This window comes from Perna viridis, chromosome 6 (assembly GCF_037379345.1).
Source record: "Perna viridis isolate PV_CMFRI_1.1 ecotype Kerala chromosome 6, ASM3737934v1, whole genome shotgun sequence".
Lineage (NCBI taxonomy): Eukaryota > Metazoa > Mollusca > Bivalvia > Mytilida > Mytilidae > Perna > Perna viridis.
The window spans coordinates 24,988,819-25,112,410 of NC_142450.1; the positions used below are offsets into that span (position 1 = coordinate 24,988,819).

At 32.2% G+C, this 123,592-nt stretch overlaps 5 protein-coding genes and 1 long non-coding RNA gene across 26 annotated transcripts; 4 read left to right on the forward strand and 2 right to left on the reverse strand.

Moving 5' to 3' along the window:
- Positions 1-3,278: 3,278 nt before the first annotated feature.
- Positions 3,279-22,546, reverse strand: LOC148614223 (periodic tryptophan protein 1 homolog). Its single transcript, XM_088588157.1, has 15 exons — positions 22,413-22,546; positions 18,645-18,694; positions 16,299-16,459; positions 15,663-15,745; positions 15,243-15,339; positions 14,555-14,662; positions 13,404-13,552; positions 13,052-13,119; positions 12,268-12,364; positions 10,571-10,632; positions 9,454-9,565; positions 7,789-7,879; positions 6,292-6,413; positions 4,264-4,369; positions 3,279-3,517 (listed from the first exon to the last, which is right to left on the reverse strand). Exons 1-15 carry the CDS (start codon positions 22,473-22,475, stop codon positions 3,312-3,314), a joined length of 1,575 nt encoding a protein of 524 aa, XP_088444283.1. The 5' UTR covers positions 22,476-22,546; the 3' UTR covers positions 3,279-3,311.
- Positions 22,547-23,437: 891 nt separating this feature from the next.
- LOC148614224 (uncharacterized) lies at positions 23,438-25,390 on the forward strand. Of its 2 annotated transcripts, none has more exons than XR_015923596.1 (3): positions 23,438-23,528; positions 24,690-24,735; positions 25,252-25,390. It is a non-coding gene; the product is annotated as an uncharacterized LOC148614224 (long non-coding RNA). The 2 variants fall into 2 exon arrangements; XR_015923595.1 differs by having other exon boundaries at positions 23,465-23,549.
- Positions 25,391-33,040: 7,650 nt separating this feature from the next.
- LOC148614225 (eukaryotic translation initiation factor 3 subunit H-like) lies at positions 33,041-41,783 on the reverse strand. The gene is made up of 6 exons (XM_088588159.1): positions 41,679-41,783; positions 36,930-37,086; positions 36,448-36,615; positions 35,091-35,340; positions 34,509-34,644; positions 33,041-33,363 (listed from the first exon to the last, which is right to left on the reverse strand). Exons 1-6 carry the CDS (start codon positions 41,733-41,735, stop codon positions 33,142-33,144), a joined length of 990 nt encoding a protein of 329 aa, XP_088444285.1. The 5' UTR covers positions 41,736-41,783; the 3' UTR covers positions 33,041-33,141.
- Positions 41,784-44,209: 2,426 nt separating this feature from the next.
- Positions 44,210-54,290, forward strand: LOC148614226 (uncharacterized). 3 transcript variants are annotated; one of them, XM_088588162.1, is made up of 3 exons: positions 44,216-44,316; positions 50,293-51,197; positions 52,622-54,290. In XM_088588162.1, exons 2-3 carry the CDS (start codon positions 50,383-50,385, stop codon positions 52,641-52,643), a joined length of 837 nt encoding a protein of 278 aa, XP_088444288.1. In that variant the 5' UTR covers positions 44,216-44,316; positions 50,293-50,382; the 3' UTR covers positions 52,644-54,290. The 3 variants fall into 3 exon arrangements, with proteins under 3 accessions (XP_088444287.1, XP_088444288.1, XP_088444286.1); XM_088588161.1 differs by having other exon boundaries at positions 44,210-44,243; positions 50,293-54,290; XM_088588160.1 differs by having other exon boundaries at positions 50,293-54,290.
- A 3,990-nt stretch (positions 54,291-58,280) lies between these two features.
- Positions 58,281-88,889, forward strand: LOC148614227 (adenylate kinase 9-like). Of its 18 annotated transcripts, none has more exons than XM_088588164.1 (42): positions 58,281-58,374; positions 60,025-60,174; positions 60,665-60,785; positions 61,118-61,267; positions 61,562-61,674; positions 62,082-62,189; positions 62,645-62,713; positions 63,083-63,211; positions 64,047-64,121; positions 64,919-65,160; positions 65,462-65,642; positions 65,893-66,052; positions 67,177-67,218; positions 68,816-68,842; positions 69,883-69,963; positions 71,161-71,473; positions 71,732-71,959; positions 72,380-72,400; positions 73,215-73,336; positions 74,105-74,122; positions 76,021-76,101; positions 76,594-76,644; positions 77,422-77,471; positions 77,916-77,951; positions 78,419-78,596; positions 78,867-78,988; positions 79,328-79,546; positions 79,880-80,076; positions 80,249-80,467; positions 80,710-80,929; positions 81,297-81,365; positions 81,617-81,847; positions 82,126-82,344; positions 82,651-82,864; positions 83,162-83,363; positions 83,698-83,844; positions 84,646-84,863; positions 85,179-85,337; positions 85,640-85,841; positions 86,034-86,132; positions 86,473-86,690; positions 87,832-88,889. In XM_088588164.1, the coding sequence occupies exons 1-42, from the start codon at positions 58,357-58,359 to the stop codon at positions 88,041-88,043; spliced, it is 5,931 nt and encodes a 1,976-aa protein (XP_088444290.1). In that variant the 5' UTR covers positions 58,281-58,356; the 3' UTR covers positions 88,044-88,889. The 18 variants fall into 18 exon arrangements, with proteins under 18 accessions (XP_088444290.1, XP_088444301.1, XP_088444289.1 ...); XM_088588163.1 differs by lacking the exon at positions 67,177-67,218 and adding an exon at positions 67,398-67,451 and having other exon boundaries at positions 58,282-58,374; XM_088588175.1 differs by lacking the exon at positions 69,883-69,963.
- Positions 88,890-107,896: 19,007 nt separating this feature from the next.
- On the forward strand, positions 107,897-111,803 carry LOC148614228 (uncharacterized). The gene is made up of 2 exons (XM_088588183.1): positions 107,897-108,366; positions 109,011-111,803. The coding sequence occupies exon 2, from the start codon at positions 109,027-109,029 to the stop codon at positions 110,716-110,718; it is 1,692 nt and encodes a 563-aa protein (XP_088444309.1). The 5' UTR covers positions 107,897-108,366; positions 109,011-109,026; the 3' UTR covers positions 110,719-111,803.
- Positions 111,804-123,592: the final 11,789 nt, after the last annotated feature.

Here is a 123,592-nt window from a genome sequence, read left to right on the forward strand (position 1 = left end):
AATTTTTTAATTGACAATATTTTCGATTTGATACTTAATACCGAGAGATTGTTGGTATACTTATTGGTACTAGTTATGCTCCTTTCATAGTCGATTTGTGTCCTTACTGTTACGAATCACTGTTCATGGCTTAACTCTTTTAAAATCCTTCTAAACATGATATGTTGCATGAATCAAATAATACTTTCAGATATTTTGATGCTGTTTTGGCCGTAAATAATCCTTACTTCAAAAATGTCTTTCCAAATTACTAGTATTTCAATTTTTTTAACCTCATTTTTCGCAAATGGTTATATTTGACCGACCCCTAAATGCTTCACTTTTTTCTGCATTTCACAACATCAAATTATGCCTATTTAGAACTTGACGTTCCTATTCTAAATTCAGTCCACTGAAAATGTAGTGACCGATTATTTCTGATGATGGAAGTTTAGTTAAGTAACTGCGAGTATGCTTTAAATGGATATCTTATTTTGTCTATATGGTATATGTTGAGGTATTCCATGGTGTGAATTTGATGGATTGTAGTGGTTCATTTTTTTGACCTTACATTAAAGTGGGGCATTAAGGCCTTTTAAAACTAGCTTAACCCCACAGTAGATTTCATGCGCTTATCTGCAGTCAGGAGATATTGGTCATTAGTGTGTCTTTACATCGTTATATTAATTTTTAGTTTTATTTTGAAGAATTGTCATCTTCTGATACTATGAATTTTGTTTATGTTGATACCTTTCAGAACTTACTTAAAAGTGTCTTCACACTTGTTAACGACCTTTTCATGATATAAGAAAGTATTTACTTCGCTGGTGTATTTGTTGCATTTCACATGTACCTGTTCTTTTTTTTTAAATTATCTTCTTCTGGATACATTAATGCGATGCACATTTATCAGAACTCTCTATTTCGTGTTTTTAGCGAATTTAGCGAATTTGTTATAGACTAAAAATAACAAAACATTAAATGTTCACCGAGGTTAATAAGACTGTGGTATTTCAATTCACAACAAAAAGGGGCGCCATTTGATTTTGAAAGGGAGTTTGGCAGTTTTGGTCAGGGAAGATTACCAATCTTTCAATTGTTTTACGACTAATTTATTTATTTTCATTATGTCCTAGAGTAATCAAGGTAACCAAGATTCTAGCGCAAATCAAAGCAATTGTAATCCAGGGACAAAGACCAGACGTGGAAAACAAACATCTGTAACAAATAACTTAAAGTAACTAAAATAATACATACAAAGAAACAAAAGTAAATGAGCAACTCGGACTCCACTAAAAACTGGAAGCATGGACCAGGTGCACCGGTAGGATAAGCGTCCTCTGCTTTTCTAGAAACACCTGCCGATTTGCTCATAAAAAGTCAAGTTCGGGGTAGACAAAAGGGGAAACGAAAACTATGACACGATGAACAAGTCAGTTTCCATGGTGCTGATGGATACACCGTAACGTTCCACGAGTTCATGATGACGACCTTACAACTTCTGTAGTGATGACTTCAACCTTGTAGCAACATAACCCTGTTCCAGAAGCCTAACTGTAAGAATTCTAGCGCGATACAAAAAGTCTACGTAGTTACGGCAAGCTCTGGCATAACGTATGAATTGTGATACGAAAATTCCATACGCAAGTGCTGAAGAAATGTTGCCACAGATGACGGGAAAGTTGACAATTCTGAATGAAAAGTCATCACGTTTGTCGTAAAGTTTGGTCAATAGTTTTCCTTTACCATCGATCTCTAAGTGTAGGTCAAGACATGAGGCTGACTTCAGTGTCTGTAGTATCTTTTACCTCAAGTTCTTTGGGGTAGATGCGATGTATCAAATCCCCGAAACTAGGATTATTTAACGATAACACGTCATCTATATAGCGAAAACTGAGATTAAAGGATCTAGCTAAACGATGTTCTTTCTTTCGGATCAGATCAGCTATAAAGTCAGCCTCATAAGAGTGAAGGAATAGGTCAGCAAGTAGAGGAGCAAAATTTGTAGGTTTTAATGCTATTATATTCTGATAATAATCTTGAATTGAGGGTTCCCAAAAGATCTTTCGAATTTTCAGGATCCTCGTTAAATTAATACCACTACGGGAGTAACAGGTGTTATGGTAAGACTGGAAACCCTCTTTGACAGCCGTGTGTTTAGAAGTTAAATGTTTTGAAAGAGGTTTGGTGGTACATTTTGCAGAGCAAGCTATATAACATTGTTTGTATGGATTCTTGTGGAGTTTAGGAATCCACAACATAGACGGTAAATCACAATCATCGTCTTTGGGTAGAGCGACCAAAAGAGGATAGCACAGATTCGTTTTTCCACTATCTCTTCTTTGGAGAGTGTTGTGGCAGTATAGGTTTTATCACTGCTTATATATACTACCTCTACCTGATAATAAACATTGGATTCGATACGTTTTGCAGACAAAAAAATGTTGTTTTGGGCTTTGTCTGCTGGTATCACAACATATTTGTCATGTATAGTAGCACATGTTTTTGCCACATCATTCTGGAATATGGAGACGAGAATTTTTTACTGTTTTCTACATGGAAGCCAAAAAGTATTTCCAAATTTTTCCAGGCCAAGATATTAATTTACAAAAATTGACACAGTCCCATTCCATACCGAATGAAAATGAACATCCACATAACAACCACATCATATAGTATGCTTCTGAATGGGAGTTAAGGGTCCAGGAAAAGACTTACAAGCCCTCCTAAAGGACACTGCTTATAGTTGCTACTAGACATTTTATCTTACTGTTGCCAAGCAACTAAAAAATATCACATAACCTAACAGGTATTTTCTTACAGGTCAAGGACAAACTAATTTTCCCTAGCTAAACACCAAATTTGCGAAAAATTCTTAGCAACAATCAATATATCAAATGGGAACCAACACAGTTTCATGGCCTGAAGAATAGAGTTCATAAGTCAAAATTATACCTATATTATGTAGCAACCAGCCATTTGTGACACAAAACTCCATAGCAACCATGGTTAAGTCAAATGAAGTTCACCACAGATGTTATTTTACACAGCACTTAGACATTGAAGTCACTATCACCCTCAGCAACAATGGTTACAGTACATGAATAGGCAACCAATATAGCTTCATGTTGGTACTGGGTAAAAGGCCAATGGGGTAAAGTCATACCAATGGATTTCATTATTTATCAAGGTAACCTGCAAAAGACCTTCAAAATGTTTTTTTTCCAATACTGACTTTTTCAATCTCTGTGGTTTCCATTGTGGGCAACCCTTTGCCCTAAAAAAGATATTCAAACCAGTAATGATAACAACATCTTTCATTGCACAAAAATTCATTCAGTTTGTTTTGGTTTCTTCTTCTTTTTCTTTTTCTTCTTTTTCTTCTGAGTGTCATTTTGTGTATTGTTTATAGATAGTTCTCCCATGACCATTTCTACGTCCTCTGCATCCTCATCTAGGATCACCTGTTCATCTTTAATGTCATCAGTACCCTCCATTGTTACACCAGGTGGAGCCCGAGAAGAGAAATGTTTTCTGACTGAAAACAAACCAACAGGTTATTAGGTAACATGATAAAACAAATATAGAGTGCATTATAGAAGTACAGAAACATTTTATTTAAACCCGACTGAATTATGGTTTTAAAGTTATAATATATCAAGAGGTTGTCAATTTTACAGCAAAGCAGATTTTCCAACAAAGCCACATATTTTGCTATAAAAAGGTCCAAAACTCAAAATCTATCATTCTGAAAAATATGGAAATCGAACTAGATCTTTCTTATGTTTCAGGTAATAACATATCTGAGTTTAAAAATATTTTGTTTAAGGTTGTTTTTGCCCTGTAACAAGGCATGTAACACACTCCAAATGGCCATTCTGACTCACCACTCTATTCTTAATATTCTAAATGTTATGACAAGAATCTGGCTTCATCAGTATTACAGTGCATACAGTGATAATGTTCAGGGAATAGAGTTGGTCTTGTCTTGACTGAATGACTATCACTAGAACTTCACTGGACAATTGAGAAAGAACTATAAGCTTCCTATCAAAATCTATAAAGTTTAAATCACCTTGACAATTGTCATTCGTTATGTGATAAGTAGTTAACCCATGAAAGACCAAGCATGTCGCCTAGCATCATCATAGTATGTGCTATAAAGTTTTTTTTGTGATTTGCCCAGGATCAATCAAATAACTGCCAATAATAAAGATAAGTTACCAACTAATACACCATTGAAATATTCCCGACATTTAAAATTATATTTGTAACTTATATTACCTGCAGCACTCTCTCTGATATCCCAGACCTTGGTTAGACCATTGTCTCCACCCAAAGCAAATACAAACGGAGCTTCTGGACAACACTCACAGCAGTATAATGTACCCTGAAACAAATGAAGTATAAACGTGACAACAAAGTGTGACAACTTCATAATCTTTTTACCTAGATGCTTAGAACATGTACCCTACTGTGCAATGAATTTTTGGTGTCTTTACTCGGCCGTTTTAATTCATTAACTATCCAAGAATTAATTATTATTCATTGTCTAACATCTTCTAAGCAGTGAAAGTAAAACTGAGGTAGGTTGGAAAACATTAAACAGACAATTACTCCAATAATACATACAGAGTAACAAAAGTAAATGACAACTCGGACTCCACTTAAAACTGAAAGCATGGACCAGGTGCACAAATAGGGTAACAAGACTTCAAATAACCTGACAGAGTAAGCATTTTTGAAAAAACACATTCGAAATCAATTAAAAAGGCCAACAAAAAGAAATTATCAAAATTACATTTCAGCATGACATCTACACTGGCACTGATAAAAGCAGAGACAATTTCAAGGATGTATAACCATATTTATATCAACTTCAATCACTTAACCACGATCACCTGTTAAAATTCATTAATTTTGAGATAAGGCCACCTCAAAAAACAATCTTGTTTCACAGGCCTAGCCTTGTCTCTTCCTAGGCTGCTCATTATCAATTTTATTGCTATTTCAGTAAAATAAAAACCATCGGCCCTCCCCTTTTTCCTAGCAATGAACAATCTAAAAGAACCCTCATCACTTTTTGGGAAAAATAAAAAAAAAATGAAATGTCATGAAAAATTGCCCAAGAATCAAGATATTAACTTTGAATGGCCTAAGACCATATTGGATAAAACTGTTTCTGAATGTTATTATTAGCTTGGGTAAACTAACATTTCCATGTTCCTATCCAGCACCAGTAATAGTTTATTCTCCTGTATGACCCGACCCACCAATAAAAATGGTTTTGAATGTAAATTTATATTGCTATCAATCTACAAGTATTTTAGAATCAGAAATGCATTAACACTTTATCTATAGATCAGATACAGTCACTGACAGTATGTAATATAACACTTTAGCTCCATCTACTTTCTCACCTGTACAAGAATTTCTTGTCTAACTTAGCATCATTATTGGGGCCAACAGTGTGGTAGAACAGTAATTAAATAACCATGCCATAAGTAAAAATAAAAATGTGTATTATTGCATTATAAAGTCAATAACAGTGTTTTGACTAGAAATAATAATTATTGACTAATGTTTGAATATTGGCGTATATATCATCAAAACTGCCAATACAATACAATATACAAAAGTGCGGCAATACAGGACATAGCCTTCAAGTAAAGAAATTAGCCGGCCAATACTGCTTTTATCCGTCCAATACGTCGTGTTGGACTGGTTAAAATCCATATTGGCCAAGGGTACCCCTGGTGTCGGTTTCACAAAATATCGTGTGAAATTGATCGTAAATCATTACGTCACAATGCTATTTTAGTTTAAGACGTCATTACTTACGATCAATTTTACAATTACGACTTTTCGTGAAACTGACACCTGGAGTCTGTTGTTCAACTAGTCACTGAAAATATCATGCAATTAATTTTAATGAGTCATTAAAACTTAATTGCGTGATTAGTGAATCAAATGATTAAATTTGTTGTTCAACTTGATTTAATCATTGCATTTGCTAATCTTTATATTAAATTCTAATTGCATGATCAAAATGCAAACTGCATCCCATAATTGGCTGAGTTATTGTTCCTCGGCTAGAAATATTGGACCAGCTACACTTTGGACCAATAACTAAGCCAATATGGGAAACCTCACGCAATAATACTATATTATCTACAAATTTGGCACACACTGAAAAATAAAAAAAACAAACAGGCAAGTCTCAAATTTTACCCAATTCTAAGCCTCATCTATATATTGTTTTAATTTCAAGTCAATACATTGTTACTCTCTGTATAAACTTGATTGAGTTACCATTTTCATGTCCCTATCCAGCACCAGTGACGGTTTATTCTCCTGAATATCCCATACTTTGAAATGTTTATCTGATGATGTTGTCACTATTAATCCTGGAACTTTACTACTCTGTGATAATGCTGAAATAACAAATACGTTCACTGATACCAATAGTTTTTGCATGAAAAGAGTAGAAAGAAATTATAAAATTCATTGCATCAATACTATTATTTTTTGCACTTAGCATTTTTTGGTGGAACTGAAGAGTTCTTTACATAAAAATATTGACACAATACAAACATGAAGTTGCATGCATTGTCATGCTTGCGAAACTCCCACTTGTACAGAAATTTATATCAGACAGCACCCAAATCACTTGCAACATATGTCTCATGTCTAAATAAAGCAACATACCAAATTTGAAACCAATTCATCAATTGGGAGCCAAAATGATTGAAAAATCATACTTCTGACACATTACCAGTTGTTTAGCAGATTTTTATTAAGAACATGTAATATGCAATGCTTCAAGAGAATGAATCAGAAAATATTTAAATTTCTTGATGCTGAAGACTATACTACAAAATATTACGAAAAAACTTTAAACTTGAAATAAATGAATTTAAGAAAAACATGTTATTTTGATAAGTAGAAGCGTACATTTTGTTTGAATTGCCATAGTAAATAGAAATTAACATGTGGTTTTTCATATAACCAGTGTTCTTAAGAGATAAAAATTATATAAAATGCACTGTAGATTTCAAAATTAAGGGAGATAACTCTATAAATAACACTCAAATACAACAGAATCTATTGAATTTTCAATGTTGATTATCTCCTAAGAACAGGCAGATTTGAATGAATAATTACACATTTCATAATAAAGACCCATAAAACAACTTAATTACAAAAATAAAAATATGTAGCATTTTTTGGGGTGTATCACATTTTTCAGATTCTTACAAAGACAGCTACTTAAATATAATCCCCTATAAAGATTATATATTGATAATGTGCTAACTGAAAATATAAGTTCATACAGTGATGAAAGTCTTCCCTAAAAAAGATAATTAACACTTCAAAACAGGCTTTTGGATACATGCATTTGAATATTTAAGGGACGACCATTTGATTCTGAGGGGGCAGACATGATAGAGTCAGTTAATGAATTAATTATATTTTCAGAGAAAATTAATTATGTTGAGTTCACAATCTTTCCTTTTCTGAGAATTTAGGTAATCTATCATTCATTCATTTCAGTTCTTTATAGTTATTAAAAAAAAAAAAAAAACACATGAAATCAATTATATGCTGTTTTTTTTTTTTTTAAATAAGTCAGTGAGACAACAAAAAGGCGTATGCAGTATCTAGACCTGAGGTCAGAAAATTTATACATTTTCTAGGAGATGTAGGCAAGAACTTTTTCCAAGCTAGAATATTTATTTTCATAAATTGCCAGCCCCCAACCCACTCAGAATCAAATGGTTGTCCCCTATAGTCCCATGTGATACGTACCTGTAACAGCTTCATCATGTGCCGACAATGTAAATATTGGTTTCTCATTCCGTGAATCGACATAATATACCACTCCTTTATCTGTTGAAGCCTGCAAATGAGAAAAAAAATTTTCTGTTTGATCAAGCTACAGTTGGGGCGAGTATGAATAGAACATTAATTTCTGACCTTGATTGTCATATGTAAGATCCTCAAGAATTCAATTTTTGTTGATATTAAAGTTTTATTCATTAAGATTTAAACAAGATTCAGCACATCAATTAACTCAAAACATTCTATTTATATTAGAGTCAAACATAATTCAGTATTGGGGTAGGGTCTAAAATGTGTAACCCGTAACTGTACCCGTACCATCTTTTCCACTTACCCAAATAATGTTTTGCTAAAATATTTATTCTTGCGGTATGTTAAGGACTGAAAATTGCATGAGATGCGAAAAAGTCCATTTCAATTCATTTCTCATCAAGAAAATGATGTACATTTTTCTGATATTTCTTGTTTGATTAATTTTTTTAAGTCAGAAGTCTAAAATGTGTAACCGGAAGTTACTATTTATTGACTATTTCTCACTATTCTGTCCGATTTCAACCTTTTTCTGAAATCGTTAAGAGGTCAAATCTTCACCTTACGACTTTGGATAAAGTTTTGAAAGATTTTATATTGTTTTAAAAAAGAAGTGATTGAGTTTGATTTCCGCACCGTACCAAGCGTCAATCCCCATACCAGCAAAACATAGATACGATCTTAACCAGAATGAAATACAAATCTCATAAACAGAGTCTGATGCAATTTTAATTTATTGTCAATGAAAATTTTGATAATATTATAATGTTCTAATGTCGAATACACACTGAATTAGCAAAGATAACAAAAAATACCGGACTTTTTGGGTACAGGAATTTCTGGTTACACATTTTAGGCCTTTTGAAAACAGAAAATCAAATAAATCAACTTTTTTGACAAACATTTTACAAATGAAGTATTCGAGCCTAAACGTCATGCCATTTTGCAAATGTGTACCAACTTTCAGCTGGAAATAACAAGTAATAATGAAGAAATTGTCAAAATAGTATTTGGGTATGGGGAAAAGTTGGTACAGGTACGTGTATGGGTTACACATTTTAGACCATACCAAGTATTGGCGCTTTGACCCTTATAAGGACCAATCCAGAAGTTGGGCCAAGAACTAAAAATCTTAACACTTGCTTAGAATAAGCATATTGAAGAACCTGAATAATTCATTTGTCCATACAGTCAAAATTCAATTCTCCACCTAATTTGGTACCAGATTGAAAATGGAGCCAAAAATCTAAATTGGTAATGCACAATAAGACTCAACATATCAAATTTAAATTAAATCCCTTTAAAACTGTTTAAGAATTAAGCATTTTATATGAAGTTTTAGAAAATACTTTTGTATAAAAATAGTATGTATGGATCTATTCAAAAATTTAAACCTGGGACAAAATTATTGATGGAGGCATGAAAGGAAAACCCTTAAATTGTAAGAAAAGAGATGGTGTAAATATCAGCATGGAAATATATAACAGGTGAACAATAATTAATATCAAAACTTTTAAAAGCTATAGATAATACCTAAAGGATGGTAAAGCAAGGTAACATATGAAACAAAAAATATCACAGTCAATAAGAAAACAAACTTACAAAGAAATTAAATGGATTGAAAGCATCCCATAATACTTTCTCCACTTCTCCACCAAGGTCATAACTCTTATAGGAATTATTAGGGTTCCGACAATCATATACTTTTACTGTCCTGTGAAAAGAACACAAATGCATTATTGTCTGGCTACACATGATTACAAGCTTTATGATACCTGTTAACCTTTTAAATGCACAAAGAGGGAGATCTCCTTCTTTTCAGATTTTCTAAGAGGGAGATTTAGCGTGGCAACCTTTTTCACAGAATAAAAGAATAATTTTCATAGAAATCCAAGTACAAAGATAAGACACAGATATAAAATTTATGATCTATTATAAGGTTTCTAAATAAAATTTGAGTAATTAGTGCAACGATTTATTATTTTATAATTGTTTCTCTGTGATTATTATGTTACATAAACATTGGATTTATATCAATCCAATAAGCCATTTAGAACAGAATTTATGCAATATTTCTGCTGAGAGGGAGATTTGTGGGTGAGGGGGTATTGGTGAAAGAGGGAGATTTGTGTCTCCCCTGTGGGATACTTTCTAAAGAAAAAGATTGACCCAAAAAGAGGAAGTCTCCCTCATAAATAGGGAGGGTTGACAGGTATGGTTAAATATGTTTCTAATGGCTGGTATCAGATCAGTCAGTTGCAGACAATCCAATGGACCCAAGGAGCTTAAATAAGCTTGTTAGCAAATTTTATTGATATTTTAAGTAAGATGTATAATGTACCATCTAAAAGTTTGATTTTTTCAATAAAATATGTTTAAACTAAGCAATAGGACCCAAATGTTATGTTTTTATATTTAACAAGTAACTACCATTATAAAATCATTGTCAAGAAGTGTCGGCCCTTTGAGATTTACACTTTTTTTCGTGGTTTATAAGTGTAAATTTCCGCAAGCCAGATATTTCCTATAACCAGTTTAAAAATTAGAAACATTCCTTAAAAAATATATTAAACAGTATTAAAACAAACACACAATGAAGGCACAACCTCCTTCTTATTATTCATTATGTGACCTTTACAGTTTTACGAGTTACACTTAGGTTCCTCCTCCTTAACTTGTCATCATAAATCAAACCATTTAATATGAAAGAGATACATACTGGTCAAAGGATCCTGACAGGAGAGTCTGTTGTTCAAATGGATGCCACTTCACACATTGAGCCTAAAAACAAGAAGGAAGTAGAATTACAATGGTTATAATTTAAATAACGATATCCAACTCCACTACATACACATATATTTCATATAACTTATTTTCCATTCAATATTTCTGTAAACTTTTTAATTTGCAGTGTATTAATTTTTGTTTTTTCACAGTGGCCAGTAATGTGTGAAAAATAGTACCTGCGATATGGATTTTTACAATATTTAATGGAAATTTTTTTAACCATTAAGAATAGGCTATGATAAAAATTTTGTCTATTGAAAAATAACATAAATTTTCTGTGTGCATATTGTTTATTTATCATGGCCATTTCTTATAAATTAATTTGAAAACATATTTTTATCTTTAAACATGAGAAAAGTAGCTCTGAATTTAACTGAATAAGGGCATGTCAATATTTTTTTATCCATAGAGATACAACAAAATTATTTTAACCAATCAGATTAGAGTATTTACTACAAATTAATTCATTTAAATTTGAAACTTGCGAATGTATTCACATGACAAATTCAGCATAAATTAACATCTACAAAAATGAATAAAGATATAAAGATGGATGGACATCCTGTTCACTTTACACAATGCCATTTTTTAAAGTTGACTTACAATAGATAGATTACTAGTACTTCATTAAACCATAATATGCTGAGATGATTTTAGGAGGAACAACAGGTAAGCAGAAATTGGCTAAGTCAGAAGTACAATGTATATTAATAAAAAAAATAAAGAATCATTATGGTTAAATTCAGATTACAAAAAATGGAAATCCACCAAAAAGCGAAAGAAAATAATTCCTGTGTGTACTGTGTTAACCCCAATCTGGTGGTCAAAATGTTAAGTTTGAGCAAAATTGATGGACATATTTTGTTTCTATACACAAAGCCTACACATTCATCTCTTAAATATCAATGAAAATTATCATGACTGTAAATGCTAAACTACTTAAGGAATGAACGAATGACAAGTGTCATCAGTCGCCATTATTGCTTTTGTTAAATCTGGTTCCCATGCAAAGGTGAAATTCTTGGTTATTGGTGCATTTAGTTATGATTTGACTTAAGTCAGGAATGCCTGCTACATCAGACCATTGATAAGTTTTGTCTATTTTATTGTAAGTTGACAATCGCTATTGAAATATGAACTTAATTTGGAAGGCATATAAGGATTTTGATAGGGATCGACGAACTTATAAAAAGAATATTATACCATATATGGAATGTTGAGCTAATTTGAACATGTTAGTAAACATGTCCTGACCTGACCTTGATGACACATGATCCACACACGCAGGCCCCTGTTCTTCATTACAAAGATTATCAGAATGAGATATACACTGGAAAGATGTTAAACCAGTATACATAAGTCACCTGGTTTGTGAGTAAGACTCCCAAGTTATATTCTAAAATCATGCCTAACTTGTTGACCACAACATCTTGTGGTTGAGTATGGAATATTCCACATGATTAAAAAAATTTACCAGGTCTTTCCAAATGCCCAACACACATGGAATGGAATGAGTAAAATATTGAAATACCTCAGGGTACTTTGTTAAACACATTGAATAAAAAAAAGATAAATATCAAGAGCAGGCTTGGACTTCTGTGTATCTAAGAATAATAGCCATTTCTTTACCTTTTCTGTGTGTTGTGTAATGGAGGTTACAATTTGGCCTTGATTAAGATCCCATAATGCAACAGTAAAGTCTGCAGAGGCACTGGCTAAAACATTCCTGCAAGTCATGAAACATATGTCTATAGGCACTATGGAATAAAGGAAATGGGCAAATAATAAGCATGTTGGGTTTTTTATATAAAAAAAAAATAGCATGTTTGGGTGTTTTCCATGTTTTCAGGGTATAGAATAAGGTAATAGAACATTAGTTATAGTTAACCATAGTTCAAAGTTCATTGGAGTGTTAGTGTTTGTACCAGAGACTCTGTAACTTATCTAAAATCAGTTTTCTGTGAGTCAAATTTCAATTCAATATTTTGCTTGTACAATTTCTTTTATAATTATCATTTAGATTTAAGCCTTTGAAATTCAAGTACATGTAAAATATTTGTATTTAACAATTTAAATGGATTTTATTCTAATCATTTCACAAAACCAAATGAAGAGACTAATCCTAATAGAGACTGCTGTATAGCCTCCACTCTTAAATATTTATAGTGGGGTTTTGACAACTCTCCAATTAGCTATACAGTAAAACCTGACTAAGTAGAACCAAACTTGGAATAATCAGAACTGTTCTCTAAACCAGACCATATTTAAAGTCTTTAATATCAGATTAAATGTATTTAGAACCTCAGTAAAGGGCATGCCAGACTGAACTGAACTAAATCTAATGTCCAAAAAGTGTTTAGTTAAGTCAATTTTCACTGTATATTGAATAATACCAGTAGGACCATGTACCAACCTGATGGTAGAATTCCAAGACAAATCTAAAACAGCATCTGTATGGCCCATGTGTCCATCATCACTTGCCTGAATATATACATCATTATAAGTTATGGAAATATGATAAGAAACAAAATATTCTTTTCCAGTAAATCAATCAGTATAATTGTCATTTAAAAAGAAATTTGCTAACTGGAAATAAGATTTTATAAATGAATAATGCAAAATCTAAATAGTTCAAATTTTTCTACTTTCATATATTGCACTCTAATTTTTTTATTATGACAACAATAAAGGAAATACAAAAACTCTTGTTATTTCCATGTTTAATAGATATTTTTTCACTCTCGGCAATGCCTTTAAAAAAGTACCGCTTGACTTTTCTTCTTTTTCTTCTTGGTTTTATCTTTCTTTTTCTTTTTCTTCTCTCCAAGTATAGTTACAGGTTCTAAACAGTCAACTACATCCAGATCCCATATCTCTATGTAGGGTTCCATGGTACCAACAGCTAAAAAGCTACCTAAGAATTCATATATATATGAAACACTTTCAGTGTAAAGATTAAACATGAACACAAACGAAGACTGATGTACTATAAATGTCTTTTAGCAATTAAAATGAGCAAGATGAATAAATTACAGATTATGTCTGCGATCAAATGTTTGAAATGTCAATGATAAATTACACAATTTTCTTTATATCAACATGTAGCAATGTCTTAAGTTATTTCTATTTCACTAAATCCATAGAGGCTAAGGTCATAAAGGTCAATTAAGAGACCAACTCTTAAGGTTGAATAAGCACTACACTTCAGCATGAAATGAATCCCATCTTCTACCACTCCAGAGTTGCATACTTTACAATAGTGTCCATCAGCTCGAATACTGCAATAGCATCCAGTTTCAATTTCCAATGTGAAATAAATATGATTTTTAAAAGGAAAACAGGAAAGAGGGAAGTGGAAATTTGAAAAATAAAAAATCCTCTAAAAAGGAGAAGAAAATCATCCTAGATAATAAATTTAAATAGGAATTAGGAAAAAAGCAGTAAAAGCCATAATGGTTGATTCTACACTGTCATGGTAAGAGAAGATAAATATAGCAATAAAATGCTTCTTGGTTAAGAAAGAGCCCTATCCACTATATTAAGTATCAGTCTTTGTAAATATCAGACAGGAGTCTAAATATGTGTAAAAAACAATAAATTTGTTACACTTACAGATCACAAAATCAGTCTTAATTTGTCATTAGTTGTTGCTCTTACGAGATAGAAAATAATAAGATTATATATGAAATTGGCAGCTTGCACTTCTTGATTTTCAACGTAAGATTTGCTTTCTTGAATATAGTGACATAAAAGTATGACCTATATGGACCAAATAAAAAAAACATTGTTTGTAGGGTTTTCTGCACATTGTATCAACTCTACCATTTTACAGTGTATGAATTTTATGTTGGTTGGTACTTAAGTGTTCTAAATTAGACCTTCATTAACTCTACTAATCAAAGAATCTATATATTACCTGGTTTCTCCTCAGCAACATCAAAGTTCATCCATTCCACAGCCAATGGAAAAGAGCTTAACATGATGTCATGGTGGACATATAAGTTGGAGTTGTCTTCATTGTATACTGTAAAATTAAACAATGAATTTGCTGAAATGGATGATGGCCAAAAGAGCCCTGAAAATTGTATTCTATGCTGAAAATAAAACCATTTCATTTCAAGATTTTCCAAAAAATTTTCAGTTTTCAGCATGCATGGAGAGTCAGTAAGATTTTATATTCAAGAGAAGCTACTAGCATACATATTCGGCTCAAAATTCTTTTTCAATATATCAAGGTTGATTTTACAAGGTCAACAAACAAAGCAGAAATTGGCAAAATGGATGTAAATATACAATAAAAATAAAGAATCGTAATAGTAAAATCTGGATTTGAAATAGCGGATTAAATCATCTCTGCAATACATGTAATAATGTGTGCCATATACATTGCTTTAGAATTACAAAATATTTCTGCTTAATATGATAAAGTTTAGCATGACAATAAAATTTCCCACAGCAAAATTCAACCTGCAAAATTGAATTATAACTTTCACAATCCAGTGGATATTGGAAATGGGACATCTAGAGCCTTGTAGACGTCCTTCAAAATTTTTCAGAATTTTTTTTTATTAAACAACTAAACTCGGAACAAAGATATGTCTCACCATATACATCCAAACCACAGATTTCCTTGTCCACTTTGCCAAAAACAACCAAGTTGTCTGTAGCTGTGATTTCAAAATCTTCTTCATCACTATCTATCTATAAAATGTACAGGTGTTCAAAATATAAGAAACTGAATGTATTAACATATATATATTTGAACTAATGACTTTGGTTTTTAATCTCATTCAAATTTATGGGCCAATAACTGGCAAATTATATTTTAAAAGTACATACATGCTAATATTTCTAACTTTTTGCTGAATTTCGATTTTATACACTTAAAGTTTCTAAAGAAATCAAGACCTTAAAAAAAAAATATTTTTCAGAATGAATTTGAAGTTGTGATTAAAACAAATTAAGAAAACTATGAAAGGAAAAATTCTACACAAATTACATATTTAAAGATTTGACTCCTTTACCTCTCCTTTGGAAGAAATGTATGGATCATCTTCTTGTGTGGCAAAACAAGCTATGTTTCCTATACCAGATAATGCTGCTGAGTCTAAAAAACAAACAATTCTGTGAACAAATGAGACAATAATTATACATATAATAACACTATAATGACAATATGCAAAAAAGCAGCTGCACTTAAGCATCTGATATAAACCATAACTCTCCACATTTATTTGGTGTTCTAAGTACAATAACTCTGAAACACCAATCATTCCACTAAAAAAAAACATTTTTAAAATTCCTTCAAAGCATTATTGAATTGTAATAAAACATGCAAACAGACAGATGGACAGCAGTATATTATAAATAATCTGGAAAATGGTTAAGCAGATAAAATGAGACATGAACATTCAATTTGGAATTTAGTCAGAATTGCAATCATAAAATGATATGCAAAAAATTTAATTACATTCTTTATCCTGTAACAGTGATATAAAGGATATGCCAAATATTTTCCAGTAACAGTGATTTTATTAATGTTACAAGTAATATCTGGTCTTTATATGTGTTTGAAAAGTGCCTTGTTACTACTTAAAAATTTTTTAATTTGAAAGTTTTATTTACAGCTAATTAAAACTTATGATTAAATTGCATTTTACCATCTTCATCATCATAATCATCTAACCCATATTTGGCCACTATATCATCATCTTCTAAATCCATATCCATTTCATCATCATGTGATCGTTTCTTACTAGTCTTCTTATTTGGTTTACTTGGTTTTTCATCTTCATCATCGTCTAATAAATCATCTAAATCACTTTAGAGAAAAAAAAATGAAGTTGGTGAGCGTTCAATAAACATGATGGCTTACTGTAGCACTATAAATGAAATACTAGTATATGCTCTTTAGCTCTCTTTCAAGGAAATTCCTTATTTCTTACTGTACATGTACATGTGTATATGCCTGTATTACAATAACTCTAGGTGTTTCACTTGATAATATCTAAGTACAAAGGCATCTGGTCCAGTACATGTTTACAGTACAATATCAAGGGTACAAAATTAGAAAATACAAGCAGAGACCATATTTTTGTTTAATATTTTATATATGTTCAGCTAGATTTTACCCAAAAGTTTGGTAGCCCAGCTCAAAGTCTAGGAGCCATGGGCTACCGGGTGACTGCTAATTTATATTTCAGCTATATGGACAAGTACAATATTATATGTCTTGTAACCTACTTATAATACAGTAAATACAAAAATATGAGTAAATAAGTTGCCTCAAAATACATGTACATTGCTGGGAATCAGTAATTAAGTAGCACTCCACATAAGAACATGCAAAATGTGATTCATGGTTGGAAAGCCTACATATTTTTATTTTTGTTTGAAATATCATAGTAAACTTAAAGTAACATTTGGTTTTTCATATAATCCATGTTCATAGGAGATAAAAATTATATAGAATGCACTGTAGATTTCAAAATTAAGGGAGATAACTCTGTAAATGACACTCAAATACAATAGAATCTACTGGATTTTCAATGTTGATTATCTCCTAAGAGCATGCAGACATGAATGAATAATTACACATTTTACAATATAGACCCATAAAACAACTTAATTACAAAAATAAAAATATGTAGTCTTTTTTGGGGTGTATCACATTTTTCAGATTTTGCCTGATTCTTATAAAGACAGCTACTTAAGTAGTGAGTTGTGTTTTGTAATGTATAATTTTTTTTAGCATGCAAAATCGAAAAAAATAGACAAGATGTTTTTCAACCATGGTACAGTTTTATATCAAACTTCTGGTTAATGATTACAAAAAAGCTCTCAAGTGTGGTAAATCAAACTTTTTTATTTCTTAATTAATCTACATGTTTCTGTTTAAAAAAAAATGTAATGAAATTCTATAATGTGAAATTCTATACATGTATACTTAATTTTTTTCAGTTCAATTTCAGTCATCATTTTAATTTTTAATTTATTAAAAAAATCCTTTAAACAGGAAGCTGAAAAAAAATCACAAACCAATTTTAGCCTACCAAACTTTATGGGAAGATAATTAAGTTTTAGAAAATTTTATTTACATGATAACATGTCAACTAAAGAAACTTTATTCTTAACTGAATAAGAACAAAATGTGTTATGCAATTTGTATAAAACCAGTTAAAGTTAGTACTATGCAACTAGTAACTTGATTCATGTAATACACTGTATGTGCAGATGTAATGGTCTGTTCATTTATATTGGTGCATGTTTTAAGTGTCTGTCTCTGTAAGAATCAGGCAGTGGGTGATACATGTAGATGATATAAAAAAACACTCCTTTGAAATTGTAATTTGAGTATTTGCACCATCAGAATCAAGAAAATAGGAGATTTGCCATATCATGCTGGACCATTGAGTTACAATTTCATTGGATTGCATGGAAAACGAACATTTCAAGGGCAGATAACTCTGTCAAAAAAACCTCATTTTTCTAACAATCTATTGAAAAATTTCTGAGCAAATCCAGTGATGCAGACCTTGAACAAATGATGTACAAATGTAGTTTTCAAACAGAAAAAACATTTTTGGTGAAATTATACTGTAAGATCAGTGGGTTTCTGACATGCATGCTTCTGATTTTTCCCATTTTGCCTGATTCTTACAAATACTTACACTTAATTTGCTAATAAAAATCCTTGTGTTTTGTATACATGTATTTCTTACTAAATCAGAAATCTGTTTAATGGATAATTGGATTGATATTGCAATTATATAAAATTAACTTCCAGCATCATCATTTCAAAATTGTTATGCAAATGGTTACTGATTTGTCTAACAAATTGTCAAAAAAGTCAAATAAGGCCACTGAAAGCAACCAGATCCTTATAACCCAAAAAATAAGCCAAACTGAATTTTCAACATGTAATACAAAACTTACTTAAAAGCATAATGGCAGCAGTAATAATTTCATCTTAAACCTAAATACTAGATGTAATTATGGGTACATACTCTCTTGTTTCTTCAATTATTCTTCTCAGATCTTCCTTATCAAGTTGGATCTAAAAAAGGAAAGACCTTCAATTAGCATTTATCAGCTAAGTAGACAACCACTTGATCACTATTAGCTCAGAAAAAGTCTTAATCATATTTCCCATTCATACAATGCTGTGCATAGCAAAGCTATAATTCTAGCACACATATCAACCTTTTATAATTGCCAACTTCAACTAGTGTCTTATCATTACATTTTTTGTATGTGGTTCAACATACTCAGAGTGAACACAACCAGGTATGGCCTGTACTTGTCAATTATGGGGTCAAACTATGGAAACAATTTCTTAAGTATCTGAGGGAGGAAAGGCGTTTAAATTAATTTAAAAATTGGATTAAATGGGAGAGAGTGCTTATGCACCACCTGCAAATAGTTACGCTGGTCCAACTGACAAATGCAACATGACGTGTTCTTTTTATAGCTTTTGCTGGAATATCTTTTAGGTTTCTATGTAGTGCCTTCTTTATCTTTATTTGTAGTGGTTTTGTTTTAAGAAAATATTTCTTCATTACATAAATACATGTATCTTTAAAATTTCACTAAAAATATACAGGTAGCTAATATGGGTAAAACACCTCATCATTAGGGACAATTTGTAAGTTGTTGAAAGACATTTGTTTTCTCCACAATATGTTCTCTTTTCATTGTCATAATTACACATTGGAAAAAAGTATGTGTTCCATTCACGTTTGCTTCAATCACTTTGGGAATTTCTCTTGTAGGTGAATTTGTTGACATTTCACTGATTTTTACATTCAATTGATGAATTTTTAGATTCCCGTACACATGTAGTCAAATTAGAAATTAATTACATGTACAAGCACAGAGACTTGAAATCTTATCAATAAATGCTACATATGAAGAACAAAATATGTGTTCGTTATCAGGGCATTGTTTTTATAAATGAAAGCACTTGTAAGACATACATGTACATTCATGCATATGTTAATCCTTAACAAAACAATAGGTCTTACGTGAACATACGTCTTACGTAAGCTTCATGAAACAATGCCCTGAAGGAACGTTTCTTGTATCATGAACCTGTAGATTAGAGCTTCAAAACAGCAGTTATTGATAGGGACAAAGTGTCAACAATGACCTTAAAGTGTAGGGGTCTGAAACATTGTTCTGTTAGAAATGACGTTTATAATTTGGAAATGATTTTTATAATTTTCATGAGGGGCAAAGAGGGGATTGTAGGAAGTCTCACATTCATTTGCGCATGTAATCAAACTGGTTAAGACATTATCAATAACACCATGCCACTGAATCATCAACAAAGTCATTCATGAGTAGAGTACAAATAACTCCAATCTGATTAAGATTCAAGTGTGTTAAGCACCTGTGAAATGAGTACCAGGAATACAATGTTCCTGAAATTTTGCAGCTGTGGTACTGCAAGACATGGTCTTCTGTCGCTGTCTTGCTTACTTTAGGTATGAAATTGGGTACTTAACTGTGTGTACATGCTATCACACGATTATTTCACACCATATATATGTAAATATGATGGCTGAATTTCAAACATTAAAAGGTTTATGTTGAAAGCTAGAAATACAGCTTGAAAAATGTCTCTAAATATTGAAATTTCATCAGTATGAAGGGACTAATTTCTTATTGTTCCAGTTTTTTTTTATTAAGTCTTGATTTGAAACAGTTGATTAATGTGGCATATATTGTATTCCTATATAAACTATTCCACTGGTCAAAGATGCTCATCGAAAATGTATGGAGAAGATGCATCTTTTCTTAGCAAGTTTTAAGGAATGTTCTCTAGTATCATTGTTGCATAAAGAGAATACATGTAGATGTTACCAAGTCATATCTGTCACATCTATATCCTATAATTGGAAGCCCTGACTTTTTAAATCTATCCTCATTATTAAACCTTTTGACTAATTTTGTTGCATGATGTCGAACATTTTCAAATTTATGAATATCCTGTTTTAAAGGATCTCCTGATCACACCAAGAACTGTTTGAGCTTTTGTAATACTTATATTGATATGATTACAATACCTCAGATTTGGTTCAGAGGTCCTTCTCCTTAAAAGTGGCCTTTACTTTTTAACATATTAGTCATTACCATCAGGGGTTTCATTAATTGTTCAGGTAGGAGGTACTTTACAGAAAGTAGGAGGTACCAAATAAATTCGGCAAGGGGTCTGGAGGACGTTTAAGGCCCTCACTGGGCCAAGGGCAATGCCTTGGTGGGGGCCAAGGGGGGTGGATTTAATTTTTACTTGAAAATATGGGATTAAGTCTGCAATATCTGCTTCAGTTTTCTTTAAAATATATGAATTTGAAATCAAGATATATGATGAATCATAACTGACTTAGTCTCAAAACCCTAAAATCCAGGAGCTCCCCATGATTCCCACCAGATCCATTTCTAGACTAATGCTGATAAACTTTGTTGACTGTTTAATACTATGCCATTTTATATGAAATTTTGATAAATGTCATATTTTGTTCCTAGGCTTTTATTCACTTGTTACAAATTTGAATACTAACACATGCAAATAAAAGCATAGGAACAAAACTAAACATTAATTAAATGAAATTCCATAACATGTGGTGGTTCCTAGTGCTGATTATTTTCATAATAAAACTTTGTATTTGTTTATTGCCTAATTATTACTGTGACATGTAGAGCAATTGCATTGTTGCATTGTGAAATGTTGGTCTAAAAATCATAGTCTGATAAGAAATTCTTTGCTTCTGACAAAGATCAAGGCTGGCAGTTTTAGTCTGGTTGACTTTAAGACGAACAGAATTGTTTAAACATTACAATGTATTTATTTTCTATTATTATCTATAGCAGTGTTGAATCTTGGATCCAATATTTTTTTTTATCAACTTGTGAGGAAAGTTCAGCCATGTTCTTTTCAAACTTAGGGTTGCCAGAACATTTTTACCAAAACTCCCCGTCCCCGCCGAATCGAATGGTCGTCCCTTAAATCATATTCTCTAAAACATGTTGTCAACACTAAAAATTCCTGCACTCATCTGCAAAAATCACAACAAATATCAGGAAAATGATGGGTATAGGCAATTCAAAATATGAACGGCATTTTTTTGACACATTTTCATAGAATCATCATGTGACTGTGTTTAGCTTTTTGTTCTGCACAAAATAATCGGTGATTGCTTAGTCATCACATGTTTCTATAAATTGACACTACATTAAATCATCGTAGGTTAAAGCGCTTTACCAATTACATTCCGACACGGACCTCGATGAAGACACCAATTATATAAACAATAATAAACTAAAGATTACGATTTTGGAGCCATACCCGTAACCTACAGATGGAACGATCTTAGATATCTATTTACTACATTTTTCCTTATAATTTTTTTGCTTTTTATTCTGCCAGTACCTGATGCTACCATAGCCAAGTTCCGGGTACTGGCTCTTCATGAAATTGAAAGCACTGTACTATCAGTGTATTGTTGTTATTACCAAAATGTATCACTTAGCATTTGTTTGTGTTAAATGAAAGCTTCCATTTATTTGACCAGTCACAGAGTTTGTCTAAATCCTTATGAAGGTTATCATGGAGAATATCACTTGCTACTGTTTAGAAATTTTGGTCTAGGACCGTCACTGCGTCAGCAAAAATCTGAGTAAGTTATGCATTATTTTTTCAATAGAATTCTAGTCTCTCCAAATCAAATACGTAACTATTCAGTGTCTACTTCTCTAATTAACTAATTGCTTACTCTATCTGGTTTTGCTTTGGACACTCCTCGTGGAATCCACGAAACACATGGTACCATAGTCATTTTGAAATTTTAAGGGTGCATTTAATATCGGGGAGTGTATTGGGATATATCCTAGATATAGTGTCAACTCGTATCTTATTAATTTTATACCATTTAATTTACGACCCAGAGGTAATAGAAATAGTGGAAAGGACACGGTTTTCCTTTTACGTAAGTGTGCATTACCCAAAATAGATACGATCTCCTGGTATGTTCTGATTTTACTGTTAATTAACATGTTTCTTAAACTCCAGACACTTCCCTGTTTTTCCATTACTCTTCCGGTACGTTTTAGATCCCCTTTGATTCTGTTATGCAAAAAACTAAGGACACTGTTGGTTAAAAATCTGATTAAAATGTTAACGCGATAAGGTTGTTCGATTTAAATGTACAAATATTAGGAAGTTTTTGTTTTCAGATACTCAAACATAATAATGGATATACTGCAGGCACACGTACTAGGGTATACAAAATCCGTTTAGATGTGCCCCTGTTGGCGAAACAATTTTATTAACTATTTCAGAAGTTAAAACAGTTTTTATTTTAAATGTTTAATTCATTCCTAGAATGGTTCAATGTGTCCTGCTAGGCTAGCTAAAATGTTGATTGGCGTCTGTTGTTTGTTTTAATGCTGTATCTGCAGTGTTCTGCTTACACCTTGTGTTGAAATATGTGTAATTGTGCTTTAATGATTATATGCTTTCTTAGGGAATATTACACGGTGTAAACGATAACAGTTGACAGATTCAGTTAAAAAAAAGCGTGGATGGTTTTCTACTTATGTAGTCTAGGTTTCTTGGACTAATAGGAAAATAACAAGCGCACATTCCTAGTTTGTTCAAATGGTCCTGATGAGGGGTTACTACTTCAAACACGTGTACATCATACCAGAATTTGTAATATTAATATGAGCGTCATTTTTGTATTTTTAATATGTAAACGTACTAATGATCATATGATTTTACAAACTCACGAGTTTTTACAATCTTTCGGTTATACTAAATAGATGTGTAATTTACGACCCAGAGATAATAGAAATAGTGGAAAGGACACGGTTTTCCTTTTACGCTCTAGGTAGACCGTCCTATCATATATGTAAGGTTTCTCTCTTGATGTGGTCTATGGTTATCTATATTAGATATAATTCTTGTTTAAACATTCAATTTACATGTAGTATAAAATGAAAGTTTTAGTTGTAGTTCAATGTGTTTTTCAACGTCACCATACTTGATTGTCCGTATATCATTTTACTTTTGATTTGTATTGAATTTGAAATAATATATAAAAATGATTTGAATACTTATCTGCGGTTATTTTTAAAGATAGAAATCAAATTAATCATGAAAATGACTCACTCGATCCACTAGCTATGTATAGGGTATGTAAGTCTCGTCATGTGACCCCGTGATTTCACGAGATTGGGTCCTAGTCTGCCATTCGAAAGCATGGAAACTTGTCATTTAGAGAGCGTTGAGTTCGGTGTTGATAGCAAAACATCTTTTTGTGTAAATAATACCGATAAAAAATACCAATTATCTATTTCTACACGATAAAGGTATTAAGAAGAATATAAAATAGAAGATATTGCATTGTTATACAGAAATTCGAGTACCCGGAAGTAAACAATAAAATGCAGATCGGTCCTCCGTTTCAATACGTTCTACGTCGTAAATTCCGGTAAAGAAAATGAAACTAGAACGAGACTTACATACCCTATTGCCATTTTACAGTTCGGATAAAGGAGGAAGGTATTCAAACTAATGTTTCTTTAAAATGTTTTTACCATTCTTCATTATAAGTGGCGCAATTGAATACAATAATTATTGGCACAAATGAGTCTGGTGTCAGGTAGTGGCAGAAAAGGACGCCAAAACGCTGCACAGGATATTTCACATATTGGATACTCATCTCGTAGTAGATCACATTTAAGGTGTCATCACATTAACAAAAAATAAATTGTAACTAAAAATATTTGAGTCATTTTCACTGACAACGGTAGTTAATCGTTAAGAACAAGTGTTTCCAACTTGATAAAAATAAAAAAAGCTAGAATTGGAAGCTTTATTAATTTTCAGGTATATATAAGCAACAAATGTAGACATGACATTTGAATAGTTACCTTTACATTTAAGAGGCAGATAATGTTTACATATTTTCAACATAGATAATATACAATAATACAGTCATGCAAACGAATGCTTATCCTGCTTAATGGATCCTTGTTTATCTATATAGTAAATGAAGATGCTTACAAGAACAAAATAATTTAAAAAGATTGCAGGTAAGTATAATTATAATTTATAAGTTTAAGTTATTGCTTGACTTAATCTTCTTTATACACTAACATGTCTTCTTCAGTCATCTTTTGTATTGTGAATGGGACATGTTTCCATTGTTTAATATGAGGTATTATTTTATCTTCAGCAACGTCGTATATTTTGATCCGCTTTTGAGATAAAAAAATAAATTCTGAATCTTCGTATTTGTTAATACTGCTCCACTTATTTCCGCAATCTCCAAAAGCTTGATGGGTCTTACTTATACGATTAGATATTTCCGGCTCCGTTAACTCTTCTTTTTTAATACTTTTCAAAATCAATTTATCTATCACAACATGGTGACAGTCGTTCAAAATCCGTAGTTTATGGTCGAAACATTTACTTTTGAACATCGCATGCAACTGACTTGGAACTTAGCAGCATACTTCGCTGAGCTTAATCTACTCATTTTTTTCTCTCAACGTAATTGCTCTGACTCATAGATGTTTTTTGTCTTTTTCTTTGATTTTATCTTGTAGCAAATCCTCTGGAATACTTTCTACTTCATCTATGACTTTATTCATCAAAGCGATTCTGGCAGAGTTACTGAGCTCTCTTTTCAACTCATCCTCTGTAACGATGGAGATCACTTTGCCGCCAGCTTTACGAACTCTACCTGTGGTAAAAAAATAAAAGGTTTATAATCATCAGCAATACAATGTTCGATTTAAAAAGAATACGCTCTTTAGTATAGTTAATTTTATTAGTTTTAGTCTTGATGAATTATCTTTTTATTCATCTCCTTGTTTTCCGGACACATATATTATACCTTCAGTTGGATATGATTCTTTAATTGCTTTACTGAAAAACCCCCACCTTCCTCCCCAAAAACATATACCTATAACTTGATGCTGGACAATTTCACTGAGGTTCAGTCTGTATTTAATAGTGAGACTGCATTCTGGTATGTTGATTCCTTCAATAGCTACAGCTGTTGCAACGAGACATTTATGATAACCGTCTCTGAAACGTGCCATGATTCTCCGTTGTTTTTCTTTAGAAAGTCCTGCTGACAAAAAAAAAGAAGGGCGAATGTTTCCATTAAATAACTTCATATTGTTCTGACTTTACATGATCAGAAAGAAAGAATATCGTTTGGCTAGATCCTTTAATCTCAGTTTCCGCTATATAGATGACGTATTATCTTTAAACAATCCTAATTTCGGGGATTTGATACATCGCATCTACCCAAAGGAACTTGAGAGAAAGGATACTACAGACACTGTGAAGTCAGCCTCATATCTTGACCTACACTTAGAAATCGATGATAAAGGAAAACTATTGACCAAACTTTACGACAAACGTGATGACTTTTCATTCAGAATTGTCAACTTTCCTTTCATCTGTGGCAACATCCCTTCGGCTCCTGCGTATGGAGTGTTCATATCACAACTCATACGTTATGCCAGAGCTTACCGAAACTATGCAGACTTTTTGTATCGCGCTGGAACTCTAACAAATAGGCTTCTGGAACAGAGTTATGTTGCTACAAGATTGAAGTCATCACTACAGAAGTTTTATGGTCGTCATCATGAAGTCATCCACGATCGTTATGGTGTATCCATCAGCACCATGAAAACTTATTTACTCAACGGGTCATAGTTTTCCTTTCCTCGTTTGTCTACCCCGGACTTGACTTGTTATAAGCAACTGGGAAAAAGCTTACCCTTCCGGTGCACCTGGTCCATGCTCCTAGTTTTTAGTGGAGTCCGAGTTGGTTGCTCATTTACTTTTGTTACTTTGTATGTATGATTTTAGTTACTTTATGTTCTTTGTTGTGTATGTCTGTTTTCCACGTCTGGTCTTTGTCCCTGGAATACATTCTTTTGATTACCGCTATAACCTTGGTTATCTAGGCAGTTGAATGCCCATCATGCAGATATACACATTCAAGTCTCAATCTTATATAACCATCAGGTTCATTAAATTGTAAAAGAATATACAAATGTAATACAGTTGTAAAATGTAATGTTCAATATATAGTAGCACCCTTTTTCATGTTTCTTTTCTCTTTTCATATACAACATTCAACTTTTAATTATAAATTAGTATCGTAATCTCATCAAAGTTTCTCCTATGAAGCTAAAAAACTAGAATAAAACCGTTTCCAATATAGTCCATATGTTCGTATATTGGCACATTCGGGGAAGACGAACGATGACACGAGAACAAATCGGTTCTCATTGTGCATGCAAATGAATACACCAAAATAATCTACGAGTTCATAATGACGACAATAAATCTTCTGTAGTTACGATCTTTGTCTTGAAGCAACATAACGCTGTTCCAGAAGACTGAAATCGGGCACGGTTAAAAAAAAAACTTCATACGCATGTGCTGATCATGAAGGGATATTGCTACATATGAAAGGAAAGTTGACATTATGATATGAGAAGTCATAGCGTTTGTCGAATAGTTTTGTCATCAGTATCACTTTTCCATCGATCTCTAAGTGTAAGTCAAGATATGAGGCTGACTTCGTAATGTTTTTAATCTCAATTCCAAAGATGGGGTAATTGTAATTGTAATCGTTAATCAGCTGTAATTGATTACATTCTTCAAGTAATCATTCTAATCATTAATTATCCAAAAATCTAATTACAAGTAATTTAATTTAATCATTTAATTTTCAAAATATCCTGTAACTTTATGATTACATTATGATTACAATGGAAATATTAAAGCCTCAAGTGGTACCTATGGGTATTGCATTATGTCAACAACAACAAAAATTAAAATGATTGTTAATTATTCAATGTTTTTTTTTGGAAATTTTTCATTTGTTTTTTTTTTCATTTTTTTTTTGAAGATAAATGTTAATCGAATACCAACAAGTAAAATAAAATTAATTATTTCAATGAAAACAATGTTTGTAATAGCTATCAAAAGATCCTATAGAATTGTTTTAATGAATTCATTAAGAAGTACAAAAGTAAAACCCAAGGTATTATGGCTATTTTTTACATTCAAAGATTGGTGGTTGATGTTCTGCTATACTTTAAAAAAATAATATTACCTGTTAAATCCAAAGTATTTAATGTCGTATAAAAAGTACTAATAACATAAACAAAATGTTCCAAACTTTTCAAATAAATCATAGTTATTTGCAAATTCGTCGTAATAAGATGTAATCTTGATTACTTGCCAATGTAATCAATAACTTAATCAATTACTTTTAGAAATGCTGTAATCATTAATTAAATTTGATAATACATTTCACAAAGTAATTTTAATTTAATCAATTACATTGAAAGTAATCGGATCCATCTCTGTTCAGTTCCTTTTGGGTAGATGCGATGTATAAAGTCCTTGAAATTAGGATTGGTGAAGAAAATACGTAATCTATATAGCGAAAACAGATTAAAGGAACTGGCTCATAGGAGTAAAGGAATGTGTTCGCGAGTATCAAAGCACCCATTTGTTCCCATTGAAATGTCCACCGTGTGTTGAAAAACACATCAGCTAGACTGGACAAATATGTTGTCGATAAAAAAATCCAGCATCCTAACAATATCTTTTTCGGTATATTTAGAAGACGAGAACGATATATAATGCGTGTGAGTCGGGATATCAAATAAGTATGCGGATAGTTTTACATATATAAAGATTGATTTATTGTTTATTGGGGTTTAACGCCCGAGCAGCAATATTTCAGCTATATTCAGGCGATGAACATAAAGTGGATGATAAAATGAACATGAAATGATGGTGAAATTAAAAATGGGATGGGACACAAGGATAATGGGGTCGAAAAATTTTGATTGCTACTGGAAATGGGGACAGGTGGGTAGGGTCGGGCAATTAAGCCTCCTGTGGCGGAGCCCTATGATTCCTACTCCTGGAGAATACCGCAGTAGGGTTCTTTAACGCGCGAGGAACGTGGCATCTTTCCCAACACGGTGCACCACTATGGTTTACGGTCAGATTTTCCGTACTATAGCCTGACAACCCCAGTATGTAACACGCCAGGGGTACCCCATTCCACTACCTGGGGCACAAAACCCAGCCGCTCCGTGGGCAGAGCACCCTAGTCCCCGGCTAGGGTTCTGAGCACTATTTAGTCGCCTTTTACGACAAGCTTAGCGCTGATACAGGCCTATTCTTTTTACACCCGGACCTGCACGGGGCACATATATAAAGAGAAAAACATTGCGTCGACTGAAAAGCTTTTGGATAAGGTCTTGGAGACACAAAACTTTGAAGTGTGTGTAGCTTGATTTACGTAAGAGGAACGATTTGATCTCCTCAAAATCTGAACCCTCATTACTTTGGAGTAAGGAACTTGTTACAGTAAGAAAATAGTCAGTACTACCAAGTACATAGGAAGAGAGTCTCAATAAGTTCAACAGATTTGAAAAAAAGGCCATTGATGCTTTTAGAAACTAACGATGCAGCAGCGGACTTAACACAGGTAGGGGTTATCTTCCCTATGGAAGAAACTTTTACTACTAAACAAACCAAGAAAGGTCGAGGTACCAAATGCAGGGAATGAAAGAAAAACAGCAATTATGGAAATAGGAAGAGAATGGAGAAAAAGAATGAAAACTGAAAACATTTTTTTTCTGTCATTGCTGAAATGTCAATAATTTGTGGAATACCTGAAAATGTTTTTCAACCTGAACAAACAGTTCAGTTTTACAACCATGTGTTCGTTTCAAAGCACATATATCACAACTCGAGATATCATTTTTTAACGTCGTAAATTCTCTTCCATGGAAGTTTCCACAGGTTTATGTATGGTTCCAAAAACACTAATTAACAGCAGGATAGTAGCGATTAACGTGACCCTTCAAACAGCAATTAAAACGTTGCAGTACCAAGCCATATTAATTTACGTAGTTGAGACACAATAATAACACTTCCCGAAATAAATGGTCGAGGAATCTTTGATACAGTTGTAAAGCAGATGGTAGCAACAAACCCCGGCGACTCTTTTGTTCTTACATTTGATGGAAATTGGAGTCTGCATGGTTTGGCTAATGACATGTATTTCTTTGGTTATGATGAAGACAATACAAACAATACCAAAATGATAAAATATAGACAATAGCCAACAGGAAGGTCCCAGTAACCAATGACAATATCAAGGAATAAACCGGAAATTTCGAATCCACCGCAATACTCCTGACATGGTCCATTTCTGATAGAAATTGTGGGTAAAACCAGATTTTATGGCGCTCTAAACCCACAGCTTTAATTACAGTTAATTATTTGCGGTATATTTCAACACAAACATGCAGTATTAAAAAAGGAAAATGAATACTATTAGAATCAAGTAAATCAATCCAAGAAGACACTTCAAAATAGTAAGATACAAATAAAAACAACATAAAACTAGTGTGTTGATGTTGAAATCCATCATCTACGATCTGTTTGTCAGATACAGAATAATTCTAAGATCAGGATTTCGGCAATAATTTTTGGCAGCGAATAAGACGTATTTTTATAACCTTGGTCCAAAAAGTCTGTGGGCGCAATACGAAGTAAGAGTAGTCACTACCAGTTCTGACATACCTTAACAACTGAGAAATATAATCACCATATGTAGAAGAATCTAGTATTTATGTACAACATATTTTCCAGTGTCGTGGACGCGTTTTTCAACAAACGGTTGGCGTTCAAATGGGAAAAAGTTGTGTTCCTCTCCTTGTTGACCTATTCCTGCACTCTTATTATGCTGACTTTATTGCTGATCTTATCCAAAAGAAAGAACATCGTTTAGCTAGATCATTTAATATAAGTTTCCGCTATACAGATAACGTATAATTCATCGTTAAACAATCCTAGTCTCGGGTATTTGATACATCGCATCTACCCAAAAGAACTTGAGATAAAGGCTACTACATACACAGTCAGCCTCATATCTTGGCCTACAGTTAGAGATCGATCGTAAAGGAAAACTATTGACCAAACTTTACGACAAATGTGATGACTTTTCATTCAGAATTGTCAACTTTTATTTTATCTGTGGCAACGTCCCTTTAGCATCTGTGTATGGAATTTTCATATCATATCTCATACATTATGCCAGAGCTTTTTGCATCGAGCTAGACATCTTACAGTTAGGATTCTGGAACAATGTTATGCTGCTACAAGATGGAAGTCATCAATTCAGAAATTTTATGGTCGTCATCATGAAACTCGTGGACCGTTACGATGTATCCAGTTTTCCTTTCCTCTTTGACTTTTTTTATGAGCAACTCGGCGGATGTTTCTGAAAAGCAGCGGACGCTTACTCTACAGGTGAACCTGGTCCATGCTCCAGTTTTTAGTGGAGTCCGAGTTGCTCATTTACTTGTTACTTTGTATGTTTTATTTTTGTTACTTTATGTCCTTTGTCGTGTTTGTCAGTTTTCCATATGATAATATTGTATTCGAATTAAGCAGTTATTATGTTCTTTGTCGTGTTTGTCTGTTTTCCATATTGTAATATTGTGATCGAATTAATCTGTACATATATTGTTATCAATGGCAATAAATTTACAATGTTACAGAGAAATGTTATCAGCCATGTCCATGGTTTGTTATGCATGAAGTGTAAATTAAACGTTTATCTATGACGTAAGTGTTTATTCTGATTAAAACACTCATTGGTCGGTCTCATATAGTGTAATACACAGACATACGACTCGGGCGAGTATAGTATTACTTAAACATTCTATAGCATTGTTAATTTATAAGACCGAAAACCTTCGTAATTAGAAAGAGTCTGAGTAAATACCAAAAATATAATAACGTGCGTCGAAAATCGCAGATTTAACAAATGCGAGTTAAATTTGTAAGCGTTCTTGGCACGAGCAATTAAATTTTGATCATTATTTATATATAATTACGATATCCAATTAATTATCCTGTATCTATTTTCCCCATAATTCATTGCTAGTTCAACATATTTTGTAATGTTTTAATCGATAATACGAGACAGTCTGAGTAAAATACACGATCTGACATACGAGGGTAGCGTTATTAAAGATTAAATTTTAATTAGATTGGGCGTGAGAGAGTCTTACAATAAATTTCACAATGTTAAATTATCGATTGTTTTGCACATGGAACACTGCTTTCTATATAATATTTTTCCGACGCAATCTGTATAGTTTCGCTTTTTACCATCTGACCTTAAAGACGCTCTTCCATGGAAACGCAAGTCACCTGATCAAAATTATATTTCCCTATTGGTCAAATACTAATAATTTAGTGACGTTCGAAAAAAAAAAAATGTACCGGAATTTGAAATTGCGTGTCATGTGTTATTTTCTGATGAAATGTAAAAAAATCATAGTAAAAAGAACAATTTTACTGCGTTGGCTATCTTATTTAAAAGATAGTACTTGTTTTTTTCTTCCTCCTGTGATGTAATGAAGTGTTTGCGAGAGAAATTAACTGCGAAAATAAAAATACTGTGATTACAATATTTCATTCAGACATGGTTTTCTAAATTTACGTTGGGTTACTAAAACCTTTCTAAGTATTTTCAAGACAAAAAAAAAATGGAATAGAACATGTCTAAAATGTGAATCAAAAAAAGCTTCATATAGAAAACAGAAGCATTGCTTATGATGCATGTTGCTATTTAAAAAAAAAATATGTCAAAATGAAATAGCAATTTGTAATGGAAAGAAAAATAAGCAGTGTTGCTACACAAAGCCATATGTCCTTTGACGCTTATGTGATTTGAAGTAAAAATATTTCTATAACGCCAATTGACTTTGGAATATTGGCAGGGGATTCTGACCTTTTAGGGTGTGTTTGGTTGTGTAATGTTTTTTCCATGGTGGCCCAATTTTAACGTGGGAGGGTAGTGATCACACCACAGTACTTTAACCCAGCCACATTTTTGCATCCACTTGTCCGAAGTCAGGAATTTCTTACCTTTGTATGTCTTGTTTTGTTTTCGTCTTAGTTTATTTTACCCTAGTATGTAGGGGCAACACTAGTGCTGTACCTGTGTATGGTGATGTTTTTGGGCCAGCTGGATCAACTAATGTGATCATAGCAAGAACTATAGCATAATTAATGTCCCAACTAATCATTTTATCAATGTAATAAACTTTTTAAATATTTAAACCTTAAAATGTACTTCATGTTTGTTTTCACATGCCACTCTTTAACAATCTTGAGATGTCTTTTTTGGATTTGGAAGGATAATAAACTGAATTTAGCTTTGCATCAAGTTTAACCTGATCTTTTTTCATTGAAAAATAAATGAAGTTTACTAAGATTATACAGCCACCATTGTTGTGAGAAATTGCACCTGAAAAACAAGAATTTCCATTTCAAAATATTTTTATTTAGACAGCACTTAAATGTTGTCGAAGATGACATTCTGGTAATTTTTGATAATTCTAAAATCCTAGCTTGTCTTTCCATTAACTTTCCAGTGGTTCTTTCTGCAAGGTTTCTGACATGAACAATTTGCCAAGACTCTGAGAAGAAAACTCTCCAATTTGTTGACAATAGTTGTTAATCTGTTCAGCTAACAATAAGCTGTCGAGTCTAGGTGGCGCTGGTAAGGGTTTAAACATCTTGTTGATATCATCCTCAGGTAATGGTTTTTCTCCTCTCTGCTCTCTCTGTTGATTTTCTTGTTGCTAAAGTGAAGTAGATTCGAAATTTATTAATTGGATTATAATGAAATGTTATGACATTTTAATACATGTTTTTGATGCAGTGGAAATTTTTTTAGCATCAGTTTTACAATGATTTTTTTTGTGGGGGGGGAAACCAATTATAAGGATTGGGACAGATCACCTTCAAATGTAATCAATTACATTGTGATTACATGGGCATGGGGTAAAAATGTAATCAATTGCATAATGATTACTCCTAATTTCAAATGTAATTGATTACATATGATCACATTGCAGTACATACATTTTTGGTTTAATGGAGAAAAGCATGTCTGAAGCCATATCAAATAAAGCTTAAGATTATAGTTTTAAAGTATTGAATTTGATTAATTTGGTTTCTTGATTTAAAACATTGGATCAAGCCACAACAAAATCATTCACGATTAAAGACAAAATGTTGCATATTTACCAATTGTGAACCATTTTTTTATGTCAACATTATGTCATAGAGGATCTAGCAAATAAATTATCAAAAAACTAATTGAAAAATTCTTTTCCATTGCTTATTCTCTATTTGCTGTTGTAAATAAGCAGCAGGAAACAAGACAAAAGAGAATAGAAACTCAATTGGAGTGCTACACCACTATTACCTATTCAATTAAATGTATGATAGCAAACCTAAATTTTCCATTCCTAAAATCAATTAAAACTTAAAAAAAAAAAATAAAGTCAAAAAGAAATATATGGATCCTTAACAATCTATTTTTTAAAGAATTCTTTTTTATTAATTTAAATTTTTTTTTTTGGGGGGGGGTAATGTAATCAAGATGTATACAATAAGTAATCACGATAACATCATTTTTTTTACCCAATGATTGATTAAATATGATGACTTGTAATCATAATTTACAATGATTACTTATAAAAATGTTATCAATAACAGCCAATTAGAATTCCTGTTTACAATTACCCTATCCCTGCCAATCATGTTGATATTTTTTTATGTATTCGTTGATTTATTACCATTTCAAAGGAAAGTCAGCTAAGGCAATAACTATTGGTTTGACTTCTTAAATATCTTACTGGCATATTTCAGCCTTAAATATCAATAAAACATCCCTAATTCCACATTGACATTTTCTGCATACCAAATTCAGAACACTTACTCTCTTAAGAACATACTGTTGTTTTTGTAACTGCTGTTTGTAGTACTGTCTTTGGAAATTAAGGAAGCGATTGGCATCCATGGCAACATCATCAACACACTCCATCAACTGTCTCAAATTCTTCTCTAACATTGAACTACAAAAACAAAACAAAACTGGAGCTAAAAATTATGCCTACATCTATTGTTCTTGTTGAAAAAATGTATCTTGACATTGAAATCAAAAAGTCAATATGTCATTTAACTAAAAACATTCTATGTGGTATCCCCTCCACACCAATGTAAATATATGCTAGCAAGCATGATTGGTTCATGTTGATCATATAATATATTCCCAAGAAAAACCAAGTGAGCCAATGCCATCACAATGTCACCATTCAAATATAATGAGACTCGATTTGACAACATAATCAGAGGGAACATCCTCTTGTAATATAACACAGTGGGACTTGGTTGACCAGCAGATATGTACTACATTGGTCAATGTAATTGCGTCTATAGAATCTTACTGATTCTGTTCAAAGTCATGTATGTATTTCTTCTTTTGAAACAGCTTTGCAACACTTTTTTTACCATTAATTACCTTGTAGCCAGATCTAAATAGTTATAGCTTTCCTGAGCAGGTGTTTTCTCTTCGATCTCACACAGCAGAGCATTTGTCAAATGAGAGTTTTTGATGTAGATAGGGATCTCCTCAAACATTTTTTCAAAACTGATATTTGTTTCTTTAATAGCGTCAGGACTGTAGTCACCATTTCTGTAGAAATCCATCATATCTTTTGTCAATCTGTAAGCTTTCAGTGCTACATACCCTTGTGTTGTCCGTAAGGGATCTGTTATAAAAAAAAAATGAAAATGGCTAGTTAAGCCCCTAGTCTAGATACAGTTAAATAACATGCTTGCTTCCTGATAAAAAGAGGGAAGGGACTTCTGAACTTAAGCATACAATGTATCTGTCTCAGAACAAAACTACCAATACATTGCTAAGGAAGTTACTGAGCACTTACATATATATACACTTTACTTTTGTATGATATTCCAATATCCTAACCTTTAACTTAAGCTTAATGATATTATAATAATATTCCTTCCTTCAGGATAAAAGTAGAACTATTTTGAAGAGATCTATGTTAAGCAGATAACTAAGGCCAAAATTAAGATTAAGGTTGTTTTCCGTTACCCTACCTACCCATAAAAGTTGACCATATCCAAATAATATTATTACCTTTCTCAGACAAGATTTTTAAAAAAGTTTTCTAGCAACACTTTTCACTTCTTTGATGATCGTTTTTACAGAACCAGATGAACTTAGGGAAAAAACATTTTCCCTACCTACCTACCCAATGTCAGGAGGTAGGGTCAGGTAAGGGGAAACAAACATTATTTTAAATCTGGCTTTAAGCATATAGCTCTGTCATCTGTAACATTTTTTTTCTTTGCCAACAATACAGAGAATAAAAGATAAGTTCCAAAAATAATCATGACCCTAACCTAAGTCAATAAACTGGACCTACAGATCTAAGATTGATTGATCTATTGTGGTTTAACATATTAAGGCAGCTGTTTCATCCATTTCAGAACGAAAGCATTAGAACCTTATGAACAGACCCTAGTTTGTACTAGTCTGATATGCTGAGCCGGATCTTTGCTGTGCTGACTCATAGAAGCAACAACCCACATGTAGGCATCATGTCATCCCACTCAGACACATTATTCTGTCTCTGAGCCAACCAGTCATCACTCCCCTTAGTACAGCATGCTTGGCAGAGAAGCGGTGGCTACCAATATTATAGCTATTGGTATGACTCAGCCAGGGATAAACCTATGACCTCTCATGCTCGAGGCAAGCACATTACCCCTAGACCACTGAGGGGATACTACTGGGTATTTCAGTTGCCAAAAAGTAAACCATTTATTTAAACAACCACAGTGCTATTTACCATATATAAGGACCACAGATTCCTCTATATTATCCTGGTAATTGAACTGAGAATCAAGCAAAGGTCTGTTGATAAAGGAGCCAAAGTATGTGCTCTGGTACCAGCCAACGTGTAAGTGGTCAATGTTGACATGGCGAAGATTTCTCATCATCTCCATCTGGTATTGGACTGCAAGTATAGGAATTAAAAAAAAACCATTTTCAGTATAGTAAATGAAAAAATAAAAATTTTAATGCAATATACATGTAGCTACTGGTTTACTGCATAAAATGCTTGTTTTAGTATTTTCTTCTTAAAAAAGCTGGGTATGGATACTTGGGGATTTTCTATTTGTCAAATCAAATGGAAAAAAATTACACCAATTATTCATTATCAATCAATGTTTATTTACCATTGATGATCCAGAAAATTTCAGGAATTATGACCAATGCTCAAAAGAAACAATTTTATGCCTATAATTTGTGTATATACATCATATTTACCTTCATTGAATTCTTCTTCCTCACTATGTCTGGGGAAAGGGAAACAATTTGTTATTTCTAATTTATTGTCTACAACCAGTCCCAATAATACTCCTTGAACTAGGTCAGTTCCTCCTGCCGTCTCTTCCTGACAGTGCTTTATTATTTTCAGAACTACCTAAAATAGACAATGAACTTTAGCAGTTCTATAGTAATTTAAAATTACTTATTAAATATCTTTTTATATTTTCAATTAATTTTCTTGTCACCAAATTAAAAATTAGAATATCAATAACATCAGGTCACATTCTTTAATCATGACATCAGACTGAATAATTTAAAATATTTATGGCATAACACAGATTTGTTTATGTTTTACTTGTTTGAAGAAGCAATACATGTAGGTCCTAATGCTTCAGAGTCAAGTCTGAATGTGAAAAAAATCATTACTCCATTGTACAAGGATGGTATGACTACAACAAAGATAGGCCAAGTTTCAGAGATTCCTAGAACCACAGTACTGAGTTTCCTTCAAAGATTTTTACAAAAGAGAATAGTAAAAAACAAAGAAAGAAGTAGGCGACAGAAACTTGCGACTCACTGAGATTATTGAAGTTAGATTACATTACTAAGTCAAACAGAAAACACAGGCTAGCTGGGAAAGAACCAGTTGCCAATATCATGTACATAATCACGGTTTCAAAGGAAGAATTTTGTAATTTTTCACTGAAACTACATGTATTAAAAACTCTATCACGTTTCTGTCTGCTTCGTTCCATTCCAAATGTAATGAGCTACATTTTACGCCCACAATTTTGTTTCCACGAAAGTTGAATGAAAACAGTAACAAAACAGGGTTTCTCATGTAAAATGGTCAAAATTTTAATAGAACAAAATTTTCTTGACATGCAGAGCTACATCAAGAATACCCAAAGGTTTGGTAATTGATCAAATGACAATCCTTTCTCGTTTTGTTTTCTTTTTTCTTTCTACTTTCACGGTCATTCTCTCTGCTCTAAGTCGTTTGTTTGTTTATAACTTTTTTGTGAATATGTTGCTGCAGAGTTCGCACAATTTGGCTGGATAGATTGTTCAGTCAGTCCCACAGATTTTTAGCCACTCACTCATTTTCATTAATTTATTGTTAGCGAATTAAAATTCTTCAATGACTTTATGGGATGCCAAGTTGCTTTTCATTTTTGGAGTACATGTATTTACTTGGTTGTGGAGTTTTTTTTTCTCAATCTGTTTTCAGAAATATCTATTAATACAGTTTTATTTATTTCCCATTTTGCATGTGATTATTTTAGTAACTTAAGTTTGTATCAATATAATTATCTGAATATCAATAATTTTATTTTATCATAATCATTCTTCAACAGCATAATTTATAATCCATGAAAAGTTTTCTGCTTCAGTCTGCTCAAAGTCAAACTCATCACCACTGTCCATTTCCCCATTAGATGCAAAATTATAACTCTTGATCTTTTTTCTTTTTTCTGATTTTGCAATCTAACATAAAAATCACAAAAGATAATTAGAGCTACATTGTACATTTCGCAGCTATTTCCCCATCATCATCTTTTATAGACATTGTATTATTAGTCTGAACATGTGACAGTTACTTAGCTGGCTATTTGCCAGGAACGACACCTTTAAAGTGTTGAAAAGGCCACATTAGCACATTGTCAACAATCTGGTACCTGATGTTAAACCGGAAATGGAATTACGCAAACCAGTCAACATCTAATAACCAAACAAAAAATCATACCAACAAAGCACAATGACGGCCATTTTCTTAACGACGGTCCTTGGACCGTCGCTTGTGATAAAAACATCGGACAAACCTGATTTTACTGGTCAGGACCAGCAGGACCGACGAATTTCGCATACTCTGTTGCTGATGCATGTTAATTATATTTTTTATTATATGAAGAGGACATTAATAAGTTGTTACAACTTGAGTCCAATCCTTTTGTTTTCTGGACAATAAAATGTTTAATCCAATAGAAAAAGAAACACATTGTACTAATGCAGGGGTCGCGCTGGGCTTCGCCAATGACGCAAATTGTGATTTTTTATTTTATCTGGCGACAAAAATAGCCAGTTGGCGATTTTCTTGGCACCTAGGTTTTGTATATTAAAACTGACAGGAAGTTTATCAGCAACAGATATTCTCTCTAAAGTCTAATTAAACAATTGTGTTGATACCTTGTCACAGTTAATTGACCATGCCAAATTTATGACTGAAGGCAATTAGACCAGATGACTGTGACTAACAATATCCTCATGGGAGGTGCCAATCAAATGTAAATGTACTATTGAGCCAATCAACACTCTCATCATCTGGTCAAAGGTAAACACAATTATGGCCATGTGCACATGGCAACATACATGTACAAGCTTCACAGCCCTGTTTAAGCATGTGATACATTCAGAGACAGACTTACCTAATAGCAGAATAAATTTATTCCTATTAACAATGATTATCCCATCAGGCAGTGCCTAAACATTTTGAAATGAAAGAAGTGATAAAAAAATGGATGACATTTGTTTATACTTTTGCCATGTGACTTTTTTGGTGGGAAAACAAATAGAATGGGGATTCCCAAAATCTAATTCAGGAAATACTATTCAGATATCAAGATGCATGTAACAAAATGGTAGACACTTTATTACTTGAAAAAAGAATCAAGTTTGTTAAAAACATAAAAAAAATCAAATTATATTGTAAAATAGGACAATCATGTTTTAAAATCAGGGACTAAATGTATGTGAGAATAGTAATATAAAATCTGTGGTAGAAATAAAATACCTGTTTCTGGAGTAGTACTTTATTATTTTGCAAATAAAAAGTGACAGACTAGAGCTAAAAACCTGCTTTATACATGCATTGGGTACATGTATGTCATGAATGGAAAGGTTATTTTGATAAATTAACAAAGATAATTCATCAGTGGACTTAATACTGTCATTTTTAAAAAAATATGTATGTTTGCTTGCACCCTTTGGCTCTTATTTCTGAAAACTGGCGACAAAATATGGCAGCTGGCGATTTTTCTGGCGACAGAATTTTGGAAGCCAGAGCAGCCCCTGCTAATGTAACAAGCATGGTATTAGCATACAGAAAAATGAACCTGGAATCAAACTAGGTACATGAAGATGTAACATGCACTATTTCAACCCGAATGTTGTTAAAAGCACTTGAAGTAGGATACTCTGCAGTACCGCTAAATTTCCAACTTCTCACATACGACACATCATCCTGACCCCAGCCTTACATATATTTTGTATATGTATCAATATGGTACACAAGTTTCATCATGAGAATGGGTCCTTGTCTACCTTTCAAATGCATGGAGATTCGTCAATAACGTATCATTGGGTTTAATATTAAAAGCAAAATATCTTTTTGTGTAAAAATACTGATAAAAAATAACAAAAACAAGTGTCTAGTTTCACAGGATTAAAATATTAAGAAAAGCATAAAAAATAAGATTTTGCATTGAAATACAGCATTTCTGTTTCCCGGAAGTAAACAGTAAAATACAGATCAGTCTTCGGATTTCAATATGTTACCATTGGAAATTAAAATTAAAACGAGACTTACAAACCCTTTATCAAAGGGTCAGAGGTTATTGGAACCAGGCTACATGGTGACATATATCTTGTGCACTATTCTTTACAATACATGGTGTACAGTGATTGGGATTAGAGAGAACCATATCCCATTAATCAAATTGCATCTGAACAAGTCTCATTCAAACCATTTCTTACGGATGCTAGACGTTTCGTAACCTGGTCGTTTCGTACCAGGTCGATTCGTACCTCAACTGAGACGTATCGTAACCTGGTCGTTTCGTAGGTGGAATGTTTTGTACCTGGGTTAAATTTCATAGTGAGATGTTTCATACCTGGGCAAACTCTTCCCGACATAAGGCAAGATTGTGATGACATGGTCATGTTTATTAGATAAATTGAACCATTTAATCAGCATTAGAAGCAAATCTGAACATATATAACAAAATTTCTGTAACATTTTACATGACACATATACAGACAATTTTCATAGATGTTTATTTACACACATACTATTATCTGAAACATAAAATGCATTTTGCTTTAAGATATCAGCTAACCTTTAAAAGTTTTCAAATTGCACTGGCTACGGACATATTTTTCAAATCATTTAGATGAATCTTAAAGGTAAGAGATAATTTGACAGAAAATAACTGTGAAGGAGCGAACATTAACGTAGTAATCTATAAGGACCCTCTTAAAAATAACAATGCTGTATGTTAAACAATAGGTATTAAACGTCTCTGTGACTGTGTGATATAACCCAGGTACGAAACATCCCACTTTGAAATTTACCTAGGTACGAAACAACCAGGTTACGAAATGTCCTGCACCCTTTCTTAAAGTCACAAAAAAAGGCCCATTGAAATTCTGAAGTCAGTGAGGATCATAGAAAACTGCCAATTCTCAAAATTCTAATCCCAATCACTAGATGCAACATAATCGTATGGCAAACAATATTGCGCCAATAATGGTTGCAATTTGCTTCCATAATACTTTTTATTAAAATATATTAATGCAAAGACTGAAACATCTTGTACTATAGTTGTACTTAGTAAATATTTCCCCTACAGAACATTGATCACATGAAAATCAAACTCTTTGAATCCTTCTTCAACACATTTATGAGGAAAAACTTTTGATTTTGAAAAAAGTATGATTCCTGTATGTTTCCATGTCAAGAATACGTACTAAGCCATCGATTTGGACATATTGCACCGCAGAACTCGTGGATTTTCTGGAAGCCATCTTTGTTGTACCTTAGCTTAGTCTTCAGTGCGTTTGGGGTAAATGTCATAATAATAATAATTCTTAAACCATTGCGCCCCTTTTTCTCTTCGGCACATTTGTTATTAAAACCGGATTAATCATGAAGGAGTGTGATTCAATATTTTAAACAGGTGACGGCTATTGTCGTACGATTTTTAGTGTTTTAGTATTTTAACGTTCCTTATTTAGTTTTGGCGCAATTGGAATGCAAAAGATTTTTTTTGCACAAATAATATACTAGCTGCTTGTCGCTCGTTTTATGTGTATATATAAGATTTAATTACTATAAAAACACAAAGTATAGCACTTTTTTGCATGATTTCACAATTTCCCATTTCGACTTAGTTCACACCTAATCTTACTGAGGCGAAATGGAATAATTTTATGTACCAGCTAGCGTGATATAGGAACATGTCTTATGAAAGAGGCAAACCGTCCATATCACTTCCAAATATGTGACAATGTAAGAGTTCTTCGTGATGACAAAATTTGAGAAGATATTGGCACATTAGCTGTTAAGTTTAGGATCACGCTTTAACTGTTGCAAATTAGTCCAGTAAACCATTCCCAAATCTTCGTAAATATCTATAGGACTATTAGGATATCTTCCTTTATTATTGATATTAAGGATAAATTATTGATATCAGTAAATTGTCATTTATTGATATCAATAAATATAACATATTTATTCACACGTTAATAATTATCAAGACTTAATAGCGAGCACCGCGGAGCGGAGTGAGCTCTACGGTTATTACATGCACTATCTAAATTTCCCTTAAGGTTCCCCAATATACTAACGAAAAAAATCATGTCCCGGAAGTAACAAAAAGTGTCTGTACTTTCGGAGAAAATTCATCGCTTCCTTAAACCAAACAAATAAAAATTCATTGGTTTAGATTATGTTTCAGTAAAAATAAATTCATCTGTACTGATAGTTTTCGAGTCTTTCTCTATTTGTTTTTACTACATAAAAGAAGTGAATATGATGCTATTAAAAAGTTCGGGAAACAAGTGGATGTACGTACGTGTATCTTCGCTGTTCAAATTGCCGCTGTTGTCAAGAACCTAACCCGCCTTGAAAAAAAATATAACTCCGATTGTATTATTCAAATCGAAGCATAGCTTTTTCTAAGATAAGAAAGGCAATCATTTTCTTGTTTGGAATTTGCCGCTGTCGTTTGAATTTTGTTTGCGTCACATGATATGTGTAAAATATTCCCATCATCCGTGGAGAACTGTAATATTTACGGTATTGATCTGACGGGCCAAAACTGAAAAGGATGTTGCTACAGATGTCCTTAAGGGATATAAAAATGTAAAGTATTGCGAAGTGCTTTAAAGCTATCGATCATTTTGAAGGCGAGGGGAAAGAGGGGTATGGGGATGGAATTTTGGAAAAAAACTTATTTTTTCTCATGTTATTCATTTATTAAAAAACTTCCCCATTAATTAACAAGGCAGATTTTCAAATAAAAATATTGATTTCGCTTAAAATATAAATGAAAATATTAGCATTTGCGAAAATTTTCATCCGGGTCATCCCGCCCCCTGTAATGTCCTTTATTACTTTTACGAGTATCATACAGACGTTACATGTATGGTAAAGCTCACAGTACTCGCTGATTTAGGCAATACCTACCCAATATTAGTTCGTGGACTAATATTTTTAACATGTTAATAATTCGTTCAATATAATATCATTAATGATTTATCAACATGTTACTAATTGATATATTTATTGATATCAATAAATCATTTTTGCACATGTTGATAAAGATTTATTAACATTTTATCAAATATTTATTAAGAATAAATTCCACAATGGCTTGCCATGGTGGAATGAAAAAAAATCTGGATCAACAAACCATTCGGTTACATCAACAGGAATAGTGATGTCATCAGTATTGCTGTATTGTGTTGGAAATTGACTCCTTTTCTCTCTTTTCTGTAGCATATGAAGAAAAGGGTACGTTCATAGTTTTAAAAATCATATTAAAATGAAGGATGCTCATTAAAAAGTATATTTTTTCTGGAAGAATGTACTTGCAAATGCATGGAATGCAATCATTTCTATACCGATGTAATCATTGCCCTGAATAAGATTAAAAACAAATTATTGATGTTATCTAAAAAATAAGGCGCCACCTCCCGGTATCAAATATGCACAAGTTGTGATTATTTACAAAACTGAAGTCAATATTAAGGATAAATATTTAACCAAAGTAAAAAAAAATAAATAGTTAAATATTGGTTTATCTATTTATTTATTTATTTATTTATGTACATTTATGTACTTTTATGTACTAAACGCTCCCTGAAAAAAAACCAATGAACATAAAATCTCATATTTTAAAGCTACATGTAATACCGCCAAGATCGAAATAGGCCGAAAAATAAAAGGGACATTTGGACCATACTTTTTAATTTTGAGATCTTCCCTGAACAGAGCGTTTGGAAATACTTCCGGTTGCTGAAACGAGCCAAGTAAGCAGCATCAGCACAAGTTGTCTGAGATTGCAGTGGATAAGCTAATTTATTTTTACAATTAACGCTAAAGGTAGAAATTTGGAGCATTCATTTAGAAATGACAATTTAAGTAACAGCTGTTTTCTTCAAATATGTATTTTAAACCTAGAATGGCAAGATTAACAATAATACTAATAGAAATATGAATTCTCTGAACTTGAAGTCATGCCTATCGCCTGAATATAGCTGAAATACTGCTGCTCGGGTGTTAAATCCCAAAAATCAATCAATCAGAAGTCATGTCTTGAAGTACAAATAGTCTAATAATAGTCTAGATGCTGAGGCATTTTTAAGTCGCTAATAAAGTAATATTGTTAGCAACTTCTTGCACTAGTTACAATTATATGATATATCTGTACTTTACATTCGCTTATGATCATACCTGTTAACCTAGTCAAACCTAATTGTCGGAGATCTCCTGCAATCCATCATAAAGTTACGGGAGATTTTGTTTGACGACATTATCGACATATTTTGTTATGTTATCAATTAAATAAAACAGAGGATTTTTAATATTTTTTCAAAACCATAAATACATGATATATACGAATGAATCAACAAAATGAATTATACATGTATTCACAGAAGTGATGCTTGGTATGGCTTTATGATTTGGGTGCATTTAGTTCGTTTACATTAAAATTTCTTGGCAATTTTATTCATTATTTTGAGGGAATGGTTTTCTTTTTTTTCAAACAGTCAGTAAATTGATCAGCCACACGGAACGGCAAGTTATGTTTGGCCACAAAGTTCGTAAAATCTTGATATACAAAAAAAAAATTGTAACTATCCATTCGAAATTGTAAATCATGTTATTTGTCGATATGAATGAAGATAATTCTAGAGAGACTCATATGTCGATCAGCTGTTCCAAGCGTTTTGACGATAAAGCGCTTTCATGACCCACGACGTTCTTGACATAAATTAACGAATATTTGATAAATTCAATTATGGGAAGGTATAACAGGAGGAAGTCTTGATACTGGGAGATCGATGCTTCTCGCTTGATAGAGTTTTGTTGCTGGTCAAAAAGGTAAAATTATGGGAGACCCACAAAAAAAAAACGGGAGGCTAAACACCTACATTATGATTTGCATAATTACATATTACTACACTACCTAATGCTGCTGATCGGTACCAAAAAACTGTCAATTCTAGCTTCATACGAATGCATGATGAATCAGACCAGAACAAAAATGGATCATGACAAAATCGGCTTACACCAAATCAGACCATATCAGAATCTGACAATTATATTTATTTGAACAAGGATTTAAGGCTGTTAAACATATTTATGCCAATTATGAAGCTCGTTAATTCAATGAAAGTGGATTAATTAATAACATTGTCATAATGTGTGCATGCCCGGTCTATCAGGATTAAAATTGGGTTGCGCTTACATGTGTTCATAGAAACACATTTTATTGTAGTCCAGAAAATCATAATTGGAATAATGAGGTATAGACTCTCCTGACCTGTGCTTGATATTTTTTCTTAACGTTTTTGCAAATAAATACATGTGATGATGTTCCTAATTTCACTGCTAACGCTTTGTTAAATTCAAGAAGACGTTAGTGGCCAAGCTTGTTTACAACCACTGCAATTTCCTAATTCACTTAAGTAATGCTCGAAAGTAAATTAAACCATGAACCGGTTAGGTTTAGCAAAATTCAGAGTGGGTAAAAGTGTTCAGCATGATGAGATCTATCTGTGGTAAAATGTTCATGTAAATTCATGAAGCCATGTTGGAGTTATTGCCTTTTTTCAATATTTTTTGCTATTTTTGTTTTGTTTTAAACATATTTTATTCAATAAGATGAACTGGATTGGATAGCAGGCTTAAAGCCTATATATATCCTCTCCATACAAGGCAACATACAATTATGGAACATAAGGAATACATACATACATACATACATACATACATACATACATATAAAGAGGGATAACTCTTTTTTCTTTACAGATGACATCAAGGCTAATAAAAATGTGACCTTTTGTATTCTTTTCAAAGACATTTACTGCAATCTGTTTTGAAAATATAAAAAATATAAAAAAAATTCAAATAAGTTGTTATTTAGAATATCATATTTATGTCAGCTGAGGAAAAAATGTATGTTGTCCAAATCTTACCAAATATTACACTTCTTCACACATAAAATATCGATTGTAATGAAATTTGAGCCAAGTTTTTAAGAAATCTCAAAAGTTTTTATGTGTATCTTATCAGTTCCGAAAAAGTGCATAGGAAACTGAATCCCATTTCCGTCCCTCCAACTGCTAATAGCAATATCAGTTGGAGTTATTTTAAATTTATATAAATGCAATAAAATATACAGATTTAAGTCTGTCAACAAATCAAATCTACCATCAGCTTTAAATAAATGAATCAATATGTACTACTGAAATCTTTTGGTACTTTTTAGAAAATCTTGTACTGCCTGCATAATTTTCAAACATAAAATGTTCATTTCCAAATAGAAAGTTTTGCAAGGTCTCTGAAGTTGATAATGCTGACATGATATTAAAAAGTGGTTGTTATCCTCTATGGAGTCTCCACAGTGGGGGGAGAATGGATCCTCAGCCAAGTGGTGAAGATGCAGATGAGATTTCAGGCTGCTAGCTTCACACCTTAGCTGACCAATCCATATATTCTCTTTTCTGTTACCAATGTTAAAGTTACTTGAGAGCTCTAGGATTTTCAGAGTTTAATCTTTTTTTGAAAACATTAACCGAGGGACTAGTTTCCGTTGATGTTGCAAGTTGGTTCCAGAGACGAACAGTGGAAAGCATAAAACTCTTTGAATATGCTATAGTATTGTAAACAGGCAAATGCAAGTTATCATAATTATAAATTGCTATTTGTAACATTTACATTCAAAAATCTTCTCAGAAAATACTTGACCAATTTGAACCAAACTTGGTATGAATCTTCTTTAGGATATTCTTATTAGAACTGATATGGGGATTTTTTATCTGTCTAAAAATATGGCCACTATTACTAAATATAGAACATACGGCACAGATTGAAGTTTTTTGCATATATCTCCAAAACCTTTAAGTTTAGCCAAATTTTGACTGGGTAAAAGTGTTCAGCATGATGAGGTCTATCTGACAGTAAATTTTTGTTTTCATCTGTTAAACCATGTTGATGAAATTGCCCTTTTGCGACATTTTTTCCCTATTTTTAATGTTAATTCTTTCAAAAAATCATCTCCTCTTAATCTACCAGACCAATAAGTATTAAATAAACTTGGTACATGTATGAATATTTTTTTAGAGTATACTGCATACATCTGATGTTGGATTTTTTGATCTGTTGAAAAACATGGCCAGTTATTAATAGAACAAAGGGGTCAGACAGAAGTTTTTTATCATTTATCTCCAATACTATTTGGCTTTGCCAAATTATTTTCATGCCAAAATGATCCTTATTATAAGGCCTACAAAAGTCTGCATTGGATCAAGTTGTTTGATGACTTTTTGTTAGAGTTATTGCCCTGGAAAGGTGAAAAATGACGTTTTTTAACTTACCTGGCTAAAGGCCATGTGAGCTTTTGCAATTTTTTGGCATCAATCGTTCTTAGCAATTTTTCAAAACATTTCTCCTCTGACACTACTTGACCAATTGGAACCAAACTTGGTTTGAATGTTCCTTGGGCCAATGGGGTGTCCTGCATAGAAATGATTTGGAGATTTCTGATTTGTTGAAAAACATTCCAGTTGTTACTAAAAATAGAACATAGGTATCAGATAGTAGTTTTTTTGCATATACACAATGTATCTCCAAAACTGTTAGGTTTAGCCAAATTCTGACATTGAATAAAAATGTTATGCATGATGAGATATTGCTGTGGTTGATTATTTGTTTTTATCAATGTTGGAGTTGTTGCCCTTTTTTTGACGTTTTTTTGCTATTTTTATTGTTATTTGGCCCCCACCACAAAAAATGGTGGTCTCCCTATAGTGATTGCTTTGTCCATGTACGTGTCTGTTACTAACTAGTGTTTGGGCTGTAATTTTTTTGTTTTTTGATGTAGACTTTTGATATTTTGCATGTTGGTAGATCACCTAAAGATGATGTGTCCTATACCATGGATAGTGGCTTTTGACCATGACAGGGTTTTTGGCTGGATTTTGAACCCTTTTGTCACTTATGCAGTAAGAGAAATCTGCGTCTTCAGGAAGTCTCTGTGAAGTTGAATTCAGTCTCTACATAAGGCACTTTTATAAAAAATAGCAATGTTTGTTTGGTTTTTCAACACTAATACATTTAATACAGATAACATAAAATACAACACAATAAAATAAATATAGTCATAACAGTGTTGTTTTATCTCTATAAAAAATACAGTTTTAAACAGTTTAACAAGTCTTGTTTTTTAACGTAAAGCGAAATGAATATTACAATAATAGCACATGAAATGTGAATTGTTGTCAGAAGGGTATGAATAAGATACCTAATAGTGAAGAATTCTCCTATACTTAGCCTTATACCATAGCTCAAAAGCCCTTCTGAAATTGAAAGTTTTAAGTCCAGGAGAATGATCTTAAGAAGCATATTGGCTGAGGAGACCTTGAGCCTGTTCCTGAGATAAGTCTTGATCAGGTTATACCTGGTGAAACCCCTATCAACACATTGATAAATAAGTAAGACACAGCTAACATTGAACGTCACACATACTCCAACTTCAAAGGAAGAGAAAATAGAAAATGTATTGGAAAAATCAAAAGAAATATAGGTTGAGGGTATCAATTTTTTTATTGTACATGGAGGAATGTATATATTAAACAAATATTATTTCATCATGTACATGTACTAAGTCGTTTGTGTCTGTAGAGTGACATTAACCTGGAAGTTTCTCTCAAATGTAACCCTGAGTCACCAGTGAAGTCTTCGGTCTTTTGATTGGCTGAGCGAATATGACATTATTTTAATTAGTTTTATGCGTTAAAATATTAAAGTTTAAAGGAAAAAATATTTCCAAATTACTTGTATCTTCTTTCAATATAAATGCACATTTACACGGTTAATTAAGAAAATCTCTTCTTGGTTTTTTTTTTTTTCGTTTCATAAGCATCAATTTACTCATATATTGTGCATATCGGTCGCTGGTGACCAGAGTCTATATTTTAGCAATTCTAGGGTCACTTATGTACAGAAGCCGAAAACGGCCACACATTTTAAAAACATTTTCAGGGGGTTTTCTTGAAAATTTTAGATAATGAGTTGAAAATTCAAGACAGAACTTGTGAAATGTGCTTTTATAAAAATTTGTAAACAAAAAGATATTTGTGGTCATATTATGGGATCATGTCGTCATTGCTATCATCTGTAGATATTTGGTCACATGACAATAACTTGAGTATACCTTGTAACATACTCACTATAGTCAGTATAAGTGTAGAATCTTCTGCACTTTGCTAAACATTTTATTTTATAATGCACCAAAGATACTGTATGATTTAGTATTAAATAATTAAGAATACTTGAAGCTATTTTAATATACATTGTACAATTGCACTTTCTTAATTATGCATATTTTTACTGCTAACATGTACATGTAACTGTCCCTTGTAGATCAGATATGTATGATAAAACGAAAATCATTGCATTTATTAGTTTTGAATGCTGTATAAACACGAAACCAATATTAACATCTCAGGAGCCAGAGGCTCTTCCACGGATATCAATGTCTTTAAATGATACAGCATTGCAATACAATTTTGCCTTGTATTATTTCAACAACCTCAGTATACATGAAGGTGTATGTAATTCCAATCCCTTGCTTAAGATGCTAAATGATTTTAAATATTTCAGTGCTTTGGATTACAGGTTTGAAAATAAGCCATTTGACAATCAGAAATACAATAAGCCAGTTTTTTTAAAACTTACCTAAAGTTATAAAAATAAATGATTTTGGACTTTTACAAATCCCAACCACTGCTATTTATGAATTTTGGAAGCTGAAATGAATAAATTAATGCTTCTTATGTTCTTTTGCAGGGCGGAGAGTTGTCTCTACAGTAGGACTGCTGTCAAGTTCTTCATAATTTATGCCCTTGTTGTACTGAAGAAATATACAGGGAAGCAGAAATGTCCTCAAGTCAGACAGTCGAAAGTTATGTTGCTGAAATAGTGAGCAAAATCAAAGAACCTGACTACCCCTATCTGGGTGCTTTGTTTGATACTTTGAAAAAAATGAGGCAAAGTTCAAAGGTCAAACATTCTGATAATTACTGGAAAGTGGTTCAATGTCTTGGAGAAACTGGATCAGATGTGATGGTAAAAAGACTTGTTAGATGTCAACAAACTTCATGTAAATGTCATGTTAATAGCAATTTGAACTGCCTGTTGCTGATATTCACTGAAATGCAGACTTCAGTTGCTGCCCTTAAGCACTTCAATCTCTACAAAGAACAGATTGTTCCCGTCTTGTTGAAAGCTGTCCGACAAAGAGAAAGTTCAGAATTAACTCTAAATGCTCTGATTAATATATACAGGTGTTTGCTTGTTGGTAAATTTAGCATGGTCGAGCTACTTCTTAAGCACAACATTTTCAGAGATGTCCAAGAACAAGTTAAAAGTCGTTTAGAGTATTTCAGTCTTTTGTCAATGGAGACTGTACAGAGTTGTCTAAAAATTCTGCATGCAATGGCTGTTCTTGGTGGAACTAACACTCAAAGGAGAATTAAGTCCAGCCAAGCATTGAAAATACTTTTTGAGTATGCCAAATATTTAAAGGCCAATAAGTCAATTGAATCAAATGTTCTATTGCCATTTTGCAGGGATCAGCTGTATGTGAATTTTAATGAGCTATTCAGCATTTTGTATGAAGATACTGAGGAGAACCTGAAAGACTGTTGGCATCCAAAAGATAAACTAAATATGGAGTTAGCTAACCGTAACAGGTATTATTGTTCCTGTCCAACATGCAGAAAGCCTTGTTCAGACACTGATAAATTTCTATACTGTGGGGCATGTAAACTGGCCAGATATTGCAGTGATAAGTGTCAAAAAGAACACTGGAAAAATGGACACAAATCTACTTGTCTAAAGAATCCTATTCCAGAAAAAGAGTTGGTTCCCTTGTAATAATTTTTTTGCTTCAAAATGTTTAAGTTTCTGTATTAAGCAAGTCAGTAATGAATTTTTGTTGTTTATTTGGATTTGGTGCTAAATGCGGTAATGTGGTGCTTGATTTTTTAAAATTGTTAGACTTCAGATGTTAGGGTTGCAAATTTCTTTTTTTGCACATGTATCATGCAAAAAGTTACAAATATTCCTTTAATTTTTTTAATAGAAATTAGTATGCATTGGCAAGGTTATTCACATCTATACGGGGCCAATATGGATCAAACCAGGGCCAATACGGCATCATAACTTCGGGTCCTTTGACACTGCCATTTGGAATTAGATATTATCACTTCATTATCCTGCTGGATTATTTATGCATATGTACCTAAACATGTATATAACTAACCAAAAAAATAAAAAACTAAGAATAAGGTAAGAAAACTTGATTTTGATTTGGCATATCATTCAAATACAATCACAAGCTCTAAGGAGCTTCAGACCAAATATAAAAGCATACATTATGTAATATAAAAGGACAAACTAGAATCAAAGGATGTGCACATAGAAAACAAAAAATGGAATCCAACATAACTATGATATGCAAACCAATAATTTATTACACCTGGCAACCCTACTGTAATGCCTAAAACAAAAGAGTAGAATATAATTGCAATTGCACATTTGTATATCTAAAATGTGCTTTAAGAATTGTTATTTCAGGAACTTTGATCACCAGGACTAAAAGCTGCAGAAACACAAAAAAAATCTTCCATTTTATACAAAAAGGATATTTAAGACTGATTAATGCAAATAAACCTACATGTTCTTGGTAAACCTACTAAAACAACTGTTCTACAAATCATCTAGTTGAGTTGGTTAATAAAATTGTCAATAAATATGTAATTTCATATTGGCCCTGTTATAGGTTTCGGTCAATCATATTAGCCTTGACAGCCATATTGGCCCTCGGCAATGCCTCAGGACGAATACGATCGCCTCGACCAATATGACAGACCTCAAACCTATAACAGGACCAATATGAAATTACATATTTATTAACATATAATATTGCTTTCCTGGTACCCATAGCTTCATAGGTGGGTAGTTAAAACCCAGTTATTTTGTGACCATATCATGTAAATTTTTTATACGTGTACACATACATATATAAATATACCTCATTTATCCTTGTTATTTTAGTGCTCAAATGTAAAATGTTATATAATTGTATGTTTTGATGACTTATTTTTTATTGTAGCTCTATAATGTGTATAGTGTGAGTATATGAAGAGGTAAAAAAAAGAATATTTGTGAAACTTATCAAGCAGACAGTTTGGCAAAACTGAACAGTTTACTTATCCTTATAATAAGTAGATAAGGAAAAGAAAACATCCACAAATAGGTAGTCCAGGGGGCTATGACTTCGACTTGCCATCATAAAATCTGCTGGCATTGGGCCAAGGGGAGAGAGCTTATTTCAACCCCAGTTATGTAGTTTTTTTATTGTTTGTTTGCAAGTGAATATTTTAAACAGATGATCTTGTGGAAGGGATATGATTTTAGTATTTTTCAGTTTCAGTTTTTAAAAAAAAATAATAAATTACTATTTTATAGCAAAATTATTTTAAATCTGCACCTGATATTTTTTGTACCTCAAGCATCTTTCTTTTATTTGAAAACGGGGTAAGTATTGGTATTTACTCCTGTTCTTTATCTTAAGAAAAAATTGTTTCTCATAAAAATTGTTTTAGGAATATTAAACAGATTTTAAATAGTATTTATTTTTCCTGTGTATAGGGGGCCTTAATAAGGCCACATCCTTAACATCATTTTTTTTAATTTTTAGACCGATTTTGGCTTTTTACCTACAGGTTTCCTTGTGTAAATCTCTTTCTGTATTTTCAGTATTAGATTATTTCTCGTAACTTTTGAGTAAAAAGGTATCATGCAGGGCCAAAAATGTCATTTTTTAAAATTATTCATCTGATTTTTTTTGGTAAATTGTTTCTCTTCACAAGGGCTTTAAGAAGTATGCGAGCAGAGTTGTTCTATCATTAACCATTTTTGAGATAATGGGGTGCAAATTGATCCCAGAAAGCACCCTGAAAGCAGAACTTTTTACGTAAATTGAATTTCAAAATATTGTGCAATATTGTATTCCAAACCAGTTGTTGTGTCCATATTGAACTGTAAGTCCCTTCATTTCAGTGTGTCAAAAATAACCTTGTGTCCACACTTGCCCCAAGTAACCAGAGTTTAAATGGCTTCGATCATGTCATTCTGTGCAGCTTTTTATTTTAGTTGGAAATCTGATTATTTGCCCATGAATTGTTGAAAGCAAATGTACCAGGGTTGTATAAAATATTTCTTTGATATATCAATGATGCACCTGGTACATGACGATACATGTATATAAGTAGAAGTATATTCTACTATTGTGAAGGTTGATTATCATTTCTGGTATTTTTTTTATAGAAAGAATTATATCAATGAATGTTTTCATGGCTGATATTGCAATGCAGGGATAAGTACAATTTTAAAAGGACATTTTATATTTTAAAAGCATGTCTGACCACTTAGCTGTAATGGATTACCTTTTGCAATTTTTTCAAAAAGATAAGTAAAGAAATACAGTATTTAACATGATCAATGTCTTATTGGAGTAAAGAATGATAATTTGTCAAACTTGAATTGTATAATGTCTCACTGTTTTATTGTGATCTTTTATCCTACTACATGTAGTAATGTGACAGGTATATTGTTCAGGTATTTCTATGTAAAGAGTCATATCATTGTGTTCATGTGTTTTTATTAAAACACAGAGAGGTGTGTTCAGTGTATATTGTACACATGTGCATTTTCAAGAGGGCATTAGAATTACTTCGAATTGCTTATTTTTGTTGATAATAAAACATGTTTTATCTTGATTTAATCATTATCTGTCTTCTGTACCTCTTCCAAAATTAAGAAAAATACAAAAAATGAATACATTGGATTCCTGATCAGTCAGAGTAATTAAGAGAACCACAATTTAAGTGGAAAGGCTAAAAACCACTAATTCCACTTCCCACAGGCTTCTATGCTAATTTCACAATATTCAATGGCTTCTCTGGACTTTACCTTAGCTTTAACCTGCAGATGACTATATATCAGCATGATTCTACATATGTCAGCTCACAATCCTCAGAATGGCATGTGGGGTTAGCAGACTTGCAGTGCAGTACTGGTCACCGGAAGTGAAGTGTCTATAAATAGCATGGGAAATCCCAGTGTTTTCACAAGATAGGGGTATATTTAGAAATCATTATGGAGATTAGGCTTCACGTCACAAGAAGCAAAATGCACCTATAAAATGTACAGAAATGTTTTTCCTTTCAGAAACCGTTTAAATTTTTTAAATGAGATGAGAACTTTTTTCACAGCACTATGAGGAACAGGGGTAATTTCTGCGTAGGACTATTTTTGCGTACGTTCCAAATGCTCATTGGTTGAATTGGTGGTCTGTAACCGAAATCAAAAGAATGTAATCCAGGAACAAAGATCAGACATGGAAAACAGACACACACAACAAAGAACATAAAGTAGCTAAAATAATACATACAAAGTAACAAAAGTAAATGAGCAATTCAGACTCCACTAAAAACTGGGAGAGTATCAGTATGTCCTATTTGTGGTTGGGCTGCTGTGTAGATTCTTTGGCCAACATCTTTTTTGTGGTGAAGGTATTAGAAGAAATTATCTTTTTGTGGAAAAAATACTTGCGTTTTTGGAGAAATATTTGTTGTAATAATTTATTTTAAAAAAATGATGGATTTTATGTGCAAAGTATTGTTGTATTACTCATTCAGGAATGTTTTTAGTATAAATTAAAAAAAAACTACTTTTGCAATTTAGAAGAATTTTCATACTTTTACACGACTTAGAAAAAAAATGCAGTCATAGAATGGTATTGTACTGTTGTCATCATCGTTGTCCATAGACTTTCACATGTCCATGTAAAAACTGAGAATAAGTATATATAGATCTTCATGATATTGTATCACATACTTGCAGTTCCACACTTTAAAGAATGACAGAGCTGAAAAACGCAAAAGCATTTTGGTTGGCAGAAAATTATATTCTTAAGTTTCATATTTGAAAAAACGTCCTGCATCTTGCAAATGTTTCATCGATTTAAATTACATACCAGTTTTATTGGTTCAAATGCCAAAGGGTTTTGACACAAATTACTTAGTCTAACTCTCAAGGTTATCTCCATATATACCATTAATAATCATCAGGCATGCATGCTAATATTTGGTACCCTAATATGATAGTTAACAGAGGCGGATCTAGAATTTTGGGTTAAGGGGCATAAAATCAAGTTCAATGCTGAGCGAAGTGAGGCAAGAAAAAAAACATTGGGGTGTAGGGATTTGTAAATAATCAAGATTCCATGCTAAACAAAAAGAAAAAAAAGGAATTTTAGGGAGTGCATCAGGTCTGCCCCATCTGAATCTGTGCCTGGTTAAAACAATATTTTAAACTTTTTAGCACTATGATCTGTTCACTCTGGTTATAAATTACAATACAAAGGCTTTCATAGTTGCATGAACACACTGGTCTGCTCTGTACACTAAGACTTCAAACTGAACACTTAATTGTGACTCAAAACTATCTGAAATACAAAATGTTAATAATAATTAAAATAGTATATCAAAAATTATATTGCACTATCAAACTTAATTATATAGTTGTCATACAGAGCATTCTTTTCTGTCATCTTGCAAAATCATACAGAAGTATGTGTTTTCAATGATGAAATAGTGTTGGAGATGATGTAAAAATATTTTAAAATTACATGTTTTTAAAAAAAAAAATTGACATAAAAATTTGTAAGGGGAAGATAATTGTTGGGAAAATAATGCTATTGAAACATAATGGGAATTTTACTTTTTTCTAATTAAAAGAGAAATGTTTGGTGACCCCCAGCTTTCTTTTTAAATGTCAGATAAATGTCCTTTATACAAATGTATTGTTAAAGAATCCAGCTGCATGATAAAGGATGTGAATTCTGGTGCACCCTTGTAACTCGAAAAGAATGATTGTTTTATAAAAAATGTTGATCAATATTGGTAAAGTTTATCCAAAAAATCTTTTGCTACAATAATTAATCTTGTCAATTATTGGTGCCATAGCCTGAAAACCGATGAAAACAATTTTTTGCATGTCTATCTGTGCAATAGGAGAGTTCGCCAATCTCATTAGTGATGTCGTATTCACTAATTTGCATATCATTAAGTGTCAAATTGGTTGGCAAATAAACAACTAAATAAACAATTGACAATTTCATGATAAGAATCCCAATTTTCAAAACTTTATAACTGTTAGTTTATATCCAATTTTGGTTCTGTAAAATGTTTCATTTAGATAAAGTAATTCAAATTATGTATGTGAATTTATAACTGTTTACCTTGAAAAAATAAATTTGTAGTGATATTTATATGTAAACCTCTATTTTTGTTTATAATTATAATTAAAATCTTATGTACATATAGTCTAATTACTGAATATTTATTTAAAAATTCCATGGATAAAAAGAATTTTATTTGCAATGTTGGGAACCAAAAGAATTTTTCAATTATCTTTAAAAATGAAAAAGTTACGATGATTTAAAGTTGATACCCTATACCACTCAATGGATTTTTGCCAACCAAAACCAAATCACAGGTAAGTCATGACATCATGAAGAACTCTCCTATATAATGGATTTTATAAAGAAGTCAGTTTGGTAGTGACAAAGTTTACTTTAAGAAAATATGTTATGTGTTTTTCAGTTGATTTGATTGGTTTATTGTAACAATTTGAATATAGACGGTCATATATGCCCTTCAAACTTGGCCGCGAGATTGGGAAAATCTTAAAAAGGCTGGAAACATCAAATTTCGTGCAGTTTTTCACTCTTTTAACAATGGCAACATGCGTGTTGACTCTCGTGCTCATATATTTTGTGTATAATTGTCAGTTACACTCTCGAGTCAACAGATATGTAGCCACACAAAAACGTGTACCATCTTGCAGAAATGTTAAAAAGTTGAAATTTTTTTTGTAAAAGTTACATAAATGCACAGTGTTATTTCTGGAATAACGTCTTATCTCGTCAATGTAAACATGCGTGCAACTGGGGACACGTCCTGTCAAGATTTTTCCACTTTAACTGACTCAAAATGATATAATTTTTATATCAAATTGTGCCTATAACTATAAGCTTTAAGAATGAAAAACTTTATTCGACAGACGTGACACATTTTATAAATAATGAACTTTATTCACCGATATGTCCCTCTTTTTGTCGCCATTTTCTTGTCAGAGAAAGTTCGTCCTGTCAAGTTTTTCGCTTTATTTTTTTGACATTTTTAAAAAACTTTATATCAATTAAACACACTTTTATTCTCCTTTAAATTTTTGAATTCCATTGAGTAAAACTAAAGTTATAGCCAAAAATGTATCGGAAAATGCCTGTCCTTTTTTTTTTCTCTCGCCCTGTCCGACCGACCCAAAAACATCTTATATTCAGTGTTTGCGACCATGTTAGTCTACTACTAATAACTAGAAATCAGCTTTAATCAAATTATCAAAAATGACATAATTAAGGACCCAAAAGGGGTCCTTACCGAACTTTCTCCTTTATTTTATTTTATTTTTTGCGTACTTCGATAATGGCGGGAACTATTCGGAGTCCCTCAGGCCTCATTATTAAGGAATTTGTCTGGACCTTTTCGGAGTTCCTTTGACCTGGTCGTATTTGTTGGCAACTTTATGCTAAAATACCATATTGAGTGATCTCAACAAATTTGAAATAATATCTAAGTTCTCACCTCAACAAGTATAGTATATCAAGAATGTGAATATTCTTTCTTTCTTCAAAGCCAAGATTTAGCACTATCTAAATTAATAATTTCTCCCTATTTTCAAACAACTTCCGGTTGAACGTTTCTTGGAGACGAAAACAACATGGCGGATTCCACGATGGTAACATTTTAAATTTAACAATTAATGCCTTGTTCTGCTATTATTTTACGAGAAAACATAGTCCAAATTCATGACAAGCGTTCATATTATTCCGTTAAGTCCAATGTTTAGGGTTGCATAAAATAAAAAGGCGTCATTGTAATATAAAACAAATGATTTGAAAGAAATGCAATGAAAACAATGTTTACTAATTCAAACTCGTTCTGTTTTTTTTGTATCCTAATTCGCGCGCGGCATTTGGTTTTTCTGATTTTACAGCTTTTCTCGAGAGACCCTTATTTGCATTTTAAATAAAATATAAGCAGCTTGTTTTAATGATATTTGTCGGAAGTTCAAACAAAACAACAGTATTGTCAATAACCAATTTAACCTATGCTATGGCAGCGGTACATGTAGTTTTGATTTTGTGTCATTCTGAAATATTTGCACACCTTACCAAGTGGTTAGGTACATCAAGATAGGTTCAAATGAATATTTTTCGAAACCGTCGGAAGTAAAATGTATAAATTCTAATCGCCCATTATAGTTTCTAAGTTTCACAAAATATTGCTCTTTTTTTCATTTTCATTTCTGGTAATGAAAAAGTTCAGATAGAAAGTATTTCACTACCAGTTATTTTGTAATCTTCTCTAAAAATTTTCATGCTCAAATATCCAATAGATTGCAGATATCATGTCTAAAAAATGTTTAATATGGATTAGGCATTGCCTATATCAGCGAGTACCTTGAGCTGTACCATATTTGTACGGTCTGTGGAAGACAGGCACAAAGTGAAATTAATATTTTTATTCAGAAGTCTGCTGTTGTAAATGTTTTTCTAAAATTTTGAACATTTATTGTTTTTTTTTCAAAAAAGATCCCAGCCCCTCTTTTCCCCTCGTTTTCAAAATGGTCAAAGACTTCTTAGCACTTTGGCATACTTCACAATTTTTAACCCTTATGGGCATCTCTAGCTACATTTTCTCAGTTTAAGTGAGACAACTAGATTAATTTGTGCAGATACTGGAAATATTACAGTTCTCCACAGATGTTGGGAATGTTTTACACATCATGTGACATCAGTTTTTTGTCATCTTTCAAAATGTTCTTGCTCAAATATTCAAGTAATAAATTGCAGATATCAGTCTTCACAACTAACTGTACAGTTCACCGGCCAGAAATACATTTTTCAGAAATTTTAATATAGTGACTGTTGGCCTGTAGTAGTTAATTTTACAGGCTCACCTCCATTTTGACTAGCCTTGGGCCTTGGACTACTACTTAACTGTGAAGACTATCATGTCTAAAAAGTTTTTATTAAGAAACAATATAAAAATTCTGTTATCACATCATACAAGTATTTCTTCTGTCATGAAAATGAGATGATCTACTCTATTATCAGGAATGCAAGTTAAAAAAGATAAAAAGAAAATGAGTTCTCAGTGAACAGGTATTTTGATAAGTATGTATCAACTTGTTAGAAATATAAAACTAAGTACAAATGTAGAAGCATAGACTTTGGTTTAATTATTTTTTCCCTCTGCCACAGAGGTATATACAATAAAGAACTTGGTCTGCTTATGAAATTTTTTGTTGTGGGACAGGTGAATTACACACACTTGACTCTTAAATTACATTTAATAACATGTTGAATATATTTCATTTTTTCAGGCCTCAGAAGGGGGCCAGGAAGGGGAACCAAAGACAGTTACAATGAGAGCTGTCAGTGTGACTGAAAAGACAGTCCCTTCAGAAACACCAGTCAATCTTACTGCTGTCAAAGATTCAGAGCTTGAAATGGACCCCTATAATGAGGATGAGGTATTTTCAATCAAAGATTTCTATATCAACCAGTCTTTCAGAAGGTTTGTTGGACCGTTTGATATCGCCGGTAAAGATGTGACAGGACCGGTAAAAAATTGGAATGACAGACCAGAACTCCGGAAAATTTCCGATATTAGTCATTCTTGATTCAGGTCAAAATAGACGGTAAAACTTGGTTTGGTCCTGAAAATAGTATGTCATCACAGAATCGAATGTCCTGAAAAAAAAATGAACCTTTGGAAAGACTGATCAACTTGTTAAAGTTTTATTTTTTTGACGATTGATCAAATTCATAATGAAAGTCTTTAAATTTTTGAAAATTTAACCCCAAGATTATACATGTGTATATGTTAATTTTCATGCTTTTTCTTACCTTAACCTATAATTTGTTGTATTTGATGTGATTTATCTGATAACTTGCTTATACAGTTACAAGCATACATTTTGTACATTGTATGTCTTATTGATTTGCATTGGTGTATTTCAGACTGAACTCCGATTTTTACATTCCAAACCAACCTGTTTTATTGTAATTGGAAAACCAGGAGCAGGAAAGACTACTCTTGTCAGACGCTTAGCTGCAGAATGGAAGTGTGAATTGATTAATCGTATGTTTACTGAGTTTCTTAGTCAAGTTTTTTTGTACCATATTTGTTAGATTTGCCTCAAATTAAAACATTTGCTTAAGATGAGTAGTTGAATACATGATATGATAGATCAAAGAACCCAAACAATATTTTACATATCTAGTTTGACTGAATATTTTGATTGATATACAATTGAAATTTTGAAAACATAAGTCATTGTTAATTTTGAAAGTTTTTTACTTGTATTTAAGTTAATATATCATATTTTCATGTATTTGAGCTCTATGAAGACTTAGAATGGATAAAATAATCTCATAAAGAATTCATTTTGACATTTTTTTCTGTTATTGCAGCAACTGATATTATACTGAGAGCCATAGAAATGGAAACTGACAATGGAAAGAAGTGTGCAGAGATATTAAACAGAGGAGAGGCTGTCTCAGAAGATATGGTGCTTAAAATGATTGAAGAAAAAGTCAACTCTCCTGAAGTAGCACATCATGGTATAATCAAACTTTAATTTTTATTATCATAAGCATTTTTTCTATTAAAACAAAAACCTTGTATCAGTGTACTGTTGGTTAGTGTAAAAGTGTAAAAATATATTAACTAACTTTATTTTATGTTGTAATCTTGAAGAAGTTCTGTGGGTCATGCATATTATATGAAAGATTATAATTTGAAGCAATGTTTTTTTGTATTCATTGTTTGATATATAAAAAAACATTTTACAAAAAGAGTATGTTATTGTGCTTTTTGTCCCTAGATATTGATTGAATTTGTCTAATATATTCTAGGTTATGTTTTGGATGACTTTCCTAGTCTGTCAGAGGAGAACATGAGTATAAAAGATCAGCTTGAACTTATTAAAAATTGGAAACTTAAACCAGATTTTATCATAAATATTAAGGTAATAACTTAATTGAAATTGTCATTTCATTTGAAAAAGAGTAGTATAAGATTTCAGAAGTAAGTGAAGAATATACATGTTAGTAAAAAGAAAGGGTATTTGAAGCAGTGAAAAATATGTTTTAAAGTATTATCATGTTTTATCTTCGGCAAAATAAGTCAATACACAATAATTAAAAAAAATGTATTAACTAACTTTATTTTATGTTATAATCTTGAAGAAGTTCTATGGGTCATGCATATTATATGAAAGATTATAATTTGAAACAATATTTTCTATCATATTTCTTATTCTGTTTACTGTATTCGTAAAATTTTTAACACAAGCATCGAAGTCTTACATTGTAAGAATAAATTGCCAGAATCTCTAAAGTACATGTATCAGATTAGGTATTTATTCAATTTTAGATACCGGACAAAGATTTAGAAGTTAGAAGAACTGGACAGAAAATTGATCCAGTTACTGGTATTACCTACATTAAAGAAGTTTATGCACCAGAAAAGCCTCCTAAACAGGTAACCATTATTATAAATGTCATGTAAGTTATGTCCCTTTCTAAAGACACACCTTCAGCAGACTATACTATGATTCATTTGATACTCATGATGAATGCACTAAAAAATTACATGTTCAGTCATTAAATTATATTAAATGTTCATGTACTAGACTTTTCATCAAAGAGTTGCACTTATGGCAAGCTCATTTACCTAATGGATGTTTAAAATCATCCATTATGTACATGTGTAATAATTTTAATCCAGAGAAAGTAACCAAGATCAGCATGCAGTATAATTCCATATTGCACTAATGCAAACATAGCTTCAAGTTCATTGAAGTCACCAGTTAGGAAGAGGTGACTTGAACAAAATTTTAGGCTTTGTTATACAATGATCTGATGGAAATAATACTCCCTAGAATTCATGCAACAGCACTAAATTATCTGATGACAATATCCCAATTTTTTGTCTAGCCTGAGAAAGAGGAAGGAGAAGAGGAAGAGGAGGAAGAAGAAGCAGAGGAGGAGGAAGCTGCATTAGAGGTATAAACTTACTGTTTTACTCATGTTATATATTGGATTCTCTACTTTATTGCGTTTTTGAGAAATTTTCCCATAGTTGTACTTACTAATTATTTTGTTTGTCAATGCAGTAGCCTGAGAAGGTAAACCATTGCTATGTTTTAATGTTAGTTTATATTCAGAATTCAAGATTTGTTTACTTAAGGGTGGACGTAACATAAATTTGCACCAAGGAAAATACCATGAGAAGTATATGTTTTATTTTTGCATTATTTTGTTTATGTTTACGTTATCCAGTTAGTTTACAAATTAGAACAACTGACATAAATAAAAGAAATATCTTGATTTTGTCTGATCATTGTAATTCTTATGTGTTCATTTGCTATACAGGAAGAAGAAATGATTGAAGAACTTCCTCCAGAAACATTGGAGAGATTAGTACGAAGACCAGAGGATTTGCCAGAGAAAGTTGGAGATAATATACGCAAATACAAAACTAACATGCTGAGACTTCTTGAGGTATTAAAAACTATCTCCTTTTTTGCCAGTATTTCAACTGAATGGTAAACATATGTTTTTTTACCCTATTCAATGAGTGGGTGGTATATTTGAATCACCTTTTCTGTCATGTCTGTCCATCCAAATTTTGTCTCAATTATCTCAGTGCCTAATGCTTGGATTGATTTCAAATTTAGTGTTAGGCTTTATATTGATGGGGTATACATTGTAAGCCATTTTGGGTATTGTACACTATCAGCTTCCAGTTTCATGGGACTTTGTCATTTTTCACTAAATAGAATGATTGAGAAAATTTTGTCACAAAAATCTCAGAATCCAATAGATGGGTTGATTGTGAATTTAGTATATAGATGTAAGTGATTTTGGGTGTTGTCAAATATTCACTTCCTGTACAAGATGGGGTATATCTAGCATGGCAATGCATACAACTTCAAGCTTGTAAATTTTAGCTGGTTCAACTGCTAAAATATAATAATTTTTTTTATATTTCTAACATTATTCTTAGATTAAAATGGTGATATTTAAAATTTATGTTGGTAAGGCTGTAATAGAAAGTTTACAAACCTTAAAAGTTAAGGTTTGTTTACTTGGAAGATCACAATAAAGGACTACTTTTCTTCGGCAAATGTGGTCATTTTTTTTTCTTTAGAATCCATTTATTCAGCAAAACCATCAGTGTCTTTCTTTCAGTTTTTAATATGCATATTTTTTGCTTTCAATAATATTTCCGATTGAACACTCTTCTTCTTAAATAAAAAAAAAAGCATTATCTACAACTTTTGTTTAGAAGTAGCAATTTGCTGGTTAAGATTGGTTAAATTGAAATATTTTGTAGGATTATATGGCAGATCATGACCAACAGTACTTAGTAGAGATGGATGGAAATCAAGCTTCAACAGTTTTATTCAAGGTGAGATAAATATAAAAGGAATCAAATAGATATTTGTAAATTTCAGTGGTTTCATGTGTGCATACATGTCTATTTGTGTATATATATATATATATTTGAATTTGACAGTTCTAACATCCTTGGGAATTTTTCAGACCCTTCTATAAGTTTACATTATCTTCCCTGTATCAATTTTATCCAATGGAGCAGTGTAGCGAATAGAGTTGTCACATTCTGAGACGTTGTGTGTAGAATATTGATTTGTTGTGACATGCATCTTTAATTTGATCCTCTATCCTATGTAGTAACACCTAGATTAACTGTCCTGTACTACCATACATCGTGTACTAAGTTACAGACCTAGATTAATCCTACGAGGAGGAATGACCCGGCCAGCAAAAGCTATATTTTTATATAGCCTAGCTGGCTGAGTGGTCTAGGGTGCTGGACTTAGTGCAGGTGGTGTTGCCATAAATGTCACAGCTGTACAAGTTCGAGTCCCATGGAGGGAACGACCAAAAATTTGAATTTGACAGTTCTAACATTGTTGGGAATTTTTCACATATATATGCTTCTTTTTTTCAGTTAGGCAATTGTGTGACTGTGAAAATAATTAAATTCAGATGCTGAAGAGATAGAAAATAGTCTAGCTAACTGAATAAAAATAAATAGTTTTTTAATTTGCTATGAATTCTCATTACTTTTATTTATACTAAAGGTCTTCTGTTGCAGTAATCAAATTTTCAAATAATTTAAGGTTCACTTCTCATTTTTTTTTTAAGCTCTAAAAACTTACATATGTTATGTACATTTTTCAGCAATTAATGACCAGATTGAGTTGTTTTGTGCTAAGGCCAGCGGCAGTGCCAATGCGGCTCATTGACCCAGATGAAGAGGATGTTCCTGAGGATATTGAGGCTGATGAGTTAATGCGTCTCCTTGGTCCAAAGAGAATGGTTGGTCCACGTTTCAGATGGCGTCGCAGTAAATGGATGAAAAATTGTCCTGTGGCATTACATGAAGGGAACATTTTGCCAGGGAAACCAGAATTTGCTGTCAGGTATTTATTTCCAATGATTCTATATTGATATTGTAATTTGTAAGCGACTTAATGTTACATAATTCATTGTAAACTTTTTTAAGTCATTTTCTCTGAAAACAAAAGCATGGGTAAAAAGTCAGAAATATTCGGAATAGCAGGAATTAAAGTTAAGAAAAAAAAATTATTGTTACTTTGGAATAGCAATTCCTTATTTACTTATGCCAGAAATGATTTTTCTTTACAATTATAAACTTAGTCAAATGTTGTTTCCACCAGCAAGTGACAGTCTTGTCTAATCATTTCACATTTTAATTTTCAGTTTCTTAGATAAGATCTACTGTTTGTCCAGTGTGGATGCTATTACAAAGTTTATAAAGAATCCTAGACCATACCTTCTTCCACCACAGCCCCGCCCTCCATGCAAATTGTGTGTCATGGGACCGCCCCTTTCAGGAAAGACAACCTTGTGTAATTTACTTGCTTCAAAATATGGTGCAAAGGTTTGTTGATATTTTTTTAGTGAAAATGTTAAAACAAGTACTGAAGTGTATATATACTAGAAAAAATACTAAAAAAATCCATAGCTTAATTTTTGGATGGATATAATAAAATGCAAAAAAGGGAAGTATTTATTATGTTCAAAAACTACATGGCATGTTTTGCATGTTTACTTTAGAAATAAATTTAAAAAAATAAAGAGTATTTTATGAAAAAAGTATAAGTATTTCAAATTTTGTACCCTTAATATAGGTGCTGGACATGGATGCCATAATACAGCCTCATTTAGATGAAGAAAAGAAAAGGTTCCTCGAGAAAACTAAGGAAGACACAACAGAAACTGCTATAGCTACTGTAAAGATGAAGATAAAAGAACAGATGGAAGCTGAACAGGCTGCACGGGAAGCTGAAGGTATAGTTATAAATACAAATGATGAAGCAAATAAATAAATAAACATCCTGAAATTTGCAGTGAAACTATGTATTGTCTGTGTTTCTTTTACTTCACTTAACCCTTTGACCTTACAGGTACATGTGATTTTTTTTTTTGGAATTGGTTGTATTTAGATTTCATTAATTGTTAACTGATCCTTTAAATCAATGTGAAATATTAATTTTTCTAAATGTTTTTTCATAAATTAAGATCCGCCAAGAGAATTGGTTTACCTCTTACAAGTTAGCTTGTTCATGTACAGGAATTTAGGACAAATGTTGTTTTAAAATCTTGATCTAAAATCATGTACAAAAATAGTTTATCCTTACATTGATTGATTTCTTGTACCAGAATGTTCAGTTTTAAAATGTCACAACAAAGTACTCATTTGGTTTCAAAATATTAAAAAAAAACATTTCTTCACAGATATGCTAAGATTTTTCAATACATCAATGTTCTTTACTTTAAAGAGACATTGTTTAAGATAGACAAACCTATAAAAACTAGTAAGTCATATTTGGTATTGAGGTTTTCTTATAGCAGATTGTAGAATTACATTTTTAATCAGGTTATAGAAAATGGCATAAAGATACATGTATATAGAAATTGTTGTTTCTATCAATGAAATTTCTTAGTTGGTATCTGTTTTGCATGTCATTTAGAAATTTGACTAATTTATTTATTAGTTGGGTATAAGGTGAAGAATTTGACTGTTAAATTGTTTGTTTATTGCTTTTTGTTCTGTTAAATCACAAATCATTGGCATATTTTGATTATATGTTTTATCACATGTAGGAAGAAAATACATGTATTCAGATATCCCTTAAGTTTTTTTCTTCTTCAAAAACCGTATTAATTCATAATAAGATTAAAGTTCAAACAAACAACAGTTTCTGATCAGTACGTCAAAATTCATGTTTTTCAAACCTTGTTGTTTGGAATTTTTGATATTTATTTTTCTTTTTTTCAAATATGAGAAGGTGTAAATCAATATGTAAGCATTTCATTTAAAGTAGCAGGGTTTGATTAATGCAAGTTGCTGCACCACTAGGGAAATATGCTTACATTCTTTGATTTTAAAAAGATTATTTTTGATAATATAGAAGCAAGGATTGAGGCTGAGAAAACCAAGGAAATGATGCCTGGTATGTCTAGAAAATGGTAGAAAAATCGCAGTGGAAAACCTTTGGTTTTTGTGTGTTTGTTTATAGTTTTTGTCTTGTTGTTAGTTTCTATTTCCAATCGTTAGTTTTCTATGTGATAAAGTTGATAGTTGTGTTTGTGTGCATAGTTATGTAGATGTGGTGTGTAATTTCATGTACAGAATTAGCAAAATTAGAAGAAGAGGAGGCTGAGGCAGAAGAAGAATTGGCTGAAGGTATCCATGACTATCACTTGCATGATGGGATATATCTCACTTTTAGTATTAGTCCACTCTGTAGCCTCACTATAGTTGAAGAGCACTTTTTAGTGTAGACTAATTTTATAATCACATACACTATATTTATGAACATCTACACAATCCTGTCACCATTTTTTTTAAGTCCTACTCATTGGTATTCATAGTCTTACTAACTAATGTCCACAGTCCTATTACCAATTTCTGAAATCCTTACTCATGGGTATTCAGAGTTTTGCCAACCAATGTCCACAGTCCTATCACAAATTTTGGAAGTCCTACTCACTGGTATTCAAAGTTTTGGTAACCAATGTCCACAGTCCAACTCTATATTGAAAGTTCAATCACCACTTACCTTAGGACTTGTGCACTATTGATCATCATTCACAATTCTACACATAGGTATATTAAGCCCATCTTCACTAGCCAATTGTTCCGGTCCTGCCCCCCTCCGTTTACAGGGGACAGGACCGAACCATTGGCTAGTGAAGATAATTTAATCCATCCAAATCTTGTTCACAATTATTTACAATCTTGCTCACCAATATTCACATAAAGTTTGTCAATTCATCTTTTGTTCAAGTCATAAAACTACTGACCGAGTGACTCTTTTTCCATCTCTTAGACTTTTAAAATGTCTTCTTTCATTTAACCATAAATTTCAACTACTAATTGTATTTAAAATCAAAGCCAAATCATGGTAGAATCAGAAGAATGAACATTAGTTGTCAAAGATTGAAGGTTAAAAGAATTTATAGAATCATTTTTGGTAGATGTTTTTAGCTTTGTCTTTCAGGAAACAATTAAATCATTCTTCTCCATTGTTTTCATTTTTTTTAATTTTCACACAACAGATTCATGTAAAAAGGATTCTCCACCCATGGTGACATATCTTTTCAATGTTTAAGGTGAAATAAAACTATTGCATGATATTTAGTCATAATGGTAGAAATGTGCTAGTTTTTTTCATGAATTATAATTTTTATAAAAGTAGAGCTATGCTAGAATTTAGGTTTTAGAAAACTTTTGATGTTCCAGTATTTGATAATGTATAATCATTTAGCAGAGTTGACTTTGCTATTGGAATTAATTATTATATATTAAGTAATTCTGAGAGCACTTAGTCTGTAAGAATATACGCATTGTATTGTTTCTATATATTTCTTTTTAAAGGATGGTTTGATGTTTAATCATTCTTTCTAAATATGAAAGGAAGTTATTTCTTCCCACTGCTTTGTCTAGAGATAAAGCTATAATGACTCATTTACTTTCAAAATACAGTTTGCACCACTCTTTTTCTGCATCTTAAAGCATTCATTGACCTTGTTTTGTCCTATTTTTAGATGAAGAAAAGAAAGATTCTGATGATGGTAAGACCCTAATTATGTCCCCTTTCTTTAGTTGAAACCTTTAGTTAGCACATGTTGTACTCTGTTGCACATATTCTTCTTTCTTTCTAGCACTCAGTCTCATTCAAATTTTCTGGCACAAATTCTTCCTTGTCCAACCTACTCCTGCTTATTCTTTTACAATCTTGTACTGTAGGAGACTTCTGTCTATACCAAGTAAATTTAGCTTCCTTTTTCTGCTTGTGCAAATATCGCTGCTTTAATTGTGCCAAAAACACATGTTTCATTATCATTTTCCACTAAATCTGTCTCTTTTAACAACCACGGCAAAGTGTGAATCGTTTGTTTTACTTCTGACATTTTTATGTTTGTTTCTTATAGATTTCTTTTCATCCTTCCTTTTTGCTTTGTTTCATTTATTATGCATGTAACCTAGAGTTTTATACATATTTATTCATGTAGCACTGTACCTGTATTATTTTTCATATTATTATTTACAGGTTACATTTTATGACTCAATGCAGTTTTCAGGTTTCCTCCTGGACTGAAATAGTTGTAGTGAAATAATATTTTCATCGCACACATTTCCTTGTTTATAAACTTGAGACAACTTAATACAAATTCATGGAACATTGGAAGCCTGCGAGATAGGTTGGAGAATTAGGTCCATTGCCTTTGTGTATGACTGTGTTTCCTTTTTGGCCTGTATAAATCTTGTCACATATCAAATGATTTTCTTTGAAATCTACTAAGAAATCTGTTGAGAAACTTATCATAAGTCCATATTAAGGTATTAGTGATAACAACTTAAAAAAAGTTGATAGTTTATTTTTGTACATTATAAAATGCCCCTTAATAGCCACTCTTATGAAATCTCAGAAGTTTGAATTCTCATAAATGGCTATTATTAGATATCCAACCTGTGGTCAATTACTGTGATTTGAATTTGAATGAAAAAAAAATCAGATATATTACAAAGGAGTAAGTCTGCCCTAGTGCATTGGATAAAGGAAACTGTTCTTAGTTTGCCTGTCAATTAACTGTATTTATTTAAACAATAGAGACAACTACAGATGCGGAGGCAAAGAAAGATGCAGATGACTCAGATAAACAAGAGGATGACGAAAAGCAAGATGGGGAAGGTGACAACGAATCACATGCTAGCTAGCTATGATATTTATTTTACTAACCATGCTACTTTTCTTCATTTATCAGATATAAAGACAACTTACACCAACATATTATGCTGACAGCTGTAGATTTAGTTTCATGTCCTTTCACTTTTGAACTGCTAGCTTTAGTTATCACTGCAAATCACTCCTCATACTTCTTTTGTTTACATTTTCAGGATGTTATTTTCACTTCCTAGAATTTTAAGGCCTTCCAATGAATTCCTATTTGTTAAGATTTGTAAAACTCAACCTCAGCCTTTTATTTCTTTTCTTTGAATATGCTCTCCTAGACCATTACTTCAAAGATGATTTTGAAATTCCAGTTAAGAATTTAATAAGAAATCAATAAAAGGAGATTCACAATGGTAATCTTTCCTTTCAGTCAAACTATTTGCATGCACATATCAAAATTTTTCATTGCATGGTATCATTTTGAAAATTGTATCATTTTTATTGCATTTTGTGAAACGTAGTGATTTTAAGCCGACACATCTAGTTGTTATCTTGTTCTTACAACTTGTGATAATATGAGTGAAGCTAATTTGATTCGTTTCTACAAGCCAATTTTTAGATTTCATTGCTTATTCCATTTTTCATAGCCACATATAGATAAGAATGCTGCTAGCTGATGTAATAAATTATGAAAACAATTTTGCCTAAATGAGAGATTTTTTTAGTAGATCTTTCATTTGAATACATCATGAGATATAACTTACAATAAATTCTCTTGATAATTTCGCTACTCTTGCTGTTAACAAAATTTTTTTAATTGTATGAAAAAAAAACAAAAACGTATATACATGTGTGTATAAAAATTTTAATTTGTTGTCAGTTTTGAATTGCTGTTAATATTCCCAAGGTTTGCCAAGGTTCCAACTTCCAGCTAGATGGGTTCCTACAGAGTAAAGATTACATTTGTATATTGCTTCAAATTTGTTAATGTGTAACATATAGACTGAAAAGTAAGGCCTTCATAGTTTTAGAATATTACTCATACACGATGACACAGTAGGTCTGATAATTTGGTACTATTTTTTACTTAATGGCAGGTTATCATCAAGAAGAATGTGAAACTTATTTTAATAATGTTTTTTTTGTGAAGCTTGGATTTCTGACTGTAAATCTTGTAGACAAAATTAATAATGCAGTTTTTATCCTTTTTTTCAGGTGTTGTAACTGATGAACAAGGTGGAGAAACTGGTCAAGAGGATAGTAAAGAAGAAAAACCAGATGAAAAATCATCTGATGAGAAAGCAACAGAATCTGAATCGGACAAACCTACTGAAGAAAAACCAGAGGCTCCAAAAATGCCAGAGGTTGATGCTAAGCATCCTGAGGTCATTGCCATGGTTGAGGAGGCTTTGAAAGAGGCAGAGAAACAGCCAGTAACCCTTACTCCTGAAGTCTATGTTGAGATTCTAGAGACGGCAATCAAAGATGCTGAAAAGGAGATGAGGGATGAAAATGGAGAAGGCCCACTGTATGTAAATCAGTCGTTTAATAATCTGTTGAAGTAATGTGTTTCCATTATTTTTGAAATAGCCTGATTTAAGTCATGTCTTGTCCTTTTTATGAAATGAATGTGTAAAGGAAATACTTCTATACTTTTTTTCATGTTTTTATACCTTTATTTTCCCCTTCTTTTGACAAGCAAGTTGTAAAAAAACTTCCAAGATTGAATTATGATTGTTGTTTATAAATAGCTTACCTGAAGTATTTTTGATATTTTTCTTTACAGTAATGGTGGCTGGATTCTAGATAACTTCCCACGTACTCGTGACCAGTGGAGCATGGCCATCGAAAAAAATGTCCTTCCAGACGATGTTATATGTCTTAAGGATAATGATAACGGAGACTTCCTTCTCAAAAGATACTATACCATCAATAAGGAAGAAATTGATGCTCAGATCAAACTCAGAAAGGAAGCTGAGGAGAAAAAAAGAAAACAAGAGGAAGAAGAAAAAAGGTATTGCAAGGGGAGATAATTTAAGAAAAGTCCCAGTAGTATAGTTCTTGACATTAAAAATTCAGAACGTTTTTTGTTTTTGTTTATTACATTAGATTTTATGAACTGAAAATTAAACATAGCAGTAACTTTAGTTCACTGGCTGCAAATTTTAATAGCCTGAAAAGAGTCAAAGAAAATACAAGTTAATGACTGTTTTAAATTTTGTTTGATGTATGATATTTGAGTAGTAGAACTTATTTTAGTTCTTGTTTTGATCAAAATCTATAAAAATAGTGCTACTTGCAATTTTCTACTTCAGTGCTGTAGAGAGGAAGCATACAATGTCTAAAAGAATTTAAGTTTTTCTTTATAGCCCTTACCATAACAATTTATCTTTTAAATTCTGTCTCTTCTTTCTCACAAAATATGATTATTCAGGATGCATAAACTGTCAAAGGAGTGAGTCAGAAGTTATCTTTGTGAAGATGTTATTACTTTTACACTTTCTGATGTTCCTCTTAATAAATCTATTTAATTACTGTTAGTAGATGTTATTACTTTACATGTTCTGATATTCTCTTGTTAAATCTGTTGAATTATTATAGTATTTTATTATTGGTATGTTTCTGCAAGTGTGATGTTTTCTCTTTTCACTAGATGAAAACTGATTAAATTCATGTTTTTTTGTGTGCTTAGATGATTTTTGTACTCTGCCTATGACGTTGAGGCGCAAATATGTTTTCAGTCTTTGTGTTTTTTTTTTTTATCTCAGTTCTGTATTTTTTCCATTAAGATAAGGTTTCACCACCAGGGAACTTTTTATAACTTAAATATGTTTCTTGACTAATGACAATAGAAACAAAAAGTTTTGCTTCAATCATAAAATTGTGTTGAACATGTTGAAGCTTTTTCCCATGAAGATAAGAGTATATTATGAATCTTGATATGTGTGTTGGTCATAAGATAGGCAATTTTATAGTTATGAATGAAAAGTGCTTAGATGACATCCATATTGCATGACTTGTTTTTTTTTTTCTATTTTTTTGTGCTGGAGATATTTGCTTTTAATGTTTGCTTGATTTTTTTTCTACATTAGTATTTTTCAGTTTTTATAATACCTATACTTTTATTGTTTATTTGAGAAAGTACATCAAAAATGAGCTTCATGCATAATTTATCTACGATAGTAAGAAGTTGAACCTCACTTTCATCTAGCAAAAATATACTGGTAAATCTAGCAAGAAAAAGTATCATAAAATATATTTTTTCACAGGAGAAGGTTGGAGGAGGAAAAGAGAGCGGAAGAAGAGGCTGCTAGGAAGGCTGCAGAAGAAGAGAGGTTGAGAAAGCTGGAAGAGGGAGGAGAAGAAGAAGGGGAAGGAGGGGAAGATGAAGGTAAGGGGAGATAATCACTTCTTAGAAATCATATTTTTTGAGTTTCTCATATAATATTCTATTGCTCTAATGAGATTCCCTTATCATCAGTTTGGTTTTGTTTAGGATGTTTGAAATGTATGTCTTCTTGGAAATGATAAGCATAGAATAAATGTTGTCTCAAATCTGAGAAATGTTGATGTAAATTCTCGAAGAGTTGGCAACTTTCATTATTAAATCCAAAGCTATGGTAAAAGCAGTGTTCTAGGATTATTCAAAATTATTGGTTTCCATGGGAGAACTATAAATGAAGATTAACTTTTCCTCACTTAAAGTTTGCTTTCTACTTGCCAAAGGGAAAGTGGGTTGTAATAATCAACTTTCCCACAACAAAATTGTACTTGCCCAGGGTGACATAAAAGTATAACGTGTAATCCTAGAACACTGTAAAGTATGAAATATTTCAAGGAATTGCACAAATCTGGGGAAAACATGAGAACAACACTCCTTGTATTTTGAAAAAAAGTTCTAAATGCAGTCCTTTTTCCAATTCAAGGGAATTTTGCAATCAAAATAAAACTTTACATTATGAAGTGGTCTTGTCATTTTATGAATATATTTTAAATTTTTAATTTTGAATTAAATGAAAACCCAACACTTTGATAGTGAAATTGAAGTTTGATTTCTAAATTAGGAGTATATTCTAAACAATAATGAATTGTCAATATTGTTACATAGTATTTATTATTTTTTTATACTATAAACTGAGGTTGTTTCTTTTACGATTAGAAGAAAATGAATCAGTTGGTAAGAAATTCATTTCAATGGCTTCATATATATATATATGCATATCTGTATACACCAACCACAGAATTAAACACATCAGTTTATCACATACATATTCAGGAGTATTGTAGCACAATTAAAATGTCACATCATTAAAGTTGGTTTAATCATCTTTGGTTAGGACAGTCTGGACCAATATGTTTTCATTGAATGATGCATTTATTGTACAAGTACATGTAAATGTTTCATTCATAATTATATTTGATATTTTAGTTTTTATTTGGTGAATTATAGCTGTTTTCTTCATGTTTAAATTCAGGTCTTGTTATGATGAATTTGATCAATTTCTTAACCATTAAACCATACAACTAGTGTACAGATGGAAAAAAAACATACATCTCAGTGATGCACACAGTGTACACAGTCAAATGTGCCACATATGTGTATGATAATCATATAATGCTCGATTCATATGATAATTGTACGTCAATTGAAACATGTGAATCATACCATGCTTGATGCATATGATTATCGTATGTAAACTGAAACATATGTGAATCATACCATGCTTGGTTCATATGATTCTCATGTGTAGCACTTTAGACTGTGTACAACATCAGTCTTAAACAGATTATTAGCTTTGCATGTACTTATCTACATGTATTCCCTGCTTTTATACCCTGGAGATCTTTAGATGGTTAGGTTATTTCCATTTCCAAATGATATCCTTCAAAACTGAGTATAGAAATTCTATCATACATAGAAACATTGCCATTCAGAAGTTAAGAGTTTAAATGTAAGAACATTTTTATTAGCCAAATAGTATTAAAATGACATGAGGTAATAATGGAAAAGTAAAATTTTAGGAAGATGTACTAATATGTATTACTTAACATTTTATTGACCCTTGTCTTGTAAAAAACACTTTATTTTGTGTAAAGCTGATTTAAAAAAGTTGCCAAGTAATTTCTTATGCTTTGCTTCATAGCATTTATATAATAATATAGCATGACTGCATTCCCCTTACTATATATATATATTATTATAAAATTTTGCATGTTTAAACCATATTCTTGTAAGTTTTATTGCATGGAATTTATACAAAAAAGTAATTCTTTATATCAGTTGACTTTTTTGTTGTTTATTTATGTTTACGTTGTCAGACAGATTTTGAAAAATGCACACAATGACTATTTAATATTCAAGGATAATATATTAAAACAACATACAGTGTTGTCTGATACATAAATATACCTGTAATCCTGTATATTTAGTTACAGTGTAAATCTGATTTCTTTGGCAACTAAATGAGACCTGTATATTTTATGATGATATGATAATTGAACGCATTTTTAAATGATGCTTAGAAGTAACAAAATTCTCTTTCTGAAAATATTCATGTATATAGATCGAACCATTTAGCACACACAATACTGGTGACAGAATCAAGATCATTTTTTGAAGTTAATAATTACATTGAATTGGATTACTCCTTTTTGATTGTTTCCTTCTATTTTCTGTGTGTAATGGAGGCATTCAAATGGCCATGTAATATAGTGAAGAATTATTAGTTTCAAATCTACTCACATTTATTAGAAAAGTATTTACATTCCTATGGTATTGACATTTTCTTGTCTGTCCAGTTTTGTTTTTTTTTCTTGGTTACCACATAAATCTTGAATATCAAGCCATTTTCATTTTTTTTCTTTGATATTTCTAAGATTCCAATTACATTCAGAATAATTTTTTGTCATTTTACATGTAGACAAATGTAAACTAATATAAATTGATGAAAAAAAAATACCGTAAATGAATCAAAAAATAAATTTGATGACCAAAAGAAAGAATGTAGATATTTTTAGAAGTTATGCATGAATCAATTAACTGTTTTCACCAACTGTTTGTGCATGTTTGTTTAGCAAGTAAAAGTGATGCACCTGCACAACTTGAAGAGGGGGAAGAAAAGGAGGAGGAAAAAGAGGCAGAGGCCGAGGCTAAAGGTCTGATATACCGCTAATAAAAAATAATATTTGGCGAAACAGTTTTAGGGTTGACTGTATTAGAAAATGGATTGAAAAAGTAGTTTAAACACACATGTGAACTTGAATCTAATTCATTCTATTGCTGAAAAATCTAGTATTGTAGGAGATATCAGGTATACTGTGGGTGGTATAGTACCAATATTTGTGCACTTTTACACTGTTCACTGAATTTATGGGTTTATTGTATTTGACATTGGCATTTGGTTTAGGGATTTCATTGCATGTGGTTATTTTTTTAATTGAGTTTTATGTAAAATTTGTTGTGATTTAACTTAATGTTTTATGCATGGTGTATTGCATGATAAAGATTTAAACACAAACAGTGTTTTACCTTGCCACATTTTCATAGCATTAAATTAAATCATCAGGTGTGGTAATTGGCATGTTTTTGTCTTACCAAACATTTATATGTCACAATGATTTTAACTATTCTGGTTTTGTCAATTTTAGAAGAGGAAGAAACAAAACATGAGCCTGATGAGGCCAAGCAGGATCCAGAAGGTAAATTGATCTTTGTTACTGAAGGAAACATTTCATATAAGGAAACCTTTTATACACCTGCATCAATATTCATACTTGTAGTAGTGTCAAGTCTTATTGTATAAAAAAATGTCAACTGTCATACATGTCGTATATGTATTGTTAAGCTTTATTATATACATAGGTGCCACTCTTTATTGTGTTGTTAAGTTTCATTGTATACTTGGGTATCAACTTTCATTGTGTCATTAGGTTCATATTATACATGAGTGTCAACTTTCATTGTATTGTTAAGTTGCATTGTATACTTGGATGTCAACTTCCATTGTGTAGTTAAGTTTTATTGTACACATGTGTCATTTTTCATGGTAAATTGAATTTTTTTTGTTTTGGAGTTATAAATTCAAGGATTTAATTTAACCATTCACTTTCCCAAATGAAATTTTTGTTATGGTGGTAATTCAAGCAATGGTTTTATGTTTTCTGACTTTCACAGTATGGCTTGTACATTGAAAGAATTTTTTTGGTCTATAACTATTTGTGGGTGTATTTTTAATGAAAATTCTATGTTCTGTGGAATGTCGATTCAAACACATTTAAAGAATGTGATAGTGCATGTATACATGTATATGTTATACAAATGAAATTTAGTCCATCTTAGACTAGAATTATACATTTATTCAAATTTCTGTGATTACAATATGATAAGTCAGTATAATGAACATTTATACTATAGTTTGCCTGTGATTGGTAGTTTCTTTAGAGTCTTAGTTGTATGGATTTTTATCTTTATTTCAGTTGATGAAGCATCAAAAGAGCCAACAGTTACTATTGAAGAAGATCCTGATGTAAGTGGTCAGACTTGGTTTTATAAAAAAAAGTATTATTTTTAGATGTCTTACACCTTCTTGCTCTGATTTAAAAAAAACTTGACTTGAAAAATGGTATAAAAAAATTTTGATTATGTATATAGATTCTTCTTCAGTGATGAGGGGTTTAGATTTATCCACTTGAGATGATAAAATCTTAATTTTACCATAGAGAGTGAAGAATAAATAGGCAGAAGAAAAATAAGTTTCTCCTACAAAATCTGTCAAAAACTTGGGAAATGCAAAATGTTTGGAAACCTCACACAGAAATGTAATCTCTACAAGCATTAGCTACAAATGGAAAAAATAGTTTTATGAAACTCAGATGGGTAACTATGATCCTGACTTTTTGATAATGATGTGACTTTGTATGATAGGAGATCAGTTGTATATTAAACTTTAGGTTGTTTGTACATTGAACAGACAATAAAACCTAAGAAAGTATCAAAAAAGAAAAAGGTATCATTTGTTAACATCTAAAAATGTTAATTTGCATGCTATCCTGGTAACTGTTACTATGGTTACAATGATTTCAAACTTTCTGTGTGACATAATGTTACTATTTGGTAAACCATTGAAGATTTATATTCATATTTGGTGAATGTTCTATGAAAAACGATCATAGTTTTGCATGCATGCACATTTGTGTCAATTTTTTTGTTGCTAAATGAATGTTACTAATGTTTATTGGCTTAAATTCATTAAATGTTGGATTTGATTTTTGACTGTTAAAGGAATTCATGGTTCAAGTTTCCACTTTATGTTTTAAGTTGTTGAAATAATTCATGTTGATTTTTTATATAGCACTTAACTGTATTTTAAAGTTATTACCAATTTTGTTTGAACTTTTTTAATAGGTAAATATAACTAAAATATAAATAACTTAATATAATCTGGATCCCTAATTTTTCTTTTGATGATTACAGAAAGTTCCAGATGGTCCAGAATTAGATGATTTCAAAGAGAAGCGTAAAGAGTATGACCGAGACATTGGCAACATCCTTGCTACCATCTCTGGTGGAAGTTCTATTGATCCAGTCTTGGTGGAATTAGAAGAGAAAGCTGTGGAGAAGGTTCTTGATGAGACCTCACTAAATATAGAAAGTAAGGGGGATAATGAGATTTCTTGGTAAACTTTTACTTTATGAAAGTAGGAGGTTTAACAGGTATAAAACCTTTTTTAACCCAACATCGGAATTTTTTTAGGTGCAAAAATAATCTTGTTTAGAAATATCTTCACTAGTGAATGGAAAAATGCAAATTGTATGTTTTGTACTATGAAAAATATGGTCATTGTTTTGACCTGGTTTTTACAAATTGATTAATGGGTATATCAAATTATTTTCTTTGTGTAACAGTTGATTTATTTTACAGAACAATTTAAACCTCAGTCCTGGGAGTTGTCAGGAGCTGATATGGATGAGGAAGAAGAGGACTTACAGAATGATGCTGATGCTGCTGGAGAGGATGAGGAAGAAGCTGAGGAAGAGGAAGAGGTAATGATTATCATTTTGATAAGTTATTCTGTTCATCTGAGGTTGAGAAGAGGTCAGAATCATTAATTTAGCTAGTTTAAGAATGATTGAGGTCATTGTCAGCAAGTTAGCCTTTTAAACATACTTTAATGTATGTTGTATAATTTATGCCTGGTTTCTGTTTATATCAAATGATATATAGTGCTCTTTATGAATGAATGCATTCCTTGTCCAGCTACAAGACTGTTTATCAGTTCTAAACCAATTTTGACAATTTTTACACTTAAGTTTAGTGAAGTGGCTCCAGTTTTAAAGAAAATAAGAAGTTTAGTATTCATTGTATTTTCTTGTGTTTTTTAGGAGGAAGATACAAACAGAGGCCGTGGTAAGAAGAAACCTCTTGGTGACACCAACTGGTTCTGTCCAGTTGCACTGAAGGAGAACTTTGTATTGTATCCTGGTAATCCAGAGATAGCAGCTAGATACAGGGAGAAAACCTATTATTTCTCTACTACAGAGGCCAGGGATAAGTTTCTTGCAACTCCTGAGGAGTTCCTAACTAAGAATGAGTCACCCAAGGTAATATTCATTTTTTTTACATCTTTATATACCTAGAAATGTACCACCAATATAATGTTAAGGCTGCCTCCCTTTAATGAAACAGTATCTTGATCAAGTCTTATGTTAATAGTTATTATGTTTTGTAGTGTAACTTATTGCTTCATCTAAGAAGAAACACAGATAATATGTTGATGCTAAAATGAAGTTCAGTACAAACACATCAAAGTCCATATGAATTAATATTAAAGGACTGTATAACAGAGTTCTAAGGGTATTATACAAAAGTCTTGTGCTTTTTTTTATCATGAAATGTCTGTTGTAAATGTATTGTATTTTTATTGTCCCTTTAAGGCACCACCATTGAGACTGCTAATGTTAGGACCAAAGGGAGCAGGTAAATCTCTCCACAGCCGTAACATGGCCAGGAAGATGGGTCTCTTCCACATCTCATTCAAAGACAGATTACAGGAGCTTATTATTCACAAAACAAAGAAAAGGATTGGTCCAGAATATGAGCAGGACAATCTTCCAGATCCTGAAGAAGAAGAGTAAGTGCATTGAAATATTACAAATAGCCTCTTTTAATATCTCCAAATTCAATTATTATTATTTTTTTTTAATGCCAATTTAAGATTTGTGCAGAAAATTTACAAAGCTCCCCTTAGTGATACTTGTGAAAACTATGGAATTGAAGCATTAAATATGACCTCTTTTGTACAGGGAACCAGATGGAGATGAGGCAGGAGTTACTGGTCCTGATGGACAAGCTGTTCCTCCAGAAACCTCTGAAAGTGAGAGTAAAGAGAACCAGGAGGAAGAAGAGGTAGAGTACACAGAAGAGGAAGAAGCCATAAAGAATAACCTTGAAAGTGAGGAGCCACTGCCTGCTGAGGTGTTGGATAATATACTACAGCCATTCTGGCATAAAGAACCATACAAGTATGTTTCATTGTCTGCTTTTATCATGCTTTTCTATATTATTTTCTTTATCTCAGTTTAATCAATTTCTTTGTAAATATCATTTTTTTTAATTACAAAGTTAATAAGACGAGATCTATAGACTCTAGTCTGAAAAATGCTGTAGAAAAATTAAACTTGTGGACTTTCAAAAGCAAATTAACCCTATTGGGCATCTTTTTAAAATTTAATTGAAATATTTAAATTAAAATCTTTTCCTTTAGGTCAACAGGGTTCATTCTTGAAGGATTCCCGAGGACCAGTGAAGAGGCAAAATACCTTGCTGAGATGGGCCTATTCCCTGATGTTGCTTGTATCCTCAATGTGGAGGTAGAAGATGTCATAAATAGATTACTGCCACCGAAGATGGTGAAATGGACAGTCAGGAGAGATAAAAAGTTAGCTATCAAACAGAGAAAGAAGGAAAAAGCAAAGAAGAAAAGGGTAAGGCTGTAATGGTGTATTTTTTTAGAATTGCATTGTTGTCATGCTGGATTTTCAAAACATTCTTGGTTTTTAGGTTAAATCTTCTGTAGATTTGAAAATTTATACTTATTTTTTGCCTTCATAGCTTGTTTCAAACAACATGTAATTGTTATACACTACTTTGTATTGTGTCTTAGCTATTATGATGTTAAGTATTAAAACATGTTTTTTTCAAGTACAAATGTATTTTGTTGGCTTGTCATAAGTTCACAACATATGGTAGTTGTATTTCATTCATGTATAAGCTTGAGGTAATGGAGTTAAGGGCTATTGACCTTCTGGTGTTTCTGTGTTTGAACCTTACACAATTTCATATTACCAACAGGAAGAACAGATACAGAAAAGAAGAGAAGAACTGGAAAAAGAACAGGAAGAGAAAAGAAAAGAAAGACAGGTATTTTAAGAATATTTGTGACATATCTGTCACATGATTTTATGAAGGGAGGGAAGATGGAAGCGGAATTTTTCGAAGGGAATAAGATATGCAAATCATGATATGAATCCAATATAAATTTGAGTCTAATTTTATCTTGTATACAGTAGATAGAAAAGATTTTAGATAATAATTGTTTATGAAATTCAAAGAGTTGTTAAGTATTATTATTGTCAGGACAATTTAAAGTACTGTTTTTTTTCTTTTTACAGGCTGAGAAAGAAGCTCAGAGAGCTGAAGCTGAGTCAGATGAAGAGATTGAAGAGGAGGAAGTGGAAGAAGAGGAAGAGGACAACATTGAGGCAATCTTAGCTGAGGAGTTTGAAGAGGAAGAGGAGGAGGAAGAAGAAGAGGAAGAAGCAGAGGATGAGGCCCAAGATAGAATGAAAAATGATATTTCAGAAGTGTATGACAATGATAAAAACAGATTGGAAAATGTTCAGGTAAATATAACGTATTCAGAAGTACTGTGATAATAAGGAATAGATGATGTGTAGATACGTCAAGCAGGAGAAAATGAGAAAGTGGTATGACACATTTTATTATTACCATAAAAAATACAAATGGTGGAAAATTGATTATTTAGTGTAACTGTTTTCATCATTTTGAATTATCCTCTCATTATTCATATTATCATTTCGGCATGGGCATTTGATGTTTGTAAGAGACTTGTGTGGTTTTGATAAAAGTAACAAAATGTAATTTTATCGCCTTATTATAGACATCATTCATGGAGGTGCTAATTGACTCAATAGAAGTGGACAGCAGTAGAAAGCCACACATTATTTCATATGTAATGTCCAAAAAACTAAAGAAATACATCCAGGCAAGACACAGTATGTTTGAGAGAATCTACCCTGTCAGTGAGGCCCTGGCCAGAAGAATGTTACAGACAGGCTACAAACAGCCCAGCAGATTTGGTCGATGGTGTCCTGTCAAGGTAAGTCATTTTTTATTTCAGGAAATGTTGGTTGAAAAAAGACTATGGATGGTGGAGAAGAAAAAACCTATAAAACCCAATGACATGGTACACAGCCTTTTAGAGAAATTATAGATAAAGTTTTTTATTTTGAAATACCTGGTTTTATTTTTATGCACGATTTGAATTCTTTCCTAGCGTATGCTCAACATCTTTCTTTGAAATTATAATGAATGAACTTTTCATTTTTTTCAAAGCATTCAAACCAGACTGGAATATAAACTTCCATCATAGAGCATAATGTTTGCATTACATCTTTTTTTCCAGTCAAAAGAAGGTAATTGTATCCAGCCTATGAGTGGAATGGGATACCCAACATACCCGTGTATATACAGACAGAACATCTACTATCTATCTTCTGTTCAGGCCAGAGATGAGTTCATGCAGGATCCTATGGCCTTCCTCACACAGCCAACACCCAAACCTGTAGTCCCAATCAGGATGGCTGTGATTGGACCTCCAAAGTCTGGCAAAACTACATGTAAGTCTTTTGTTGTGTTCACTTCTTTATACATTTTATACTGATTAAGTTAAAAAGCTTAAATAATACAGTTGATGATTTGTAAATGTGATAAGGAAGAGATGACACATTGCATTAAGATAATTTCCTCCATTTAAAATTTTGTTGTATCTTTTTAAATCTTATATAATTCTTTCGTAAAGATTGTTTTATGTTTCATTGTTTTAAAAAAGGCCATGTATGAAATGCTTACTTTACAATTATCATGAGTAAAATTCATAAACATCACAAATATTTACAACTTTCTTGTCATTGCAGTGGCCAATAGATTTGTGGAGGAGTATGGTTTGGTCAGGTTGTCTATTGGAGAAGCAATGAGGCGTGTCATGATGGAACAGCCAAAGTCCGACCTGTCGAAACAGATACAGAATCATGTGACCAAAGGTTTAACAGTACCTGATGAACTGGCTGTCCAAGCTTTGGATATCTGCTTACTGGACATGAAATCTCAAACCAGAGGGTATGTTTTGGATAAGGAAGTGAAATAATAAGTTATCTGCTTTTTGTCTGATTGATGTTGTGCTAAGAGATATTGAATATAAAAAGTTAATATCACACAGAAAAATCTGTTTATTAAAATGATTGTATGAGGAGGCCAATACCTACGTGTCAATTTATTGTACCCCCACTTTGAAGTTTTGGGGTGTATAGTGATAATGATTTGTATTATTTGCATTTTTAAAGGTCTCTTTATAAGCACTTTATAAACAGTCCAATTATTTAGAGTAGCTTGAAACCTGGAATTTTATCAAAGACACCATTTATACATACATTATCATATATATATCATTTAGATACATTTTGGATGGTTATCCCAATACCATGAAACAAGTAGAGTTGATGACAGAAAGATGTATCATACCTGTCAGAGTTATAGAACTTGATATTGACAGTAAAGAGGTCATGGTCAGAGGTCTGAGAGACAGAATGTCACCATCTAGGTTGGTGTTATACCTGTTTGAAATATTGACTTTGAAAGTAGCGAGGCTATGATTAGAGAGAGTAATCAAGGAAACCAAGGTTATAGCGGTAATCAAAAGAATGTAATCCAGGGACAAAGACCCGACATGGAAAACAGACATACACAACAGAACATAAAGTAACTAAAATCATACATACAAAGTAACAAAAGCGAATGAGCAACTCAGACTCCACTAAAAACTGGGAGCATGGACCAGATGCACTGGTAGGGTAAGCGTCCTCTGCTTTTTTAGAAACACCTGCCGAGTTGCTCATAAAAAGTCAAGTCCGGGGTAGACAAACGAGGAGAGGAAAACTATGACCTGTTGAATAAATCAGTTTTCATGGTGCAGATGGATGCACCATAACAATCCACAAGTTCATGATGATGACCATAAAACTTCTGTAGTGATGACTTCAATCTTGTAGAGGTCAGAGAGATGGAATGTCAGCCTCTAGATAGGTACTATACCTATTTGAAGTAATGAATTTTACATTGACATTTAATGTTCAACGTCTTTAGTTTAAGGGACAGAATATATATGACGCTTTATGTATAGATTTTTCATCAATTATATGTGGGTACGAATTGCAGAAAAAATTAACAAAAAACTTATAAAATATCTGATTATTTTTAAGACCTTGATAAAAATGTGCAAATGGTTTTCCCTAGAAAAAAGACATTTGCCAATGTTGAGTATTATTGATCATACTCAAAAAAGAAACCTTTTTTTTTTTACTCATATTTGTTCATTCTTCATGTGACATAATTTATATTTCAGGGTGTTACCACTACATGACAGTTCACAAATTCTGGCAATCAAATTAGCTGCATACAACAAAGAGGTTGCTGCTGTTAAGGAATATTATGTTCAGGAACATATGAACTTTATTAAGGTCGATGGTCAAAGGTCAAAATGGTGGGTGTGGAATAGGAGTCTGGACATTGCCCATGAAAGTGTTAAAAAGATTCAGACCTATCTACAGAGAATCTCTGATGGTAGGTATATAACACAAGGGATTTAACTTCTAAATATAAAAAAAAAACACCAAAAGATATTTAAGAGTTATGATAAAGATCATTTTAACCAATGATGTATGCCATATCATGAAATAATGATTATGAAATGGTTACCTAAAACAAAAATATTTTGATCTTACATAAGTATGAATAACAAGTAATCAGGTGATTAAAATGGTATAATGGCTATTTTAACACCCTCAAACCTTTTTAATCAATTCTAGTGATACCAAAAGAATCCCTCCAAACTTCTCATTTGAGTCATATTTATAGTGTCCTTTGTTTTACTTTCAGGTCGATCAGCCTCCATTAGTGATATGTGCATCACACCCAGTGAGTTCTTGCAGAGAGTTGGTGATTTTGGACAGTATTGTCCTGTCAGTCTGGCATTACGGGGAGAACTTGTTGATTGTTCATCAAAAGTGTCACTGGAGTTTGCTGCTGAATTTAGAGGTAGATATGTTTACCATCCTTCTTGCTATTTACAATGATTGAAAAACAATACAAATTATACACATTGATGAACAAAAAAACTAATTAAGATTTAAAGGCATGAATAATTTTCATTTCTATATCAAATAATTAGTGATTTTGTATGTTGAAAAAATAGATGGAGATATATTGACATTTTTTATGTTCTACTTCTACCTACAGAAGACAGATATATAACATTTATCAAAAAGTTGTCAGTTATCCATCATCTTAAATTTCAGTTGACAATCAACAAAATAAATGATAAAATCTTTTGTATTTAGCACACTACTACAAGATGGCTGGTCCTGAGGAGTTGAAACATTTCTTAGCCGATCCTGAGAAGTTTGTCCCACCTCTGGCACCACGTAAACTGCCTCCTCCAGAGTTGTTACCTAAAAGATACGATCCTAAAGAAGTGAAAGCTTCACAGGTTATAGAACTGAAGGGATACTGTCCTGTTACTTTCTTAGATGGCAAGTGCAGGTAGGGTGAAGAAGTAATGAGTTTTATATCCAGTTTCCTGGAGTATCACATATATTGCATACATATATCCTAAACAGAGAATTTCCAAAGAGGCCAATGGTTAACTTTGTAGCAGATCTTTTGTATATATTTTTGTGAGTTAATGATAATATCCATACAATATTTTGAATTGATCACTTTTTACCTTTGTAGATATGAAGCAATAGTTCCTGGCAATCAAGATTTTATTGGAGAGTACCAAGGGAAATATTTCTACATGGAGACAGAAGAAAAATTAAATAAATTTTTGAAGTAAGTACAAAATAGTCTGGCTCTGTGAATTAATAGAATGATACCATTAAAAAGACAAAACTTAAATAAAAAAAATAAATTTTTTCCCTCAACTCGTATAAAAGAGTAAGCAGGCTCATGGTTACTGGTATCTTTGTGTTGTTAAAGGATGTGATATGTAAAAAGCTTCATGAAACTTTCATAATTTTGGATATGAGAGCTATTGACTTAGTTCATGAATATCATTTAAATGTAAAATTGGGAATTTGAGTACCTTCAGTTAATTAAATCAATTGCAGTAAGTCTACATCAATAAAAAAAATATTTTCCTGTATAATTCATCAATAAATGTTATTTTCAGACTACCAGAGAAATACTCTAATCTTACACTACCACACAAACTGCCTCCTCCAAAAGATGCCCTCCCAGTCACTGGCCTTCCAATGCTGGGTTATATGGAGCAGACTGCTGCCACAAATCTGGTGAAAGCATTAACAGCTGTTGGTAATTTCAAACCTAAATATCCTTTCCTGACTCCAGCCAGGTCTGCCCAGTTGTATGTTGCGTATCACTTAAAAGGTAGGTAAAATACTGTATTAAATCATTCTAGTATTTGTGGTTTAAAAGAACAGGTTTTATGTATAGTTATCTTGATAAATCATTTTGTTGGTGTTGGTTTTCCATATTTTTCGCCGAATTTCACATGAAAATCGGGTTATTATAGGATAATTCTAATCATGAGATTCTTCATGCATATAGTCGTTTTTGATAGGTCGAGGTCGTCTTTGCTAGAAAGTTCATACTTGCATGCACTTTGCCAGATTGTTCATACATGCGTGAATGCCGGTCAACTTGAAACCAATATGGCCGCCGTCTACTTCAAAAGAGTGTGGCAATGAACTTAACAGCATAATAAAGCTGTTACTTAGTTAATTACATCAACATCAATTTTTATTTTACCGGTCAAGTTTGTTTACAGAGAGTAATTTTCAGCTCGGGGAAAGAAGTGCTTAAAATCTAACTACCAGTAAATTCACCCCAAAATTAAATTGTCCCAAAAAAGATTTTATAAATACATTTACTGATTCAACACATATAAACAAAACAATTCCAAAATGTTGGGATAGAATTATAAGGATTAAACAGTTATTTTCGGTCTTTCATGCATATATGAACGACCAAAAAATAGCTGTTTAATCCTATAGTGAATGTTGGTATTCGGTATCCAGCATCAGTTACTTGTCCCATATCGTGGAATCCAATTTCAGGGCTTTCTGACATCTGCTTCCTTTTACTGAAATTCGGTTATTTTTGTCTTCCACCCATTTTCTAAAAATTCTTAATGCATATTATGCTCTATAGGTTGTGAATATCTCCAAAGTAGCCTTGTTAAAAATCCCAACTTTCAGGGTTTTACGGATCATTTTCATAAAATACAACTAAAAATATGGATTATCATAAAAATAGCATAATCAGTTCTATAGATAAGGCGTTTGAATATTTCAGATTTGTGCTTTTTATAATAGTTAATTCTTTAAGGCAAAAGAAAAATGAAATTTGATTTTTTATTTGTAGAGTTATAATGTACAATTTCTTCCACAAAGAAATGGTGACATTTCAGTTTACACATACTGCAAATTTTTTTCCCATATTTTCATTCTAACTGATACAGTTAGGAAATGTAAATTTATAATTTATAGTACCCTTATTTTACTTTCAGCCTTTAATCCCAAGAGTTCAGATTATGTGAGAAAGAAGTACAAGCAGAAATTACAGAAATTTGAAGACACATGTAGATTAATTGGATATTTAGGAGACAATATGACTGTAAGGTATCGTGATCCAAATGATCGACCAGGAGACTTTGACAATAAGTTAGAAACATTCTTTGCCCTGAAAGGAATTGAACCAACTACCACATGGCTTGCATAAATATGGCTGATGTGTTGCAATGTGATTTTAATGGAAAGGTGTATTGAGTATCTGTGATATATTTTAAACAACCAATTATGACTTGTTTTTGTCAACTTGTTAAAAATTGTGTAAAATTGAACAGTTATAAATTTTTAGGAAATTCTATTTGAAATCAAGAAAATATGTTGAAAAGATTATTTTATGCTAGTGCTACAAATATTTTGATAGGCCATTGCTTGTAAAACAGCAAAGACTTTCAGAATCATGAAGTCATGGTTGAAGGGAGCCTTATATCCTTCTGATATAGACATATGAGTTCTCTAATTCCTTTTGTACACTATCATTTGCATTTTTCCAAGTAAAAGTTTGTTTTGTGTTTATATTACAATATGTTAAGTGCATTACTTCATTCTGTTTTATTGTATTTTTTCATTGAAGTGAAGCCAGTTGTAATTGTAAAGATTTGTTTTGTTTATGAACATGTATGTTTATGTGATAGTTTTTGATTAAAAATTCCATCAGTTGGATTTTCCACGTAGAAAATTTTCAATTAGTTAAATCCAAGTTTTTCACTTAATTTTGTATTTCCCACATAATTCTTACTATTTAGAAGGATAGTGCCTTTAAATCCAGTTGAGCTTTAGTAATGAATGTTGATTCAGTCAGTAAAACATAAATAATTTATTTGAATACCTTTACAGAGGAGTAAAGTTGTAATGTAAAGTTACATTGATGAGTCCTGCAAATCTGTGATTGAAGCCTTTACTGTAAAATTTTATTTTGTTTATTTTACTAAGGAACAATTCTATTATACTGTATTTTATATTGACATTCCGTCCAAATGTTAATAAATTTAAAATCATACTTTTAATGGTGTTTTATTTCGTCAGCGAGAATTTTTTTTTAAGTTTAGCTGAGGTATATATAAACTTTTTTGGGGCTATCAACCCAACCTGGGAAGTACTTTTGATCATAACCCTTAGTTATAATAGTAAAGATACATTAGCTTGAATTGAAGTGATTCCAATTTCAATACAACTCAGACAATTTCAGTTGAGTTGATATTTATACTTCACAGATATATCTCAATCCAAACATGTTATTCAGTTGCTGCAGTTTTCCATAAATCAGTCTTAAAACATTGATTATTGACTATTTTAAGAAGAACAAATAACTTTTTGTGTGTATTGTGGACCCGAAAAAGCCTTTGTAGCTATTAATAGAAAAACCCTCTTTAAACTGATTTACTCTTACAATGTTTTTACAGAATTATTGTAGATGTGTATAAAGATGCATCCTTTCCATATCAGTTATGGATGAGTTAACAGATTCATTCAAGTTAGGAGTGAAACGAGGTTGTATATTAAGAGCAACACATTTTTCTTTACATGTTTATGATCAGAGGGTGATCAAATTGAGATAAATAGTAAAGCGTCCTTAATTTATGCTGATGATTTAGTTCTATTATCACAACCAGCTTAAGGTCTCTAGAAAAGATTTTAGTAAGTGTGGTAAAGTCCTCAAAAGTATCTCAGTTTTTGTATGATTGGTTGATTGGTTGATTAATTAACTTCCTATGGCAGATTTTTCATCCATTTCAGGATGAGAACTATTCACCAATAAAACAGACCCTGTATTGTACTAGTCTGACACGCTGAATCAGGTATTTATTGTGCTAGCTTACAGAAGCAACATCCCTCAGGTTGGGATCAAACCCACGACCTCCCACACTTGAGGCCAGCACGCTACCATGAGACAACCGAGAAGATTCGCATATGACTACAATTCCGAAAATGTTAACGGACAGGACAATTCTTTCCACTGGTGACATTTTATCTGCGCTCTACAAAACGACCCCCTAACCTCCAATAAGTCTCGCCCACGTAAACCATTTTGCAGCGTTTCCAAATCACAACTTCAATGACGTTTTCTGAGATATAGAACACGTGGCTGACCTCAACAGTTTCCCAACTATATGGACAAGTCATTTCGAACAGCGTGATCGTTTACAATGTCTTGTGCCTTTGTAAATGGCATTGGAGGCATTTGGAGGTTCTCTATAAAGAACTCGCGCTTTCAGATTCTTACCTTTTCTGTGGGCAATAATGGGAAGCAAACCCTGTATTTCATCATATCACATTGAGACCTGAAATCTTGGTCATCGCTACAAATACGGCGAAGTCTCAGAAATGGTAACTTGGTAATGGTATGTTTGCATGACTGGAGGGTGACAGAAGTAATAATTTAAGCAACATTGGGCACCTGTGCGTTTGTGAAAGACTGACCTACTATAGTGCTTGCCAGTAAGGCCGAAAATCTGGACCTTTCTTTCTGTATTTTTATACGCATTTTGTTTGTATTTAGTTCCCTTTTCTTTTTAAACGTGGCTGTTTTTTTCATTTATTAATTATTCTTATATACGCTTAACAACATATATTATTTTCATTATTGGGGAATAAAGTCGTTTTCCTCTAACCCTCGATGTCATTAAATGAAAAATAATTTATTGCGTCATCCATTGGATGAAACAAAACCATTCTGGGATATTTCTGAACGCTTTATACGACTGAATGTAACAATAATCTTATAAATTAATATCTGGACGGCTAAAGTCCAAAGTTGTTTTTAATGGGCATGAAGTTTGCCACTTCTGGATTAGTTTATGTAGAATACACTAATATAAAAACGGCAAATATTATGATCTATAGCGGAAGTTCAACCAAGAAGACTCATTGCCTTCCCAAGTCTTTTTAACCGGATCGGAAAGAACGGCATATTGCAATTAAACATGAAAGTCATTCTTAATGGCTATTGATAATAACACAGCTACTCAACATGATAATGAGCAAAAATATTAAAGTCATATCATATAGCATTTGTCATACTCGTTGGTACACATACACATTAACAGGTTAATTACACGTCTATAGATAAAATCACTATCGATATACTTCACAACAACCACTGTTTGTTATTTAACTTACTAATCAATTCCATAGTAGAAATATCACCTCTAAAATTTGGCAAAACTGTTCTTTCACGTCGAAATCTTTAAAAAAAAATATCATTTAAGGTTCATTTTCTGAGACATTGTCAGTAGTTTTTTTTTCTGATGCAGTATGGTCTGCACATATAACAAATTGAGTGGCTCTCATTGGTCTGTCATATCCCATTAACCGGTTTTAGTAGGGTAACAGGAATAATAATTATGTAACAATGGGCATCCGTGGGTTTGTGAAAAAAAAATGTTCAGCATGTGCTATCTAATTGATTTTTGACAATAAAAGAAACGAGTCCTGTTTTTTTTCTTTTTTCTTTCTTTCTTTTTCTTTTTTCTTTCTTTCTTTTTTTTTTTTTTTTTAAATATTTCTAAAACATGGTTACCAATTAGCCTGTAACCTGTTTTGTTTTCTATAAAGTTTGAAATAAACTGGGTCAAATTTAACTTCCTCGACATTTTTATCCGCATATTTTGCCTATTTGTGAAATTTTGCAGTTTCCCAAATTTAAAATACCTAAAACACCGCGGCTTCATCCCTTGCATTGCATATGGTAGAACCTGTCGGTGATGGATTTGGCTTCCTCTTTCGATAGTTTTGGTTATGAGTACTTCTTGTATACAACTAATATTTTGATTATGATCTTCCTACATATTTGATTTTAATGCTGCTGATGAGAGGTTACTCCTTGAAACACGTGTACAGCATATCGAAATTTACAGTAGATAAAACTGGTATTTTTTGTATTTACAATACCTGAAATTACTATTTTGCAGTCACTTTGCAAGGCTTGTAGATTATGTTATAATGCATGGTTTATAATTTGACTTTCAAATTTGACAGTTCTAACATCGTTGGGAAATTTTCAGACCATACTATACGTTTGCATATCTTCCCTGTATCAATTTGATCCGATGGAGCAGTGTAGCGAATAGAGTCGTCACATTCTGAGACGTTTGTATAATATTGATTTGTTGTGACATTCATCATTAATTTGATCCTCTATCATACATAATAACATCTAAATGAACTGTCCCGTACTACCAAACATAGTGTACTAAGTTACAGTCCTAGATTAATCCTACGAGGAGGAATGACCCGGCCAGCGAAAGCTATATTATTATATAGCCTAGCTGGTCGAGTGGTCTAGGGCGCTGGACTTAGTGCAGGCGATGTTGCCATAGATGTCACAGCGGTAAGAGTTCGTGTCCCGCGGAGGGAACGACCAAAAATTTGCATCGCAAATTTGACAGTTCTAACATCTTTGGGAATTTTTCAGATCTTTATATATATATATGTACAGTATTTAGTAATAGCTGTTATGCTATCATCTTCCATACAATTCACAAAAGACAGCTAAAGACAAAACTCGACAGATGGAAATATCTTAGCTGCAGCGCTAGTATAGATTTTGTAGATCGAAAAGAGTGAGCAAGATATCAAAGATTCTAGCGGTAACTTAAAGGATTATTCCAAAGATAAAGACTAGACAAGTAAAATAGATACTCATAACAACGAAAATCAAAAAAGCTAGGTAAATCAGCAAAGCGGACTACACTGAAAACCTGAAGGATTGACAAGGTGTAGCAGTGGGGTATGCATCTGCTATTCTAGAAAAAAAATGAGTTGTGATTTGAAACTCCATACCAACAAAATAACAATATAAAAAAAAAACTGGCGACAACGGTGACGCAAAAAGGCGAACCAAATGATCACTCTATAGTCGTGAAAAGTCATAACGTCACGCCCGGGAGCTGCACATGAAATGCAATCCGGGGAGAACTGAGCGTCATAACAACAGAATTCCGGGTCTATGGAAAAAAATAACAAATTAAAATTTAAAGATAGTGTCTTAATATGCAATGTGCTTCAAATGCAACTATACGCAATGTAGCTTTACTTTATCACTCGACGAAATCACTCATTTTTTAGGTTTTAGGTCTGAAAACAGGTGGAGTCGTGATAATGCTTAAGCGTTGCACACAAAAAACTTGCATGTTTGTCCATTTACCTGACAGGTAATTTGTTCATGAAAAATATAAATTGATGTACTGAATTGATGGCATATTGGCCTACATCATTGATTCATTATAAATGGGTAAACTATTTAAAAAGATTTAAAACTGTGACTTACTTTTACGGTATAAAATTAAATGGTCAATTCAACAATCTAAATGGCAACAAATACTGCTACTTCAGCTCCTATCAAACTAAGACAGCTTTGAGATTCTGTAGAAAACGATTAAACATTGGAAACACTCAACAAAGTATGACATTGTACAAAGGAAGAAACTTGCATGTTTCAATAAACTACTCCATTCTTCCAAAAAAGGGAATTGATATCAGATAACAACCGACGTACATCTCAGTAATGAGAAGTGTTAAAGCAAAGATTGTGGAGCTGAGATGTTGCAACGAAAATTTTACTATATATTTTACACATGCACTGACATATTTCCTTCTAAACTTTAACAGGAAGATTTCACTAAACAGAAACCAACGTTTGTTGACAATAAATGCATCATTAATTAGATTGATTGTAGGTATGTTTCAGACAGAAGACGAACGGACAGACGGGATGACATACAGGCGCGGTTGTTCCTATAAAACAATAATATCAGGTATATTATAATTTCGGCCGAGGGAAGTATCTACTTTTGTGTAAACCTCTGGACCCGCCATTTGTTTGGCTTATTCTTAATTATAAGCATGATATTTGATGGTCATGAAAATAATGGTTTTATAGTTTATAATGGATTTACAGTTTATTTGCAAAATTTAAGTCTTAGCTCATTTGACGAAATATACAGCTGAAAAAAAACATTTAAATAAATGTAGATATAAATTATACTGACAAAAATATATCGGCATGGCAAACAAAAAAAAATGCTCAGGACAGACCATTTTATCAAATATGAAAAAGACAAGTGTCTGTAATCAAAACCATATTTAAATTTGCTCGTGTCTTTGCGAAATATATAAACTATGATTTGAATTCAAGTAATACGTGTTAAAACTATTCTTTATCCAAGTATTTATAACTCATAACCTCCAGAAGTGTAAAGTTTGCCTTTATAAGATATTTATAGGCCAATTTAGTTGAAATGCGCCATGAGGAAAAGTGTAAGGAAAGTTTTCCCACATCTTTTCCTTATAAACAGGTAAACAATCTATTTGAGAAAAATGAAGTACCAGTCATTGCCTGACTCTTACACATAATGGTACTGAAGCAATTGTCTAGCGGTATCAAGGTCGCAGTAATTTCACATTCAGGCCAATTAGATTGTCATGTGGATACACCATAACGATCCACGAGTTCATGATAACGACCATAAAACTTCTGCAGTGATGACTTCAATCTTGTAGCAACATAACCCTGTTCCAGAAGTCTATTTGTTAGAGTTCTAGCGCGATACAAAACGTCTGCGTAGTTTCGGCAAGCTTTGGCATAACGTATGAGTTGTGATATGAATACTCCATACGCAGGTGCCGAAGGGATGTTGCCACACATGAAAGGAAAGTTGACAATTCTGAATGAAAAGTCATCACGTTTGTCGTAAAGTTTGCTCAATAGTTTTCCTTTACCATCGATATCTAAGTGTAGGTCAAGATATGAGGCTGACTTCACAGTGTCTGTAGTATCCTTTATCTCAAGTTCTTTTGGGTAGATTCGATGTATCAAATCCCCGAAATTAGGATTGTTTAAAGATAATACGTCATCTTTATAGGAGAAACTGAGATTAAAGGATCTAGCCAAACGATATACTTTCTTTCGGATCAGATCAGCTATAAAAGTCAGACTCATAAGAGTGAAGAAATAGGTCAGCAAGTAAAGGAGCACAATTTGTTCCCATTGGAATGCCGACCATTTATTAAAAACGCGTCCACCACACTGGACAAATATGTTGTCAATTAAAAATTCCAGCATTTTGTCAACATCTTCCTCTGTATATTTGGAAGATGATTTGGAATTATTTCTTACAAAGTATGAGGAATCCCTACCAAGAACTATATATAGAACAATTTACATCTAGGTGTACCATCTTTTTTGGAAAAAACAACGATGTATAATGTTTTAAAGTCGAGATTTTAACTGAGTATGGGGAATAGAAGTATACAGTGTTGAAAAATCATAGGTTTTAATGCTATTATATTCAGATAATAGTCTTGAACTGATTGTATCCAAAAGATCTTTCGAATTTTTCAGGATCCACATTGAATTAATACCACTACGGGAGTAACAAGTGTTGTGGTAAGACTGCAGACCCTCTTTGACAGTTGTGAGTATAGAAGTTAAAAGTTTTGAAAGAGGTTCGGTGGTACATTTTGCAGATCCAGCTATGAAACGTTGTTTGTATGGATTCTTGTGGAGTTTAGGAATCCAGTACATGGACGGTAAATCACAAACATCGTCCTTGGTAGAGAGACCAAAAGAGGATAGCACAGATGTATGGTTTTCCACAATTCCTTCTTTGGAGAGAGTGGTAGCAGCATAGGTCTTATCACTGCTATTATTTTCTACGTCTACCTCTTATAACAAACATTTGATGTAGAACGTTTTTCAGACAAAAACAATGTTGTTTTGGGCTTTGTCTGCTGGTACGACAACATATTTATCATGTATAGTAGACAATGTTTTTGCTACATCGGGGTTTTTGAAAACTGATGTAGCCTTGGCACTCATTGACCTACTTAAAACTTTCATTCGTTTCAAAATGAAAGATCTCACGGCCTTTAACCACTCTGACAGAGAATCAATGTCTTCTTGTTCTCGTTTTATCCATTTTCTAGCATAGTCCTCGACGGCATCCATAAGAACTTTAAAGTTATAATTCCAATTTATGGAGCGTGGTTCACGGTACTTGGGACCTTTAGAAAGGATATTACGCAGAGATTCGTTTTCGATAATGGTTAAATCTCCCGTAACGACGTGACCAAAAGGACCATATTTGAATGGAGAGGTTTTGCAGCAAGAACAGTCAGGTGGTTTAGCCTTGAAGTCCTCAGTCTCGAGGTTCTGGAATAACCTTTTATAATTGAAAATTTTGGATGGGTAAAGTATAGGAATATGAAATAATTGGTATGGATTTATCTTTGAAATATGGGGGAATTTTGTTGGTAATGATCGTTTTTCTTCATCTTGACTTTTCACACAAACTGGTTTATAAAGAGTCTGTGGAAACCAATATTCAAGATGATGGCAACAAGTCTGTATAATGATGAGGTGGGGTCAGAAACAGGAGTGTCAAGACTTGTTTTGTAAAGGGAGTGTAGTAGAGTGAGAGGTATAGAATAAAGTTTGGTTCTAATGTAATGGAGTCCAAGAGGTTTTTGTATGAAAGGAAGGAGACCATCTATGGAGACATCATGCAAATTAGGTGACGTATAGTGACGATGACCATGACTCCTTTCTTGGATTTTTGTCAAATAAATTCATCACATTTATGTTATTGTTATATTGGCTTGAAATGTTTCCTATACTTTTGATGTTGTCATTACATCCGTAAGGTATTGTAGTACCTAGTTTGCGTATCCAGTATTCCTCTCTTTCCCAACGATAGTTTTTACCTAGAACGGGACTGTTCGTAGGATGGTAATGTTTTTCTAAAATACGAACTTTCATGGAGAGGATTGAATGATCTTGTTGATTAAAGTGTTGATAAACTGTCGGGAATTTGGTGGTGTTAATTCCCGAACGATGACCGCACATTCTTTTATTTAATCGTTCTTGCGTTTCTCCGACATATATTAAACCACATAAGTTGCACTCTAATCCATATATTAAGTTTGTTGATTTGCAACTTCAGTCATCGTGGCTTCTTGTATGGAAGGTTTTGTTTGTATGGGAACTGAAGAAGTAAGGGTCGGTTATTAGAATGTTGCATGTTTTGCAATTTTAAATACCACATTTTGATATGGTACAATGTGGTTCGTCATCGTTTAAAGTGATGGAACATGGTTTGATAATTTTAAAACAGTCAACAAATGAGTTGAATCGAGGCACCCTCAAAACTGGGATCATCCTTGTATTTGTTATATACTAGTGGGGCTGCATATTTGATAGTGGGAGTAAGCCCTAGATGGGCTACACATTTAATATTGGGAGCAAGTCCCTGTGGTTGGCGAAAACTGTACATGTACATGTTACCGAGTGATAAAAAAATCTCTTTTAATCCGTAATATACGTTCGCTCTAGTCTTTTTATATTGTATACAGTGTAACTTGAGTTTTTTTAATATGTCGGGTATGATTGTAAATTATATGGCAAGCCAAAGTGGACAAAAATGAGTGTATTCTAAAAATGATTTTTTTATATTACAAATTCAGTTTTCTAATAGTACAAATTATATTTCTTATATCACAGAACACTCTTTAATATTGAAAAAAACCATTAATATAAAAAATATATTGTCTGTCTAGCGATGTGAAGGTCGCAGTAATTTCACTTTCGGATTGTAGAAATTGATTTAAAATTTTGAATTATTTTTCACCGCCTAAAACCGTCTCTAAACAACATGAGGCGGTAACGGATATACCCCCTGCTTTTACAGTAAAACTGGTTTTAAATATATTTGTTATGATTTGTTATGTAATCGGAAATGAGCTGAATTGCAAAGTCATAGAGAATGGTGCAGTGTACCAATTAAATTAGTTTTGTTAACCTTAATATGTTTAATATAATAATATACTTTGGTATATTGGTGGCGCAGGTAATATTATCACTTCAGTACTAACTATCAGATACAAAATGCTAACAACCTCAAACCAATGTATGCTGTACCTCCGTTATTAAGTTTACGAATAAATACAAGTTTTTATTGCTATTGAATATTCAGCATGATTTTAATGGAATTTATTAGAAAAGAGAGACACCAACCAGGTGACAAGCCTGAACCATTGTTTGTATTCCCCTTTCTGAAAAAAAAACTGTTCCTCAAAAACAGATTGCTGAAAAAAATTAAACTAAAAATTTCATCAAAGTTTGAACCCTACCATTGCATGCAAATAACATATCATTCGTGTGTTTTGCATTGTACTCGGAATTTACGCAAACTGCAAACTAACTTATTTGAAGAAACTAACGATAGGGGAATAAATTGAATGTAAATTTGGGACTTGTTGTATCAAGAAGGTTCGTATCCGGACCTGGAGCCTATCTATTTCTGGACATTTCCGTGAGAAGAAAGATAACTGGGATGTATTTTTGTTACTTTTCACATTACGTCCGTTCGTTAATTTAGTTATTCGATTATCTCTATTATTTTAAGACTTTTTTTTTACAATACATTTAATTTGGAACAGAAATTATGAAGTATTAATGTGCAAATATATTTTTACTATTTTACCTATTTTAATGCATGCATGGTTGCAACGTTAAATGTCCTTCCATGAAAACTAATCTGCACAAAACACACAACGTTATCTGTCTCATTAACGACCACATTCTATATGATGTCGGCTGTTCCTGTCCCAAGGTGATGTTGAATGTCTGATTCTTTATACTAGGTAAGATGTGGTTGCAGGATTTTCGTGAGTCAACTGAATTTGGTCTTCGCCTTTTCCATAAAAAGGTGATGCATTTGCAGGTTGCAAAACGTGTACTGCTTTTACACTGTCTATTAAACAGATTTTGTATGTTTTGATAGTTTAAAAAGTACTTGATTACTTATCGATTTGATACATTTTGAAACTTGTGTAGTGCTTTCTCAAATCTTCAAATTTAGAGTTTAACAGAAACGGGGAGTACCGCATTAAATGATAATGATGGCTTAAATAATTTTGTCAAGTTATGATAATTTTCAAAGTAGTAAAATTAATAGGCAACACTGATTAAAGCCGATACAAATATTAAATTGTTATTACACTTACCTATTATAGAGAGGGTGTAAATTGCAATTTGTTAATGGCTGAAATAGATCTGTCGGAATTGACGAACGCAGTTAGGAAGTTGTTGTTTGAACATTTAATGCATACACGTATCGCATATTCCAGTTGATCGAGACACATCAGCGACATTGAAAAAGTCACAGTCATTTGAGTACAAATAACCCCGTCACTCATAGACAGAGTCTGTAGTGATAATTTAACTTATATCAAAACCATTGAATGGTTCTAACAAACGCAATCGAATAAAGTGGAAAAACACAAAGGTCAACATAAATTATTTCAAATAACATATACTTTTTAATTCCTCAATAAGGTATAAAAAACTTTAAAGCGTTCTGCTTATTTAAAACTTAAGAACGGTATATCCTGTTTATAAATGCAAATAATTTTAAGCCTAGATAATACTTAACTTGCAATATTTATCTTCCGGATTGGTCTTTTTGTATACTTTTGCGATATTACCATATATAACCTGACATCTAACAACAACGTAATTGTCCCGATGGGTCATCATCATGGTAAATGTACTGGTGCCATTAAACGTACAGGTTCCTGGCATAACTGTAAATGTTGTTGTTTCAGTATGAAGTAGTTGCTTTCGAAGTCGTCTGATCCTAATCCATATAAATCTACCTTGAGGTTTACCTACGTTACATGTAGAAGTAAAGGTTATACTCTGCCTTTCCTCAATGCCAACTGAAGGAGTGAATGAGAGGATTGCGTCATGGGATGCTGGATTAACTATACAAATTTGCATATCATGTCTTTTATACACTAGTAATTTTCTATGTAATTTCAACATCATTCTCAACATCAATTGAAATTATCACCTTTATTGTAATGACTTTTTATGAGCAACTCGGATGTTTCTAGAAAATCAGAGGACGGTTACCTTACCGGTGCACCTGGTCCATGCTCCCAGTGTTTAGTCGAGTTGCTCATTTGCTTTTGTTACTTTGTATGTATGATTTTAGTTACTTTATGTTCTTTGTTGTGTATGTCTGTTTTCCATGTCTAGTTTTTGTCCCTGAATTACAATCTTTTGATTACCGCTATAACCTTGGTTCCCTAGATTATTCTTCGAAATTACTTGCTCTGACTTTCATTCCACAAAATCAAAGCTTATAAATACTCTTTGATAATTAACATTCTATGTTAGGTTAAACTTCTTACAATCTATGTATGTAACTTTTTTGCACTTTATTTAAAGAGTTTGGTCAATAGTTAAAGAGTATGCAACTACTGCAAGGTACAGGATACAAACAGCATTATATATGGTAGTCAAATGGGCCAATGAGTGGTGTGTTACCATCAATTGAGAGAAAACAACAGCAAACCCTCTTTACACTCTCACCTAAAACCCAATCTGTCAAACTGACCATGGATGACATCCATATCACAATGGAAGATCAGCAAACATATCCTGGTGTAACCCTCGATAAAAGACTTACATGGAAACAGCATATAATGACAGCAGACGCCAAAGCCAGACGAAAACTAAACATTATGAGAAAACTTGCTGGTACAAACTGGGGCGCTAATGAGAACGTTTTGAAATCTGTCTACGAAGGAATTGTACGCCCATATCTAGAATATGGCTCTAGTGCTTGGAAGACAGGAGCTAAGCCTCACCATCAGACTCTAGATAAAGTCCAGAATCTGGCACTCCGCATCATCATAGGAGCCATGAAATCAACACTTATTGCTAGTATGGAGGAACTTACAAACATACCACCATAAAGTAAGAGAAGAAAATTTTCTGTGTAATTTCAACATCATTCTGGTCCATGCTCCCAGTTTTTAGTGGAGTCTGAGTTGCTCATTTGCTTTTGTTACTTTGTATGTATGATTTTAGTTACTTTATGTTCTTTGTTGTGAATGCCTGTTTTCCATGTCTGGTCTTTGTCCCTGGATTGCATTCTTTTGATTACCGCTATAACCTTGGTTCCCTTGATTACTCTTTTAGTTACTTTATGTTCTTTGTTGTGTATGTCTGTTTTCCATGTCTGGTGTTTGTCCCTGGATTGCATTCTTTTGATTACCGCTATATCCTTGGTTCCCTTGATTACTCTTTTAGTTACTTTATGTTCTTTGTTGTGTATGTCTGTTTTCCATGTCTAGTTTTTGTCCCTGGATTACATTCTTTTGTTTACCTCTATAGCCTTGGTTCCCTAGATTATTCTTCGAAATTACTTGCTCTGACTTTCATTCCACAAAATCAAAGCTTATAAAAACTCTTTGATAATTAACATTCTATGTTAGGTTAAACTTCTTACAATCTATGTATGTAACTTTTTTGCACTTTATTTAAAGAAAATAGTAAATAAATCAAGAAGAAATAAAATATTTTGAACCTTCTCTAATCCTTTTATTATCTTCAGTAAACTTAAATGGAAACAATATATTTTTTTAATAAAAAATACAATGTTTGTTTAGATGTTGAACATGTACATTTCAATCCTCGACGCTTCAATATTTAATTCATAACTCACACCACAACCATTCAATGGTTTGAACAAACGCTTATATAAGATCTGAACAAAATCTTTATTTAACCAAGTATGTTTTGAACAGTCCCGTTAAATTTGTTTCACTTACAAATTTAACAAAGCACATACTAAAAGGTGCTTGTGACAATACCGAACTTACAATAAACATTTATCGGACCGGTTTGTTTGTATTCTTTTTCGACATTATCATAGAAAATCTGACATCTAACAACAACGTCGTTATCCTTTTGGATCATCGTCATGGTGAATGTGCTTGTACCGTTAAATGTACAGGTACCTGGCATCACTGTAGCTGTTGCAGTTTCGGAATCAAATATTTGCTTTTGATACCCTCGAATCCTGATCCTTCTGAACCTACCTTAAGGTTTACCTACATTACCTGTACAGGTGAAGGTAATACTCTATCCTTCCTCAATCCAGCTGTAGGTTTAAACATAGTAAGGTATCTGGTGCTGCTGGGTTACCTTTGAATATTAAAAAGTTATACATATTATGTAAATATATAAATTTATAAGAAGTCCAATGGGATGTGGGAACTCTACCATCTTACTTGCTTGTGCATTACTATAAAGACCCATAGCATATATGTACAGGGGAGGATCAACATAGAATTTTTCAGCCTTGCATCAAATTAAAATATATATATAGAAGGGTCTGAAATATTCCAAACGATGTTAGAATTGTCAAATTTGCGATGCAAATTTTTGGACGTTCCCTCCACGTCGAACTCGTACCGCTGTGACATCTATGGCAACAACGCCTGCACAAAGTCCAGTGCCCTAGACCACTAGGCCAGCTAGGCTATATAAAATATATAGCTTTCCCTGGCCGGGTCATTCCTCCACGCAGGATTAATCTAGGGCTGTAACTTAGTACACGATGTATGGTAGTACGGGACAGGTGTTATTAAGTAGGATAGAGGACCAAATTAATGATGCATGTCCTTACAAATCATCATTAAACAAGCGTCTCAGAATGTGATGACTCTTCGCTACACTGCTCCACCGGATCAAATCGATGCAGGGAAGATAATGTAAACTTATAAAAGGATCTGAAAAATCCCAAACGATGTTAGAACTGTCAAATTTGCGATGCAAGGCTGCAATATTTGCGATGAGTGATAGTCAAAATCCATAAATCAATGAAATAATCTGTTTTCTTTTTAACAACAATTGCAGGTAATATTTTAAAGTCAAGCGTTTCCTTATGTATTGTAATACTAGGACTAGGTTAGTTACTATCAATAGAAAAACAGGTATCATTTTAAGGAATCGATATGAAATAAAAAAAAAAAAACAATATTCAAAGCGTTTTCTATTTTTCTGATTATTTCAGAACTTTTAGGTATACCTCTTAATTTTTTTTTTATAAAATCTACTTTGTTATTGACCCGGTAATCAAAAGAATTTAATCCAGGGACAAAGACCAGACATGGAAAATAGACATACACAACAAAGAGCATAAAATAACTTAAATCATACATATAACGTAACAAAAGCAAATGAGCAACTGGACTCACTAAAAACTGGGAGCATGGACCAGGTGCATCGGTAGGGTAAACTTCCTCTGCCTTTCTGGAAACACCCACCGAGTTGCACATTAAAAGTAAAGTCCGGGGTAGACTAAGAAGGAATGGAAAACTATGACATGTTAAAAAAATAAGTATTATGGCGCAGATGGATACCCAGTAGCGATGCACGAGTTCATGATATCGACCATAAAACGTCTGTAGTGGTGACTTGTCTTGTAGCAACATAACATAAGGTAATGAATAAAAAAGGTTCTGCAAAATTATTGCAAGTGAAGGCAAAAGCATCCCGCAACCACAGGTAAACAAGAAAAGAAACTTTTTCCATTATATACATACTTATATGCATACCTTTCACCTTGAATGAGGCAGTGTCTGATAGTACCGGTCAGCTAATGAGCAATTTCAGTAAGCAATATATTTTTACAGGAATTATTACCGTAGAAGTGCAGTTTTTACTTGAGGTAAACCTCCAACATTATAAAGTATAAGGCAATCGGGTATAGAGATATTGGGCATGTGTCAAGGGCAAAAGAGACTGAGAATCGGTATTAATAAAGCACACAGTGATGATAGACTGTTTTACTCTAATTGAAATATAGCATATTGTATTAAATGAATATTAATAATAAGTAAATTTTGTTATATGCATAATTTCTGTTAATTGCTTTTGGGGCGACTTGGAATATGACTAGGAAATGAAACATGGAGGTAGTAGTAAAGGGGAATGGAGAAATAGCGGACTGAAAATAGGGAAGAGCGAAAAGTATACTTCTTAGAAAAACTGTAAATAGAAAATAATTCTGTGACCCTGAATGACTTTGTCCTCAGGAAAAATATATATATATGCTGTACTTTTAAAAGCGAGCGTGTCGTCTCTGAACGCTATTAGATTGTAAATGCATTAAAAATAAAATAGAATGATAATGATAAAAACATGATACATGAAACATTAAAAACACATAGATAAACAATCCAAAACAAGAAGTAAAAAATCGAAAGCACCTGGGAAACAAGATTTCTGTGCTTTTGGGCATACCACATGCTACAGCAGATACATTGTGTCTCTATATAGGCAAATCATCGATCAAATAAAATATTATTGAACCTTATTCTTTAGTCGTTTTATAATCAGAAAGAAATATACAATTGGTGTTGGCCAGTAACTAGAACGTTTAAACCATTATATTTCTATTGAAGTTTAATCCCTATGAGTAATGTTAACAGATTTCAATATTTCGACACAGTATCACTCAGAGTGCAAAATTCTTGTAAACAGAAAAACCTATGTAATAAAAGCCTTCAACTTCAGTCGTGTATTTTTATATCTCGTTCCTGAATTTAAACAATTCATATTTATAAAAAAAGAAAGAAATTGTTTCTCTTCAGTTGTATGGTTTTCGTTTTTGCTTGTCACCACCATTCATTTTAGTCTTAAGTAGATTTTGTGGTGCAGATTTTCTGTTCGCAATGTAAATGTAATCATTTTTTAGTTTTAATTCATTTGATATATATCAATATTTGCTTCGGTTAGAGCATTTGTCATTTAGAAAATTGATAAACATAAATTGAATAGCAATATCAAGGCAAATACAAGAAAATTGAAAATAAACGGAATGGTCCATACTCGGTAAGGACATTTGCGACGGGAATGATAGTTAACCAGGTTTTATTGCCTGTTCCGATTTTCGGCGGATCTATTGGACAGAGTTGGTTAAATCATTACTAAAACAGGGCAAAAGGTATATCGGTGATATTATAAAAAAATAACATCGTCAAAAGTCTTTTCCATTTGCCCAAAAAAAAAAAAAAATAATAATAATAATAATATTTGTATATCGGAAATGATTTCAAAAGTATTTTTATAACTTTGGTCCAAAAGCCTGCCTCTCAGGCATTATTATGTCAGAATAAAGAATACTAGCATACCTTAACTGAAAAATGAAAAAAAATGTGATGTAGTAGGTATATTAAAAATGTACATGAAATTAAAAGTGAATTTTTTTATTTAAGATAAAAAGTATAAAAACCACGCGGAGGAAACAACTCTGAAATTCCTAGTTATGGTGGATAAATAATCGGATGCCTTGCTTCAAATTTAGGATTGTTAAGGTGAAAACATGGTCATTATATCCATGTGTGAAATAAGGGATCTTGCTTCTTTCACTTCTTGTCTTTGCCAACATTTTACAGAAATGCCGATTCAAATAAATAAAGAAACAGATCGGCAAAGAGAGGGGCACAGATAGTGCCCATCGGAATGTTGATGATTTGCAGAAAAAATTTTCATAAAAGGTGGCACATATGTCAAGTAGAAATTCTTACATACTAATCATATATTGTGTTCTGTAGTGGTTTAATCTGCAGTATTGTAACTTAAAATAAAAAGTATTGTAATATTTGCGATTCCGGCATGTAATGGCTTAATGAATGATTTCTTTTAGACGAGTTTTCAATTCTCTTTTTAGTTGAGGTAATATATAATGTTAAAAAGTTAAGAGTAATTATTCATTGTTATTGTTTTAACTTCAGCAAAGGAGAGAAATTCAATGTTGTCTTCAAGATAAGAAGACTTAGGAAACCAAATTTAGTATTTGATGATAGTTCAATGGGCACAATAACATTGTTGGGGCACAATCTTTTGTGGTCACTAATTGTTTCTCCTCTACTTATTAAGCTTGTAAAACTGTTGCAAAAGAGTAATCAAGGGAACCAAGGTTATAGCGGTAATCAAAAGAATGTAATCCAGGGACAAAGACCAGACATGGAAAACAGACATATACAACAAAGAACACAAAGTAACTAAAATCATACATACAAAGTAACAAAAGCAAATGAGGAACTCGGACTCCTATAAAACTTAGGAGCATTGTCCAGGTGCACCGGTAGGGTAGGCGTCCTCTGCTTTTCTAGAAACACTCGCAGTTGCTCATAAAAAGTCAAGTCAGGGGTAGACAAACGAGGAAAGGAAAACTATGGCCCGTTTTCATGGTGCAGATGGATAAGTTCATGATGACGACCACAAAACTTCTGTAAGTGTAGGTCAAGATATGAGGCTGACTTCACAGTGTCTGTAGTATCCTTTGTCTCAAGTTCTTTGGGGTAGAGGCGATATATCAAATCTGGAAATTAGGATTGTTTAAAGATAATACGTCATCTTTATAGCAGAAACAGATTAAAGGATCTAGCCAAACGATATACTTTCTTTCGGATCAGATCAGCTATAAAGTCAGACTCATTAGAGTGAAGGAATAGGTCAGCAAGTAAAGGAGCACAATTTGTTCCCATTGGAATGCCGACCATTTATTAAAAACGCGTCCACCACACTGGACAAATATGTTGTCGATTAAAAATTCCAGCATTTTGTAAACATTTTCTTCTGTATATTTGGAAGATGATTTGGAAGTATTTCTTACAAAGTATGAGGAATCTCCATCAAGAACTATATATTTGTATCTAGGTGTACCATCTTTTTTGGAAAAACAACGATGTATAATGTTTTAAGTCGGGATTTTAACTGAGTACTTTCAAAGAACTCATACGATGGTATCATGATTTATAATTGTAGTTAATATCGAAAATATCGTAGTGGAATATATGACCAAGCTTTTAAACTTTCTCCGATACAGTAATTTAGAAGGAGTTTCATCTTTGCATCTAGCAATAGTAAGTGTCGAGTTTGGTAGTTGTCAATCCACTAGAACGTAAAATCTAATTGAAGATATCTTGTCTCATCAGTGAGAAACGTCAAAACGGTCGACCATACTGTTTTGTCAACCGTACAACTCCTGTTGTGATGATATGAATAAAGGTTATCCCTGATGTCTATATTACAATATCCGCGCTCTTCAGAAAGTCCGTATACAGATAAAAGGCTCTACAGTAACAGATCAATTGTGAAATGTATACTGCTACTACGATAGGGGAATCTAATTGGTGGAAAATCAAAATCATAACTGTCATATGGATTTTCGATTCCAAACGCCATTATGAATTATCTACATGAAGGTATCAATTAAGGTCTAGGAATGACGCAGAGGAACGTGTTTCGACTCTCTTTTTTCAAACGTAGCCCTTGTAAATATCCGTCTTTGCACGAATATAAGAACAAATCCGGCCAAGAGTGGCGAACTTTTTGTTCCCATTTGTATTCCGAAGGTCTGCTGGAACCCCAAATTCGATAAAAATGTTGTCCACCAGAAATTCAAACACATTGAAAACATCAAAGTCTTTTTGTTAGTACCAGTGGGTTTTTCTTTGTGATGATGAATTTACATTTTTTTGTTTGGAGAAAACATTCCGAGTTGCTCATTTACTTTTGTTACTTTGTATGTATGATGTTGGTTAATTTATGTTCTTTGTTGTGAATGTCTGTTTTCCATGTCTGGTCTTTGTCCCTGGATTGCATTCTTTTGATTACCGCTGTAGCCTTGGTTCCCTTGATTACTCTTCCAATACCTCTAGTCCTAATATCACATTACTCCATTATATATTCTCTGTTCCCAATTCATTTACATAATTGTCCCATAAGACGTAATTGTACAAATTACAAAGCTTTGTTTTAATAACACTAATCGAATTTTAATTATTCCTCGATTTTGCATGCAGTTTTCTGTTTATACAACGGTCGAAGTGACCTCAATAATTGTTCTTGTAAACATAAGTTATAAACGAATATTACTTTAATGTGAGCCCACTGATATTCATGATACAAAATAAGAGCACATAATTCTTTATTCTATAATGTGTCAATTAATACAAGATTTGAATTGTTTTATTTTTATGATAATCATCAAGGCTTGATGCTTTGCATACTAAATTAGCTTCTTTTCGGTTTGATCTAAAACCCGGAACGGCAATCGATTTGAAGACATATATGAGGTATTCAATATCCACTTTGAGCTATATATTTAGTTTTACAGGACGTAAATGCTGTTCAACGCATCTATATTTTTGTTATTGGGAGTATTATAACAGATACTAATTTAAGAAGAAATAAATTGACCTGGGGAAAATTTAATAATGTTAACCTTTAAAACGGAAGTTTTTTAACAGCTTATATAGTTTCCTTGTCAAAAAATTATGTCTGTTTAGTCGCACCGGTAGTGGACTTCAACTGTTGTAATAACAATTCTTTGCCATAATACCTGGAATCATAAAGTAGTTTTGTCACGGATATAAAACATATTTTAGTTTTATCAGAGGTTGTCTCCAATATTCTGATGAGAGTCTTACAAGATTGAACAACGAAATATATTTAGATATGTGGTGTTCGAATGTCGACACGAATGACAATGGTATTGTAATAAACATTTTCTGAGAGTGAATCTATAAGCGAAAAATAGTGCGACGACACGATTGAAACATAGCCAAGTTCATTGAATGTCATTAGAACATCAACGAATATTAATATAAAGGTAAAATTTTGAATTTTTTGATTTTTGAAGGAAATCTTCTATATCATGATTATCAAAGTCCGATTTGTGTGTATTTGTTCAAATATTTTATAAAGTTTTTTTTATTGGCAAAACGAAGAATATGTTAATGTAGTATTCAATATCTATGACACGTGACTTGACACACTTTGACACACGATACTTTATCTTGTAGTTTGCGCGGCTACCTTTACGAAGGGTACCACTTTTTATCAATTGAATCCTATTTGTTTAAAACTATCAATCGCCAGATGCAGTTAAGAGAACATAAATAAAAACAAACCAAAACGAGACAAAACAAACAACAAACCTAACAAACAACAAACATACAAATACAAACAAAAATGCAAAACAGAGCAACACAATAACAACGTTTCCGTCTGCATTTTTTATAAGTTGACGGAAATGGACATTTCATGCTAGCGTCTTTCAAAAACTCATATTAGCGATTGACAATAAAACAACAATGATGCATGTAATAATTATTATCATTATTGACCGCAAACAATAGTTTGAGTGTAAAAATGTAGGTCGGTAACGTTATATAATGTTTTTGTGCCTCAGGTTAAGTTAACTCTATTCAGTTTATTTTCTGCATTGTAATTTTGTTTCTGCGGTTGTTTTAGGATAGAAATATAAATCATGTGCTGTCAACATTTAGGATGCATCGTCCATTTTATTACGGCAGGTGATATTGAGAATGGAGGTCGTGGAAGTGGATCAATATCATCCATTGTTTTGTCAATAACTACTTTGGGCGTTGCAATCGCTTTTCTTTTGTATACAACGGATGCGCAAATCCATTTCAAGACTGATTTATTAAGAGGTACTTTGATAGTAATTACTTGTATAGCCATTTTAATAATAATGTTACTTTGCTTCGACATAAGTAAATCAAACACAAGTAAAAGGAAATGCATGAAAGCCATCACTACTAAGCTTATTTGTTTATTGCTTTTTACCGTATTAACAAGTTTCTACCCATTCTTTTTAATTATTATGAAGATTGAGTGTGATGAACTCCATATTGGAACGCTAAGAATAGTGTATAATTTTGTGCTTGTGGTATTTAACATTAGTCAAACGATTGGTCTTTGGTGTCTCAAACTTTTCAAGGATATTCAGAGAAAACCTTGCATACACAATTACGTTATAGCAATCGTCGTGTCAACAAATGCTTTAACATATTTGTTTTATACATTCAAATTTCACTTTGAAGACAAAGATGTTCACCCGATATCGAATTTTACATTGAATTGTTCAAACTTAGTGGTCTCACAAACTTTAATTACTATAATGCCATACTTTATCCCTCTGCCAATAGAAAATGCACTGCTGGCTATTTTGAGCATTAAGGACATTTCTTCTCAATTTAATCTAGACAAAGTGGAGGGAGATCACGATGATAAATATGAAGACAGTCATTCTCAAATGAACAATTTGCTCTCTACGCGGACAGAATCTGTAAATGAAAATCATTTTGACCATAATGCTTTATTAGAAGCAGGACTTTCAGGCGCAATCGGGGAATCTAGCTCAACACAGCTGAAGGAAAATAGCAAAAATCAAAATGTAGAGTTCGAAAAGCCCAAACAAAACATTTGTGTAAATGGAAGTTGCCAATTAATTCCAGAATTATTTACTGTCATTGTTACTTCTACTTTAATTGTTATAGTATGGATTCTGAAACGCGAAGAGGTATCCATTGGACAAAACGTTATATATTTCATGTTGGATTCTGGTATATTGATTGCATGTATAGTTTGTTTTGTTAGTATTTACAAAAACTATCCTATTATTGAGAAAAAAGTGCCAGTTAGTTTAAAGCATTACCTTATCTTGTTGGGCTTTTTAGGAGGCATTGTATTTACTGTTCTTCAGTTCATTGCTAGTTGTTACAGAACAGACACAGTTTTACTAGTTTTATTGTGTGTGAAAAATGCAACCAAAATAATAGCAATTACTTTTCAAACAGTTTTGACTATTCGCATGAAAAACGTTGAACATAAAGAGACCTCCATGAATAAATGGCTCTTCATTTTAGCCGTCTCAAATTTTTGCCTATGGTTTTACGATAGCTTTAATGAGTCATTATTTGCTTATGACGGAGAATACATGATGACGTATTTTGGAATCGATACATGGAAAACTGTGAGGCATATTTTTATTCCTTTAATAATTTTCTACAGATTTGAGTGTTTCCTGCTGTTTTTCGAATATTACACGAAACCGTCCTCTCTATCTATTTGTTCAGATGGAACATGTTACACTGTCTGTTCTTGTTTCTTGGATTGCAAGACGAACGAACAAACTCCGTTATTACAAAACACGTAAGCGATTCGTGGGTATTGACAGTAATAATTTGAAAAAAAGTTTCCGTGTTTAAGACATTTATTTGATGCATATTATAACCAAATGTGTAGAATCTTTTTGAATTTAATATATATAATACATTTGTTTGATAAAAAAATATGAAATTAAATACAATTCATTTCCTTGCATGTAACTGGTGTATTGTGTGTTATATATTTGCTATCTGAATCAAGAATGTTGTGACAAAGTTTAACATGCGAAATATTTTTGGTTTATGATAATTTTAATCAAGTTTACAGTTCTGGTCTCTCAAATACATGAGTTTTTCCTCCAATCATCAATTTTAAATATTTTGATAGGCTGAATTTGAGTTGAGGTAGGATTCAAGGAAAATCTGAATTTAGATTCTCTATGAAACCGAACTCTATATATAATGATTATCAAAGTTCGATTTGTGTGTATTTGTTCAAATATTTTACAATGTTCTTTTTTTATCGGCACTAATCTTAAGCCTTTAAAACAATTTGTTGCATGTACCTGGTGTATTGTATGTCATATATTTGCTATTTGTTCACACTTCAGCTTATAATGAATTCACTATCGTATTGACGTTTATTACTTATGTCATTCAATGGAAATTTTAAATAAATTTTAAATTTTACGATATTTCTAGCAATGGTGACTGCTCAGTCGTTTTTATATCATTATATCATTAAATAGATCTATGGTTTTATTCTTTATTTTGTAAATAAAAACAACTATGCAATGAATACTGTTTTGTTTATGAAGACATATATGGTTTAATATGTAGAATAACACTTGAAGACTAATGTAAACAGCGCTTATGTCGTATAGATAAGAAGACTGGACAGGCTATGTGATCGGTATTTCTGATGGAATATTAGTGACCTCCCATTAATACTTTATAGTTTCCAATTAAACAATTCGTTTCTAACAAACACGTATTTAACGAAATCGCTAATTTGGCGTTATGATTTCAAGGGATTTTGATTGGCTTTCTGTTTCGGTATGACACCGACACTGTATATTATTGCATATTGACCTTTATAGCTCAGATTTGTTCACTTTTAAAATATATCAAAAACACATGCATACAAAAATATAATTAAATAAGTAAAAGTTAAAATGTACTTAATATAGTTGATTCAACCACAATGTTTACAAATGCTAAATATTTTAGCTGTTTAATTTCATAAAAAATTCTCTGGGTTTTTAATTGAATCAAGCCATGGTATGCAAGTAAAATAAGCTTACTTGCCACTTCTTCATATGGACAGAAAAATCAAGCAAACATTAATACAAAACAACGAAACGAATGATTCCAATTCAGCTCGATCCATTCAGAAAAATAGTAGAGTTTTGGAAAGCCTTTTAACTCGAAATATTCTTTGGATGACCAAGTCATTGCAAAGTGTTGAACTGTTTTTTTCAAATCGCTTCATTAAAAAATGGTTTCTACGATTTAGACATAACATAAAAAACCTTAAAGAAAGCGAGTTTCAGCTATCAACAGCATGTTTCAGTTGACATGATATTGGAATGAAATCCTAAAATGATCATATTCTTACGTAAAAAAGTTAGATGGTAATTTGAATAGCAATAAAAAAATAAAGTTTAAATTCATAATATCAAGTTTTAAAAAGACGAAACTTTCATTAATTTAAAAAAATCAGAATGTTAAATTTACAAATCGTAAAACGAGTCGTAGTTCCGGGTTTTTAAAAATGTTAAAATTTATACTTAAGGAATACTTGTGTCCCCTTATACATGTTCACAAATTCCAAGAGTTAGTGCGCAGGTATTAAAAATAGACTAGTAGACTCGATGTAAATCGTCAAACTTGAATTCATATTTAATATAATGTATGATTTGAATTGACATTTTCATTTTCCATTGAATGGGCGCGTTAAATTTTTATTATACAAAAAAATCATGTTTATCTTTTTTCCTTTTAGCAATGCTATTGAAATTAGAGATAACTTAATTCTTTATCAAATCCACAATTTGTGATTGTTGTCGTCAAAAGATGGACACAGATACATTGAAACGATTGTTTAAGTTGAAAGAGTAATCAAGGGAACCTAGATTTTAGCGGAAATCAAAATAATGAAATCCAGGAACAAAGACAAGACATGGAAAACAGACAAACATAACAAAGAACATAAAATAACCAAAATAATAGATACAAAGAAGCAAAAGTAAATGACCGTCTAGGACTACACTAAATAATGTTTGTTTGAAATATTTTCCACATATAACAACGCCTTGTAAATAGGACAAAACAATTCGGTTATTAAAGTCAAAAGGAAACTTTTCCGTGTTTTATAAATTTTGGTTGAATTACATCATTAACATTCTGAAGTTGTTTCCTTGTATGATTTAAATTGTTTTATTTTTTTATAAATATCGACGAACATGTGGTTTTGTTGTTTAAGATGATTTACCTAGTTACTGCCAGCTATTAATGTTGTGAATTGTAGGAAAAGAAACAACATAATATTCCTCTTTGACAAATTATGTACTTCCAATGATCAGCTGTCTTATATAACAGATGCGCCTATCTTATTCAACAATGACTAAGTCAGATACATAGAAACCTATCTAGACGAACGCTGAATAATTCGAAAACCTGACAAAATCAGTCGCATTTTAAAATCCGGTTACATCAATGATGAACCTTGGTAAACCAATAACCTGTTTAAAGGGGATCCGACAAGTACCCCTGCAGTTCTATCTAACGAAACGTGTTTATTGCGTGTTAAAAGCGTCAATTTTGATTTTTGCAAACAAATTTTACATAACAGTAAATGTGAATTTTTGACAAAAGATCACATATTTCGTTTCTTTTTTATGGTATCGCAAGCAATTCTCCATCATTTTGGAACTACTTAATAGTACACTTAAAAGATGCCGATGTCATTTGGGATACTTAAAATCAAACTTTGATGGATAAGTTAGAAAATGTTCAAATTGATGCAGCAAGAATTGTAACTGGTGGGAAAACGCTTACTTCTTTACAAACAATTTATGAAGAAAATAAATGGGAAACTTTGGCCTGCAGACGTAAAACTCATAAACTTGTTCTTTTCCATAAAATGTTAAATAACAAAACACCGAATTACCTAGATGTAAATGTCAAGTCAGTAGATTCTACTGCAATCTTTAAGCGCCTATTATACCGGTACAAGGTTAGGACAAATACCACATTCACGACTGCGGTTCAATTCTAGCGCCCTTAATTCCCATTTACTTGTTTTTAAAATCTTGTCAATTCAGCTACTTGTACTTGTGGCAAAAATTGAAAACACTAATCACTTTTTATTCCACTGTCCACTGAAGAACTGAATTCTAGCCTCGCTAGCTGAAATCCCTGCTGAAATCAATACAAATCTTCTAATCTGTGGATCTAACCAACTGAATAATGATCAAAACATTGCCATTTTTAACTCCACTCAGTTGTATGTTATCAAAAGTAAGAGATTTACTTGACTGTTTCGTATATTTTAAAATTAAAATTCACTGTACTTTTGCACAGCAAAATCTTTGCTAATATAAAGATAATTCAGGAACTGAATGTCGAGATTCAAAGTCCACAGAATTGTGTCCTTGGATCCTGAAAAATTTGAGATGCTATTGAAACCCTAAATTCACGTTTATTATCAGAATAAAATAGCATTTATACTTTAATTCCAAATCATTATACATCTTTCTTACACAAGAAAATACGGCATAATTAGATAAAGATACGTAACAACACGGATATTTTGTACCGCGCTTATCTTCTAAAAATTAGGCTTCTGGAGGAACAAGATAAGTTGCTACAATATTGAAATCATCACTACAGAAATTTTAAGGTCATCATCATGATCGTTACGGTGTTTCTATCAGCACCATGAGAACCGATTTGTTCAATGTGTGAAAGTTTTAGTTTCCTCTTTTGTCTACTCCGGAATGGACTTTTTATGATCAGCTCATCGGGTGTTTCTAGAAAACCGCTTATCCTATCGGGGCACCTTGTCCATGGTCCCAGTTTTTAATTGAGTCTGAGTTGCGGTCATTTACTTTAATTTCTTTGTACATATTATCTTTCATGTTCTTTGTTATGTGTGTGTATGTTTCCTGTCTCATCACTGGAAAACATTCTTTTGATTTCTGCTAGGGTCTTAGTTCCCTTTATTAATCTTTGATACCCGAAATAATGTATAATATTTAATTTTTTCTATTGGTTATAATATTGACTATCTTATTTACATATCGTTTTAGTTTCTGGCAATACTATTGCACGAAGACTTTTTTTATGATATGTTGTCATAAAATCCTGTTGAATGTGTTTTTATTGATATTGTGTTTGAGTAAACTAGATATTCCTACCAATTGCTTTTTGGATTTGAACAAAATTACAGAAACATCGAGTATTCTTCGAGATACATTAGATTCTGTTTTTTGTATTCTGTATTGATACAAGCAAGTCTTACAAGATTGAACAACGAAATATATTTAGATATGTGGTGTTCGAACGTCGACACGAATGACAATGGTATTGTAATAAAACTTTTCTGAGAGTGAATCTATAAGCGAAATTATAATTGAAACATAGCCAAGTTCATTGAATGTCATTAGAACATCAGCGAATATTAATATAAAGGTAAAATTTTGAATTTTATGATTTTTGAAGGAAATCTTCTATATCATGATTATCAAAGTCCGATTTGTGTGTATTTGTTCAAATAATTTATAAAGTTTTTTTTTATCGGCAAAACGAAAAATATGTTAATGTAGTATTCAATATCTATGACACGTGACTTGACACACTTTGACACACGATACTTTATCTTGTAGTTTGCGCGGCTACCTTTACGAAGGGTACCACTTTTTTCGATTGAATCCTATTTGTGTAAAACTATCAATCGCCAGATGCAGTTAAGAGAACATAAATAAAAACAAACCAAAACAAAACAAAACAAACACAAACATACAAATACAAGCAAAAATGCAAAACAGAGCAACACAATAACAACTTTTCAGTCCATTTCCGTCAACTTATTAAAAATGCATACTGCATTTGCAGTATGTGTTTTTGATAAGTTTACGGAAATGGACATTTCATGCTAGCGTCTTTCAAAAATTCATATTAGCGATTGACAATAAAACAACAATGATGCATGTAATAGTTATTATCATTATTGACCGCAAACAATAGTTTGAGTGTAAAAATGTAGGTCGGTAACGTTATATAATGTTTTTGTGCCTCAGGTTAAGTTAACTCTATTCAGTTTATTTTCTGCATTGTAATTTTGTTTCTGCGGTTGTTTTAGGATAGAAATATAAATCATGTGCTGTCAACATTTAGGATGCATCGTCCATTTTATTACGGCAGGTGATATTGAGAATGGAGGTCGTGGAAGTGGATCAATATCATCCATTGTTTTGTCAATAAATACATTGGGCGTTGCAATCGCTTTTCTTTTGTATACAACGGATGCGCAAATCCATTTCAAGACTGATTTAGTAAGATGTACTTTGATAGTAATTACTTGTATAGCCATTTTAATAATAATGTTACTTTGCTTCGACATAAGTAAATCAAACACAAGTAAAAGGAAATGCATGAAAGCCATCACTACTAAGCTTATTTGTTTATTGCTTTTTACCGTATTAACAAGTTTCTACCCATTCTTTTTAATTATTATGAAGATTGAGTGTGATGAACTCAATCTTCATTTTAGCCGTCTCAAATTTTTGCCTATGGTTTTACGATAGTTTTAATGAGTCATTATTTGCTAATGACGGAGAATACATGATGATGTTTTTTGGAATCGATACATGGGAAACTGTGAGGCATATTTTTATTCCTTTAATAATTTTCTACAGATTTGAGTGTTTCCTGCTGTTTTTCGAATATTACACGAAACCGTCCTCTCTATCTATTTGTTCAGATGAAAAATATGAAATTAAATACAATTCATTTCCTTGCATGTAACTGGTGTATTGTGTGTTATATATTTGCTATCTGAATCAAGAATGTTGTGACAAAGTTTAACATGCGAAATATTTTTGGTTTATGATAATTTTAATCACGTTTACAGTTCTGGTCTCTCAAATACATGAGTTTTTCCTCCAATTATCAATTTCAAATAATTTGATAGGATGAAATTTGAGTTGAGGTAGGATTCAAGGAAAATCTGAATTTAGATTCTCTATGAAACCGAACTCTATATACAATGATTATCAAAGTTCGATTTGTGTGTATTTGTTCAAATATTTTACAATGTTCTTTTTTATCGGCACTAATCTTAAGCCTTTAAAACAATTTGTTGCATGTACCTGGTGTATTGTATATCATATATTTGCTATTTGTTCACACTTTAGCTTATAATGAATTCACTATCGTATTGACGTTTATTACTTATTTCATTCAATGGAAATTTTAAATAAATTTTAAATTTTACGATATTTCTAGCAATGGTGACTGCTCAGTCGTTTTTATATCATTAAATAGATCTATGGTTTTATTCTTTATTTTGTAAATAAAAACAACTATGCAATGAATACTGTTTTGTTTATGAAGACATATATGGTTAATATGTAGAATAACACTTGAAGACTAATGTAAACAGCGCTTATGTCGTATAGATAAGAAGACTTGACAGGCTATGTGGTCGGTATTTCTGATGGAATATCAGTGACCTCCCATTAATACTTTATAGTTTCCAATTAAACAATTCGTTTCTAACAAACACGTATGTAACGAAATCGCTAATTTGGCGTTCTGATTTCAAGGGATTTTGATTGGCTTTCTGTTTCGGTATGACACCGACACTGTATATTATTGCATATTGACCTTTATAGCTCAGATTTGTTCACTTTTAAAATATATGAAAAACACATGCATACAAAAATATAATTAAATAAATAAAAGTTAAAATGTACTTAATATAGTTGATTCAACCACATTGTTTACAAATGCTAAATATTTTAGCTGTTTAATTTCATAAAAAAATCTTTGGGTTTTTAATTGAATCAAGCCATGGTATGCAAGTAAAATAAGCTTACTTGCCACTTCGTCATATGGACAGAAAAATCAAGCAAACATTAATACAAAACAACGAAACGAATGATTCCAATTCAGTTCGATCCATTCAGAAAAATAGTAGAGTTTTGGAAAACCTTTTAACTCGAAATATTCTTTGGATGACCAAGTCATTGCAAAGTGTTGAACTGTTTTGTTCAAATCGCTTCATTAAAAAATGGTTTCTACGATTTAGACATAACATAAAAAACCTTAAAGAAAGCGAGTTTCAGCTACCAACATCATGTTTCAGTTGACATGATATTGGAATGAAATCCTAAAATGACCATGTTCTTACGTAAAGAAGTTCGATGGTAATTTGAATAGCAATAAAAAAAATAAAGTTTAAATTCATAATATCCAGTTTTAAAAAGACGGAACTTCCATTGATTTAAAAAAAATCAGAATGTTAAATTTACAAATCGTAAAACGAGTCGTAGTTCCGGGTTTTTAAAATTGTTAAAATTTATACTTAAGGAATACTTGTGTCCCCTTATACATGTTCACAAATTTCAAGAGTTAGTGCGCAGGTATTAAAAATAGACTAATAGACTCGATGTAAATCGTCAAACCAGAATTCATATTTGATATAATGTATGATTTGAATCGACATTTTCATTTTGCATTGAATGGGCATGTTTAATTTTTATTATATAAAAAAATCATGTTTATCTTTTTTCACTTTAGCAATGCTGTTGAAATTAGAGATAACTGAATTCTTTATCAAATCCACAATTTGTGATAGTTGTCGTCAAAAGATGGACACAGATACATTGAAACGATTGTTTAAGTTGAAAGAGTAATCAAGGGAACCTAGATTTTAGCGGAAATCAAAATAATGAAATCCAGGAACAAAGACAAGACATGGAAAACAGACAAACGTAACAAAGAACATAAAATAACCAAAATAATAGATACAAAGAAGCAAAAGTAAATGACCATCTAGGACTACACTAAATAATGTTTGTTTGAAATGTTTTCCACATATAACAACGTCTTGTAAAAAGGACAAAACAATTCGGTTATTAAAGTCAAAAGGAAAATTTTCCGTGTTTTTTTTTAAACTTTGGTTGAATTACATCATTAACATTCTGAAGTTGTTTCCTTGTATTATTTAAATTGTTTTATTTTTTGTATAAATATCGACGAACATGTGGTTTTGTTGTTTAAGATGATTTACCTAGTTACTGCCAGCTAGTAATGTTGTGAATTGTAGGAAAAGAAACAACGTAATATTCTTCTTTGACAAATTATGTACTTCCAATGTTCAGCTGTCTTATATAACAGATGCGCCTATCTTATTCAACAATGACTAAGTCAGATACATAGAAACCTATCTAGACGAACGCTGAATAATTCGAAAACCTGACAAAACCAGTCGCATTTTAAAATTCCGTTACATCAATGATGAACCTTGGTAAACCAATAACATGTTTAAAGGGGATCCGACAAGTACCCCTGCAGTTCTATCTAACGAAACGTGTTTATTGCATGTTAAAAGCGTCAATTTTGATTTTTGCAAACAAATTTTACATAACAGTAAATGTGCATTTTTGACAAAAGGTCACATATTTCGTTTCTTTTTTATGGTATCGCAAGCAATTCTCCATCATTTTGGAACAACTTAATAGTACACTTAAAAGATGCCGATGTTATTTGGGATACTCAAAATCAAACTTTTATAGATAAGTTAGAAAATGTTCAAATTGATGCAGCAAGAATTGTAACTGGTGGGAAAACGCTTACTTCTTTACAAAAACTTTATGAAGAAAATAAATGGGAAACTTTGGCCTGCAGACGTAAAACTCATAAACTTGTTCTTTTCCATAAACTGTTAAATAACAAAACACCGAATTACCTATCAGATGTTGTCCCTGATACAATTGCAAATCGCCACAATCATAATACTACACGAGCAAATAATATCAATAACATTTGTACTCTCACTAATCTTTACGCAGACTATTTTTTACCTTCAACAGTGAAACTATGGAAAGAATTAGATGTAAATGTCAAGTCAGTAGATTCTACTGCAATCTTTAAGCGCCTATTATACCGGTACAAGGTTAGGACAGATACTACATTCACGACTGCGATTCAATTCTAGCGCCCTTAATTCCCATTTACTTGTTTTTAAAATCTTGTCAATTCAACTACTTGTACTTGTGGCAAAATTGAAAACACTAATCACTTTTTATTCCACTGTCCACTGAAGAACTGAATTCTAGCCTCGCTAGCTGAAATCCCTGTTGAAATCAATACAAATCTTCTAATCTTTGGATCTAACCAACTGAATGATGATCAAAACATTGCCATTTTCAACTCCACTCAGTTGTATGTTATCAAAAGTAAGAGATTTACTTGACTGTTTCGTATATTTTAAAACTAAAATTCACTGTACTTTTGCACAGCAAAATCTTTGCAAATATAAAGATAATTCAGGAACTGAATGTCGAGATTCAAAGTCCACAGAATTGTGTTCTTGGATCCTGAAAAATTTGAGATGTTATTGAAACCCTAAATTCACGTTTATTATCAGAATAAAATAGCATCAAAATCTATGATTTTTCTCTCATTTATACTTTAATTCCAAATCATTATACATCTTTCTTATTCAAGAAAATACGGCACAATTAGATAAAGATACGTAACAACACGGATATTTTGTACCGCGCTTATCTTCTAAAAATTAGGCTTCTGGAGGAACAAGATAAGTTGCTACAATATTGACATCATCACTACAGAAATTTTAAGGTCATCATCATGATCGTTACGGTGTTTCTATCTGCACCATGAGAACCGATTTGTTCAATGTGTGAAAGGTTTAGTTTCCTCTTTTGTCTACTCCGGAATGGACTTTTTATGATCAGCTCATCGGGTGTTTCTAGAAAACCGCTTATCCTATCGGGTCACCTTGTCCCAGTTTTTAATTGAGTCTGAGTTGCGGTCAATTACTTCAATTTCTTTGTACATATTATCTTTCATGTTCTTTGTTATGTGTGTGTGTATGTTTCCTGTCTCATCACTGGAAAACATTCTTTTGATTTCTGCTAGGATCTTAGTTCCCTTTAATAATCTTTGATACCCGAAATAATGCATAATATTTAATTTTTTCTATTGGTTATAATCTTATTTACATATCGTTTTAGTTTCTGGCAATACTATTGCACGAAGACTTTTTTATGACATGTTGTCATAAAATCCTGTTGAATGTGTTTTTATTGATATTTTGTTTGAGTAAACTAGGTATCCCTACCAATTGCTTTTTGGATTTTGAACAAAATTACAGAAACATCGAGTATTCTTCGAGATACATTAGATTCTGTTTTTTGTATTCTGTATTGATACAAGCAAGTTCGAATTCAACAGTTTTTTTTTCTAGTTTGTTTTATTGTTATGCCTTACCACTACTGTCCCAGGTTAGGGGGAAGGGTTGAACATTCACAAACATATCAAACACCCGCCACATATTGTATGTACCTATCTCAAGCCAGCAACCTGTAGTCCAGAGATTATCGTTGTTTGTGGTGTTCAATGTTATTCGTGTTAAGTTTTTTTCCTTTAGCTTAAGTAAATTTTCGTTTTTCTTAATAATGTCACATCATTTTGCTTTTGTGATGGTTTTGCCAATCGTTATGGACCGTTTGGTGACCTATAGAAGTTTAATAGTTCGTTGAATGGTATTTTGATGATTTTACCATCTTATTGGCAATCATACTACGACACCTTTATATATAATGATAATACAAAAAATATAATCCGAATGATTGAAATAAGTGTACGAACTTTAAAATGTAATTTTAGGAAAGGATATGTTTATAGCATTTTACCATTGCCAGGTAACTCATCAGCCCAGAGTGTTGGTGTACAGAAGTTTCGTGAAACAAAATATGGACTTTGGTCATTATATGAAAATAGCAGCTTCACAGTAACACATACATGTATTTCACTTTCCTGTTTGCTCATCGTTTTTTAAACAGTATCCTTTTAAGAAGGGGTCCATGCAAAAAACATGCAGTGGTTGGCACATGACAAATTTTGGTATAAAAAATATTCGCCAATGTCATAGCAGAAATGCAATCTTTCTCAAAATAGACAGATGGATTTTGATTAACTTTAATAATTAAAGAGAATTAAATCCCAAAATACATATTGAACTTTAGAGCCATTTTCTTAGCCATCCATTGTCGATATAAATCAAAGTTTATACCATTTGAAATGCATCTGATATAACCACTACATTGGAACAGACATTTCAGTTGGATAATATTTACCTTGAGCCATTAATATCATTGAATCTGCCTGGCATGGAAAACAAGCACACAAAACAGAGAACATAAAGTAACCAAAATAGTTCATACTAAATAAACAAAAGTAAATGAGCAACTCGGACTCCACTAAAAACTGGGAGCATGGGCCAGGTGCACCGGTAGGGTAAGCGTCCCCTGCTTTTCTAGAAACATCAAAGGTCGTCCAGGATAGACGAAAGAGAAAAGGGAAACTATGACACGTCGAACAAATAAGTTTTTTATGTCAAGGGAGCTGTTGCTCAAATTTCTGTCCCGCGGAAACTACAAAAGTTCTGCCGAAAGTGGTTGAACACTACAAAGCTGTCCGTTCACGCATTGGTCCCTGTGCTATCCAGTAACTTCATGGCAACACCCGCGCACAAGTCTGCCATTGTTACAGAATATCAAAGGTGCACACTATTAAACATTTGCCACATCCAGCATTCAGTCCAGATCTAGCACCCTGTAACTTTTGGCTAAATCCATTTATCAAGGAAAGAAATACTAATGAAATAAAGATTAATCAATAAACCGGACTACACTGAAAACTGAAAGGATAGTCCAGGTTCACCGGTGGTGTATGCGTCTGTTTTCTAGAAACGTATGAGTTGTGACTTGAAACTTAATATCCACAACATAACAATATAAAGACTGGTGACAACGGTGACGCAAACTGGCTCATGATGTCAAGACCCGGGATATGTCCTTTACGCATTAAATGAGATCCGAGGAGTAATTCCGGGTCTACGGGAAGATCCTATAATTTTCCTATTGAATTCAGCAAATTTAAATCTCAGATAATTATTTTGATTCGTCCGTATTTGGTCCAAACATCCCTTTGACGTATCTTTTCTTGTTGTATCAAGTAGAACATACAGATTCAAAAATCATTTGGCATTGTTTTCTACACAAAGATAGCATATTATTATGGATTAAAATACTGTACCGTTTCTTCTGTTGAATAGTATGTTAAAACAAGAAAAAAAACAAAACAAAAAAAAAAAAAAACAAAAAACAAAACAAAACAAAACAAAACAAAACAAAAAAAAAAAAAAAGAAAAAAGCAAGAACAAAAACAAAAGCAAAAACAAACACAAAACATCTTTTAAGAATACTCACCTCTCCCATGTATTGTAATAATTCCTTTGATAAAAAGATGACTAATTATTTTCACTCGATGGAATTATTTATTATTAGGTTTTAGGTAAGAAATGTTACATATAGAGTTGTAGAAATGCCTTTAGCGTTACACAAAAAATTGTTTTTGGTTTGAGAGGTAATTTGTTCATGAAAAATTTAAATTAATGTATTGAATTGAAAGCAATTAGCCAACATAATTGATTCATTATAAATGGGTAGACTATTTCAAAAATTTAAAACTGTTACTTACTTCAACGGTCTCTAAATTCTGAGAAAACAATGAAGCATTGGAAACAAAGTGTCTCTAGTTGAACAAGTTATGACATTGTACAAAAGGAGAAACTTGCATTTTTCTATGAACAACTCCTTTCTTTTG

What these genes read in the sequence shown, in the direction of transcription:
- LOC148614228 (XM_088588183.1), top strand. Translation starts at nt 109,027, where the DNA reads ATGTGCTGTCAACATTTAGGATGCATCGTCCATTTTATTACGGCAGGT.
- LOC148614223 (XM_088588157.1), bottom strand. Translation starts at nt 22,475, where the DNA reads ATGACTATGGTACCATGTGTTTCGTGGATTCCACGAGGAGTGTCCAAA. An exon ending in TGATTATGATGATGAAGATG is followed by an intron (nt 15,746 to 16,298) that starts GTAAAATGCAAT and finishes TTTGTTTTTTAG; the next exon opens with ACTCAGCAGCATTATCTGGT. An exon ending in TTACACAACACACAGAAAAG is followed by an intron (nt 10,633 to 12,267) that starts GTAAAGAAATGG and finishes TCTTGTTTTTAG; the next exon opens with GCTCAATGTGTGAAGTGGCA.
- LOC148614227 (XM_088588163.1), top strand. An exon ending in CTTCAAAATATGGTGCAAAG is followed by an intron (nt 65,643 to 65,892) that starts GTTTGTTGATAT and finishes CCCTTAATATAG; the next exon opens with GTGCTGGACATGGATGCCAT. An exon ending in CTAAGAATGAGTCACCCAAG is followed by an intron (nt 79,547 to 79,879) that starts GTAATATTCATT and finishes TGTCCCTTTAAG; the next exon opens with GCACCACCATTGAGACTGCT.
- LOC148614226 (XM_088588161.1), top strand. Translation starts at nt 50,383, where the DNA reads ATGTCCTCAAGTCAGACAGTCGAAAGTTATGTTGCTGAAATAGTGAGC.
- LOC148614225 (XM_088588159.1), bottom strand. Translation starts at nt 41,735, where the DNA reads ATGGCTTCCAGAAAATCCACGAGTTCTGCGGTGCAATATGTCCAAATC. An exon ending in ATGTCCAAATCGATGGCTTA is followed by an intron (nt 37,087 to 41,678) that starts GTACGTATTCTT and finishes TGTCTATTTTAG; the next exon opens with GTAGTTCTGAAAATAATAAA. An exon ending in TATTTAGATCTGGCTACAAG is followed by an intron (nt 34,645 to 35,090) that starts GTAATTAATGGT and finishes TTGTTTTTGTAG; the next exon opens with TTCAATGTTAGAGAAGAATT.